At 43.9% G+C, this 114,342-nt stretch overlaps 1 protein-coding gene across 5 annotated transcripts; it reads right to left on the bottom strand.

Annotated features, from left to right (window-relative positions):
- Window positions 1-18,227: 18,227 nt before the first annotated feature.
- Window positions 18,228-78,178, bottom strand: LOC127575646 (interleukin-5 receptor subunit alpha-like). 5 transcript variants are annotated; one of them, XM_052025526.1, is made up of 11 exons: window positions 77,997-78,173; window positions 53,052-53,173; window positions 49,198-49,340; window positions 46,968-47,115; window positions 45,270-45,390; window positions 41,150-41,331; window positions 39,107-39,249; window positions 36,574-36,712; window positions 34,601-34,697; window positions 23,370-23,460; window positions 18,228-20,012 (listed from the first exon to the last, which is right to left on the bottom strand). In XM_052025526.1, exons 2-11 carry the CDS (start codon window positions 53,137-53,139, stop codon window positions 19,989-19,991), a joined length of 1,176 nt encoding a protein of 391 aa, XP_051881486.1. In that variant the 5' UTR covers window positions 53,140-53,173; window positions 77,997-78,173; the 3' UTR covers window positions 18,228-19,988. The 5 variants fall into 5 exon arrangements, with proteins under 5 accessions (XP_051881486.1, XP_051881482.1, XP_051881483.1 ...); XM_052025522.1 differs by lacking the exon at window positions 77,997-78,173 and adding an exon at window positions 77,193-77,358; XM_052025523.1 differs by lacking the exon at window positions 77,997-78,173 and adding an exon at window positions 75,340-75,401.
- Between the last annotated feature and the right edge of the window lie 36,164 nt (window positions 78,179-114,342).

Here is a 114,342-nt window from a genome sequence, read left to right as displayed (position 1 = left end):
GGGACTGGTACTGCTGCTGAGAAGGGAAGGGTGAGAAAGAGACATGGGGTAGTGATAGGGGACTCGATAGGGAAACAGATAGGAGGTTCTGTGGCAGTGAGCATGAATCCCGGATGGTATGTTGCCTCCCAGGTGCCAGGGTCCGGGATGTCACCAATCGGGGCCACAGGATTCTTGAGCGGGAGGGAGAGCAGCCAGAAGTTGTGGTCCATGTTGGCACCAACGACATAGGTAGGAAGGGGGATGAGGTCCTGAAGAGTGAGTTCAGGGAGCTAGGCAGAAAATTGAGGAACAGGATCTCAAGGGTAGCAATCTTGGGATTGCTGCCAGTGCCACACGATAGTGAAGGCAAGAATAGGAGGAGGTGGCAGATAAATGCATGGCTGAGAAGCTGGTGCAGGAGGGAGGGTCTTAGACTTCTGGATCATTGGGATCTCTTCTCGGGAAGGTGGGACCTGTACAGAGAGGACGGGTTACACCCGAACCAGAAGGGGGCCAATATCCTTGCGGCGAGATTTGCTAGGGTGGTTGGGGAGGGTTTAAACTAGTTTGTGAGGGGGAAGGGAACCGGAGGAGTAGGTCAGAGGAAGAAGGGGATGGGGGAAAGTTAGATCAAACAGGTAGAGAGGCTTTGGGGAAAGAGAAGCAGAATACAGGCTATAAAAGTAGTAAGGTAGATGGACTGAAGTGTGTTTACCTAAATGCAAGAAGTGTCAGGAATAAGGGGGATAAACTGAGGGCTTGGATAAGTATGGGGGACTATGATATCGTGGCTATTACTGAGACATGGCTGACATCAGGAGAGGAGTGGATATTGAATATTCCTGGTTTTTGGTGTTTTAAGAGGGATAGGGAAGGGGGGAGAAGAGGAGGAGGGGTGGCGATACTGGTCAGGGACACTGTTACGGCTATGGAAAGGATGGATGTTGTAGAAGGATCATCTCTAGAGGCTGTATGGGTGGAATTAAGGAACAAGAAAGGAGCAGTTACTCGGAGTATTCTATAGGCCCCCCGGTAGCAGTAGAGATATAGAAGAGCAGATTGGCAGGCAGTGTTTGGAGAGAAGCAATAATAACAGGGTTGTTATAATGGGAGACTTCAACTTCCCAAATATAGACTGGAACCTGCTTAGTGCCAAAGGTTTAGATGGGACGGAATTTGTTAAATGTGTCCAGGAGGGATTCCTGATGCAGTATGTTGACAGGCCAACTAGAGGGAATGCCATGTTAGATCTAGTTTTAGGAAATGAACCGGGACAGGTGATGGATCTATTGGTGGGTGAGCATTTGGGGGACAGTGACCATTGCTCCATAACCTTTAAAATTGTCATGGACAGGAACAGGTGCAGAGAGGACAAGAGGATTTTTAATTGGGGAAGGGCGAACTATGAGGCTATAAGGAGAGAACTTGGGAGTATAAATTGGGATGTCCTTTTTGAAGGAAAATGTACCATGGAGATGTGGTCGATGTTCAGGGATCTTATGCAGGATGTTAGGGATAAATATGTGCCGGTGAGGCCGAGAAGGAATGGCAGGGTGAAGGAACCGTGGGTGACGAGAGAGGTGGAACGACTTGTTAGGGAGAAGAAGGTAGCGTACATGAGGTATAAGCAGCAAGGTTCAGACGGGGCCCGTGAGGAATATAGGGTAGCGAGGAAGGAACTTATGGGCTGAGGAGAGCTAGAAGGGGACATGAAAAGGCATTGGCTAGTAGGGTTAAAGAAAATCCCAAGGCCTTTTTCAAGTACGTGAAGGGTAGGAGGATGGCTAGGGTAAAGGTAGGTCCGATTAAGGACAAAGGTGGGAGAACTTGCCTGGAGGCGGCGGAAGTGGGAGAAGTTCTGAATGAGTACTTCTCTTCGCTATTCACCAGGGAGAGGGGTCTTGATGATGCGGAAGGGAGTGCTGGTAGGTGTAATGTTCTTGAGGTTGTAGATATCAAGAGAGAGGATGTGTTGAAGTTGTTAAATAATATTAAGACAGATAAATCTCCGGGGCCTGACGGGATTTTCCCCAGGCTGCTTCGAGAGGCTAGGGAGGAAATTGTTGAACTGCTGGTAAGGATCTTTGAGTCCTCGTTGTCCACGGGGATGGGGCCGGAGGATTGGACGGTTGTGAATGTTGTCCCCTTGTTCAAAAAAGGTAATAGAGATAGGCCAGGGAATTATAGACCGGTGAGTCTCACATCTGTGGTGGGTAAGCTGTTAGAAAGGATTCTAAGGGATAGGATTTATGAACACCTAGAGAATCATGGACTGATTAGGGACAGCCAGCATGGCTTTGTGAAGGGAAGATCTTGCCTCACAAGCCTGATAGAGTTCTTTGAGGAGGTGACCAGGAAGATTGATGAGGGCAGTGCGGTGGATGTGGTTTACATGGATTTTAGTAAGGCGTTTGATAAGGTTCCTCATGGTAGGCTTCTTCAGAAGGTCAGAGGCCAAGGGATCCAAGGAAGCTTGGCTGTGTGGATTAGGAATTGGCTTGCATGTAGAAAGCAGAGGGTTGTGGTGGAAGGAGTGCCCTCGTATTGGAAGGCAGTGACTAGTGGTGTCCCGCAGGGATCGGTTCTGGGACCTCTACCTTTTGTGATATTTATAGATGACTTAGATGAGGGGGTGGAGGGCTGGGTTAGTAAGTTTGCAGATGACACTAAGATCGGCGGTGTTGTGGATAGTGTGGAGGGCTGTCGGAGCTTACAGAGGGATATTGATAGGATGCAGAGCTGGGCTGACAAGTGGCAGATGGAGTTCAATCCGGAGAAGTGTGAGGTGGTGCACTTTGGAAGGACAAACTCCAGGGCAGAGTACTGGGTAACTGGCAAGGTACTTGGCAGTGTGGAGGAGCAGAGGGATCTGGGGGTTCATATTCACAGTTCACTGAAAGTTGCCTCACAGATGGATAGAGCAGTTAAAAAGGCCAATGGGATGTTGGCTTTCATAAGTCGCGGGATTGAGTTTAAGAGCCGCGGGGTGATGATGCAGCTTTACAAAACTCTAGTTAGGCCACACTTAGAGTACTGTGTTCAGTTCTGGTCGCCTCATTATAGGAAGGATGTGGAGGCATTGGAGAGGGTGCAGAGGAGATTTACCAGGATGCTGCCTGGATTAGAGAGTATTGAATATGAGGAGAGGCTTAAGGTGCTGGGGCTTTATTCACTGGAAAGGAGGAGGATGAGAGGAGACATGATAGAGGTATATAAAATATTGAGAGGAATAGATAGAGTAGACAGTCAGCGCCTCCTTCCCAGGGCACCAATGCTCAGGACGAGAGGGCATGGCTTTAAGGTTACGGGTGGGAGGTTCAGGGGAGAGATGTCAGGGGGAGGTTTTTCACCCAGTGAGTGGTTGGTGCATGGAATGCACTGCCTGGGGTGGTGGTGGAGGCAGATACATTGGACAGGTTCAAGAGCTTGTTGGATAGGCATATGGAGGAGTGTGGGATGGGGGGATATGAGGGAGGAAGGGGTTAGGTAGTGTGAGGGTGGTTTGATGGACAGCACAACATGGTGGGCCGAAGGGCCTGTTTTGTGCTGTATGGTTCTATGGTTCTATGGTTCATGGACCGTTCAGAAATCTGATGGTGGAGGGGAAGAAGCTGTTCCTGAAACATTGAGTGTGGGTCTTCAGGCTCCTGTACCTCCTCCCCAACGCTAGTTATGAGAAGATGTTCATGTCCCAGGCTACTTGGAGAGTTCCCCCAGATCTGAGACCTGTATCACCAAGGAGGATGTAGGAAATAGCCGCATGGGAGCACCACCACTTGCAGGTTCCCACCATAGAATCATACAGCATTCAGCCCAACTCGTCCACAACAACCAGTGTTAATCCCATCACCCAGCACTGGCTCCATAGACAGTCATTTTTATTATAATAATTTTTATATTTTTATTTTTATACTAATATATATTAAATACACCCAATGACTTGGCCTCTACTGCCCCCTGTGGCCACAAATTCCACAGATTCACCACCCTCTGGCTGAAGAAATTCTTCCTCATGTCAGTTCTTAAGGGCCATCCCTCTACTTGCAGGCTGTGCCCTAAGATCCAACCTGAAATGTTGACTCTGTTTCTCTTTCCACAGATACAGCTTTGAGTATTTCTGGCATTTTCTATTTACATTTAGATTTCCAGCATCTGCAGTTTTTTTGATTTTCACTGACTTGAAATTATGTCCTGTACTAGAGGAAGACTGATTTCAAAATCAAATGGCAGAACTTGGGAAACACAGAGTGGGAACAGCTACTTGCAACTGAATCCACATTCCACAACTGGGAGTCATTCAAAATTGTGAGAGATTGGGGCTAATGTATGTCTGTCAGGATAGAAGTTAAGGGCAACAAGTCCAAGGAGCCCTCGATGTCAAAGAATAAAGAAAGTGTTGGATAAAGGTTATAAAAGCATATGGCAATGAACTGAACATAGGGGAGACCCCACAGGAGTATTGAAAGAGTAAGGGTATACTTAAAAATGAAATTAGAAGGTCAAAGATTTGGCATGAAGTATCACTGGTGGACAAGATAAAGGTACATACCAAAGCATTTTGTAATCATATCAAGGGCAAGAGTGTAACCAAAGAAAGAGTGGGGAGCAAAGACGCAATCTGTGTCTGGAACCAGAGGACATGGGTGCGGTTATAAATAAATCCTTCTCCTCTGTAGTCACCAAGGGATGGGACACTGTTGTTGGAGAATTCAGACAGTGGGGAAGCAGTGAAATTTTAAAAGACATTACTAGCGGTTAGCGTAATGCTATTACAGTGCCAGCAACCCGGGTTCAATTCCGGCTACTCTCTGTAAGGAGTTTATATGTTCTCCCCGTGTCTGCGTGGGATTCCTCCGGGTGCTCCGGTTTCCTCCCACCTTCCAACGACGGACAGGTTAGGAAGTTGTGGGCATGCTATGTTGGCACCGGAAGCATGGCTACACTTGCGGGCTGCCCCCAGAACACTCTATGCAAAAGATGTATTTCACTGTGTTTTTCGATGTACATGTGACTAATAAAGATATCTTATTAAAAAGAGGAGACATGAAGGTGGATAAATCCTTTGGACCTGATGACGTGTCTTGGGCTGCTATAGGAATTACAAGAGGAGATTGCTGCGGATCTGACAGATTTTTAAATCGTCGCTGGCCACAGTTGAGATGCCAGGTAACAGGAGGACAGCAACTGCTCTACCTTTATTCAAGGGTAGCAGGAATAAAGCCAGGTACTTAGAGACCTGTGAGGCTACCATCAGTGAGACAGAAGTCATTGGTAAAAGTTCTGATGGATGGGATTCATCTACATTTGTAAAGGCAGAAGTTAATCAAAAATAGTCATCAAGGCTGTCAGAGGGAGATCCTGTCGGACCTATTTATATTGATGTTTCAACGAGATAATAAAATGTATTGATGAAAGCAGTGCATTTGATGCAGTCCACAGGGACTACAATAAAGCTTCAGACAAGAGCGCATATGGGAGACCAGTCCATAAGGTTAGAACACAGAACATCGAACAGTACACCACAGAAACAGGCCCTTCAGCCCATGAACATAACTCACTCCACTGATCACTCAGAGGAGTGTGTTCCCTTGTGTACAGGGGATCAGTCCTATCCACAGCTCTCTGGAAGTTGTCAAAGTTACCTTAAACCCTCCTTATTCTATAATGTAAAAGTCACAACCGTGACAACTTGATTGGTGGAGCTTGCTTCTGACTGTGCTGTGGTTGTCCTGTTAGTTGTAAATCCATGAACAGGTCGAGTTAGAAATGTCATTCTCTTTGGTGTTCAACCCTTAGCAAAACAAAAATGTTTTGATGTGAAAAGCCAGAACTTATAAACTTTCTGAAAAGTTGGTCAGTAGGTTTCACTCTAACGATGATTCTGCTGTTTACCACTTTTGTTGAGGACAAATTCAGAAGTGGCCGTTACTTAAGCGTTACTTAAACCTTGTGACAACCACACCACAGAGATTCAAAGAAAGTTGCCAACTTCCAACTGCATCCTGTTTTTGTTTATGTGAACAATTTCTTCAGCACTTTCTATCAGCTCTCAGCCTGTTTTACAAGTTCATTACAAAGGCATTTTGTTCTTCAAAGTATGCTGGGAGAGAAAGGTCAACTTTTAGTCCATTTAGATCCTGCATGGATCAGCTGGTGGGAATATTCATAGAACATGGAACAGTACAGCGCAGGAACAGGCTTTCTTAAAGACCTCTATCGTATTTGCCACCACCACCACTCCTGGCAGCACATTTCCAGGCACCCACCACTCTTTGAGTAAAAAAATCTTGTCCATCTCCTTTGAACTTACCCCCTCTCACATTAAGTGCATGCTCTCTAGTATTAGATATTTCGACCCCAGGAAAAAGATACTGGCTGTCTACTCTGTCTTTGCCTCTCATAATCTATGTCCCCTCAGCCTCTGCCGCTCCAGAATTTTATATACCTCCATAAGATCTCCCCTCAGTCTCCTGTGCTCCAGGGAATAAAGTCCTAACCTATTCAGCCTTTCCCTATAACTCAGATCTTCATGTCCCAGCAACATCCTTGTAAATTTTCTCTGCACTCTTTCAAGCTTATTGATATCTTTCCTGTAGGTTGGTGACCAGAACTGCACACAATACTCTACACTTGGCCTCACCAACATCTTGTACAACTTCAACATTACATCCCAACTCCGGTAGGTTTTGCTAACGTGCCAAAAGCTCTCTTTACAACCCTATCTACCTGTAATGCCACTTTTTGTGTGGTTCACATGTTCTCCCTGTGACCATATAGGTTTGCTCGGGGTGCTTCAGTTTACTCCTACATTCCAAAGATGTGCAGGCTGGTAGGTTAATTGGCCACTGTAAATTGCCCAATGTGTAGGTGAGTGGTAGGATCTGGGGAGATTGCTGGGAGAATAAAATGGGATTAGGCTAGGATGAGTGTAAATAGGTGATTGATAGTTGGCAAGATCACAGTGGGCCAAAGGGCCTGTTCCCATGCTGGATGAGTAGCTCAAGGACAGTTTCTATCCCGCTGCTATAAGACTATTGAACGGTTCCCTCGTACCATAAAATGGACTCTTGACCTCACAATCTACCTCGTTATGACCTTGCACCTTATTGTCTACCTGCACTGCACTTTCTCTGTAGCTGTGACACTTTATTCTCCATTCTGTATTGTTTTACCTTGTACTACCTTGTACTTTGTAATGAATTGATCTGTACGATCAGTATGCAAGACAAGTTTTTCACTGTACCTCGGTACAAGTGACAATAATAAACCAATTCCAACTCCAATAATAACATGAGACAGGAACACAGTCAGAGAATGTTGTACAACTGGAGACTGAAGGTTATAGTGCAATAAACCAGAAGGACAGGCCCTTCGGCCCACAATGTTGTGCTGACTAGCTCTGCTGACAATGCTAATATTTGATCCTCAGCTCCTCTTGGGGTAAAACACAACATGAAGTTACCACATAGCCTGGTTCCATGTGAGACAATTACTAGGGAGAGGGACAGAGTGAAGGTGTTGGAACAGGAATGTAACAAAGACATATCTCTATCTCTCAATATATATTTGGAGGAAAGTTTTGTTCGTCACTGGTGAAGTTCCTGAAGACTGGAAGGTGGCTAATGTTGTTCCATTGTTTTAGAAGGGTAGCAAGAACAAGCCAGGGAACTACAGGCCGGTCAGCCTGACATCAGTAGTGGGGAAATTACTGGAGGGAATTCTGAGGGACAGGATCGACCAGCATTTGGACAGACAGAGTCTGATTAGGAGGAGTCAGCATGGCTTTGTGCATGGAAAGTCATGCTTGACGAATCTTTTAGAATTTTTTGAAGAGATAACCAAAAAGATAGCTGAGGGTAGGGCAGTGGATGCTGTCTATTTGGACTTTAGCAAGGCCTTTGACAAAGTCCCACGTGGTAGGCTGGTCTAGAAGGTTGGGTCCCATGGAATGCAGGGAGAGTTAGTTAAGTGAATTCAAAATTGGCTCAAAGGTAGGAAGCAGAGTGTGGTGGTTGAAGGTTGTTTCTCGGAATGGAGGCCGGTGACTGGTGGTGTGCTGCAGGGATCGGTGCTGGGACCCTTGTTATTTATATAAATGATTTGGATGTGAATGCACAAGGCTTGATCAGTAAGTCTGCGGATGACACAAAATTAGGAGGTGTTGTTGATAGTAAAGAAGGTTATCAAAGATTACAGGGTGATCTTGATTGATTAGGGAAGTGGGCTGAGGAGTGGCAAATGGATTTCAATACAGGTAAGTGTGAGGTGATGTATTTTGGAAAGTCAAACCAGCGTAGTACTTATGCTATGAATGGTAGGGCACTAGGGAGTGTAATGGAACAGAGGGACCCAGGAGTACAAGTGCATAGTTCATTGAAAGTGACGTCACAGGTAGACAGGTGGTGAAAAAGGCGTTTAGCATTCTGGCCTTCATCAGTCAGGGCATTGAGTTGGGACCTTATGTTGCATTTGTATAAATCATTGGTGAGGCTGCACTTGTAGTACTGTGTACAGTGTTGGTCACCTTGTTAGAGAAAAGACGTGGTTAAACTGGAAATAGTGCAGAAAAGATTTACGAGGATACTGCCAGGACTACAGGGACTGAGTTATAGGGACAGGTTAGCCAGGCTTGGTCTTTATTCCTTGGAACAGAGGAGAATGAGGGGTGAACTTATAAAAGCATTTAAAATTAGGAGAGGCATAGATAAGGTGGATGGGAACACTCTTTTCCCCAGGGTAGGGGAGTCTAAAACTAATGGGTATAGGTTTAGAGTGAGAGGGGAAAGATTTAAAAGGGATCTCAGGGGCAAATTTTTCATGCAGAGGGTGATGAGTATATGGAACGAGCTGCCAGAGGAAGTGATTGAGGCAGGTACAATAGTATTATTTAAGAAGCACTTGGATAGGTATGTGGAGGGGCGGGGCTTGGAGGGATATGGGCCAAATGCAGGAAGTTGGGACTAGCTGAGTGAGCACCGTGGTCAGTATGGACTGGTTGGGCTGAAGGGCCTGTATCCATGCTGTGTTGCTCAATGATTCTGACTCATCCAGTGCAGTGTGTCAATCAAGCAACAGTTGTGCAAGCAAGATATGGTGGTGCAATAGAGCTGGGTGGAAATTATGTTGAATCACATGGAAGTTAATACTTGTAGAAGATTACATAATGTTCATGAGAATATGGATACTATTTGGTAGATAAAGACTCAGTAGATGTTGAGGTCAAAAGGTTATAAAATATTTGAAAGATGTTTCTTGGTCCATTGGAAAAGTTTCCTCATTTGCTTCCCTCATCCTCCCACCAGTGAAGTAGGGCTCACTCAGTCCAGATTATGCTCTTGTGACTTATCGAAGGCTGGAATTCTTCTGGAGCAACAAACCATCTGCTGGAGAAACACAGCAGGTCGAGCAGCATCTGTGGAAGGAAAGAAATTGTCAACGTTTCTGGTCGGAGCCCTGCATCAGGACTGAGAGTGGAGAGGGGAGATGGCCAGCATAAAGAGGAGAGGGGGACTGGTGAGAAAGGAGTGCCAGGCGATTGGTGGACTGAGGAGGGGGAGTAAGATGATAGGCAGGTAGTGCCAGGTAGGGAGGGGAGTGGGGAGTAGAGTTGGGAGAGAGTGGCAGGTGAATGACAGATGGAGATGGACAAAGAGAGAGAGGACAAAGAAAAACAAAACACACAGAGCAAGGTGAGGGGAGGGGAGGGTGAAGATGGGAGACGGCTGCTGGAGGGAGATAAACAGGAACACAAAGCGTTACCGATGCTGGATCCGGATAAGTAAAGGAGGTGAGAATGGGAACCATTAGGAGAGAGGTGAACGATAGTTGGAACTAGACGGGGGGGTGGGGGAACCATATGTGAAGTGGGTGGATGGAGCCCAGGAGGGGGAAGGGGACAAAGATGGGTCGAGGGGGGCTGGGGGGGAGGGTAGGAAGGGGAACAAAAATGGGAAAACTGGAGGATTAGAAGGAGAGGGAGATGGGGGAGAAAGAGAGGGGGAGGGAAGGGGGGGAGGGACAAAAAAGAAAAGCCGGGCAGTTACCTAAACTTTGAAAACTCAATATTCATGTCATTGGGTTGGAGACTACAGAGGAGGAATATAAGGTGTTGTTCCTCCAGTTTGTATTGGGCTTCTTCCTGGCAGTAGAGAAGATCAAGGATGCATGGGTCAGTGTGGGAATGGGAAGGGGAGTTGAAGTGGTCTGCAACTGGGATCTCGGAATGGCTATTGCAGACTGAGCGCAGGTGCTCTGCAAAACAGTCACAGGGCCCGCGCTTGGTCTTGCCGATGTCGAGGAGGCCACATCGGGAGCACCGAATGTGGTGGACAAGGTTGGAGGAGATACATGTGAAGGTGCATGCCTCAACTGGAAGGACTGTTGAAGTCGATGGATAGTGGTGAAGGAGGAGGTGTAAGGACAAGTGTTACATCGACTGCGAGGGCAGGGGAACGTGCCGGGGTAAGGGAGGGATGAGCGGACCAAGGTATCACAGAGGGAGTGGTCCCTGCGGAAGGCAGAAAGGAGTGGGGAGGAGAAGATGTGGCTGGTGGTGGGATCTCATTGCAGTTGGAGGAAATGACGAAGGGTGATGTGCTGGATGCGGAGACTCACAGGGTGAAAGGTAAGGACCAGGAGAACTCTTCTGCTCTGAGAAAGGGAAATCTCTTTGGTAATAACCTCATCTGAAAGTGCTAATTGTATCCAAAACTACTTTTGCCAAGCTGCTTTTCACAATGGACGATGGACAAATCTAAGTCTTTCTTTTTAATGGGAATCTGTAAATTTAAAGCTGCTGTCAGTAAATGTTAACTGGATGGCATCAGATTGTGGGAAGCCCAACTAGTGCTTTATTAGAAATTGCTTATCTGTTCACACAGGTGCATTGAAATTGACCCTTAATGACTATTAGTTCAGGATATGATGTTCATATCCCAATTCTTTTAATGTAATGACCATTTTCTTAGTAAAAGCAGGCATGGTAGTGTAGTGGTTAGCATAACACTTTACAGTGCCAGCGACCTGGGTTCAAATCTGGCCATTGTCTGTAAGGAGTTTGTACTTTCTACCTGTGTCTGCGTGGGTTTCCTCCGGGTGCTCCGGTTTCCTCCCACATTCCAGAGATGTACAGGTTAGGAAGTTGTGGGCATGCTATGTCGGCACAGAAGTGTGGTGACACTTGCGGGCTGCCCGCAGAACACTCTACGCAAAGATGCATTTCACTGTGTGTTTCAATGTACATGTGACGAATACAGATATCCTAATCTTAATCTTAATCTCAACAGATTACTGCTTCAAGTAAGCAGATAGCTATACAGAAAAGTGGGTTACAAAGAAAGCCTGCAGGTCAGGCAGCATCCGTGGAGAAAAGCATTGGTGACTGCCACCTCTTGCACCTTTGCGGACCTTGACAGTTTCATAAATTTCACCAGTAATTTTCACCCGGCTCTCCAATTCACTTGGACTATCTCTGATACCTCTCTCTGTTTCATTGATCTTTCCATCTCCATTTCAGGAAATTCATTATCCACCAACATCTTCTACAAACCCACTGACGCCCACAGCTACCTCGATTACAGCTCCCCTCACCTGTCTCTTGCAGGGATGCTATCCATTTCTCTCAATCTCTCTGCCTCCACCGTATCTGCTTCCATGATGAGGCTTTCCACTCCAGGACATCAGAAATGTCCAACTTGTTTACTTAACGTGGCTTCCCTCCTACTATAGTCGAGAGAGCTCGCACCCACATCTCTGCCATTTCCTGCACCTCTGCTCTCAGCCCCACCCCTCCCAGATCCAACAGGTATAGGGTTCCCCTTGTTCTCACATTTCATCCCACCAGCCTAAGTATCCAACACATTGTTCTCCGCAACTTCCGCCATCTCCAATGGGACCCCACCACCAAGCATATCTTCCCCTCCCCACCCCTTTCAGCTTTTCACAGGGACCGCCCTCCCCGCTACTCTCCAGTTCACTCCTCCCTCCCTACCCATCCCATTCCCACCCCGGGAACTTTCCACTGCCCCCACCATAGGTGTAACACCTGCCTCTACACCACCTCCATCCAGGGACCCAAACAGTCCTTTCAGGTGAGGCAGAGATTTACCTGCACCTCCCCTAATGTCATCTACTGCATTCGGTGCTCCAAGTATAGCCTCTTTTACATTGGTGAGACCAAACGCAGACCAGTTGACTGTTTCTTGGAACACCTGCGCTCCGTCCATAACCACGATCTGCATCTTCCCATTGCCAGTCACTTCAACTCCCCCTCTCACTCCATCACAGATATGACAGTCCTCGGCCTCCTCCACTGCCAGGAGAATTCCAAGCGCCAGCACCTCATTTTCCGTCTTGGGACCTTACAGCCTAACGGGATGAACATCGAATTCTCCCACTTTAAGTGAAGCAACCCCACCTTGCCCCTTCTTTCCTTCTCTTTCCTAGCCTATCTCTCTTTTATTCTCCACACCAATTGTTTTCCTCTCTCTCCTTCCCCTCCCCCCACGCCGCCTGCCTCCTTACCTTTGACCCATCCCCCGGTGGACCTGCTCTCCCCTCGTCCCCCGCACCTGCCTATCACTGTCTTACCTGCATCCACCTATCACCATCCCCGCCTCACCCCACCTCCCCTCTTTTGTCCACCTGTCATTGCTCTGTTCCCCCCGCCCCCTATATATTGGGCTTCCCCTTTTCCGATCCTCAGTCCTGAAGACGGGTCTTGACCCAAAACGTTGACCGCCTGCTTTTCTCCACGGATGCTGCCTGGCCTGCTGAGTTCCTCCAGCATCTTGTTGTTTCTTCATTTAGATTCCAAAGTCTGCAGTCCTTTGTTTCTCTACAAAAAAAACCCATTATGTAATATCATATCAGAAATGTTTCCTACATTCTAACTCCTCAAACTCATGCTCCCCGTGTCTGCATTGTTTCCTCCCACATTCCAAAGACGTATGGGTTAGGAAGTTGTGGGCATGCTATGTTGGCGCCGGAAGCGTGGCGACACTTGAGGGCTGCCCCCAGAACATTCTCAGTAGCGCAAAAGGACACATTTCACTGTGTGTTTCGATGTACAGGTGACTAATAAATAAACATCTTAGTAAATAAACATCTTGGAAAATTCTATCAAGTCCTAAAATCTTCAATTGGTCTGCAGCAACACTAGCTTTTGAGGTGAATTTGTTTTAACACTTCCAAAAACTTCTGTGAATTTGTCTGGATTTCCTCCTAGCAGTCAATAATCAGGTAAGGGCTGGTAAAAATTACGCCATAAAGGTGCCAACAACCAGAAAACACAGAGTCGATCACCTACCCTTAACATTCAACAACATTACCGTCATCAAATACTTCACCATCAACCTCTTTGGGGTTCATACATTGACCAGAAACTCATTTAGAGCAGTCACACAAAAGTAGTGACCACAAGAAATAAGGAGAAATGAGGTATCCTGCAAGAAGTGGTTCGCCTCCTGAACCCCAAAGCCTTTTTACCACCTAGTAAGCAAATATCATGAGTTTGATTGAGTACTCTCCACTCGCCCGGACAAGTGCAGCTGCAAAAACTCTCAAGAAACTTGAAGCCATCCAACACAAAGCAGCCACCTGAATGGATTATCCTGTTAATTATCTGAGTAGTATGTTGACTTTTTCAGTATTGGTATTGTTATTGGTTTATTATTGTCACTTGTACCAAGGTACAGTGAAAATCTTGCCTTACAAACCGATCGTACAGGTCAATTCATTACACAGTGCAGTTACATTGAGTCAGTGCAGAGTGCATTGATGTAGTACAGGTAAAAACAATAACAGTACAGAGTAAAGTGTCACAGCTACAGAGAAAGTGCAGTGCAATAAGGTGCGAGGTCACAACAAGGTAGATTGAGAGGTCATAGTCCACCTCATTGTATAAGGGAACTGTTCAATAGTCTTATCACTGTGGGGTAGAAGCTGTCCTTAAGTCTGGTGGTACGTGCCTTCGGGCTCCTATATCTCCTACCCGATGGAAGAGGAGAGAAGAAAGAATGTCCCGGGTGGGTGGGGTCTTTGATTACGCTGGCTGCTTCACCAGGACAGCGAGAGGTAAAGACAGAGTCCAAGGAGGGGAGGCTGGTGTCCGTAATGCGCTGGACTGTGTCCACAGCTCTCTGCAGTTTCTTGCAGTCCTGGGCAGAGCAGTTACTGTACCAAGACGTGATACATTCAGATAGAGTGCTTTCTATGGTGCATCTGTAAAAGTTGGTGAGAGTCAAAGGGGACAAACCAAATTTTTTAGCTTCCTGAGGAAGTAGAGGTGCTGGTGGACTTTCTTGGCCGTGGCTTCTACGTGATTTGACCAGGACAGGCTGTTGGTGATGTTCACTCCCAGAAACTTGAAGCTCTCAAACCTCTTGACTTCAGCACCATTGATGTAGACAGGTGCATGTACACCTCCCCCTTTCCTGAAGTCAATGACCAGCTCTTTTGTTTTGTTGACATTGAAGGCAAGGTTGTTGTCATGACACCATTCCACTAAGCTCTCAATCTCCTTCCTGTACTCTGACTCATCGCTGTTTGAGATACGGCCTACAATGGTGGTATCATCTGCAAACTTGTAGATGGAGTTAGAGCAGAATCTGGCCACACAGTCATGGGTGTATAGGGAGTAGAGTAGAGGGCTGAGGAGGCAGCCTTGTGGGGCACCAGTGTTGAGAATAATCATGCCGGAGGTATTGGTGCTTATCCTCACCGATTGCGGTCTGTTTGTTAGAAAGTCAAGGATCCAGTTACAGAGGGAGGTGTTGAGACCTAGGTCTTGGAGTTTGGTGACAAACTTACTTGGGATTATTTCAGAGATTTACTGGAATGACTGAATTATTTCCTGGTACATGCTGCTTAGAAGCACAAATATTTGCAAAGCCACAGCAAGACGGAATAGTGGAAGTGGTTCATTGTCTTTTTCTGAACATACTTCCCTTTACCGTCAGCACATTGTGGTTGCAGAGTGTACCACCTGCTCACGTAGACCACCCTGACATCACCTCCAAAATCTTCTACCACTACCTCAAGGAGGACAAAGGCTTCAGGTGTTTGGGAACACCAACATTTCTAGGTTTTCCCTCCAAGTCATACACCATTCTGACTTGGAAATATGTCACTGTTCCTTCACTGTTGCTGAGGCTGAACCTGGAAAATCTCCCCCAGCAACACCACGGGAGTACCTTTGCCAGGACTGTAGTAGTTCAATAATATGGCTCGCCACCAACTTCACTGGGGCAACTAGGGATGGGAAATTATCTTTCTCTTGTCAGGGTTGCCCAGATCTTGAGAAATGAATAAATATTTAAAATATCATAATTATCCTAGTTGGAGTATCTGTTAATCCATAACTAAACGAGTAAGCATTAGTCCATACGTTCTTTTCCTTCTAGTTTAACTCTGATAGTTCTGTTGTTTCTTGATGCAAGTAGGCCAAAAGGACTCATGCATCTAAGAGGGCATGTGAGCTAGTCACCACATTCATTCCCACTGCCAGATCCAGAACCAACCTTGTTCTGCCTAAATGCAATTGTCAGATGTGTCTCAGTGGTAATTCGGTCAAATGGTTGTAAATTTAAACCTATTTCAGTGACTTGAGCATAAATTTCAGGGTGAACACTTTAGTGCAGTACTGAGGGACTGCAGCAATGTTGGAATTGCTGCCTTTACATTGTGATTGCAATTCTCTACTTTCCCATGAGGATGTAACATAATCTAAGGCAGTATGTTAGAATCAGCAATATTATTCCTCACTTAACATCACTACTAGTTATTGTCATAGTTACACCTTCTTGTGTCAATCAGATGTTGAATACTATAAGTGGCATAACTATAAAAGAAGTGACTGCTTGTGGTAAATTTGCACGTTATTTATTAAGAAATTATTTCTGCCATGGTTTTTCTGAGCTGGCTGAAAATTTAGTGGTACATATCTGAGCTACAATTGGTAGTTTCCACTTTTCTATCTTGCCGTGGCTTTCCGGGGAATAATGATACTTGAGTCATTTCAGTAAATATGTGAAAAAACCAACATTATTTCCCACTCCTGGTTGCCTTTGAGAAAGTGATAGTGAGCCACCTTCTTGATGCACTGCAATCCTTCTGATCAAACTACCTCTTCCTATGTAATAAACGTAGCTTAAATGAATACCAAAATATTTTAAGCGTTTAAATCTATTTTAATTTGTTTCTCATGCATCTTAATGTTTTAATATTATTGTTGGAATGGAGGAATATTGTTGAAGCAGAAGCAACATATATTAATGTGATATAAGATCAAGGAACAAATATGATGTTGACTTCAAAGAATGTGTTGAAAGAGCTATTTAAAATTTGCAAAATGAAGAACTGTGTATTGGTATTGGTTTATTATTGTCACACGTACCAACATACTTTTGTCTGCCTGCCATCCAGAAAGATTGTGCCACACATAAGTACATTGAGGTAGTAAAAAGAAAATAGAATGTAGAATATAATGTTACAATTACAGAGAAAGTGCAGTGCAGGTGGACAAATAAAGTGCCAGATAGAGTAGGAGATCAAGAGTTCATCTTTGGCGTGTGAGAGGTCCATTCAAGTGTCTGATAACAGCAGGATGAAGACCGTCCTTGAGTCTGGTGGTACGTGCTTTCTAGCTTTTGTATCTTCTATACAATGAGAGTGCGGAGAAGAGAGAATAACTGGGGTGGAGGTGTGTTATTATGTGTTATTATGTAGTTATAATAAAGAACTACAGTTCCCAGTAGGCAATGCAAGGGGTCACATGGGGGAACAGGAAGTGGCTGTAAAAAGAGAGGGAAAGCAAGCCAGTCTGTGTTGGTTAATAAGATGTCTCTTGATGAAGAACAAACACAACATGGTGTCAGAAGTGGGATTGAGGCCTGAACATACTGTGTGCAATTGAGAAAGAGACTCAGTGAGTACGGAAGAAAGGCTGTAAAAAAGAGAGGGAAAGCAAGCTGTCTGTTGTTGGTTAATAAGATCTTCAGATGTTAAACCCACGCAAAGTTTGTCTCTTGATGAAGAACAAACGTAACAGGAGGGGTCCTTGATGTTATGTTTGAAGCAAGCAGATAACCTGAATTTACCAGGAATGTACACAAACAACTAACTTAGGGGCAGAGCACTTGATTAAGAAATAGAAAGAATGAAATAGAGGTTGCAAGGTCCAAAGGATAGTTTTACTGAAGCAAAAGACATTTGCAACAAGAACGTAAAATAATTAGCATGAGGGTCCAGATGTGAGAAAGTATCAAAAAGGTAATAAGAAATGGGCCAATCTACGTTTTATTGAAATGACAAGGGGTATGATACTACAGATTAGTTACCATGTCAAATCAAAGAGAAAATGGAGTCAGAGAGAGACAGGGCAAGTGTACCATGGGCTAGGCCATTCAACAAACATGGCAGGAGGAAATGAGATTACATCGCAATTACTCAATGTTCAAACCACTGACGTTTCAAGGAATAGACTGTGAATACCATCTTTCTCAAGTACTACTTCCCTGCACTGGATGTAAGTTGTTAAAAAATCTGTTGCACTAATAGTTTATATACTGTACATGCACCCATAATGTTGTAGTCTCAAATAAATCCCTTGGATTAGATTAAATTAAGAATCTTGAAAGTAGGAAAGCCTACAATTAGCAGAAGTAGCAAACCTTGCAAACTGATGCCTAAGTGGAGCACAATACTCCAGCTAAACCCTAACCTGTGATAATATTAATTTCTTGCTTTTATATCCTATGCTTTTATTATAAAGCCAAAGACTCCTTTTACTTTTTTAACACCCTTTTCAGTTTGTCCAAGGTTTGTGCAAGTACATTCTCCTGTTTCTTTGTTTCAGAATCCGCTTTAAAATATTAATACATTTTATTGTACAGGGTTAAGAATTATAGTTTCAGGTTATGAATTGTGGTATAAAGTGATACTTACCTGCAGTGCCTCCAGTGTAATTCAGTTTGTGGACAGCACAATCCATTCTCAATAACTAATTTTATCTTTGTTATTTTCTTGTATTCACATAAACTGTAGTCTATTTCTAATGTAAATATTTTTAAACATCTCACGACTCAAAATTATGAAAGAAAATCAAGTCTCCACTTAAGTGTTTTTGAAAAAGAAAGTGCTATAAAATAAATGTATCGTGTCTGTTTAACTAAATTGCTCTCCACATATGGGACTCACGCATTCGATAAACTAGCCACTGGTAATCTGCACACATAACACAAATAAAATAAAATAAATGTTATTTTTATTCAAATACTGGAACACTTGAATAACCAGATCATAAAAGACATTTAAACTGATTCACATAATTGATTTTTTTTTATAAACATAGGATTAAAAATTCCTTTCACAGCCTCACTCTGATGCATTTCCGAGATGGACCAGCTCCTCCTCCCTACCTTCTCCTTCAGTTTCCCTCCCCTCTCCAACTCTCTCTCCCTGGCACCTCTGTCAAATTCACCTCCCTTTTCCTTCCCTCACCCTTTCTCCTTGCACTCCAGTCCCTCATTTTTCCTTTACCTCTCTCTTCTGCATTTACTTTCTCCCCGAGAGGATACCTAGTTTGTGCGACCATATCTACACAGGTTTATCATTTGGTTTAATCTCACGTCATTAAAGCTGTTTTGGTTTTTTTGTTGCTTAATAAAGATGTTAACAATTAATCACTCTTTTATGGTTTGATATTCGGGTACTTTCTGGTAAGTTTTTCATTGCACCTGTGTTATATGTGACTTGTGCATTTGACAGTAAATGACTTTAGACTTGTCAAGTTGCAGTTTAGCTGATACTCTGTTTAGGATTTGCATCTGTTATTTTCATGAAAACCTTTTCTGAGATACTGGATGAAAACTGCGGTATCAAAGTAAAATATATCCATTGTGCACAGATATCCTTCTTGCAATAAATCATCACTGTCAGAGTGGATGAGAACCAGGTTACAAAAGTTCTACTCTCAGCAAGTTGCAAAGAGAGTCATCACTAAAAAGGAATAACAAGAAGGTAACGCTTAAAAGTCATTCCCTGTCCATGTACATTATCTAATAAAGCATCTCCTCACATTAGAAAGAAAGCAGGTCCTGAAATTGATTTACATGTAAAGAATCTGTTAACCTACCACATGTAGTACATCAGCCTCCCACTGCTAACCAGCCTTTGTCCCTTACTGTAGCATTGACTGAAGCACCAGAATCTGCCAGAACATCTTCTGGTCTTTTAAAAAAAGGGAAAAATTACGTGATAAACTTATTCCCCACATTTGCCCCTACTCAGTAAGGAGTGATATCCGGCTCCTGTGAACACATGGAGCAGAGGTACACTGAGAATGGGTTTCACTGGAAGTAAATTACTCAAAAAACCTTAATGCCTCTATGCCATCAATTACTGTGTAAACGTACACTGTAATATACTCTGAACTGCCCTGAAGCATCGCAGCACAAGCCACAAACTAGAAGCAAAGAACTGTGCTTGAAATTGGATTCAGACTGTACATGTAGGTTGGACTCGAAACATGACAGGAAGAACTCCTGGGAAAAAAAACATGATGGTTTTGCTTTTCTGTCTGTATATTCATTGTGTGTGTCTGGGTACAACTGCTTATTAATACATTGAGGTCCTTGTAAAGAATATGCTGGAGTCAGGAATCCAACTGCGTCATTCTCCTCTCTGCTTGCTAATGCTTTACTGAACTTTATCCGAAGTTCCAAGCTTATTGGAAAGTCTGGTCTGAAGAAATTCAAATAATACAGCAAGCTGATAAAAAGGTTGGAAAAAAATGTTTCATAAACTATGATGGATGTATCATCTTCCTTTCATTCTTCCTTTCAAATATGTATTTTTTTCTCTCTCTCCTCTCCTCTTCCCATTGAAGACAAACATCTTGAGGCTAATGAAACATCTCTGTTGCTAGAAGACTAGAATGTGACAATAGCTTTTAAGGATCTTAGAATTCTTTTACAGTAACTTGTGCATTCTTCAATCTCAGTCTTCAGCTAGGGATTCTTATTAATCCATTTCTGCGTAAGAAAACAAATGGTGATTATTTCGTTGCAGGCACAAATACTCAAGGAGGAGAAATTGGAAATAGTGAATGTACAATCTCACAGGTGGAGTATGAAAGGCAATAATGTTGCCCCCATCATTGCCTGGAGTGCAGTGCTTATGAGTGCCTTGCATTGTAGGGAACATCATGTCGAAGAGACTCTCCAACAGCTCCATCATTTAACAACTGAATATCTACAGTGGCTACACTCTGTGATCCCCTGGTTTATTCACCCCTACCCTCCCACCTTCCCCATCCCCTGCACTTTCCCCTACAACTGCAGGAGATGCAACACTTGTCCCTACACCTCACCATCATCCAGGGACCCAAACAGCCATTCCAGGTCAGACAAAGATTCACATGCAATTCCTCCAACCCCATCTACTCGGTTCCCTCAATGTGTCCTCCTGTACATTGGTGAGACCAAGTGTAGACCAGGTGACCGCTTTGTGGAACACCTATGCTCTATCTTCAATGGCCATCCTAACGTTCTGGTTACATGTCATTTCAACTCCCTTTCCTGCCCCCACACTGACCAGTCAGTCCTCAGCCTTCTCCACTGCCAGGGTGAAGCCAAATGCAAACTAAAAGAACAGCACCTCATAATATGCCTGGGTAGTTAACAACCTAATGATATGAGCACTGAATTTTCCAACTTCAGGTAACTACACCCTGTGTTCATTCTTCTGTTTCCCCCTTCAACCCCCCCGCCCCCCATCATCCAATTTAATTCCCCTCCCCCACCTGCCCATCATCCCTCCCATATCTGATCCACTTATCATCTGCCTTACCAATCAGATTCCAGCGTCTGCAGCTTCTTGTGTTTTCATCATCTTCCAAGCTCTGTATCTACCTCCATCCTCCCAACCCAACTCCACATTTCTTTTCCTCTTTCTTCTTATGTTTCTACCTTTAACCCACCAGCCACCATTTCCCAACACTATCCCTCCCTCTTCCCCACCTGGCTCCAGCTGCCCATCACCTCCATCCTCACCTGGTTCCATCCATCATCTGCCAGCCCCAGCCTCACCCCCTCCCTCTCACCTTTGTCTCCCCTCTACACTCTCAGTCCTGATGCAGGGTCTCGAACCGAAACGTTGATAAACCCTTTGCCTCCACAGATGCTGCCTGACCCACTGAGTTCCTCCAGCAGCTTGTACTTTTGCTACCAACTATGGCTCAGTTGGAAGCCCACCTGTCTTAGGGTTAGTATTTGATGGGTTCAGATCCCACGCCAGAGACTTGGTGTTCCCGTTTAGTACTCAAGGAGTGCTACACTTCTGTAAATGCCTTCTCTCAGATAAAATATCAGTTCAAGACCCTATCTGATTTCATCGAATTACTGTGGACAGGAGGAAAGGAGATACTTCCCTGCTCAATACTTTTTAATGATTCTTGTTAAATGAAAAAAAAATTATCTGGCTATTAGCAAGCTGCAGTTTAAAGAGAATATTAAATGCAAATTGATTTCTCTGTTTCCAGTATTACAACAGTGTTCAAGTTCATGCTTATATTCATGGGCATACGTACCCAGGTTATAAATGACTTGAAAATTAGCCTTTTGCAGCAGCAGCACAGTACATTACGAACATGACAAACATGTATTACATAAACTTAAATTAACATAAATTATACATAACTTACATGACAAAATAAACAAAGATAAACATAACGACAGTGCAAGTTGAGGGAAATATAGTCTGAGGTGGAATTCGAGTTTTTCAGGTCGGTTCAAGAACCTGATGGCAGTGGGGAAGAAGCTGTTGTTGAACCTTGAGGTGTGGGTCTTCAGGCTCCTGTACCTCCTACCTGATGGCAGCATTGAGAAGAGGGCATGGCCCAGATGGTGGGGGTTCTCAGTGATGGATGTCGCCTTCCAGAGATATCACCTTTTGTAGATGTTCTCAATAGTGGGGAGAGCTGTACCCGTGATGGAAATGGCTGAGTCCACCACTCTCTGTAGTCTTCTGCATTCCTGTGCATCGGAGTTCCCATACCAGACCGTGATGCAACCGGTCAGAATGCTTTCCAACTGTACATCTGTAGAAGTCGTTAGAGTCTTTCATGACACGTTGAATCTCTTTAAACTTCTAAGCAAGTAGAGGTGTTGGCGTGCCTTCTTCATGGTTGTATCTATGTGCTGGGCCCAGGATAGACCCTCCGAGATGTTGACACCCAGGAATTTGAAGCTGCTCATCTTTTCCACCACAGACCCTTCAATGAGGACTGGCTTCCCTGACTTCACCTGACTTCCCCTTCCTGAAGTCCACAATCCATCCACATGACAATATTTCTAAAGCATTTCATTGGTTATGAGTGTTTTTGGACTGCCTACTATTCAGCTGTTTACGGCATTAAATGTCAAGCCTTCTGTCATCACATCTCTCTGTAGAGTGTATCCTGACCGGTTGCATCATGGCCTGGTATGGCAACTCCCAACACACAGGAATGCGAGAGGCTGCAGAGTGTAGTGGACACAGCCCAGTCCATCATGGGGACAGCCCTCCCCACCATTGAAAGCATCTACAGGAGGCATTGCCTCAAGAAGGCTGCATCTATCATCAAGGACCCTCACCATCAGGGTCATGTTCTCTTCTTGCTGCTACCATCAGGCAGGAGGTACAGAAGCCCGAAATCCCACACTGCCAGTTTCAGGCACAACTACTTTCCTACAACCATCAAGTTCTTGAACTGACCTGCACAACCCTAACCCTACCTCAGCAGCAGAACTCTGCAGACCACCTCTTGCACCACCATGGACTTCACTCTGATAGTGTTATTTTGCACTAATGTCTTGTCTTACACACTTCTTTTCCTTACTGTCTGGTATAATTTGTGTATAACTTATACTCTGTGTGTTGTCTGAACCTACGTGCCTGTGATACTGCTGCAAGCAAGTTTTTCATTTTATGTGTATCGCCGTTCTTGTGCATGTGACAGTAAATTCAACTTGACGTGCCAGTGGCTCACCACTGCTTCCTCAGCAGCAATTTGGAATGTATAACAAATGTTGGCCTTCCCAGCAATGTCTACATCTTGTCACTGAATAAATAACATATAGGGGTAGAACTCTTAATCACTAAGATACGGAGTCAAGCGTTGCACCTTGCACTATCCACCATTTCCCGGCATGCTGAAAGGCCAATTTAGATGAGAAAACTGCAATATCCTGAAGGACATTGTTTAACAAGTGTCCATTCTGCAGAGAGGCAGGGAATCTCTGACTGCAATCTCTACAAACGTGCAGAAATCTGGAGTTGTGACCTGACCCACTGTTTTAACACCAGCCTTCTGATGTATTTTTCTGTCAATAATTAACGCCCTTAGTTACCTGAAAATCACCATTGCACTCCTCAAAGAGCCCCTTGAACGTCTCTCCAGCGTCAGGGATTGGTTGAAACACTTTTGACACTAACTTACATCTAGAGGGAATACAAAATGCCAAATCATTTTATTTTCAGCATACTTTAGGGAAGTGGGGACAAGTTTATTGACTTCATCCAATCTTTCTAAAAAGAGCACAGGGTCAGAAAATTAATAGAACAATTAGAATGGAGAGGAGGAGAAAACCTTTCACCCAGTTGGGATCTGAAATTCAGTGCCTGAGACTATGGATCAAGGCAGAAGCCCTCCGCATATTGGATCAGCACCTAACCAGCTGTAACTCACAAAATAATCTCTCAAACGTTTTAGGTTGTAGGTGTGTTACGGACTCAGTGAAAGTCCCTTTAAGATAGAGAGTGTGTGTGTATGTGTGTGTGGGACGTGCTTACGTCAATAGAAGATAAAGGACGTAATGACGTTGTTGAAGAAGTCAGAAGAAGAAGGAGAGAGAGAGAGAAGGGAGAGAGACACCAGCCTGCTTGTTTTCTCTATCGATGGATGAGAAACAATAACTGTGTTTGCCACTGAAATCCATGTATGGAAGTTGGAAGTAATCCGGTGGAGTTCACTTTGTTGCTGACCTGTAGAGGGAAACAGGTATTTGTGTGTGGACGACCACGGTTCGGATGCTTTCGGGGTGAGGAAGTCACTACCAAGTAAACACTGGAGTGTTGTTTGGGTTCCATCGTGGAACATCTGGATTTCGTATGTACTCTCTCTATGTTTTTCTACATCTACATCTTATCTTCAGACAACGGTGGTTGTTGAAGAAGCCCTTGCTCATGTTTCACCTTATGGCTTGCGGAACTGAACTTTAAGAACCATTCCGGAACTGGGAGTTTTGGACTTTGTCACACACACACACGAAGAGTTTAGTTTTGGGGTTAACGTTCGAGGTTTAACATTTTTGAATTCTAACATACTAACATTTTTACTTTTATTTTACGTATTATCATAAGTAGTGATTAATAAAATAGTTTTTTAACACTAAATCATGCTCAGTGTGTTTCTTTTGTTGCTGGTTCGTGACAGGTGATTGCAGTGAAGTGCTTGCTACAGGGGATGGTAATAATACATGAAACACTAGAAACACTCAGCTGGTGGTGCAGATATACTCAGATATTTTTCCATCTGCTAAGTGTTTCCATTTTTATTTCTGATTTCCGTCATTTAATTGCCATTTATTGAAAATAACACATACCCTGATTATTTTATTTTTCTTAGTGTTGGAAAAATAATCCACATGGCTACAAACTGACATTGGGGAAGTGGGAATGGATAGAATAGTTCTTTATTAGTTAATACAGACATCTGGGCCAAATGCCCTCTATCTGTGCAATAAATTTCAAAGGGATTCTACAGAAGAAAGTTGAATGCCCAGATAATGTTCCTCGGTACTTTCTTCAAAGAATCTCTCCTGTAGGTCTCAATTTAGATAGCTGCATCTACTCAGGCTGTGTGGGTATTTGGTGAGAAACATACCTTGGTTTACAATTTACTCAGTAATTTGTGGATTGCAGCCACTGGCTCCAATAACAAGCACACATGCCCAGCCTGTTTTGGAAACCAAGTTTAGCACATTAGCCTGCATGCCAGCTGGGGGTTTCACCAGCTCCTCGATAGGTTCCCCATCAGTAGGTCAGCTTGATTGACAGGCTTAGCCTCCAATCACTGAGGACCAGTATACTCCAGCAGCTAAGAACCCATTGGAGGCTGATCCCCCTTCAGATGGAGTGGGGTGGCACTCTTTGGACAGTGACTGTGGGTCTAATGGGAGTGTGGAGGTTCAAACCTGGGGTAACAGGTAGGCTTTGTGCCGTGCAGTGTTAGAGTGGCATTTCTTTTTTCTCCTGAAGCTATCCTTGCTTCTCTTGAGCTGCTGAGTTTGCCCAAGGCCTGGGAAGTCAGGATTAAATATGTGAAACAGGCCAAATATAAGCTCCAACCCTTTTTATGATACTTAAGCCAGCAATCTACTTCCTGGGACTGGACTGGCTTACAAATTTATCCCATTGTCTGTCTTCTTCAAGGGTCTTGGACTCTTGTTTTAGGTAGCAACAAAAGGGTAAGGCCACATTTAGAGTATGGGCACAGTGTGGTCTCCAGATTATTAAAGGCCATAGAAAATTTAATAAAGTGCAACAAAGATTTATAAGGGTGGTGAAAAACCGAGGGAAGATAATGATTGTGAAAGATTGCACAGGTTGGATAACGGAAGACAGATGTGACCTGATTGCAGTTTTTAAAGATATAAATAAGATGAATAGGAAAGGATTGCAAGGAATGTTTCCTCTCTGGGGAAACCCAAACCAAATGAACATGAATATAGGATAATTACTAATAAATCCAACAGGAAATTAATGAACAATTTGTCTATGCAATGAATGGCAACTTGCACCCACAGGAAGTGGTTGCAGTAAGCAGCTAAAAGGCTTTTTCACTGAATCTAGATGAGGGAATGAAAAGATATGGTGAAAGGCAAGGGGAAAGGCAAAGACGGAAGGGGAGGAAAACACAGAAAGAATAAGAGACAAGTTGGGGGATAAGTGCCTGTATATTTTATTGGTTCATCTGTCCAACAAAATGAACTTGAGGCAAAAAAATTAATATAGTGCAAGAACATCTCTAATGATGCTATAAATACCAATTTGGTTGCAAAGTCCATCATTGGGCATTTAATAACAGCAAGTAAAAGAATCTATTCTAAGTCCAAATGCAAGCTACATGGTTTATATTTGAGGAAACAATGAAATTTACCTTGATGTAGGCTGACAAAGGTACAATAGGCAGAGGGAAAAACAAACAGGGAAGCACAGATTAGGAATGGATACCAAAGCTTTATTCATAGAAAAGTGTCTTGGTGCTTTAAACGTGTTGGGAGGTTTAGGGAGTGAACAGGAGCAGATCAATCAGACCCTCAAATTGATTAGGTAGTGACTGATCTGTTTTACACATCCATTCACCTAAACATTTTCAAAATCAACAGAAAACTTTCTGACGGAGATCTGCCTATCTCAATCTCAAAAGCTTCAGTTGTTCCTTTGTCCACTATCCTTCAAAGGAGACACCTTCAGATTTCAATCACTGTGCAGAAATGGGTTTCCTGATTTTACTCTAACCTCTAGATTAAAGTTCCCTTGCACTTAATTCCTTCAATAGAGAAATGACTGTCTCCATATCTACCCAATCAAAACTGCTCCGTCAGATATCCCTCAGTCAAATGATATATAACCGATTCTCATGGCTTAACCCAACAGAGCTAAGCATTATTCAAGGAGAATCAATACAGGAGGTTAGTCATTGAAAGACAAATTCTCAAGGTCTGTGAGAGGTAATGATTTCTTCATATTTTCATATGAAAGAGGGAAACGTGCCTGGAGCTGGAGGAGGTAGGGGAGGTCCCTAATGAATACTTTGCTTTGGTGTTCTCTAGGGGGAGGGACTTTGACGAATGTGAGGGGTCAGTGTAGAACAGGCTAATGTGCTGGAACATGTTGAGTTTAAGAAATAGGTAGTGTTGGAGCTTGGAGAATGAAAAACATTAGGATAAATAAGTACCTGGGGCCAGATGGGATATACCCCAGGTTACTACAGGAAGTGAGGGAAGAGCTTGCTGGGCCATTGACAATGACCTTTGTGTCCTTCCTGGCCACAGCAGTGGTACCAGAGGGTTGGACAATGGCAAATGTTGTTCCCTTGTTCAAGAAAGGTAGTAGAGATAATCCTGGGAATTATAGACCAGGGGGTCTTACATCAGTGGTGGGCAAGCTATTGGAAAGGATTCTTAGGAACATGATTTACGAGCATTTGGAGAAGCATAGTCTTATTAGGGATAGTCAGCATAGCTTTGTGAGGGGCAGCTCTTTGGAGAGGAGGATGAGAGGTGACTTGGTAGAGGTGTACAAGATGATAAGAGGCATAGATCGAGTGGACAGAGATCTTTTCCCAGGGCAACAATGGCTAACATAAGGGGACATGATTTTAAGGTGAGTGGAGGAAGGAATAAGGGGGATGTCAGGGGTAAGTGTTTTTACACAGAGAGTGGTGGGTGTGTGGAACACACTGCCTGCAGAGGTTGTGGGGGCAGATACATTAGGGACATTTAAGAGACTCTTAGATAGACACATGAATGATAGAAAAATAGGGGGCTATGTGGGAGGGAAGGGTTAGATAGATCTTAGAGCACGATAAAATGTCGGCACATTGTTGGCCATAAGGCCCGTACTGTGCTGTAGTGTTCTATGTTCTAATTGAGTTTTTTGAGGAAGTGACAAAACAAATAGATGAAGGTAGAGCGGTGGACATGGTGTATATGGACTTCTGTAAAGCATTTGACAAGGTTCCCCATGGTAGGCTCATCCAGAAAGTCATGAGGCATGGTATCCATGGAGACTTGGTTGTGTGGATTCGGAATTGGCTTGTCCACAGAAGGCAGAGGGTGGTAGTAGATGGAGAATATTCTGCCTGGAGGTCAGTGGCTAGTGGTGTTCTTCAGGGATCTGTTCTGGGAATCCTGCCCTTTGTGATTATTATAAATGACTTGAATGAGAAAGTGGAGGGGTGGGTTAGCAAGTTTGCAGATGACACAAAGGTTTGAGGTGTTGTGGATAGTGTAGAAGGTTGTTGTAAGTTGCAACGGGATATAGACAGGATGAGGAGTTGGGCAGGGAAGTGGCAGATAGAGTTCAATACAGAAAAGTGTGAAGTAATGCACTTTGGAAGACTGAACTTGAAGGCAGAGTACAAGGTTAATGGCAGGTTCTTAACAGTGTGGAGGAACAGAGGAATCTTGGGGTCCACATCCATAGATCCCTCAAAGTTGCCATCAAGTTGATAGGGTGGTTAAGAAGCCGTATGGTGCACTGGCCTTTATTAGTTGGGGGGATTGAGTTCAAGAGCCCCAAGGTAATGTTGCAGCTCTATAGAACGCTGGTTAGACCACACTTAGGGTATTCTGTTCAGTTCTGGTCACCTCATTAGAGGAAGGATGTGGAATCTTTAGAGAGGGTACAGAGGAGATTTACCAGGATGGTTCCTGGATTAGAGAATATGTTTTATGAGGAAAGGTTGAGCGAGCTAGGGCTTTTCTCTTTGGAGCGACACAAGATGAGAGGCGACTTGATAGAGGTGTATAAGATTATGAGGGGCATAGACAGAGTGGACAGCCAGCACCCTTTCCCTAGGGTGGAAATGGTCAATACCAGAGGACATCAGCTTAAGGTCGGAGGCAGAAAGTTTTGGGGAGACATTAGATGTAGGTTTTTTTTTACACAGAGAGTGATGTGCATAAAATGCACTGCCGGTGGTGGTGGTAGTGGCTGATACAAAAGGGACATTTAAAAGACTTTTAGATGGGCACATGGATATAAGAAAAATTGAGGGTTGTAGGCTGTGTAGGAGGGGAGGGTTGGATTGATCATGTTTATATAGGTCGGCATAACGTCAAGGGCCAAAGGGCCCGTACTGTGCTGTACTGTTCTATGTTCTATGATTGAAGACATATTTGGTGAGTATAAGAAAGTTATTTAATATAGAATATAGAGCAGTACAGTGCAGTAACAGGCCCTTCAGCCCACAATGTCAGTGCCGACCATGATGCCAATGTAAACTGCACATTAGCCTGCACATGGTCTATATCCCTCCATTCCCTGATTGTTCATGTGTCTGTCTAAATGCCTCTTAAACATTGTTATTGTATCTGCTTCCACCATTTCCCCTTGCAGCGTGTTCCAGGCACCCATCACTATCTATGTAGAAATTTTGCCTCACATGTCTCCTTAAAGTTTCCCCTTCTCACATTAAACCTATGCCCTCTAGTTATAGATTTCCCTACCCTGGGAAGGAGACTGTGACCATCTACCCTAATTATGCCTCTCATAATTTTACATACTTCTATCAGGTCCCCCCCTCAGCCTCCAACGCTCCAGAGAAAACAATCCAAGTCTGTTCAATTTCTCTTTATGGCTAATACTCTCTAATCCAGATAACACCCTGTTGAAACACTTCTGAACCCTCGCCAAGGCCTCCACCTCCTAGCCATAGTCTTTCCTGCTAATCTATCCACCCAGTCCACAGTAGCCAACTCTATTCAAATTCTGTTGTAATTCTCTTTATTTTAGTTGTTTCTCACGCAAGTTTGTCACTCTCAAGCAGAATACAAAATTCTATCATACTATGACTACAACTTCCCAGGGATCTTCTGCTCTGATGTCATTTATTGAAACTATCTCATTACTCTTTACAAGATCCAAAAGAGCTTGTTCCCCGGCTGCCTCCAAAACATCGGCACAGATCGAGTGGACAGTCAGAGACTTTTTCCCAGGGCGACAATGGCTAACATGAGGGAACATAATTTTAAGGAGATTGGAGGAAGCTATAAGGGGAATGTCAGGGGTAAGGTTTTTTTACACAGAGTGGTGGGTGTGTGGAACACACTGCCAGCAGAGGTTGTGGGGGCAGATACATTAGGGACATTTAAGAGACTCTTAGATAGACACATGAATGATAGAGAAATGAAGGGCTATGTGGGAGGGAAGGGTTAGATAGATCTTAGAGCAGGATAAAATGTCGGCACAACATTGTGGGCCGAAGGGCTATACTGTGCCGTAGTGTTCTATATTCTATATTCTAACATATTATTCTTGGAAGCTACCTCAAACGCACTCTGTGAAAGTGTTCTTGTAACTATCCTTTCCAACCACATTAACCCAATCTACATGAGGAATAAAAGAATAACGCCTCCCATAATTAATTTACTTCTATTTTTGCACCTCAGCCCCCATTGTTTGCTGATTTATACTGTATGCTCACCTACTGTATTCCTTTGCTATTCTTTGGGGGCCAAAACAATATTGGTATTGGTTTATTATTGTCACATGTACCAAGATACAGTGAAAAGCTTTTGTTTGTGTGCCATCCAGACAGATTATTCCAAACATAAGTACATCAAGGTAGTAAGAAGAAAACAGAATGCAGAATAAAGTGTTTCAGTTACAGAGAAAATGCAGTGCAGGTAGACAAATAAATTGCAAGGGCCACAATGAGATTGAGAGGTCAAGAGTTCATCTTTTTAGTGTATGAGAAGTCCATTCAAGAGTCTGATAACAGCGGGATAGAAGCTGTCCTCGAGTCTGGCGGTACGTGCTCTCAAGCTTTTGTATCTTCTGCCCAATGAGAAGGGGGAAAAGAGAGAATGACTGGGGTGAGAGAGGTCCTTGATTATGTTGGCTGCCTTCCCGAGGTAGCGGGAAGTATGGATGGAGTTTGCGTGACAGACTGGGTTGCCTTCACAACTCTTTGCAATTTCTTGCAGTCTTGGGCCGAGCAGCTGCCATACCAAGCTGCGATGTATCTGGATAGGATGCTTTCTACAGTGTATCTATAAAAACAGGTAAGATTCATCAGGGACAAGCCAACATTTTGTATTCTGCTTGAGTGGGAGAAACAATTGTGAGAAATAACTAAAATAGAGAGAATTACAATGGAATGAGAATGGAGAAACTTGGCCGATAGATTAACAGGAAAGACTGTGGCAAGGAGGTATTTTATGACAGTCAGCAAATATGTTTTCTGGCAAAGATTCTAAGGGAGGGATGAACCAACTATGACTAATGAAGGAAGTTAAGGAGGCTATTAAATAACTAATTCAAGAGTCTCTTCGAACATCCCTAAAGAGTTTCAGCATTGACACAAACCACTGGGAACAAGCAGCATTCAATCATCCTGATGGATGTACCTGTATAAAAAGTGGCACTTGCTCAAATGAGGAAGCCAGAATTGGAGGTAGCAAAGAGGAAAAGATAGTCTCGAAAATCAAGAGTCAGTGATGCTACAGCATCTCTACACCCCTACACTGGTGTGAGAGGAACTATCAAGCCTAGATTAGTCTGATCAGCCATCTCCATACATGTCATGTCATGGTCTTACTCAAGAACCAGTGATGAACAACAGGTTGGTTAGCCTAACATCTATTGTTGGAAAAATGTTTGAATCAACTATTTAGAAAGTGATAACAGTGCATTTGGCAAATCTAATCAGAGTCAACAAGACTTCATGAAGGGGAAATTGTGGCTAACGTTGATTTGAGGAAGTCTCAATTTGATTGGATAGAGGAGAACCAGCAGATGTATTTGGACTTCCAGAAGATATTCAGTGAGGTATCTTACAAAAAGGTTAAGATATATGATAACAGCCCAAGGTGTTGGAGCTAATATATTGGCATGGATGGAGGAATAGCTAACAGGCAAGTAGCAGAGAGTAAGGATAAAGGTGTCATTTTCAGGTTGCCAACCTGTGATTAGTAGGGTATCACAGGGATCAGTGCTGGGGTCGCAACTGTTTACAATATAGGGTGGTAAAGAAGGTGTATGTCATGCTTGCTTTCATTAATCGAGGTATTGAGTTCAAGAGTCAGGAAGTTATGTTGTAGCTTTATAAAGCTCTGGTTAGACCACATCTGGAATACTGCGTTCAGTTCTGGTTGTCCCATTATAGGAAGGATGTTGAGGCTTTGGCGAGGGTGCAGAAGAGGTTTACCGGGAAGCTGCCTGGATTCGAAGGCATGTGTTGGGGTTGAACAAACTAGAGTTGTTTTCTCTGGAGCGGCGGAGGCTGAGGGGAGACCTGATAGATGTTTATAAAATTATGAGGAGGCATAGATAGAGTAGACAGCCAATATCTTTTTCCCAGGTTCAAAATGTCTCATACTAGAGGGCATGCATTTAAGGTGAGAGGGAGAAAGTTCAAAGGAGATGTGCGGGTCAATTTTTTTTACACAGAGAGTGGTGGGTGCTTGGAACGGCTGCCAGGGGTAGTGGTGGAAGCAGGTACTATAGTGGTGTTTAAGAAACTCTTAGATAGGCACATGAATATGCAGCGCTATGGACCATGTGCAGGCAGAAGGGATTAGTGTAATTAGGCATCATTAGCTTAATTAGTTTGGCACAACATTGTGGGATGAAGGGCCTGTTCCTGTGCAGTACTGTTCTAGGTTCTTAATATTTATTTATGACCTAGAATAAGGAAGTTAACATAGAAGGAAGAGGTTGTCAAATTGGTGGACAATACAAAAATAGGCGGGAAGGCAAGTTGCGAGGAGAATACAAATAGTTGAAGTAGAGGTAGTGCTAGGTTCAGATGAGTTCGCAAAAAGCTGGCAAATGGAGTATTATGTGGGAAATTGTTCATTTTGGAAGGAAGAACAAAAGAACAGGGTGTTACTTAAGTGGAGAAAAATCTGCAGAGAGCTACAGTGCAAAAAGATATGGGGATCCTTGTGCACAAAACACAGAGCTAGCACACAGGTGCAGCTGGTGATAGGGAAAGCTGACAGAATGTTGGCCCTTATTTCAAGGGGGTTAGCAAAAAAACATAGAACATAGAACATTACAGCACAGTACAGGCCTTTCAACCCACCATGTTGTGCTGACATCTTATCTTGCTCTAAGATCTATCTAACCTTTCCCTCCCACATTTTTCTATCATTCATGTGTCTATCTAAGAATCTCTTAAATGTCCGTGACGTATCTGCCCCCACAACCTCTGCTGGCAGTGCGTTCCACGCACCCACCACTCTCTGTGTAAAACAAACTTACCCGACATCCCTCTTATACCTTCCTCCAATCACCTTATAATTATGTCCCCTCGTGTTAGCCATTGTCGCCCTGGGAAAAAGTCTCTGACTGTCCGCTCGATCTATGCCTTTTAACATCTTGTACACCTCTATCAAGTCAAGTCAAAAACAAGTAGGAAAATCTTACTGTGATTGTAGAATGAGACCACATCCAGAATACGCAACCAGTTTTGGATCCCCGCTATTTAAGGAAAGATAATATTTCATTGGAGGCAGTTCAGAGAAGGTTCATTTGGGTGATCTGGGGTGTGGAGGGAAGTCCTAGATAGAAAGATTAAACAGATTGGGAGAAAAAGAGGGAATCTTACTGAAGCATGTGACTTTCAGGGGTCAAGACAAGGCAAATGCTGGGAGAACATTCCCTCTCATGGCAGAGTCCAGGATCAAAAGCGGATGGTCTCAGAATAAGAAACACCCAGTTTGGACGAGTATGAGGAAGAATTCCTTCTCTCCGAAGGTTGAGCGTCTTTGGAAATTCTTGCCACAGAGAGCTGTGGGGATAGAGTCCTTACGTATATTCTTGATTGAGCTAGAGAGACTTCTTAACAGTGAGGATATCAAGGACAATGGAGAAAGGCTATTGGTATTGGTTTATTATTGTCACTTGTACTGAGGTACAGTGAAAAACTTGTCTTACAAACCAATCGTACAGGTCAATTGATTACATGGTGCAGTTACATTGAGTTAGTACAGAGTGCATTAAGGTAGTACAGGTAAAAACAATTACAGTGTAAAGTGTCACAGCTACAGAGAGGGTGCAGGGTCACAACAAGGTAGATCATGAGGTCATAGTCCATTTATTGTATAAGGGAACCGTTCAATAGTCTTACCACAGTGGAGTTGAAGCTGTCCTTAAGTCTGGTGTGAAAGAAGATCTCCCCACCCCCATTCCCTCTCCCACTGTCCCCATCTCTCCACCTTCCCTCCCTTATTTGGTTCCACGCTTCCTTTCTCATAGATTTCATCCTCTACAGCCCTTTGATGCCTCCATCTATCATCTACCGGCCTCTGTCGCTACCTCCACCCTTCCTCTCCCGCCTGACTCCATCTGCCAATCAACCCTTCCTCACCTGGATCCACCTATCGCTTGCCAGATCTTGCTCCACCCCCTCCCCTCACTTCTTTATATTGACTGTCTCCCCTCTATCTTTCATTCCAGATGAAAGGTCTCAACCCGAGTTCCTCCAGCAGTTTGATTTTTGCTTGAAAGTGGAAGAAGTATGTTGAATTAGACATGATTCTGTGGAACAGTAGGGTGGACTCAAGGGGATGAATGGCCTGCTCCTGTGTTCCTACTGCTTATGACCTTATGGTGCTAAAGAACATGTGGAAAATATATTTAAGCAACTAGATTTAAAATGCAAAGGGAAGTTAAAAAAAAATTCAGTGGTACAGAGACAGTTAAAAGAAGCAAAAAGTATAGGGTACAGGCAAGAGAGGAGACAATATGGAATGGTCCTTGATAAGGCCACACATGAATACATCTTTCTGTGCTATACAGCTCTACAATTCAACAACCAATAAAGTGGGTGATATGAATAACTTACTTTATACAGATGAGTACCAGCAACAATGTTAGCACAACCAAAATCACAGCAAATACTGCTGCAATTGTCAGAAAAGATATATCCTTCACATCAGGCGCTAGAAAAAAGTAAGTCTTTTATTAGCATTTGATTCAATAAATGTGCCAGCATATCAAGAACAGATACAGTTCAATATTTTTCCTCACTTTCACACTGTTTCCACCATTCTCTCCTGCAGTGTATTCCAGGTACTCCCCACTCTCTGGGTAAAAATCATTCCCCCTCAAATCCCCTCTAAATCTTTTACCCCTCACCCTAAATCTATGTTCTCTTATTTTCCTCTGATAAGGAGAAAAGATTCCTGCAGTCAACCCTATTTATACCCCTCATAATTTTATCTACCTCAATCATATCCCCTCTTAACCTCCTCTGCTCCAGGAAAAACAGACTCAGCCTCTCCAGTCTCTCCTCATAACTGAAACACTCCATTCCTGGCAACATCCTGGTGAATCTCCTCTGCAGGAGAAAGTAAAATAACTCAAGCACCTTCTTTCAAGGGGATGGTGTCCAAAAATTAGACACCCCTAGATTAAAGCTGAAGGAATGGACGCAAAGTGTTTCCCACCTCCAGTTCATCTCAGACTTTCTGCACTAGGCTGAGTTCTAAGTCATACAGCACAGAAAAAAGGCCCTTTGGCCCATAGAGTCTGTACTAATCATCAAGCACCTATTTATACCAACCCCATTTTATTCTCCCCATATTCCCATCAACTCCCCCAGATTCTACCACCCACCTACACAGTAAGGATAATCTACAATGGCTAGTTAACCTACCAACCCAATGTGGGAGGAAACCAGAGCACCCAAGGGAAACCCATGGGGTCACAGGGAGAATGACAGACAGCATCTAAGAGCCTCAAATACGATAGAGGCATTCAAGAGGCTCTCAGATAGTCACATGAATGTGCAGGAAATGGAGGGATATGGACATTTGAGTAGGCAGAAGGGATTAGTTTAGTTGGGCATTTGATTACTAATTTAGTAAGCCTGGCACAACATCGTGGGCTCAAGGGCCTGTTCCTGTGCTGAACTGTTCTATGTTCTAGCAGCGGAGATCAGGATTGAACCCGGGTCTCTGGAGCTGTGAAGCAGCAACACTGCCAGTGTGCCGCCACAGAAACCCAAAACGAGCTGAGCCACAAAAGGCTGCCAGCTGATGGCAGCCCGCAAAACCACCAGCTTCCCATCAGTTCAATGTGTTGCAGAGCTTAGCCACAGCATATGTGTATGCAGTATATTTCCATAAGCTTTGATAAATTAGGTAAGGTTCAGTCAGATCTTCAGATCAACTCCTTATCTCCTGCTGAAATCATCCAAGGAAATATTGACATCTCTCCCCACCATCGAGGACATCTACAAGAGACGATGTCTCAGGAAGGTGACATCCACTATCAGGGACCCCCACCATCCAGGCCATGCCCTCTTCTCGATGCTGCCATCAGGCAGGAGGTACAGGAGCCTGAAGACTCACCTCAAGGTTCAACAACAGCTTCTTCCCCACTGCCATCAGGTTCTTGAAGCGACCTGAGAAAACTTAACACGACCTCAGATTGTATTCTCTCTCTCTCAATCTTGTACTAATGTTGTTGTTTATTTTATTTATTTCTGCACACTTGTAAGTTACGTATCATTTATGTTAATTCAAATTTACATTAACTTATGTTTCTCCTCATCTTGTAATATACTGTTCTGCTGCTGCAGAAAACTAATTTTCATGGCATTTATACCCTGCGCATGTATGCTTACGACAACAATAAACTTGAAGTTCGATTTGAACCACTTGACATTATATTTCTGATAATCCAGTCCACCCTCAATTCTGTACCATGGTGTTCAGATCCCAGAGTGAGACTTGAACCCATGATCTTCTAGTTCAGAAGCTTGGACAGAAAGCACTAAAAGCAGTTTGTTACTGCCTAAAGTAATCCTCTTACCGATGATAAGGGGTTTGCTCCAATCACTCCAGATAGTGCTTTCCAAACAAATATCATTCACCAGTGCCCTTACTTGCACAGAATATCTTTTTGTTTTATCCCTGCTGATGACATATTTTGCAACAGATGTATTTTTAACCTGAAACAAACATAATGATTACCAAGTCATTAGACTGACATGAGTGATTACAGATTCCGAGACAATTCACCATAAATTCATAGAGGCATATCATAGAGGCATATCAAGATGAACTGTTGATCCCTCAGTCTACCTCGTCATGCCCTTGCACCTTATTTCTCCTACCTACACTGTGACTGTAACACTATATTCTGCATTCTGTTGCTGTTTTTCCCTTTGTACTACCTCAATGTACTTATGCATGGAATGATCTCTCTGGATGGTATGCAAACCAAAGCTGTTCACTGTATCTCGGTATATAGGACAATAATAAACCAATTACCAAAAACTTTTGGTGCCTTACAACTTCAAAGAGGAAGAGTCATAGGACACCAAGCCATCAGTAGATTGGTCAGGATCAGAGTGAGCCAGCTGGAGTCTTTGATTATGCTGGCTGCTTTACCAAGGCAGCAAGAAATATAGACAGAGTTCATGGAGAGGAGGCTGGTTTCCATGATGTGCTGAGCTGTGTCCATAACACTCTGCAGTTTCTTGTGGTCATTGGCAGAGCCGTGATGCATCCAGATAGGATGTTTTCTATGGTGCATCCATAAAAACTGGTGAGGGTCAAAAGGGACATACCAAATTTCTTTAACCTCCTGAGGAAGTAGAGGTGCTGGTGAGCTTTCTTGGCCATGGCATCAGTATGGTTGTACCAGGACAGGCTATTGGCGATGTTCACTCCTAGGAACTTGAAGCTCTCAACCCAGTTGTTCTCAGTATGTGCACCGCCCCCTTTCCTGAAGTCAATGACAAGCTCTTTTGTTTTGCTGACATTGAGGGAAAAGTTGTTGTCATGACACCATGTCACTAGGCTCTCTATCTCTTTCCTGTACTCTGACTCATTGTTATTTGAGATATGGCCTACTACAGTGGTATCATCTGCAAACTTGTAGATGGAGTTACAGCAGAATCTGGCCATACATTCGTGGGTGCATAAGGAGTAGAGTAGGGGGCTGAGGACGCAGCCTTGTGGGGCACCAGTGTTGAGAATAATTGTGATGTAGGTATTGCTGTTTATCCTTACTGACCTTGTACAGGTCTGGGTCACCAGATTTGAACGCCGCAGTCCTAGACTTCATTAGGGAGTGGATCTCCCGTTTCATCCGTGGTTTCCAGTTTGGGAACACCCGGATTGTCCTCTTTGGTACACAGTCCTCAACACATTTGCTGATGAAGTCTGTGATGGTGGTGACATACCTAGGCTGGCTGCCGAGCCTTTGAACATGGACCAGTCTATTGACTCAAAGCAGTCACGTAGAAACTCATCTATTTCCTTAGACAGGCACTGTATGACTTCCTGTATTGGATCCTCCCATTTCAGCTTCTGTTTTCATGCAGGGAGAAGGGGCAAAGTCTGGTGTTCTGATTTACCAAATTGTGGGTGGGAGCCAGACTTCAGAGGCATACAGTAATGCATATCGTATGGAAATGTATTGGAGAACAAGAACCAGGCACAGGGTCTTGCCTGCCTTCCCAACAGCACAGCTGAGAATAGTACACTTTGCAGAACAATCATTCTTGCAGATCATAATTAACTACTTAACATTTACAGGAGAGTCTTTCAGCCAATGTCATCTCTGCAAAGTCCTCCAAATTCATTGGAAGAACAGGGGAACCAACAGCAGTGTGCTCTTCCAGCACAACATTTGCCAGTGTTCAGATCCTAGTTAGACTCAGTCAGCTGCATTGGGCAGGCCACATTGTTCACCTCTCCTCGATCCGCCAACCACCTCTGGTTCCCGTTTCACCACTCCCCCTCTCCTCTATTTTACTGGCGATCTTCCCTCTCTGCTCTCTGTCCTGATGTAGGCTTTCAACCAGAAATGTCGACAATTCCTTCACACACAGACCCACCCACAGATGCTGCTCGACCTGCTAAGTTCCTCCAACTGATAGTTTGTTGCTCCAGATTCCAGCATCTGCAGTCTCTTGTGTGAACACATTGTTCACATGCCTCATCCCAGACTCTTGAACCAGACACTCTGTTCTGAGCTCTGTCTTAAGAAGTTACAAGACCGTTGGAAGAAAAGATCCAAGAATGTGCTCTGAGGCCGGTGGGAGTGAAAGCTGAGGACCACGAGAAGTCTGTCTCTGTCTGGGGAGAGTCGGGGGCATCAGTCTGATACAGAATATCCCACTAACCTTTCTACGGATGCTGCCTGACCTGCTGAGTGTTTCCAGTAATCATTGTTTTTATTTGACTAACTACTATAGAATTACAAGCCATACCATGGGAGTCACAGGAACATCTATCCTGACCCCCATCTCACCCCCAATGCAACTAAAGCAATGAATTCCCCGAAAGCAGATTCCCACATATTCCAATCTTTAGTAAAATAGGCACATGCTTACCTTCTGGTCTTCCTTGTCATTCCAGTTTGTGATGTTTAATTGATACTTGTAACAACTGGGGCCAAAATTAACTTCTGGAAGATTCCATGTGACTTCATCAGTGCTTTTATTTATCCTGACATTTATTGGATTGTTGAGTTTATCTGAAAGAAGAGAATTTATTTTAAAGCTATGGCATGGTTGAGACACACCAAAAACAGCTCTAAAGTTGTAAAAGGGATCTTAATGCTTGTGCAAAGCTCATCTCCACGGTTTTGGGAGTTCACTTCATTTAAGAGAGGGTGAAGAGGAGATTTACCAGGATGCTGCCTGGATTGGAGAGCATGTTTTATGAGGATAGGTTGAGTGAGCGAGGGCTTTGCTCTTTGGAGAGAAGGAGGATGAGAGGTGATTTGATAGAGGTGTACAAGGTGATGAGAGGCATAGATCGAGTGGACAGTCGGAGACTTTTTCCCAGGGCGACAATGGCTAACACGAGGGGACATAATTTTAAGGTTATTGAAGGAAGGTATAGGGGGGAATGTCATAGGTAAGGTTTTTTACACAGAGAGTGGTGGGTGCGTGGAACGCACTGCCGGCAGAGGTGGTGGGGGCAGATACATTAAGGACATTTAAGAAACTCTTAGATAGCCACATGAGTGATATAAAATGGAGGGGCATGTGGGAGGGAAGGGTTAGATAGATATTAGAGCAGGATAAAATGTCAGTGCAACATTGTGGGCCAAAGGGCCTGTACCGTGCTGTAATGTTCTATGTTCTCTTGCACTACCATAGACTTGTCTCTGATTGTGTCTTTTTTTGCACTAACGTTATCTCTCTCTCTTCACTGTCTTGTATAATTTATATATAACTTAGATTCTGGGTGTTGTCTGTACTTATGTGCCTGTGATGCTGCTGGAAGCAAGTTTTTCCATTGTACTGTACCTACTCACTGTACTTGTGCACATCTCAATAAACTTGACTTGACTTGATTTACCACAAGAGGGTGCTGGTGCTCAGTGTCCTGGCCAGCTATGAAACCAAAACGGCCTGAAAATTTAACACAGAAGTATATTTGCAACTCTATACAAATGAGTCTTCTTTTTCTTCTTCTTCCCACAGGATGACTTGCTTCCACTCCAGTTTTGAAGGCTTTGAAGGTGGCTGATGCCTGTGTGGGAACTGCAGACTCTTCCACACACAGGACAGGAGGTGTATGATGGAGTGGATAGGTAGATTGTTCGGAAGGTGGCGTGTTCCTTCTGCCGGGGCTTCTGTGTGCTTCTAATACAGAGTGAGGTCTTCATCCTGTGGCAAGGTGGCCTAAAACTGAGTATCAACACACACACACACACACACACACACACACACACACACACACACACACACACACACACACACACACTTACTTGGTGGACACCTGCATCACACCTGTTAGTAGGTGCAGCAGACACCACAAGAAACTGCGGCAAGTTGTGGACACAGCTCAGCACATCATGAAAACCAGCCTCCCCTCTATGGACTCTGTCTACACTGCTCGCTGCCTCGGTAAAGCAGCCAGAATAATCAAAGTCCCCTCCCACACTGTCTATTCTCTCTTCTCCCCTCTCTTCTCGGGCAGAAGATATAAAAGCCTGAAAGCATGTACCACCAGGCTGAAGGACAGTTTCCATTCCACTGTTATAAGACTATCGAACAGTTCCCTAGTACGATAAAATGGACTCTTGACCTCACAATCTACCTCGTTGTGACCTTGCACCTTATTGTCTACTGCACTGCACTTTCTCTGTACTGTAACACTTTAATCTGCATTCTGTTATTGCTTTACCTTGTACTACCTCAATGCACTGTGTAATGAATTGATCTGAATGAACGGTATGTAAGACAAGTTTTTCTCTGTACCTCGGTACATGTGGCAATAATAAACCAATTTACAATTCACAATTCCCCAGATGTCTTACTTCAGTCTTCTACAGATCAAATTCCGCTTGCCACTTTTCCGCCCACTGATATTTCAGTTACGTTCCACATGTTCTCACCAGAAAGAAAAACAGAGTGGCTTACGGAAATAGTATGGTTTCACCTTCCTGCAGTATGGTAATTTGGTTTTGTTGTTCAATTCACTGATACAGATGATAATCTCGTAACTCAGGTCGATGTCATATTTGTGGCCAACACAGCCGGTGTTCCTCGCTCCAGACATGCGGTAATTTGTGCAGTTGTACATGTCACTTGTTTGTTCCTTCCTTAAAAATAAATTTGAGCTGTAAATTATTTCAAAGAATGATGGATTAACAGGCAGACTGAGAGACAGGCAGACTGAGAGACAGGCAGACAGACTCACTGACTGACAGGCAGACAGGCTGAGAGGCAGAGGAATGGACAAGTAGACTGACTGACAGGCAGGTAAACAGACTGAGAGACAGGCAGAGGAATAGGCAGGCAGACAGACTGACTGACCAACAGATAGACAGAGCAAGAGACAGACAGGCAGAGGGATGGACAGGTATCCTGACTGACAGGCAGACAGACAGACTGAGAGACAGGCAAAGGAATGGACAAGCAGACAGATGGGGGGCCGGCAGACAGGCAGGCAGAAGGATAGACAGACAGGCAGACCAGCATATGGAAAGGCAGACAGGAAGGCAGTTAGCCAGTAAGCAGGTAGGTAGAGGAACAGGCAGATATACAGACAGGTAGGCAGAGGGGCAGACAGACTGGTAGGCCTACAGATAAGTTGGCAGACAGTCACAGACACAGATGGACAGGCAGACCAACAGACAGGCAGACTGACCAATATGTAAGTAGAAAGGAAGACAAACAGTCGAGCAAGCAGTCAGACAGGCAGACTGACTGACAGGTAGGCAGCCACTCAAATAGGGAGCCCAACCCGACACATAGGTAGATTGACAGACAGGTGAGCAGAGACATATATATGTGATCAGGCAAACACATAGCAGACAGAAAGACAGACCAGCAAGCAGACACGTGGGCAATCTGACAAGCAGACAGAGAGATAGGCAGAGGGCAGATAATCAAACCAACAAGGCAGAGAGATGGACTAATAATTGGGCAGACAGACATGCAGGGAAACAGACAGACAGGCTTATCAGCAAAGATGAAGTACAAGGCATTAGAGGGTCATCAATAGCATGGATAAAAACTGGCTAATTAGACCACAGAGGGATGTGATCAATGGTGGTCCTTCATACTGGAGGAAGGTGAATGGTGGTGTCTCTCAGAATTGGTGTCAGGGTCATTGCTGTGTTTGAGCAAAACCAAGGATCTAGACTTGGAGGTGCGAGTCACAATTCATAAATTTGCAGGTGACATAAAACTTAGTGTTGTGAACTGCAAAGAGGACAATGATAGATTGTAGCAGGATACAAAAGATGGTAGAATGGGCAGATGAAGTTTAATGCTGAGAAATGAGAGGAGATGGAGGACAAATGAGGAGATGTAAGATAGGATGAGGATACTGTTCTAAAAGGGGTGCAGGAGCAGAGGGACCTGGGCGTATATGTGCGCATTTTGAGAATAGGGTTAACAAGGCATATATAATTTATCAATAGAGGCACAGAGTATAAATACAGAAAAAGAGTCAACAAACACAAAAACAGGCCCTTCGGCCCAACTGGTCCATGCCAACCAAGATGCTCATCCAAGCCAGTCCCTTTTGCCAGCATTTGGCCTATAATCTTCCAGACCTTTCCTATCCATGTACCTATCCAAATGTCTTTTAAAAGTTGTTCAAAGAATGTCAAGCTGAACATTGATCCAGCCTCAAATGGAATATTGTGTTCAATTCTCATCACGATGTTGTAAGAAGGATATGAGGGTGTGCAAACGATTTACAAGAATGATTCCTGGGCTGACTGACGACCACTACAAGGACAAATTAGGGAGGCGGGGCTACTTTCTGTGGAGAAGGGAAAGCTGAGGGCAGATTTGAGAGAAGTATGTAACATGATGAGAGGTTTGGACACTAGATCATGGGAATCTGTTCCCACTGGTGAAGGACTCAAGGACTAGAAGTCACATGTATAAAATACACCGGTAGGGGATTAAGAGAGGCATGAAGGCAAACCATTCCATGCAGTGTGGTTGGAATCTGGAATGCACTGAAATGCAGATGTGGTGGGGTCAGGTTCCATTGGAAACACGTGAGGGAATTGGATGAATGCCCAGTGAAGAAAAATTTGCAAGGCTGTGAAGAAAATGGGGAGGGGAGCAGAAGGGGGCGAAGAGGGGGTATAGATCTAATGGGTTGCTCTGGTAGAGAGCCAGAATGGATAGGATGGGCCAAATGACCTCCTCCTGTGATTCAATGATAAGAATGGCACATAGCCAGCCAGAGACATGGGTAAATGGTTAATTGGAAAAATAGGTTGGTATTTTGATGGGCTGACAGGAAGACAGGCAAATAGGCAGAGAGATATATCAGACAGACAAGCAATCAGGCAGATGGTAGACAGATAAATAAAAAGAGAGATGGAGGTAGGGAGGGAGGGAGAGAGAGAGGGAGGAAGGGAGGGAGGGAGGGAGAGAGAGAGGGAGGAAGGGAGGGATAGAAAGGGAGGGAGGGAGAGAGGGACAGAGAGAGAGATAGATAGAGACAAAATAATAAAATGACAGACAGATGTGTATACAAAAAGAGAACTGGAACAACACACACAACAAACAGATATGCAAAATAACTGGAATCGGAATTGGTTTATTATTGTCACATGTACCAAGGTACAGTGAAAAACTTGTCTTGCATAAGACACATCGACAAAATATACAGTATATTAATTGGGGTAGAACAGTGGATGTGGTATATATTAATTTTAGTAAGGCATTTGATAAGGTTCTCCATGATAGGCTCATTCAGAAAGTCAGAAGGCATGGGATCCAGGGAAACTTGTCTATGTGGATTCAGAATTGGCTCGCTCATAGAAGACAGAAGGTGGTGGTAGGTGGAGCGTATTCTGCCTGGAGGTCGGTGACCAGTGGTCTGGGATCTGTTCTGGGACCCCTGCTCTTGTGATTTTTATAAATGACTTGGATGAGGATGTGGAAGGGTGGGTTAGTAAGTTTGCAGATGACACAAAGGTTGGTGGTGTTGTGGATAGTGTAGAAGGTTGTCAAGGGTTACAACAGGACATTGACAGGATGTAAAGCTGAGCTGAGAATTGGCAGATGGAGTCAACCCAGAAAAGTGTGAGGTGACACACTTTGAAAGGTCAAATTTGAAGGCAGAATACAGGGTTAATGGCAGTATTCTTAGCAGAGTGGAGGAACAGAGGGATCTTGGGGTCCAAGTCCATAGGTCCCTCAAAGTTGCCGCACAAGTTGATAAGGTTGTTAAGAAGGCGTATGGTGTGTTGACCTTCATTAGTCAGGGGATTGAGTTCAAGAGCTGTGAGGTGATGTTGCAGCTCTATAGAACTCTGGTTAGACCACACTCAGAGTATTGTGTTCAGTTCTGGTCACCTCACTATAGGAAGGAAGTGGAAGCTTTAGAAAGGGTGTAGAGGAGATTTACCAGGATGCTGCCTGGATTGGAGAGCATGTCTAATGAGGATAGGTTGAGCGAGCTAGGGTTTTTCTCTTTGGAATGAGGGAGGATGAGAGGTGACTTGATAGAAGTGTACAAGATGATAGATCGAGTAGACTGCCAAAGACTTTTTCCCAGGGCAGAAATGGCTAACATGAGGGGATATAATTTTAAGGTGATTAGAGGAAAGTACAGGGAGGATACCAAAGGTAAGTTTTTTACACAGAGAGTGGTGGGTGCGTGGAACGTACTGCCAGGGGTGCTGGTAGAGGCAGATACATTAGGGACATCTAAGAGACTCTTATATAGGCACATGGATGATAGAAAAATGGAGGAGGGAATGTTGGAGGGAATGGTTAGGTTGATCTCAGAGTAGGTTAAAAGGTCAGCACAACATTGTGGGCCAAAGGGCCTGTACTGTGCTGTAATGTTCTATACTGTTCATACAGATCAATTCATTACACAGTGCATTGAGATCGTACAGGTAAGACGATACAGAATGCAGAATAAAGTGTCACAGCTATAGAGAAAGTGCAGTGCAGGCAGACAATGAGAAGCAAGGTCAACAATAAGGTGTAAGGTCAGATGGACATCAGGCAGAGAAACAAGGTCCAACAAAAAATGTTGTTAGAGATCCATCCTTACCTGTAGGACAAAATGTATTGTTCATTCTCTGGTGCATTTTCATTAATATCCCACGTACAGTTCATGTAGGTATTACCATAAAAAATGCAGGTCAAGTTGTCAACTGAGGCAAATGAATCACCTGAAGGAATAACACAAACAGAAAGTAAAAGTGAACATATTTCTATATTTCATATGTAGATGTTATTATGCAAATAGATTATCCTTTCAATTCCCATAATTAAGCAGAGTTTCAAAGTTAATATGCATTCCTACTGTCTTGTCTGTCACTTCAGATTATTAAACCTCTTGATTATTGTGAGTCAGAATACTTGTGAGGGGATTGGATGGTGCAGTGGAATTTGGTGTAATCTGATCACTTGCTGAAGCCTAATGAAACTCAGAATATTGTGTTTAGTAGTTAACAACATGTCAAAAAGAACCCCATGAGATGGTATAAAACCAGATGTCAGTAACAGGGAGACACAAGAAATTCTGCAGATGCTGGAATCTGGAGCAATACACAAAAAGCGCTGGAGGAACTCAGCAGGTCAGGCAGCATCCATGGAGGGAAATAAACAGTCAACATTTCAGGCCGAGACCCTTCATCAGGACTGGAAAGGAAGAGGGCAGAAGCCAGAATAACAAGGTGGGGGGGGGGGGAGGGGAGGAGCACACGCAGGCAGGGGATAGGTGAGGTCAGGTGATAGGTGAGTCCAGGTGAGAGGGGAAGGTAGGTGGGTGGGTGGGGGAGGGGGAGAAAATGTAATAAACTGAGAGGTGATAGGTAGAAGAGGCAAAGGGCTGAAGAAGAAGGAATCTGGTAGGAGAGGGCAGTGGACCATGGAATAAAGGATGGGGGAGGGGAGGAGAGGAGATGGGCAGGTCATCAAGGCGGGGGAAGGGAGCCACAGGAATAAGGGAAGACAAAGGAGTGGGGGGGAAATAAGGGGTGGGCAAAAGAAGGTAAGTAATACTCAGCGGGTCAGAGAGCATCATGGCAGAAAGAACTTTTCAGGTTGAGGACCTTTCATCAGAACTGGGGAACATTCCCAGTTCAGATGAAGGGTCTTTGACCTGAAACATTAACTCTGTTTTTCTTTCCACAGATGCTGCCTGACCTGCTGAGTGTTTCTGGCACTTTCTGTTTTTATTTCCAGTTTCCAACATCTGCAGATTTCTTTTTAGTTTCATTTACCTTTGAGAGGTTGTGTTCCATAATAAAATGCCATCTCTGTTAATGCCAGAAGAGGCAGCCCTCTCCAGTTAGGCAAAGCCTAAATGTCTAAAGGCTATCTTGTGTGGTAGTGAGTGCACCACCAGTTACTGCACATTAAGAAGGCATCTCACCAATAGCTTCTCACAGGCACTCAGGGATAGTTGGTCCAGTGATTCTCAGAGGGCGTAAGTGTATACATGAGAAGAATTTATTGTATGGTCCCTGTACAGCAACAGTAATCAATTGGCTTTAGCTGTCTCTGAGTTGATGGTGGCTAAAGTAACATCATGCTGTCCTTTTAATTGTGCTAAGTGCATTATTTGTATAATTGTAATGAACACTGCATGATGCTTGACTTTACAAATGTGTGCTGTCCATGCCTTATCAGCTGTCTCGCATCATTGTTGAAATGGTTCGTTCCTTGTTACCCTTTTACCAAGCTACTGAGTTGAATACTAATACACAAAGTGATTCAACAAACCACTAAAATAGAAACATACGTGGTAGGTCAAAAGTTCTCTCAGTCCAATTGCTGGATATTTCGTCATCAGTGTCTCCAAAATATCCCAGCTTGACTTGTGTAAATAGTCCCCGGTGTAATTCCAAATCCATCTTCTTTTGATATTCTTGTACAAAATAACTGTAGGACTAAATTTTTTAAACAAGTTTTCTTAAACCTCTTCATGTTAATAACAAATTGCAAAAGCTGAACATTACATAGAACATAGAACATTTCGGCACAGTACAGGCCTTTCGGCCCACAAAGTTGTGCCAACATTTTATCCTGCTCTAAGATCTATCCAACCCTTCCCTTCCACATAGCCCTTCGTTTCTCTATCATTCATGTGGCTATCTAAGAGTCTCTTAAATGTCCCCAATGTATCTGCCCCCATAACCTCTGCTGGCAGTGTGTTCCATGTATCCACCACTCTCTGTGTAAAAACTTACCTCTGACATCCCCCTTATACCTTCCTCCAATCACCTTAAAATTATGTCCCCTCGTGTTAGCCATTTTCGCCCTGGGAGAAAGTCTCTGACTGTCCACTTATCTATGCCTCTTATCATCTTGTACACCTCTATCAAGTCACCTCTCATCCTCCTTCTCTCCAAAGAGAATAGCCCTAGCTCACTCAACCTATCCTCATAAGACAAGGAGAGGGAGAAGGGAATTGAAGGACCTGCAGAGAGGGTTAGGTGGTGGGGAGGGGGCCTCATGTGAAGCATTAATGGATCAAATGTGCTGATTGGCCCAAGAAACTGCAGAGAGGTGTGGACGTAGCCCAGCACATCACGGAAACCAGCCTCCCTTCCATGAACTCCGTCTATACATCTCACTGCCTTGGTGAAGCAGCCAGCATAATCAAAGACCCCACCTACACGGGTCATTCTCTCTTCTCTCCCATCAGGCAGAAGATACATGGACCTGAGGGCACATACCACCAGGCTCAAGGACAGCTTCTATCCCACTGTGATAAGACTATCGAACGCTTCCCTTATACGATGAGATGGACTCTTGACCTCACAATCTACCTTGTTGTGACCTTACACCTTATTGTCTACCTGCAATGCACTTCCCTGTAGCTGTGACTCTTTATTCTGTATTCTCTAATTGTTTTATCCTGTACTACCTCATTGTGCTGTGTAATGAATTGATCTGTATGAACGGCATGCAAGACAAGTTTTTCACTGTACCTTGGTACAAGAGACAATAATAAACCAATACCAATACCTTCAGTCCACAATGTCTGTGCTGAACAAGATGCCAAATTAAACTAAATTCTTTCTGCCTGCACATGATCCATATCCCTCCATTCCCTGCATATTTGTATGTCTATCTAAAAACCTCTGAACAACTCTATCATATCTGCTTCCACCCTACCCCCATTCCAGGTACCTACCGCTCTGCGTAAGACAACTTGCCCGGCACATCTCCTTGAAACTTTCCCCCTCTCACCTTAAATGCATGTCTTCTAGTACTTGATATTTCTACCCTGGGAAAAAGAATCTGACTGCCTACCCTATCTGTGCCTCTCATAATCTTATAAACTTCTCCCCTCGGCCTCTGACGCTCCAGAGAAAACAACACAAGTTTGTCTAACCTCTTCTTATAGCTTATGCTCTCCAATCCAGGCAGCATCCTGGTGAACCTCTTCTGCACCTCGTCCAAATTCTCCACATCCTTTCTGTAATGGGGCAACCAGAAGTGCACACAATACTCCAAGTGCAGTCTAACTAAAGTTTTACAGAGCTGCAGCATGACTTCCTGACTCTTATACTCACTGCTCTGACCAATGAAGGCAAGCATGCCACACACCTTCTTTACCAGCCTACCTACTTGCGCGGCCACCATCAGCGAGCTATGGACTTGGACCCCAGGATCCCTCTGTAAAATCAGTTTCTCTGTACTTCTTTCACTGTAGTAAACTGCTTTTGCTGATCAGGCCATGTTCTCCATCATGCTGTGTGTACATTTTGCATAACACACCGCAAGCGTGACCCTGAGTTTCCAGTCTCCTGTCTTACCAGTCACCTTCTGCTCTTATACAGTATCTCTCAATCTAATATCCGATCAGCGTCCTATGGTTATGCAATAAAGACTGGCCAATGAAGCCAATTGTGAACCATGTTCTTCACTCTTTTAGGAAAATAGAATGTACAACCCTTAAAGAGGGTACATTATACCAACTGAAGTGGTAATATAGGTATTTTGAGAGAGTTGATAAAATCTACCTTGCTATCACTTGGATTGAGGTACTTGTAGTCAAGCTGGTAGTATACATTGTCTTGAAATGTGCAATTTCCATCCCAAGACACGGTGTATTCTCCGAAACTTCCAGAGGAAATCCGTATGTTCATGGGTGGATTCATCTTAACTTTGGAAGATAACGTTAGTTGAATTAGTAAGCGAACAACAGATCTTTGTAAGTGGAAGACACACGTCTAACATTGAGATACCATTGAACACCCAGAAAGGTGCGCAAATACATTGCCTTAGCATTTGGAAATCAGGCAAAGTTTAAAACAGGCAATCTTTCATTATACTGTTCTTATTTTCACCTGCCTATCAGGTTAAAATTATTCCTTGGAGTTTTGACAGTATCTGTGTCAAACTGGTATCTCTGGCTTTGGATGACATGAGTTTAAGGAACTTTAATGGGGATACGGGGGTCACCTACTATAAACAATCCTAAATCCATTTATTTTTATGAACTGGAATGCCTTCAGTGTTGTGCACTTTATTTATACTGAAAATGACATGTTTCTGGACCCATTCCTGATAGAAGTTTATAAAATTCTGAGAGGCATAGATAGGGTAGAGAGTAAGAATCTTTTTCTCAGGGTAGAAATGTCAAATATTGGAGCACATACATTTAAGGTGAGAGGGGGGAAGTTTAAAGGGGACGTGCAGGGCAAGTTTTTCTTTTACACAGTGTGTGTTGGGTGCCTGGAATGGGCTGCCAGGGGTAGTGATGGAAATGGATATGATAATTGCATTTAAAAGGCTTTTAGATAAGACACGTGAATTTGCAGGGAATGGAGGGATATGGATCATGTGCAGGGTGAAGAGATTTAGTTTAATTTGGCATTGTTTTTGGAGCAGACATCATGGGCCAAAGGGCCTGTTCCTGTGGTGTTCTTTTAATAAACTATAGATTTATGACTTGGCCCTGTAGCAGTTAGCGTAACGCTATTACAGCGACCCAGATTCAATTCCGGCCGCTGTCTGTAAGGAGTTTGTACATTCTCCTCGTGTCTGCGTGGGTTTCCTCTGGGTGCTCCGGTTTCCTCCCACATTCCAAAGATGTACGGGTTAGGAAGTTGTGGGTATGCTATGTTGGCGCCGGAAGCGTGGCGACACTTGCGGGCTGCCCCCAGAACACTCTACACAAAAGATGTATTTCACTGTGTGTTTCAATGTACGTGTGACTAATAAAGATATCTTATGTTATATTATGAATATAATACTCATAGTCCAACCTGTGCCTTAATGATAGCAGTCAGCTATTAATGTAATACTAAAGGCAACTTACCAACAAAAGATTACTGTATACCTTGGTGTAAATTAATTTATTGACCAAATTAAACATGAGAATAGTTTTTGTTTATTTTGTGGTAGGGCAGTGGATATTGTCTATTTGGACTTTAGCAAGGCCTTCGACAAGGTCCAGCATGGTCGGCTGGTCTAGAAGGTTTGGTTCCCTGGAATCCAGGGAGAACTAGTTAGCTCGGAGGTAGGAAGCAGAGGGTGGTGGTTGAAGGTTGTTTCTCGGAATGGAGGCCAGTGACTGGTGGTGTGCTGCAGGGGTCAGTGCTGGGACCCTTGTTATTCATTATTTATATAAATGATTCGGATGCGAATGCACAAGGCTTGATCTGTAAGTCTGCGGATGACACAAAATTAGGAGGTGTTGTTGATAGTGAAGAAGATTATCGTAGATTACAGGGGGATCTTGATCAGTTGGGGAAATGGGCGAAGGAATGGTAAATGGATTTCAATATAGATAAGTGTGAGGTGATGCATTTTGGAAAGTCAAACCAGCATAGGACTTATGCTGTGCATGGTGGGGCACTAGGGAGTTTAATGGAATGGAGGGACCTCAGAGTACAAGTGCAAAGTTCATTGAAAGTGACATCAGAGGGAGACAGGGTGGTGAAGAAGGCATTCAGCATGCTGGCCTTCATCAGTCAGGGCATTGAGTATAGGAGTTGGGACATTATGTTGCAGTTGTATAAGTCATTGGTGAGGCCACACTTGGAATACTGTCTACAATTTTGGTCACCTAATTATAGGAAGGATGTGGTTAAACTGGAAAGGGTGCACAAAAGATTTACAAGGATGTTGTTAGGAATTAGAGGGCTTGAGTTATAGGGAGAGGTTGGCCAAGCTAGGACTTTATTCGCTGGAACGTAGGAGAATGACGGTGACCTTACAAAAATGGTCAAAATTATGAGAGGCACAGATAAGGTGGATGGTAACAGTCTTCTCCCCAGGGTAGGGGAGTCCAAAACTAGTGGGCACAGATTTAGGGTGAGAGGGTAAAGAGTTAAAAGGGCCTGAGGGTCAACTCTACCACGCAGAGGGTGGTGAGTATATGGAACGAGCTGATAGAGGAAGTGATTGAGGCAGGTACAATAGTATTATTTAAGAAGCACTGGGATAGGTACATGGAGGGGCAGGGCTTCGAGTAATGTGGGCCTAACACAGGAAATTAGGACTAGCTGGGTGGGTAGCATGAACTCTTTGGGCCGAAGGGCCTGTATCAATGCTGTATTGCTTTATGATTCAATGACTCTACCCTTAACTTCACACACAGAATTAACATTAAACTTCAAGTGCTGGATGTTAAATCCTAAATGAATTAAATCAATTGGGAAACAGGTAAAGCATTAATTTTAAAAGAACATTTCAATAATACCAGAAATATTTTGCCTTTTGTGGTGGGGTAACAAGCAGTGATAAGTGGGAGATGTGAAACAATTCAATGATGATGATCCAGAACTCACAACCTGCAATGAGGGTGGTTCCGAGGCAATCATTGGTTTCAAAAGGGAACTGGAGGGTCATAGAACATAGAACAGTACAGCACAGGAACAATTAAATGCCTAATTAAACTAATCTGTTCTGCCTACACAATGTCTATATCCCTCCATTCTCTGCACAATCACATGCCTATTTAAGAGCCTCTTGAACGCCTCCATCTTGGGCAAGCATGGCAGTGTAGTGGTTAGCATAACGCTATTACAGCGCCAGCGACCCAGGTTCAGTTCCCGCCGCTGTCTTTAAGGAGTTTGTACATTCTCCCCATGTCTGTGTGGGTTTCCTCCGGGTGCTCCGGTTTCCTCCCACATTCCAAAGGTGTACAGGTTAGGAGGTTGTGGGCATGCTATGTTGGCGCCGGAAGTGTGGCGACACTTGCGGGCTGCCCCCAGAACACTCTATGCAAAAAATGCATTTCACTGTGTGTTTCGATGTACATGTGACTAATAAAAATACCTTACCTTATTTGCCTCTACCAGCACCCGAGGTATCCACCACTCTCTGTGTAGAAAACTTGCCCCACACATCTCTTTTGAACTTAACCCCTATCATCTTAAATGAATGCCCTGAAACATTTCAACCCTGGAAAAAAGATACCGGCTGTCTACCCTATCTATGCCTCTCATAATCTTATAAACCCCTATCAGATCTCCCCTCAGCATCTGCCACTGCAGAGAAAACAACTCAAGTTTGTCCAACCTCTCCTTATAGAACATGCCCTTTAATCCCTCTAATAATAATATAATGCCCTCCAATAATTAAGGGAAAATAATTTGCAGATCTTTGAGGACAGAGCAGGGAATGGGATTCCTCCACCAGGAACCATCATGGATTCAAAGGTCCCCTTCTTCCCAAAACAATGCTTTGATACCACTGGAAATCATTAAGCTTTTATAGGATTAGAGAAGCCAAGATCTGGCAATCTCAGAGTACAAATTCCTGATAAAATTAACCACTTCCGAAAAAGTTATCAAAACTCTTAGGAGACATCTGGATTACGGCTGACCTTGGATTAATTTAATATGAAACAGCTGAATTTACTTACTCATTTCTTCCAAGAAACTGGAGATAGCTGCATTTACTTCAAAAGTCCAAACAACAGCCAGGAGCAGGAAGAATTTTGCAAGCATCATGACAAGCTGATTGCAGTAGAAACCTCAGCGTAACCTAAGGAAGGGTGCAAAAACAAATTAAAATACTTTATGATGGATTTCATTTTCTTATAGTTGTAGTGCAGCTTTGTTTAATTGTTTAATTAAATGAGACCCCACTACCCACTCTCCCAATCTCGTTGCAGTAAATAATTTGTAGTAAGCAGTAAATAACTTGTCCATTAAAAGTCATGATGAAATCAACATAAGGACACCAGAATCAAAAGAATGGGCTGTACAGCTCTTCAAGCCAGCTCTCAAATTCTTGCCAGTTTCAGTAAGATCATGATACATGTTATTAATTAAGCTAGGGTCTGATTATAGGACACGTATAGAAGTTGGGATGTTGTTTTGCAGTTCTATAGGACATTGGTGAGGCCACACTTGGAGTATTGTGTTCAATTTTGGTCACTCTGTTATGCGAAAGATGCCATTAAGCTGGAATGAGTGCAGAAAATACTTATGAGGATGTTGTCAGGATTTAAGGGACTGAGTTATGGAGAGAGGTTGGGCAGGCTAGGTCTTTATTCCTTGGAGCGTAGCAGACTGAGGGGGGATATTATAGAGCTCTATAAAACCATGAAGCGCATAGATAGGGTCAATGCACGCAGTCTTTTTCCCAGGCCCAGGGTTGGGGTATCAAAAACTGGAGGGCATAGGTTGAAGGTGAGAGGGGAAACATTTTCATGCAAAAGGTGGTGCATATACGGAATGAGCTGCCAGAGGAAATTGTTGAAGCAGGTACAATAATAACTTTTAAAAGACACTTGGATAGGTACATGGATAGGAAAGGTTTAGAAGGATATGGGTCAAATGTGGGAGAATGGGATAAGTTTAGTTGAGCATCTTGGTTGGCATGGACGAGTTGGGCCGAAGAACACCCATACCTTGCTGCATGACTCCATGACTCTAAGTTATTAATTAAGAGAGGGTCTGATTACTGGAGTGAGGAAGTCTTATTGCAACAGTACAGGGCTTTGGTGAGGCCTTACTAAGAGCATTATGTAAAGTCTTGGTCTCCATACCTAAGAAAGGATCTATTTACCTTGAAGGGAATGCAGTGAAGATTCACTGGACTGGTTCCAGAGATTGTGGATTTGCTGTATGGAGAGAGATTGAATAGCCTGGGGCTGTATTCTATCAACTTTAGCAGAATGAGGGGATACCCCATTGAAGCTTACAAAATCCCACAAGGGTTGGCAGGCTGGATGGAGGGAGGACTGAGGGGATCAGAACCAGTGTGCACAGTTTGAGAGTAAGGAGTATGCCACTTAGGACTGAGATGAGGAGAAATTTCTTTTTTTAGGGATGGTGAACCTTTGGAATTCTCCATCATTTCTCTGAAATTCTCTACCTCGAATGGAAGCTCAGTCCTTGTGCTCATTTAAAATAGCGAGTGATAAATTTCTGGACACCAAGGCCAACATTTCTGCCTTCCAAAAATCTAAAGGGACACAGTAACTCAGTGGCTAAACTTATAGTCTACTATATACAAAGCTGGGATCATTGACCTGGAGATCTGAGTTCAAAATATCACCACAGCAGCTGAGCAATTTAAATTTAGTTAATTAAAGAAATCCAGAATAAAAGTCAAATTTCAGTGATGGTAACTGTGAGAATACGAGTTGCTGCAGAAAATCAAACTAGTTCACTAATGACCTTCAGGAACTAAAATCTGCCATAATTTCCCAATCAGGCCTATACTTGACTCCAGACCTAGCAAGGAGCTGCTCCCAGGAGGCCATCAGGGATGGGCAATAAATGCCAGCCTTGCCATCAATATTCTTGCCCTATGAACAAATAACCGTATAATACAAATAATTAAATGTAGATGGGAAAAGAAGATGGAGGCATCATCTAACAGATATCTATAAAAAGGTGGAAGGTTTTGGTCGGGTGGAAACGGAAGATGTTTCCGCTTGAGGGAAGAGGATGACTGGAGGCAATCAATGTGAGATAGGCAGCAAGAAATCCAGCAGGGAATTCGAAAGAGACTTGTTTACCAATAAAGTGATAAGAATGCGGCTGAAGAGAATAGATGTGTTCAATGGGAGGCTGGACAAGAGAGATAAGGGAAAAGGGAGTAGCAAGTCATGTTGATAGGTTTGGATGGACAAGGACAGGAAGAGATTTGAGTGGAACATAAATATTGGGATGGACTGGTTGTGGTGACTGCTCTGTTCCTATGTTGTTTACCCGATGTAATTCCACAATGTTGTTGTACAGGGCACTCCGGGATTTAGAACCAGCAAAAATGAACAGTGATATAATTCCAAGCTCTACACCAGCAAATAGAGCACAAAGTTCAGACTGCCATTACATGGCAGTGCTAAAGAAACACTGCTCGACTGTTTTCTTTAGATCTTTATTACATGATATTCTGCTTCCAATCACTGAATCCTACGTTCCTGCCATTCATTAGTGGGGCATGCCCATCCCCAATACAATTTCCTATGTCCAAGAACTTGTACCTCCCCTCCTCCCATTGTCCATTGAGCATGCTAATCCTCAGGAGCTATCAGCTTCCTATTCCATTTGGAGAGTGAACGGGCTCTTCACTCCCTAATTGGATGATTCTTGCTCATCAGTCAAATAGTCCTCCCCCCAACACCTCCATCCTGTCCCGTAGAATCGTAGAGTTATACAGCATGGAAACAGGCCCTTCAGCCCAACTCGCCCATGCCGACCAAGTTGCTGACCTGAGCTAGTTCCAATTTCCTGCATTTGGCCCATATCCCTCTCAACTTTTTCTATTCACGTACCCATCCAAATATCTTGTCAAACATTGTAATTGTACCCACTTCTGCCACTTCCTTTGGCAGCTGATTTCATATATCCACCAACCTCTGTCCGGAAAAAGTTGCCCCTCAGGTCCCTTTTAGGTCTTTCCCCTTGCATCTTAAACCTATGCCTTCTAGTTTTAGACTCTCCTACCTTGGAAAGAAGACAGCGACCATCCACCTTATCCACACTCCTAATGATTTTATATACTTCTTTAAGGTCACGTAGCCTCCTGCACTCTGCGTATAAAAGCCCCAGCCTTGCCAGTCTCTCCTTATAATTCAAGCCCTCCTGTCCCAGTAACATTCTTGTGAATACTTTTACAATTACCAAATAAAAAATTTTATCTGAAAACAATTTTTAATGCTGTGGTGATTTTTCTCCAGGGTTGCTTGGAACAGCGTAAGTCTTTAATTCCTCAAAACTCCTGGTAGTCCTGAAAGTGCGTGAACCATAGTTGTTTGATGCATGGTAGCTATGAGTGTTCCTGCAGCAAACTAGCAATGATCACTCTCTACAAAGGATTACATAGGTTGGTTACATTGGTTATGTTACCCTGGTTATATGGCACAGAAACGGATCATTCAGCACAAGTCCATGCTGTTATGCTGAATTATCCATTATGCTCCATTCAAGCTTGCTCCCATCAAATCTTCATTCAAATCTATCAACATAGCCCCTTTCCCTTCACACACTTGTCCAGCACCTCCATTATTCACTTCAAATGCATCCTGTGGTAACGAGTCACAGTGCCAGCGACCCGGGTTCAATTCCGGCCGCTGTCTGTAAGGAGTTTGTACGTTCTCTCCATGTCTGCATGGGTTTCCTCTGGCAGCTCCAGTTTCCTCCCACATTCCAAAGATGTATGGGTTAGGAAGTTGTGGGCATGCTATGTTGGTGTCAGAGGCGTGGCAACACTTGCGGGCTGCCCCCCAGAACACTCTGCGCAAAAGGTGCATTTCACTGTGTTTTTCGATGTACATGTGACTAATAAAGATATCTTATCTTATCTTATCATCTCTCTTTGAGTAAAGATGTTTCTTCTGAATTCTCCATTGGATTTCTTGGTGATGATCTTGTATTGATGGCCATTGGTTATTTTTCACCCACATCTGGAAACCTCTTTCTATATGCTCTGTCAAAACCTTTCACCATTTTAAAGTCCTCTGTCAGGTCCTTCTTTCACTCTCTTTTTCTCAAGAGAAAGGAGACCCAGTCTGTTCACCTTCTGGAAGTGCACCCTTGAGTAAAAACCCTTGCAGATGTTCTTTGCACCTTCTCCACTGCTTCTGTACTTTTACAAAAAATATTGTAACCAGAACTGTGAATAAGACTCTGAATCATGGTCTAACCAAGGTTCAGTGCAGAGGTAACATAAATTCCTTTCTTTTCAATTTTACACCACGAGAATTAATCCCTAGTGCTTGATTTGTTCCCCTTATGGCCTCATGTAGTACAACTTTTAGCAATTAGTGTTCTTGCATTCTGAGATCCCATCCTCTCTCTGCCTCATCTAGACTTGCACTTTCCAAGTAACAAGTGAGGAAGTTATGCTGCAGTTTTATAAAACTCTGGTTCGGCCAGAGTATTTCATCCAATTCTGGTCACCCCATTATAGGAAGGATGTGGAGGCTTTAGAGAGGGTGCAGAAGAGGTTTACCTGGCCGCTGCCTGGATTAGTGGGCATGTGCTATAAGGAGAGCTTGGACAGATTTGGATTGATTTCCCTGGAGCGGTGGAGGCTGAGGGGAGACCTGACAGAAGTTTATAAGATTATGAGAGGCATAGATAGAGTAGACAGCTAGTATCTTTTTCCCAGGGTCGAGATGTCTAATACTAGAACGCATGCATTTACGGTGAGAGAAGGAAAGTTCAAAGGAGATGTGTGGGGAAATTTTTTTTTACACAGAGAGTGGTGGATGCCTGGAATGCACTGCCTGGGGTGGTGATAGAGGCAAATATGATAAGAGGCCTTTAAGAGGCTCTTAGATAGGCACATGAATATACAGAGAATGGAGGAATATGGGCATTGTAAGATATAAGATATCTTTATTAGTTACATGTATATCGAAACACACAGCGAAATGCATCTTTTGTGTAGAGTGTTCTGGGGGCAGCCCGCAAGTGTCGCCACACTTTCAGCGCCAACATAGCATGCCCACAACTTCCTAACCCATACATCTTTGGAAATGTGGGAGGAAACTGGAGCACCCGGAGGAAACCCATGTAGACACATGGGGAGAACGTACAAATTCCTTACAGACAGCGGCCGGAATTGAACCCGGGTCGCTGGCGCTGTAATAGCGTTACACTAACCACTACTCTACCATTGTGTAGGCAGAAGGGATTAGATAAGTTAGGCATTTAATTACTAGTTTGATTAGCTTGGTGCAACATTTTGGGCCAAAGGGCCTAATGCTGTGCTGTACTGTTCTAACAAGTGACCTCCCTCTTCATCCAACCAAAGTGCCTTTTGCATTAACCTATGTTGAACTTCATCAGCCAGTGCAGCAATTATTGGGATGGAGTATTCTACATCCATCACTGTGTCGTGCCTTGTGCAGCGAGCAGCTTCTGTTTGCTTATTTGTCATGCCTCAGTGGGCTCCTGTTTTATTTTCTCCACTCTCTGTACTGTCTCTTACTGCGAGCTGTTTAAAAATAAACCTCAATTTTTTTTTGATACATCTAAAAAATTGCTGGGAGATATATAAGTCAACTGCACTCTGCATCTGCCTGCCATCATCAATGACCTCTAGTCATTCTGTCACAATTTTCAGAGTATTTCGGTTCCTCTTGCAATGCAATGTAGATTCTTCCTTTCTGTAAGTCTGTGCTGCAAGATGCACCAGCTGAGGTAACAGCTGTGGCTCAGTGTCATGGGCAGTCAGCTCTATGTCAGAATAACAAGCATTGAAGCCTTACTACAAAAAGGTGAGCACGTAAGTTTGACGAAGACTGAGGTTTCAATGCAGAACTGAGAAAGCGCTACACCACTGAAGGTGCTGTTGCTGGGAGGAATGAAACATTGGAGGTTCTTTGTGCCCTCCTGACTGTGACTTGGCTGGTATTTGTTGATAACTGAAGACTGATTATCAATGAACTGTGAGGAGGGTAACAGTAGATCCACACATGACATAGACAGGCATTTGGAATGAACGATTAGATGTTAGATGAAACTTCATGCTGAGAAATCTGGTGTGTTATAATTTGGTAGGAAGAATGACAACAGGCAACGTAAACTAAAGGGCACAATTCTAAAATTCTTACAATAAACTGATAGAAGGGTGTATTTACACAGTTCTTTGAAGGTAGGAGAGCAGATAGAGAAAGGGGTTTAAGAAAATCTGGGATTCTGGTCTTTATAAATAGAGGCAGTGAGTACAAGAGAAAAGAAGTCAAAAAACAACTTTAAAATATTGGTTTGGGACTCAGCTGGAGTATTGTGCCGAAGAGTGTCACACTTAGGAAAGATGTGAAGACTTTGGATAGAGTGCAGAAGAGATTTACCAAAGTGATTCCAGGAATGAGGGTCTTTAGTTATGTGCATAGACTGGAGAAGCTGTGGTTGTTCTCCTGGAACAGAGGAGGTTGTGAGAGATATTTAGAATCATGAAGGGTATGCACAGAAAGGAGAGAGAGAAACTGGTTTCATGAGAAGAGTCCAGAGTTAGGGGGTTCTTGATGGTGATTGGCAAAAGAATCAAGGCTTGGAATGCACTGCCAGGGTAGAAATGGAGACAATTCTCTTCTGCACTCTATCCAAAGTCTTCACATCTTTCCTAATTGTCTCCACTTAGTGTTAGAACATAGAACATAGAACATTACAACACAGTATGGGCCCTTTGGCCCACAATGTTGTGCCGACCTTTTAACCTACTTTAAGATCAATCTAACCCTTCCCTCCCACATACCCCTCCATTGTTCTATCATCCATGTGCCTACCTAAAGGTATCTTAAATGTCCCTAATGTATCTGCCTCTAGTAGCACCCCTGGAAGCACGTTCCATGCAACCACCACTCTCTGTGTAAAAAACTTACCTCTGATATCCCCCCTGTACTTTCTTCCAATCACCTTAAAATTATGCCCCCTCATGTTGGCCATTTCCACCCTGGGAAAAAGTCTCTGACTGTCCACTCCATCTATGCCTCTTATCATCTTGCACACCTCTATCAGGTCACCTCTCCTCCTCCTTCGCTCCAAAGAGAACTGGAACTGGAGTTCAACCAGTCAAAAAGGAACTAGATAAATACTTGCAAGGAAAGAATTTGCAGGGCTATAGAGAGGGCAGAAGAACTGGAGTGAGCTGGATCTCTTTTACAACATAGAAGCGATACAGAATCATCAGGTTGAATGACCATTTTGCGAATCTCTGATTCATCACTTTGACATAAGATGCTGGAGACACAAAAAAAAACAGAAGCAGGAATAGGCCATTCACTCCCTTATACTTGCTCTACCATTCAATAAGATCATGGCTGATATTTTACTTCTGGACCATTTTCTGGCACATTACCCCTTGATTCCCTATTTATCCAACAATGTATTCATCTCTTCCTTGAATATACTCTGACTGAGTAACTGAACCTCACAGTGCTCTTGAGTAGAGAATTCCAAAGATCATGACTGAAGACTTCCTCTATATTTCAATCCTAATTTCCCACCCTTAATTGTGATGCCTGGGGAACCTTCACACCCAAATCTACCCAGTCAAACATCTTCAGAATTTTGTATGTTCCTATGAGATCCCATCTGATTCTTCTAAACTCTGAAGTGTATATCACACATTTACTTAATCTCTCCACACACAACAAATCCACGATCCAAGGAACCCTAGCGTAGACAGGAAAAGGTCTTCTTCTGTGTTATTTCTATGATTCTATGAATCAGTCTGGTGAACATCCACTGCAGTCACATTTTCTTCCTTAGGTAGGGAGACCAGAGCTGTACACAAGATTCCTAGTGTGGTTTTTCCTGTACTCTATATACTTTCAGTAAGACATCTTTACTCTTGTACCCAAATACTCTTGCAATAAAGACTAACATACCTTTTGCCTTCCTAATTGCTTGTGTACCGACGTGTTAATTTACAGTAATTCATGGACAAGGACTCCCAGGGCATTCTGGACACCAACATCTTTCAACCTTTGGTCATTTAAAAACTTTTCCACTCTTATAAATTCTGGTGACTGTCACTTCCTTTATCCCAGCCAGGTTAACATGTGATAATGTCTCCTTCATTGCCCTTGAGAGGAAGGCCATTCAGCCCAATGGGTCCATGCCAGCTGTCAGGGAAGCAATCCCATTATTCCCATTTCCCGTCTTCTTATTTCCCTCTAGCCCTGTAACTTATCCTCCCTCACACATACCCATCAACTCCCTTTTAATTCTTTTTGCTACTCAAGTACACGAAGAGGTAGCTTACAGTGGCCAATGAACCCTCAAACCCATTCATCCTTTGGATGTGGAAGGAAACACCAACACAGTCACGGATAGAATATCTAAACTCCACACAGACACCTGAATCCTGGTACACAGACTGTTACCTCATCATGTTACCCTGATCTTGAGACCTCAACATGTCCAGAGTGTTACACAAATGCAGGTGTCAGTGTTGACTTTTCTTCTTTTATCAACAGATCTTTGAATTCAAATCATTGCTGCTGACTTAAATTATCCACCTGTTCTTACTTTTCATTGTGTCCGTAGACTTTGACCCACCACTTCACTTTAACAGTTGAAAGAAGTCTCATTAAGGAGCTAATCGTTTCCAAGGAGAGTAATGGACAGGCTGGAGCTAATTCAAATTGGCAATTTTCAGTGATGGCTCAGCAATGCTTACTGACATTTATAATGTTTATCACTTGCAGCCTAAGGTGGAGTGATCATCAGATCATTGGGTCTTCTCTCTCCTAAGGCATCACTCACTCCGATATAGTGTGCCTGATCATGTGAATGGCCAGCTGGTGTTTCTATGAAGATTGACAAGTCAACTACATCCACTCACCAATAAATCCAGGGGGCTTGAGGGCTCTGGATTTAGAGTTAATTATCAACCCTTACAGTTTGGCGCATTGAGTGTGCATTTGAATGGGGCCTCCAACCTTCATTAAAATGACAACTAAAAGTGCACCTTTAATTTCTTAATTGTAATTAGAATCATAGAGACATAGAGTTACACAGCATGGAAAACAGGCCCTTCAGCCCAGCTTGTCCATGCCAGCCAAGTAGTCGAACTAAGCTTGCTCTATTTACCTTTTGTTTCCTTTTCCAAAGGAACTTTATTCAGTGATTACAGAATCACATTTATATAATATTACAGTACTTCATGATACACACTATTTACAGTGTCAAGTTATAACACGGTCATTGCCATCCAGAACACACTCGATCCCCTGTGGCACCCACCAGTCCAGGAAATCCCCCAATTTACCCGTTACACGGACATAAACCCAGAAGATGGGCAGGCAATCGGCTCAGGCAGAACCCACGACTGCCCGCCACTTGGACCCCATGAATGGCCACCCTGGCCAGGCCCATGAGCAAACCGACCAGGGGATCTCCCGAGCGACTCACCCCCCTCCACACTGGGTGACCAAAGATCAGGAGTGTGGGGCTGAAGTGCAACCAGAACTTGAGGAGCAGTCCCTTCAGAGTCCCATTTGCTTTCATTTGGCCCATATCCCTCTAAACCTTTCCTACCCATGTACCTCAAATGCCTTTTAAATGTCGTCATTGTACCTGTCTCTACCACTTCCTCTGGCAGCTCATTCCAAATACTGACCACTCTCGGTGGAAAAAGTTGCCCCTCAGGTCCCTTTTAAATTTTTCCCCTCTCACTTTAAATCTATGCCCTCTGGTTTTGGACTCCCCTACCCTGGGGAACAGACTGTGACTATTCAGCTTATCTATGTCCCCTCTTGTTTTTATATAGCTCTAGTAGGTTAACCCTCAGTCTCCTATCCTCCAAGGAAAAATGTCCTAGCCCATCCAGCCACTCCTTATAAATCCAACCCTTCAAATCCAGTAACATCCTCATAAATCTTTTTTGAACCCTTTCCAAGTTAATGGCATCCTTCCTACTGCAAGGTGACCAGAACTGTACTCAGTACACCAAATGTGGCCTCCCCAACGTCTTGTACAGCTGTGAAAAGGACGGGCATGGTAGTGTACCGGTTAGCATAAAGCTTTACAGCGCCAGCAACCTGGGTTCAATTCTGGCCGCTGTCTGTAAGGAGTTACTACGTTCTCCCTGTGTCTGCATGGGTTTCCTCTCGGTGCTCCGGTTTCCTCCCACATTCCAAAAGATGTACAGATTAGGAAGTTTTGGGTGTGCTATGTTGGCGCCGGAAACGTGGCAACACTTGCGGGCTGTCCCCAGAACACTCTACGCAAAAAGATGTATTTCACTGTGTGTTTCGATGGACATGTGACTAATAAAGTTATCTTATCTTAACATGAAGTACCAACTCCTGTACTCGATATCCTGACCGATGAAGGTAAGTGTGCTAAATGCCTTCTTCACCACCCTGTGTTGCCATTTTCATGTTAATGTTTTCATTAACTTACCTGGGAGAAATTTATCACCATGCCTTCATTGTCACTGGGTCTAAATCTGGGAACACCGTCCCCAGCAGCACTGTGGGAGCACCTTCACCAGAAGTGTGGTGATTCAAGAGGTTGACTCACTACCACCTTCTCAGGGGTAAGGAGGAGTGGGCAACAAATAATGGCCTTGCCAGCTGTGCCACATCCTGTGGGAGAATTTAAATAAGGACACCAATTTGAAGGGAAATAGTAATCAATTATGATGTCTTGGAGACACAAGAGACTGCAAATTCTGGAATCTGGAGCAACAAACAATCTGCTGGGGGAACTTAATGGGTCTGTGAGGAGAAAGGAATTGTTGACGTCCTGGATTGAACCCTATATCGTGACTGAGAGTGGAAAGGGGAGATGGCCAGTATAAAGGGGAGTAGGGGGAGTGGTGAGACAGGAGCCCGAGGTGATTAGAGGGGTGAAAGATGACAGACAGGTTGCATCGGGTAGGGGGAGGGAAGGTGGGGGCGGGCGTTGAGTTGGGAGACAGTGGCAGGTGGATGATAGATAGAGGCAGAAAGAGAGAGAGAGAGAGAGAGAGAAATGAGAGGCAGGTGGAACAAGGTTGTGGGGAGGGGAGCGTGAAGGTTGGAGACAACTGCTGGAGGGAGATAAGCAGGAACACAAAGCACTGCCAGTGCTGGACTCTGATAAACATAGAACATAGAACAGTACAGCACAATACAGGTCCTTCGGTCCACCATGTTGTGCTGACCATTAAACCTCGCCTAAGACTATCTAACCCCTTCCTCCCACATATCCCTCCATTTTAAATTCCTCCATATGCTTATCCAGTAATCTCTTGAATTTGACCAATGTACCTGCCTCCACCACCACCCCAGGCAGTGCATTCCATGCCCCAACCACTCTCTGGGTAAAAAACCTTGCTCTGATATCTCCCTTCAACTTCCCACCCATTACTTTAAAGCCATGCCCTCTTGTATTGAGCATTGGTGCCCTGGGAAAGAGGCGCTGGCTGCCCACTCTATCTATTCCTCTTAATATTTTGTACACCCCTATCATGTCTCCCCTCATCCTCCTCCTCTCCAAAGAGTAAAGCCCTAACTCCCTTAGTCTCTCCTCATAATGCATACTCTCTAAACCAGGCAGCATCCTGGTAAATCTCCTCTGCACCCTTTCCAACGCCTCCACATCCTTCCTATAATGAGGCGACCAGAACTGGACACAGTACTCTAACTGCGGTCTAACCAGAGTTTTGTAAAGCTGCATCATTACCTCGCGGCTCTTAAACTCGATCCCTCAACTTATGAAAGCTAACATCCCATAAGCTTTCTTAACTACCCTATCCACCTGTGAGGCAACTTTCAGGGATCTGTGAACATGGACCCCCAGATCCCTCTGCTCCTCCACACTACCAAGAATCCTGCCATTAACTTTGTACTCTGCCTTGGAGTTTGTCCTTCCAAAGTGTACCACCTCACATTTCTTCGGATTGAACTCCACCTGCCACTTCTCAGCCCAGCTCTTCATCCTATCAATGTCCCTCTGCAATCTTCGACAATCCTCTAGACTATCCACAGCAGCACCAACCTTTGTGTCGTCTGCAAACTTGCCAACCCACCGTTCTACCCCCTCATCCAAGTCATTAATAAAAATCATGAAAAGGATAAGTAAAGGGGATGAGAATGGGAACCATTAGGGGAGAGGTGTATGGCAGGTGGAACCAGAACCAGATGAGGGAGAAAGGTTGGGGAGGGGGGGGAGGGAAGAAGTCTGTATGTGTAGTGGGTGGATGAAATCAGGGTGGGAGGGTGGGGTGAAGATCGGGGAGGGGGTAAGAAAGGGGACAAAAATGGGAGGACCAGAGGAGGATTGGAAGGGGGGAGAAGGGGAAAAATTTAACGTCTTACCTGCTTTAAAATTCATGCTACAAGAGGATTAGCCAGACTAAAGTTCCAGTTTCAAGATTAAGGTTAAATGCAAGTGTCAGAGATACACCGAGCATTGCCAGCTCCATGTTGGAGAGGAGAGTGGGGACGAAACCATAGGCTTTGATCTTCTGAGTGCTGAATCCACGGAGTTAGTCCCAACGGAGTTGGGGTGGAGTCCCAGCTGCTGCTTAACTCAAGGAAAACTCCACTGCCCACCCAGACTGAAGAATCTCGCCAGTGTGACGAGTCTAGCAACATGAAGTGAACTTCTGCTTAAACCAAATCAAACTTCTTCTGCAACAATTGGCCCAGGGGTTTAAGAACCACAAAGATTTGCCTATTAGACATGCACCTGCTTTCTGTATACAAGCTGTGGCTCAGCTGACAGCACTTTCACCTTTGGCTGAGAGTTCGAGTCTTACTCCAGGGACTTGAGCACAGGTTTAGGGCCCACATTTTGCTTCAGTACTGCAGGGGTGCTACAGTCAAGGATGACACCTCTTGAACGGATCCTGAACTCAAAACCCCAGCTCTCTACTCAGGCTGATGTGAAAGATCTAGTAGAATTTTGAAAGGAGAACAAAGGAGTTCTTTTGGCCAATATTATCTGTTGATCAAAGGAAACAGACAACCAATCCAGATGAAGCTCTTGACCCGAGATGTTGACTGTCTATTTCCCTCCACAGATGCTGAGTTCCTCCAGCACTTTGTGTGTTGCTCCAGATTCAAGCATCTGTAGTCTCTTACGTCTCCAAAACAGATAACCCATTTACCCTGTTACAATTTGTGGGATTGGACAGTGTGCGATTGCAATGAACACAGAATGCTGGAGAAACTGTATAGGACCCTGGTCAGACCCCACTTGGAGTACTGTGCTCAGTTCTGGTCGCGTCACTACAGGAAGGATGTGGAAGCCATAGGAAGGGTGCAGAGGAGATTTACAAGGATGCTGCCTGGGATGCGGAGCATGCCTTATGAAAGCAGGTTGAGGGAACTCGGCCTTTTCTCCTTGGAGCGACGGAGGATGAGGGGGGACCTGATAGAGGTATATAAGATGATGAGAGGCATTGATCGGGTGGATAGTCAGAGGCTTTTCCCCAGGGCTGAAATGGTGGCCACAAGAGGACATAGGTTTAAGGTGCTGGGGAGTAGGTATAGAGGAGATGTCAGGGGTAAGTTTTTCACTCAGAGAGTGGTGAGTGCATGGAATGGGCTGCCAGCAACGGTGGTGGAGGCGGATACGATAGGGTCTTTTAAGAGACTGTTGGATAGGTACATGGAGCTGAGAAAAATAGAGGGTTATGGGTAAGCCTAGTAATTTCTAGGGTAGGGACATGTTTGGCACAGCTTTGTGGGCTGAAGGGCCTGAATTATGCTGTAGGTTTTTCTATGTTTCTATGTTTCTAACTCATCAGGTCAGGTACCATCTATGGAGGGAAATAAACAGTTGACGTTTCAGGCCGAGTCCCTTCATCAGGACGGGAAAGGAAGAGGGCAGAAGCCAGAATAAAAGGTTAGGGGGAGAGGGAGAGCACAAGCTGGCAGGTGATGGGTGATTCCGGGTGAGACGGGGGACGGTAGGTGGGTGGGGGGAGGGGGGATGAAAAGGAGTGATGTAAGAAGCTGGGAGGTGATGGGTGGAAGAGGCAAAGGGCTAAAGAAGAAGGAATCTGATAGGAGAGGACAGGAGACCATGGAATAAAGGAAAGGAGGTGGGCAGGTTGAGAGGGCGGGGGAAGGGAAAGAAAAGGGGTGAAGGGGCCACAAGAATGAGGGAAAACAAAAGGGGGGGGAGAAAAACAGAAGGTGGTTGGTTACCCAGCTGCTAAGACTAGTAACTGGATTGTTAGTGATTGCTAGATCTGAGACAGAACATAGAACATTACAGCACAGTACAGGCCCTTCAGCCTACAATGTTGTGCCGACATTTTATCCTGCTCTGAGATCTATCTAACCCTTTCCTCCCACATAGCCCTCCATTTTACTATCATTCATGTGTCTATCTAAGAGTTTCTTGAATGTCCCTAATGTATCTGGTCCCACAACCTCTGCCGGCAGTGCGTTCCACACACCCAGCACTCTCTGCGGAAAAAACTTACCCCTTTATACCTTCCTCCAATCACCTTAAAATTATACCCCCGGCGTTAGCCATTTTCGCCCTGGGATAAAGTCTCTGACTGTCCACTCAATCAACGCCTCTTATCATCTTGTACACCTCTATCAAGTCACCTCTCATCCTCCTCCTCTCCAAAGAGAAAAGCCCTAGCTCACTCAACCTATCCTTCAGGTTCTCTGTGAGCTTGTAATACAAACAAGAACCAACCTTCTAATTACACAGCGTGGGACATCCTGAGTTTTGCACCTTTGTGAATCACACAGGGGAAACAAGAGATAAATATGTCTGTCGATTGGACCATTTTGAAATCCTCAGGATGAGATCAGGGAAGGGTTCCAGATTGGCTAACTTAACACTTAACACATAGTTGTGGACATATTTGTTTGTCAATCAATATTTGAAGAGGAGACACAAGAGACTGCAGTTGCTGTAATCTGAAGCAAAAAGACAAATTGCTGGAGGAACTCAACAGGTCAAGCAGCATCTGTGGAGGCAGAGGGACTGAAACTGGAGAGAGGAGGTAGCCAGTATAAAGAGCTGAGGGGGAGAAGTGAGGTAGGGGTCCTCAGGTGAGGAGAGGGATGATGGGCAGATGAAGTCAGGGGGAAGGGTTGGAGTTGATAGGTAGAGACAGATAAGGGGAGAGAGAGAAAAGGGAGGGAAGTGCAGATGGAGGCAGGTAGGTGGAGGTGGAGGCAGAGGCTGGAAGGTGATAAGTGGAGACACAAGAGGCTGCAGATGCTGGAATGTGATAAGTAAGGAAGGTGAAAACCAGGTGGGGGAGGGTGATGGGCAGGTGGACCCAGTTGGGGGAGAGGATGGGAGACCCAATAGGTTAAGTGGGCGGGTTATATGCGGATGAAACCAGTTGGTGGAGGGGAACGGAACTGGGTGTCAGGGGCTGTGGGTTGGAGGGTGGCAAAAAGAGGGGCGGGGGGGGGGGGGGTCGCTGAGTTCCTCCAGCAGATTGTTTATTTAACTTTTCACCCTTTGTTCTTCAACCTCTCTACAAGTTTTGGTCACCCTGTTAGAGGAAAGATGTTATTAAACCAGAAAGAGTAGGGAAACGATTTACCAGGATGTTGCCTGGATTTGGGGGCCTGAGTCACAAGGAGAGATTGCATAGATTAGGACTTTATTCCCTGGAACGTAGGAGATTGAGGGGTGACTTGATAGAGGTTTATAAGATCATGAAGGGCATAGACAGGGTGAAAGCACATATTCTTTTTCCCAGGGAGGGGGTGCTAAAAACAAGACGGCATTGGTTTAAGATCAGAGGCGAGAGATTTAAAAGGGACATCAGGGGCAGCTTCTTCACACAAAGGGTGGTGCGTATTTGGAATAAGCTGCCAGAAATAGTGATTGAGGTGGGTACATTAGCAACATTTAAAAGCCAACTAGATAAATACATGGATAGTAGGGGTTTAGAGGGCTATAGGCCAAACGTGGGCAGATGGGATTAGCTCACTGGGCAACCCAGTTGGCATGGACGAGTTGGGTCATAGGGCCTGTTTCTGTGCTGTATGACTCTATGATTCTATGACTCTAAGTGAGATCTTTGAGACTTTCGAACAAACTTGGGGAAGTTACTTGAACATGGGAATAACACAAGCAAGCCCACCCCACCTGTCACATCAGCACATGGGCACCACTGAATCATCAGCAGGTGTTGGAGGACACAACTTCTGTCCTCTTCCTGGTGAAGAGTTCTGCAGGGGTCAGCATAGAGTTCCGCAGGAGTCAGTGTTGGGACTGCAACTTTTCACATCATACATTAAATCTGGATGAAGGAACCGATGGCATTCTGGCCAAGTTTGCAGATGCTACCAAGATAGGTGGAGGAACAGGTAATGCCACAGAGGCAAGGAGTCTGCAGAATGACCTGGACAGGTTGGAAGAGTGGACAAAGAGATGACAGATGGAATACAGCAGAGGGAAGTGTGGGGTTATGCACTTTGGTAGGAAGAATAAAGGTGTAAACTATTTTCTAAACAGGGAGTGAATTCAGAAATTGGAGGTGCAAAGGGACTTGGGAGTCCTAGTTCAGGATTCCCTCAATGTTAACTTGCAGGTTGAGACGGTAGTAAAGAAGGCAAATGCAATGTTGGCATTCATTTCGAGAGGACAGGAATATAAAAGCAAGGATGTACTGCTGAGGCTTTATCAGACGTTGGTCAGACAACATTTGAAATATCATGAGCAATTTTGGGCTCCATATCTAAGGAAGGATGTGCTGGCTCTGGAGAGGGTCCAGAGGAGGTTCACAAGAATGAAAGGCTAAACATATGAGGAGCATTTGATGTCTCTGGGCCTGTACTTGATGGAGTTCAGAAGCATGAGGGGGGATCTCATTGAAACCCATTAGATACTGAAAGGCCTGGATAGAGTGGACGTGGAGAGGATGTTTCCATCAGTGGGAGGGTCTAGGATCCAAGGGCACAGCCTCAGAATAAAGGGACATCCCTTTAAAGCTGAGATGTGGAGGAATTTCTTCAGCCAGAGGGTGGTGAATCTGTGGAATTCATTGCCACAGAGGGCTATGGAGGCCAAGTCATTGGGTGTATTTAAGGCAGAGATTGTAAGGTAGTTGATTGGTGAGGGGGTTAAGAATTATGGGGAGAAGGCAGGAGAATGGGGTTAAAAAAATCAGCCATGATTGAATGGCAGAGCAGACTCAGTGCGCTGACTGGCCAAATTCTACTCCCATGTCTTATGGTCTATCTTAAGTGGCAGTCAGGCCAATTTTCACCGACTTGACAGTCAGGCCAACTTAACACCTTAAGGATTAGAGCACAATGAATGGGTCCAACTAACTTAGGATAGATCAAGTATCATAAATGTCCATTTCCCTCCATAGGTGCTGCCTGACCTGCTAAGTTCCTCCAGCATCTTGTGTGTTGCTCCAGATTCCAGTATCAGCAGTCTCTTGTGTCAGGCATTATAACCTGTCTACCTGACCAAGATATGTGTTAGGTTCTGGTCAGGTGTCAAAAGAATTCAAAGTCGCTGAGGTGTAGCTCTGACTCAGTCTAGCCGTGGTGAGTTTATGCTTTAAATGTTTTTATTCATGCAGATCAAACTTGGGACTCTCTCAGCCAAACTTGGGACTCACAGGGTACAATGCCTGAAAGAATATGCCACCAGGCTCAAGGATAGCTTCTATCCTGATGTTATAAGACTATTGAACCGTCCCCTAGTATGATAAGATGGGCTCTTGACCTCACACTCCACCTCGTCATGACCTTGCACCTTATTGTCTGCCTGCACTGCACTTTCTCTGTAACTGTTACACTATATTCTGTATTCTGTTATTGCTTTTCCCTTGTACTACCTCATTGTACTGATGTTATGAAATAATCTGTGTGGATGGCATTCAAAACAAAGTTTTTCACTGTACCATGGAACATGTGACAATAATAAACCAATTACACCAATGGCTATTGTTTAAAGAGCTGTTCTACTGAATCATTTATGGGAACTCTGAATTCCTGCAGGTCTTTCTGGAAATTATACATATTTCTGACTGTAATATTTGTTGTGCAATGCAGCTGGTTTTCTTAATTCAAACCATATGGATATTGCTAGCATGACCAGCATTTATTGTCAGTCTCTGCTTGTCCTCTAGGACATTTCAGGGGGCAGATAAGGGTCATCCACACTGGCTGGAGATACACATGACAGATTTCCATCCCTCCAGGGCATGAGTTAGCCAGATGGGTTAGTACAGCAACTTGATCCTTTCATGGTTCATTACTGCTACGGCTTTTTAATAGCAGATTTATTTCATTATTTGAATGTAAATTCTTGAGCAGATGTGATGAATCTAAATTAATTCCTACAAAAAGAATGACAAGCAGCCCAGTAATTTAACTATTTTGCCATCATTCCCTTAACCAATTTACTTTAATCCAGTTAATATCTGTGTTAAGAAAGCAGAGACAGAAACTTTTGCAAATGTATTGTGAATGGTGCATAAAGCATAAAGGCTCTGCTTCATTGGGAGTTTGAGGAGAATCGGTACGTCACCAAAGACTCTCGCAAATTTCTACAGATGTACGGTGGAGAGCATTCTGACTGGTTGCATCACCGCCTGGTACGGAGGCTCCAATGCACAGGATCGCAAGAGGCTGCAGAGGGTTGTAGACTCAACCAGCTCCATCACGAGCACAAGCCTCCCCACCATTGAGGATATCTTCAAGAGGTGATGCCTCAAGAAGGCAGCATCTAACATTCAGGACATGCCCTCTTCTCTTTACTACCATCAGGGAGGAGGTGCAGGACCCTGAAGACCCACACTTAATATTTTAGGAACAGCTACTTCCCTTCCACCATCAGATTTCTGAATGGTCCATAAACCTATGAACACTACCTCAATTATGCCTCTTTTGCACTATTTAATTATTTTTGTAATTTTTAGTAATTTTTATGTCTTGCGCTGTACTGCTGCTGCAAAACAACACATTTCATGACATATGTTAGTGATAATAAACCTGGTTCTGAAGAATTGTTGATAGAGTTGACACAAACCTGGTGATTCCATGAGTAGGATGTTAAAATATTTGACAAGAGAACCAGAGGAAGACATGAAATTTTATTTACCGAGCAAGCAAGTGATTTGGATCACACTGCCTGAAAAAGCATGGGAGCCAGTAGTAACTACAAGAAGGAATTTGGCAGGATTAATGAAAATTAATTTCAGGCCTATGGGAGGGAAAAAGGGAGGTGAAAAGGCCAACGTTGTTATGTTGGGCTAGTTGGTTTGCACTTTGGCATGATTCCATAGAGAATATATTTATTCTACGCCAGAATTATAAACATATAAACAAACCGTTCACACAGCAGAATTAAAGCACAGTATGACATAATTTAGAAAAAAACATCAGAGTTACAATTTCTGCAACTTGTTGCATTATTACCACACACTAGTTTTTTGTTTGAAATGTGCAATGATTTCACTTCCTATCTTCGAGGATGTTCTTTGGAAGAGCATGTAACTAATGTCTGATACAATCTTGCCGACATTTTCCCAAGACCAATCAAAGTTAAAAGATCCAGCTATTAATAGAAAGCCATTGTGTGATTCACCTCTCTATCCAGCATTTTCAGATTTTAAATTCCCTTGGAACACCGCTCCCCCCCCCCCCCCCCCACCCCCCCCCCCCCCCCCCGGTCCCTCTCTAAGTCCTGCAACACCCTGGTTTGGAAATAGGTTGCCCACCCTTATTACTGTGTCTAAATCCTAGAACTCCCTGCACAATAGCACTGTAGGAGGACCTTCACCAGAAGAAGTACCGTGCTTCAAGAAGGCAGCTCAATACCACCATCATGATCATTAGGGATGGGAAATAAATGCTTCAACCAGATCCTAAAAAATGAATAAAAAGGTCTCATAGTGCTTAAAATTCTATGAGTTACCCTTAAAGCTGGTGGCTTCCAGCATCTTAAAGTACAAGGTTGGCAGATGGATCACCCTTAACATTCCCTCCAAGTCACACACCCATTCTGACTTGAGTGAAGATCCTTGCAATGGCTGGAAATGGGTGCTCAACAGTACCATCCCAGCACCTTTGCCCTGGAGACTGGGGTTGTGCTGAAGAATCAACCATCTTCTCAAGGGTAATTAGGAAAGTTTCTGTCATAGTGCCTGTACTCAGAAAGCTTTGTGGATTCAGGTCCTGTCTGGAAACTTGAGCAAAAAAACCTAGTATGATGCCACAATGCAACACCACAGCATTACTACATTATCAGCATCACCTTCTCTCAATAAACTGTGACCACCCAAACCTCTCAGATGAGTACAAAGGATTCATAAGGTGCAATAGCAAGCCCTTCAACCCACTATGTCCATGCCAAGTCTCCAGAAATGGGGAAAAAAGTGTACCCAACATTGCCCCGATCCTGATGGCCACCTTTCTCTGTGCCTGCCTCAAGCTGTACGTACAACCAAAGTACACAACCACCAAGTGTCACCATGTGCTGAGCTTCTACCTGTACCTAGTGTTATGAAGGCCTCGTTGCCATGCAATGTTCCATTTAGCTGGACTTTGTTGCACTACCTGACCTTCATTGAAAAGCTCTTTCAGAAAAACACCTTGGACCACAAGTGAATCAGGCAGTAGTCAGTGCAGAAGGTCCTGCAAGCCATGTGGGAGAAAGACATGATAGATCCTGTCAGATGGCTCCCTGAGTAGACTGTCAAAATGCCCCATCAGCAGAACTTTCCGACAAACACCAAGACCTCGCTTGGATGGCAGTGAGAGAGGCTCTCCCTGTTAGATTGCTTCTGCACAGAGTCTCACTTCCAATGCACACTGCCCTTGAGACAGCTGCATTGAGGATGAGACAGTCGTCCACCTCTTTGTCAACTGTGCACTTGCAAGGAAGGTCTGGAAGAGGATGCAGGGATCCCGGTTGATATTCGTCCCTAGCACCTTCGTAACAGAGGACTCTCTGATCTATGGGCTGTTCCCAGGGACGCATACTGAGACAAATGTCAAGTGCTGCCGGAAGATCATCAACTTTGTGAAAGAATGTATGAAACTTGTCATCTTCCAGTATACCCCAGGCTGCGGGAGTACGTGCTAGAGGACGCACTGAAGCTTGCTGCAGCCAATGCAAAGGTTTTGTGGGGAAGGACTGCAGTCTAAGGTCCTACCACCACTGGGGACTGAGGGGCTGGGTCCTGTGTGTATATATATATATGTATTGAACAGAGGCCACATGAATGGCATTGGTGCTTTGTACTTAGAATGGGCTAACGTAATGACACAACAAATGTGTAGACTTAACAATACTGTGAATGTATAGACTGGATAACATTATGAATGTTAAGAAGGCCATGTTCTGTTTCATATTTCTTGTATTTTTTTTAAGAATCAAATTTATTTCTGAAATTAAAAAAAAGTCCATGTCAACCATCAAGTACCCATCCACATTAAACCCATTTTCAAGCACCTGGTCCATAACCTACTCTGCTTTGGTGATTCAAGTGCTCATCCAAATGTTTCTTAAATGCTGAGAATATTCCCCTCAGCCTCCTCCGCTCCAGGGAAAACAAATCCAGCCTAACCTGTCTCTCCACAGAACTGAAACACTCCATCCCAGGCTAAGGATAAAAGTGCAGGGAACCATTTAGGTGCACCACAGAAAGCATCCAATCCCGATCAAAATGTGGTATGGCAAATGCTCTGCCCAAGAGCACAAGAAATTGCAGAGACTTACGAACCGAGCCCAGTCCATCAAACAAACCAGCCTCCCCTCCACTTCCTGCTGCCTCAGGAAAGCAGCTATCATAATCAAGAATACCTCCCACCTCAGTCACTCTCTCTTCTCCCGTCTCCCATTGGGCAGATGATACAAAAGCCTGAGGGTATGTACCACCAGACTTAAGGACAGTGTCTATCCCACTGTTATCAGACTCTTGAATGGATCTCTCATACGCTAAAGACGATCTCTTGATCTCCCAAACTACCTCATCGTGGCCCTTGCACTTTATTTGTTCACCTAGTCTGCACTTTCTTTGTAACTACGACACAATATTCTGCATTCTGTTTTCCTTTTCACTGCCTCGATGTAATGATGAACTGCATAAACTGATGGGTTGGCCCGCAAACAAAAGTTTTTCACTGTCACTCACTGCAAGTGACCACAATAAAACCAATACCAATACCGCACAAGCATTGTTCACTCTATAATCCAAGCCTGAGAATTATTCATTCTGGACAGAAGTTAAAAGAGAATGAGAGACAACCTTACAGGAAAGTTACCAAGTGAGCATTCCAATCAGCAACTTACCCAGTGGGCTTCACTTATACAGATGCTTGTAACCACTGGAGTGGTGCATTGTTATTTCTGAGTCCTGGTTGTGAGTGCACACTCCTGTGTTTTATTTTAACTAGGCTCCACCCTACCTTTCACTCTCCCTCCCTCGATCAGGTCCACCCTATAACTTAGCAGCCAAAACTGCAAACAATACTACAGCTGCTGCCAATCAAAGTTTGATAAGGTTGTACCACGATGCTCTTATATTTCATGCCCTGGCTAATGAAGGCTAGCATCTCCTACACCTTCTTCCACACAATCTTAGGGATGGGCAATACATGCAGAGCCTGCAAGTGTCAACTGCACCTCAAGAGAAATCAACCAAAGGGGGGATTTAGAAGCACAGGAGCAAGAGTAGGATATGCTAGCCTGCTCCACTATTCAACATGATCACAGCTGATCAGTGAAAGTTAGAGCCCTCTTCTTGGTTCCTCCCCATATCCCTTGATTGCCTTAACCATTCAAACTACATATAACTCAAAAGGAATATCATTAACAATTTGGACTCAGTTGTGGTAGAGAGTTCCCCCGGTACACCACTCTTGGCTGACAAAGAAACCTCCTCATCTTAGTCCTAAATAAGCTTACCCTGTTATCTCACAGTGTGAACTCTGATTCTGGATGTTGCACTGTACAGAACATCCTTCCTGTATCTTGTCCATCCAGTCTCATCAAGATTTTATCCGTCTCCATTCCTCTCGAGTTCATATCGTCCTGATCATCCCATGCCCTCATTCCATGCCAGTCTTGCCAACCCAGGAATCAATCTAGTGAACCTTTGCTGAATGCCCTCAATAGCAAAAGCAACCTTCCTTGGATAGGGAGACCAAAACAGTACACATTGCTCAAGGAGTGGTCTCACCAAGGCCCTGTAGTAAAACATCCTTGCTCCTGTACATAAATCTTGTTGCTATGAAAGCCAACATACCATTTGCTTTGTAACCACCTGCTACACCTGCATGGTTACTTTCAAGGACACCAAGGTCTTGTTGCATCTTTCCCTTTTACAGATGTACCTTAGAAAGCATCCTATCTGGATGAATCACGGCTTGGTATGGCAATTACTCTGCCCATGACTGCAAGAAACTGCAGAGAGTTGTGGACACAGCTCAGCACATCATGGAAACCAACCTCCCCTCCATGGACTCTGTCTATACCTCTCACTGCCTTGGTAAAGCAACCACCATAATCAAAGACGCCACCCACCCTGGACATTCTCTCTTCTCTCCTCTCCCATCAGCCAGAAGATACAAAAGCCTGAAAGCATGAACCACCAGGCTTAAGGACAGCTTCTATCCCACTGTTATAAGACTATTGAATGGACCTCTTGTCTGATAAAATGGACTCTTGACCTCACAATCTACCTCGTTATGGCCTTGCACATTATCGTCTACCTGCACTGCACTTTCTCTGTAGCTGTAACAGTTTATTCTGCATTCTGTTATTGCTTTTCCCTTGTACTGCCTTGATGCACTGTTGCGATGAAATGATCTGTATGGACGGCATGCAGAACAAAGTATTTCACTGTACCTCGGTACATGTGACAATAATAAACCAAGTTACTTTCTTAATCTATCACCTTTCTTGCTGTTGCTATCAAAGTTGATAATTAACCTCCCATTTGTTCACGTCATGCTGCATCTGCCATATACTTGTCCGCTCACCCTACCATTCCTACCCACGGGGGAGCCTCTCCACATTCTTAGCAGCTCCCACTCCCACCCAGCTTTGTGTCGGCTGCAGACTTTGAGACATTACATTTAATTCCACTCATCTAAAACATATTGTGAACAGCTGACGTCCAGCTTGAGCTGTGCAGCACCCACCTCGTCACCGCCAACCATCTGGAAAAGGAGACACCAGAGACTGCAGGCGCTGGAATCTGGAGCAACAGGCAATCTGCCGGAGGAAAATTCGCTGAGTTTACTCCAGCGGATTGTTTGTTGCTCGTTTCTGAAAAGGACCCATTTATTCTCACCGCTAACCACTCCTCTATCCAGCCCAATCCAGATGAAGGGTCCAGACCCCACAGATGACCTTCCCTCCTGACCCGCTGAGTTCCTCCAGCATCTTGCTTCTCCAGATTCCAGCATCTGCAGTCCCCTGTGTTGCCCCCTCTCCTTGTGTGGACAATGGTTCCAATTTAATGTGCTTTGACTGTCCACACCCATTCTGGGCGTTGGTGTACTTTCCTGCCAATTATACATTTGCAATGTGTAGGTGGCGCAACGCTGAAGGGAAGGGTCCACTGCAGGAGCGTACCAAGATAATGGCCAAATTGGCCGCACCATCGATGCTGCCCTGAGGAATAAACGTTGCCCAGAACCCTAAGGACCCGTCGAGGAGCAACGGTTCAGTGTCTGAGGGCGTTTTCCCAGGATCTTCTGTTTTAATATCCTCGCTGTTATCCAGCGGCTCTGGCTGAACCAGAAGCGAAGCTTGGTTGCCGGAGAATCCACTGTTACTCGTCGAGTCGGACAAGCGTCTGAGCGAGCGTCCACTCTGTTATCCAACCCTGAGAGTGATTGATTGATTCTTGACCGAGGTCACCTCCAGTTCACAAGAGAATGAGAGGTGACCTGACAGGAAAGTTACTGAGTGAGTTTACTGATTAATAATACTGAACTCACCTAGTGTGCTTCGCCTGTATAGATGTTCACGACCACTGGAGCGCCGTACTGTTATTTCCCAGTCTTGTGAAAGCACACTCCTGTGGCTTATTTTAACTCGGCTCCACTCTATCTCCTCCCCTCTGCCCTCCCAAAGTTCCGAGTTTCGTGACTCACTGCCTTGAAACGCAGCGATTGCCTCTCACACTGCAAACCCGGTTAGGGTCGAGAGAGCCAGTACAACATGTATCTGTGACACAGTCCAGGCGGACACAATACTATCTCTGGCTGAAGCTGTCACTTGGACTCAAAAGGCAAACTGCTGGAGGAACTGAGCGGGTCAGGTGGTACAGAACATGGACAAGTAGAGCACAGAAACAGGCATGATGCTCAATTAAACTAATCGCTTCTGCCCGCACAGATTCCAGCATCCGCAGTCTCCTGTGTCTCCATTTTACCTGGACTCACCTGAGGTAACCGAAGTGGGCTGTTGCATGCAGTTCCCTCAAGATGGGGGAATTAGAATAAATTCCCATTTTAATCTCTCCCGAATGGGTTAGGCTGACCAATGTGAAGACTAATATGATGAAATTGCCAACTGACATTAGTCCTCAAGTCTGTGGCTGCTTGTAATTGGAAATCAATAGTGCCATATTGGGTGGGGGGTAAATTCTCCTTTTGTTGAGATGTTAATGACAGAAAAACTGAAAGGATCAATTTGGGATGTTAGCTGGTGATTACTGAATATGCAAATCCAGTTGCAGCTCCTGATCAAATAATGCATTCCATAATTGCAGGCAACTGCAGACAACACTCAGGAATGAGCTGATAAGTGGCAAGTCATATTTGAGTCACAGAAGTGCCCGGAAATGACCGTCTCCATCAAATATGATAGGGGCATTCAAGAAGCTCTTAGATAGAGACATGAATGTGTGGGAAATGGTAGGATATGGACATTGTATAGGCAGAGGGATTAATTTAGCTGGTCTTGACTTACAATGGCATTACCATCACCGAATCCCCCACTATCCTGGGGAATCACTGCTGACCAGAAACTCAATTGGACCAACCATACAAATACTTAGAACATAGAACACTGCAGCACGGTACAGGCCCTTCGGACCACAATGTTATGCCGACATTTTATCCTGCTCTAAGATCTATCTAACCCTTCCCTCCCACATAGCCCTCCATTTCTCTATCATTCATGTGTCTATCTAAGAGTCTCTTAAATGTCCCTAATGTATCTGCCCCCACAACCTCTGCTGGCAGTGCGTTCCATGCACCCACTACTCCCTGTGTAAAAAACTTACCTCTGACATCCCCCTTATACCTTCCTCCAATCACCTTAAATTATGTTCCCTTGTGTTAGCCATACTGTAGCAACAAACAGTCTGCTGAAGGAACTCAGTGGCTCAAGTGTCATCTATGGTGGGAACGGAATTGTTGACATTTTGGGTAAAAGCTCTGCATCAGGACTGAGAGCGGAGAAAGGTCCTGATGCAGAGTTTCAATCTGAAATGTCAATAATTCCTTTACCCCACAGATGCTGCTTGATGCGTTAAGTCCCTCCAGCAGATTGTGTATTGTTCCAGATTCTAGCAACTGCAGTCTCTTGTGTCTTCATATAAATACTGTGGGGTAAAAGAGCAGGCCAGAGGGTAGGTATCTCATGGCAGATGACTCACTTCCTGGTTAGCCCAATGAAAGCTGGACATGGTCAGTATCATAAATAGAACATCCAATGGAACAACACAAAACAGGAACAGGCCCTTCGGCCCACAATGTTGTGCCGAACTAATTACATTAGTAATAAAATGCCCAGCTAAATTAATCCCTCTGCCTATACAGTGTCCATATCCTACCATTTCCCTCACATTCATGTGCCTATCTAAGAGCTTCTTGAATGCCCCTATCGTATTTGCCTCCACCACCACCCCAGGCAGCGCATTCCAGGCACCCACCACTCTCAGTGTAAAAAACTTGACCTGCACATCTCCTTTGAACTTACCCCCTTTTACCTTAAATGTATGCCCTCTGGTATTAGTCATTTCAACCATAGGGAAAAGGTACCGACTACCTACTCTATCTATGCATCTTATAATCTTATAAACCTACATCAGATCTCCCCTCAGCCTCCGCCACTCCAGAGAGAACAACACAAATTTGTCCAACCTATCCTCATAGCACATGTCCTCTAAACCAGGCAGCATCTTCATAAACTTCTTCTGCACCCTCTCCAAAGCCTCAACATCATTCCTTCATGGGGCAACCAGAAATGAATGCAATACTCCAGATGTGGCCTAACTAAAGTTTTATAAAGCTGCAACATAGCGTCCTGACTAATGAAGGCAAGCATGACATATGCCTTCTTTATCAGCCTATCAACCTGTGTAGCCTGAACCTGTATCAGTCTGAACTGAAAAACAAACAACCCACATAATACAAAAAAATAAACGTGCCCGTAAGTTGCTAATTAGTGCAATGTTGACATCCGTGATTATCTCTGATCTTTTCGTTGCATCATCATTCTTTTTGCCATTTTATTTCCTATCTTCACCTCAGACTTCCCTTTTCTTGTCTCTTCCCCTTTTTCTCCATGTGAATCTTGGTTATTTCTTAGTGTTTTCCAATTTGGTGAAACATTGCCTCAAACACTAATTCTGGGTTGGAGAAAGTCTGCCAAAGGAGAGACTCACTCAGTTGCAAGGCTAATTGCCCAGTAGTTTAGAGTCAATTGTATTGATGTGGTCTCGACTCATTCATTGATAAGGAAAACAAAACTTCCCAAAGAGTAGCAGAAAACCCGGAAAATAAACAGAAAATGCTCGCAAAATTCAACAGGTTCAGGAAGGATCTCATATTTTTATTTTGTAACAGAATGTAAAAGAAGGCAATTTGTCCCATCAAGTCTATGCCAGAGCCATCCCACAGTCATATTCAATTGTAACCTGTTCTCTCTCAAAGACCCATTAATACGACCTTGATTATCCCACTAGCCAAGGAGTTCATCACAGTTTGGTATTGCAACTGTTCTGCCCAAAACTGCAAGAAATTGCAGATCGTTAGGAACACAGCCCAGCCCATCACGAAAACCAGCCTCCCCTCCGTGGACTCTGTCTACACTTCCCGCTGCCCCTCGGGGAAAGCAGCCAACATAATCAAAGACCCCACTCACCCTGGACATTCTCTCTTCTCTCCCCTCCCATCAGCCAGAAGATACAAAAGCCTGAAAGCACGTACCACCAGGCTCAAGGACAGCTTCTGTCCCGCTGTTATAAAACCCTTGAACGGACCTCTTGTACAATGAAGATGAACTCTTGATCTCCCAATCTACCTCGTCGTGGCCCTTGCACCTTATTTGTCTCCCTGCACTGCACATTCTCTGTAACTGTAACACTATATTCTGCATTCTGTTATTGCTTTTCCTTTTGTACTACCTTGATGTACTTATGTATGGAACAATCTGTCTGGATGGCATGCAAACAAAGCTTTTCACAGGACATGTAACAATAATAAACCAATTACCAATTGAAGCATAGAATAGTATTTTCAAAGGTATAAACTCAGTATATAGTGACATTGAAAGTATGAAAGCATTTGCCAGAAACTTTGTAAATTGGCCAGGCATTGATTCAAAATTAATTTCAGTGAGTTCTGTGTGTCAAGAGCAGAGAATTAAGGCAGCAAGAAAACACTTGGAGATATGGAGATGGCCATATCAAGTTTTAACAGAAAGACAGCAAAAACTTTCAAGTCCTTTTCAAAGCACACTCAAAATACATCACCAATAGCCTGTCCTGGTCCAACCACGTAGACGCCACAGCCTAGAAAGCTCACCAGCACCTCTACTTCCTCAGGAGGTTAAAGAAATTTGGCATGTCCCCTTTGACACTCACCAACTTTTATCGATGCACCATAGAAAGCATCCTATCTGGATGCATCATGGCTTGGTATGGCAACTGCTCTGCCCATGACCCCAAGAAACTGCAGAGAGTTGTGGACACAACTCAGTGCATCATGGAAACCAGCCTCCCCTCCATGGACTCTGTCTATACATCTCGCTACCTTGGTGAAGCAGCCAGCATAATCAAAGACCCCATCCACCCAGGTCATTCTCTCTACTCCCCTCTCCCATCAGGCAGAAGACACAGAAGCCTGAGGGCACATACCACCAGATTCAAGGACAGTTTCTATCCCATCGTGATAAGACTATTGAATGGTTCTCTTATACGATGAGATGGACTCTTGACCTCACAATCTACCTTGCCATGACCTTGCACCTTATTGTCTACCTGCAATGCACTTCCCTGTACCTGTGACACTTTAATCTGTATTCTGTTATTGTTTTTACCCTGTACTGCCTCAATGCACTGTGGAATGAGTGGATCTGTACAAACGGTATGCAAGACAAGTTATGCAAGACAATAATAAACCAATACCAATACCAATAGGTCATGGTTCAACATGTGCAAACATGCAATTGGCAAGCCAAGGTCAATTATTTTCAATGTAGCACACTTGATAAGTGGTATCAGGTGATGGTACTCAGTTCACATTGTCACCTCTACAGTTTGTAAGGGTGTCCTTAGTTCAGCACTCTTGGAAGACTGTAGACATAGTTGTGTTGCATTGTAAATGTGCTGAATGGGATGGACTCAGAATAGGTGTGGGAACTCAGAATGGGATATCCATGAGGCACTGTGGACCATCTGCAGAAGCAAAATGCACAGCACCAAAATTTATAACCTCATGACCGAACATATCCTTCATTCTGTAATTAACTATCAAGCCAGGGGATTGACCCTAGTTCAGTGAGGAGTGCAGAAGAGCATACCAGTAGCAGCACTAGGCAAATGAAACAATGAGGTACAAACCTAGTAAAACTGTACCACAGGACTACACGTGTGCTCAACAAACTAAAAGAGCAGCATGCAACAAAGCTAAGCTGAGGCAAGTAATCAGACCAAAGCTCTGCAGTCCTACTATATTCAGACATTAAACAGCTCAAGGAAATAAGTTTAAACAACAAACCCATCCCCAACAATTGTGGGGTCCAGCATCTGAGTGCCAAAGGCACTACTGAACCATGTTTAGCACTGAGTGACAGGTTCATCTTGGTTTTCTCCTGAGATCTCCAACACATCACAGAAGCTGGTCTGCAGATAATTTGGTTCACTCTGCGTCATATCAGATGCACCAGACAACATCCCAGCTGAAGTACTGAAGATGACAGACAAACAAGCTGCATGTCTAGCCAATGAAAATCAAAATACTGCAGATGCTGGAAATCTGAAATAAAAACAGAGAATGCTGGAAACACTCAGCAGGTCAGGTAGCATCTGTGGTAAGAGAAACAGTTAACATTTCAGATCCAAAGCTCTTCATTGGAATGAGAAAAGAGAGGAAGCAAGTTTGTTTTAATATCTCACATCTTTCTGATTGGGAATATATTGCTGATCCTTCATTATTGCTAAATCCAAATCCGGAAACAGCTTCCCCAACACCACAAAGGGAGTATTGTCACCAGAATAACTGCAGTGGCTCCAGGAGGGAATTCACTACCATGTGTCCAAGGGCAATGACAGTTTGGTCAAAAAACACTGGCCTTGGCACTGATGCTGTGATTCTGAAAAATAAGTACATCTTTAAAAATCTGCTTCAAAGCTTCATGAGGATGGAAGTAACACAGAAACCTTAATCCCCTCATATTGTCCACCTCTAATGATGTAGAAAAAAGCTCTGTGCATATATTTAATCATGAAGTTAACTTTCATCACATTTGACCGTTGGATTCACTTCATCATACTTGTTAATCCATCAAATATCCTGGAACTAAAGATAGACCAACCTGGATTAGAGATTAGAACTAAAACAAATTTGAATCATAACAACTTTAATGAATGAGACAAAGAAAAGCAAGACATGACACAGTGACACTACTGAGACCAGCACCCAGAATAAAACACAGAATTGGGATTTTGGTGAGATTGTCCAATTCTGCACCCCAAACAATATTTGACACCAATTAGAAGAGAAGTGTTCCTTTCAGTCAGATGATTACAATGAGAGATGTACCAGGAGATACAGGAAACATACCGGACAAATTTATTTCAGAAACAGACATACAAGAATAACAAAGGAAGAAAGATCCTTCCAGTGAATTCAGTCAGGAAATGACAGTCTTCAGAATCAGAATCAGGTTTATTATCACTGACATATGATGTGAAAGTTATTTTGCGGCAGCAGTACAGTGCAAGCCATAAAATTTACTAAAAGTCACAAAATATATGAACAAATAAGTAAATAAACAGACAGATAGATAGATCGTGCAAAAGAGAAATAACAAGGTAGTGTTCATGTTTTCATTGACTGTTCAGAAATCTGATACTGGAGGGGAAGAAGCTGTTCCTAAAACATTGAGTGTGGGTCTTCAAGCTCCTGTACCTCCTCCCCAATGGTAGTAACGCGAAGAGGGCATGTCCCAGATGGTGGGGGTCCTTAATGATGGATGCCACCTTCTTGAGGCACCGCCTCTTGAAGATGTCCTCGATGGCGTGGAGGATTGTGCCCGTGATGGAGCTGGCTGAGTCTACAACATTCTGCAGCTTCTTTCGATCCTGCACGTTGGAGCCTCCGTACCAGGTGGTGATGCAACCAGTCAGAATGCTCCCCACCGTACATCTGTAGAAATTTGCAAGGGTCTTTGGTGACATACAAACTCTCCTCAAACTCCTAATGAAGTAGAGCCGCTGGCATGCCTTCTTCATGATTGCATCAATATGTTGGGCCCAGGAGAGATCCTCTGAGATGTTGATGCCCAGGAACTTGAAGCTGCTCACCCTTTCCACTGCTGACCCCTCAATGAGGACCAGTGTGTGTCCTCCCGACTTCCCCTTCCTGAAGTCCACAATCAATTCCTTGGTCTTGCTGACGCTGAATGCAGGATTGTTGTTGCGACACCACTCAACCAGATGATCTACCTCACCCTTGTACACCTCCTCATTGCCATCAGAGATTCAGCCAACAACAGTGGTGTCGTTGGCAAATTTTTCGATGGTGTTTGAGCTCTGCTTAACCATGAGTGTAGAGATAGTAGAGCAGTGGGCTAAGCACGTATACTTGAAGTGCACCTGCGTTGATTGTCAGCGAGGAGGAGATGTTATTACCTATCCACGTTGACTGTGGTTTCCAAATTAGGAAGTCAAAGATCCAGTTGCAGAGGGAGGTACAGACGCCCAGGTTTTGAAGCTTGTTGATTAGTACCGAGGGGATGATGGCGTTGAACGCCGAGCTGTAATTGATAAATTGCCTGACGTACAGATTAGACTAAACTTGTAACTGTGGTGCACACGTGGAGAAAACACTTCTCAAAGATAGAAAGTGACATGGTACGTCACATATGCATAAGTAAATGAGCCGTGTATGTAACATCACAACACAGTTGTGTGCCAATTGCTAATCATTTGCAGTGAAGGAGTTAGTAGACACTCTGAAAACTCTGCATCTCCTGGAGTCACTGACAGCTGTTCTCATATCGTGGCATCAGCACCACCTCATTATGTACTGTCACTGCCTCATCATTTCCCAGCTGTTAACAGGTCCAATCTTCAGGAAATTAATATGAAAACATAAACTTCATCTGTGACCACTTTGATCACTTTGCACTAAAATGGATTTTGGTTTTGTTGTTCTAATTGTGTTCTTTCTTGTAAAAATTGCATTTAATTTATGTTTAATTTATGTTTTTCTGGTGAATGCTGTTTATCTGATGCTATGTGCCTGTGATGCTACTGCAAGTAAGTTTTTCATTGCACCAGTGCACACATGTACTGGTGCATATGACAATAAACTCGACTTTGACTTTGAGTTTCATTAAAAATAATCTTTAATGAGTTTTATCTTCTTTCCATACTTCTGTCTTTTTGGTGTTCTTCAGATCGACCTTGAGCATTTAGGTTTTTTTTGTTCTGATTGTGTTCTTTCCTGTATTATTTTGTATAACTTGTATTTAATTTATGTTTTTTTTGTGAATGCTTTGTCTCTAATACTATGTGCCTGTGGTGCTGCTGCTAGTAAGCTTTTCATTGCACCTGGGCATACGACAATAAACTTGACTTTCAACTTCTGACTTTCAACTTTCGACTTTCCCAATAGTATTTTAAAATTGTTTGACAAATTCACTGTCAATAAAACTGAAATACAATTGGAGATTTAAACTTATGGAGGGGTTGGAGAGTATTGAGAAGTGCTTTCCACTTCTGGGGAATCCAAAGCTGGTCATGGGGATACACTGACAGAAACAGTTGAAGTAGGGTATCGGCAGACTCCTTGTGGAGCACAGACACTATTATTGCTCAGATTGGCCAAATGATCTTTCTTAGACTGGTGAGGGAACATTGGGCTAGAGGGCTGAAGGGGCTCCTTCTGTGCTGCACATCAAATTCTATGCAAGGGATGACAATGCAACTTCAGTTGATTTACTAAGGACAGCAAGTACATTACTTCAGTTGAAAACCACACAAAAATGTTATAAATAAATATGCCCTGCTGGATGTGATGTATGATGTGTGTCACGACTAACAAAGTAAAGTTTTCCTTATAAATGGATGTATTTATCACACAGTTATGGTCACAGTGACATATCCTCAACATATGTTAAACCTGTTGACTTGGAAAGGAATTCAGAAAAGGATGAAATTGGCAGTGGTTAAAACAATAGCCTTGTGGCACTTCTGATAACACTTTTTTTTCAGTGAAATTTCACAAAAACTGAAACCACCCATTGGTTAACCTTTAAGGAGGCCTCAAGAATTTTGTTCAACTTGAAAGTGATAATGGGTGTGGGAAATAGAGAAGTCGTTTCTTCGAGTAACTTATTCCCATTGACAGGACGGCTCAGTTACAAGAAGGCACAGGCTTTAGTTAACAATACTTCACCTTCACTCTTCACTTTCCTGTCTCAGTCATTATTGCAATCTTCATGTTATGATGTCCTAACTTTAAACTGATTGTCAGGTGATCAAAGGCATTTTCAACAGTCATAATGGGTTACTTCAAAGCCTTGGATGAGAAAGAATGGATCCACAGAATTATACATTTCCAATGGAAGCACATTTTAAGGAGGAAGGCAACTTTGAAATTTCAGGCATCTTTGATGAAACAAGCTTTCACAGCGAACAATAGGGCCTGGGGAGTGTTGTGGAACAGAGGGACCATGGAGTTCCCTGAAAGTGGAATCACAGGCAGACAGGGTGGTGAAGAAGGCTTTTGGCATGCTGGCCTTCATCAATTAGGGCACTGGATATAGAAGTTGGGAGGCTATGTTGCAGTTGTACAAAACATTGGTGAGACCACACTTGGAATATTGAGTTCAGTTTTGGTCACCCCACTACAGGAAAGATGTTACTAAACCGGAAAAAATGCAGAAAAGATTTACAAGAATTTTGCCAGGACTCGAGGGCCTGAGTAATAGGGAGAGGTTAGTCAGGTTAGGACTTTATTCCTTGGACTATAGGAGGCTGAGGGGTGTATAAAATCATGAGGGGCATAGATAGGGTGAACACACTCAGTCTTTTTCCCAGGGTTGGGGAATCAGGAACCAGATAGCAGAGGTTTATGGTGAGAGGGGAAAGATTTAATAGGAACTTGAGGGGCAAATATTTTACACTGAGGGTAATACGTATATTGAATGAGCTGCCAGAGGAAGTGGTTGAGGCATGTACAATAATAACTTTTAAAAGACAGTTGGATAGGAAAGGTTGAGAAGAAAATGGGTCAAACACGGGCAAATGGGACTAGCCTAGATGGGCATCTTGGTCGGCATGGACAGAGTTGGGCCCATGTTGCCACACTGTATGACTCTATGACTCTAAGCTAGTTCATTCAATATTCTAGAAGCTTGAGAACAAAACTCAGACTTCCAAGGAAGTTTTTCTGAAAGTGTGAAAGGTTGTTCTTTGGATACACAAACTCAGATGGTCACACTTTCTCACACAAGTGCTCCTGGCCTGCATTCAGAGTCTTGCTTTTCTCAAAGCACACTAGGGAACAACACTTTTGCTCAATTTCTGAGACTGTGCATGCAAACTATACTCACTCTCATCATAAAGCCGTATCTCCCTGTTAATATAGATATGATCGATTAGCTTATCAAGTATCTATCTACCTCTACCTTAAAAATATTGTCTCTGTATTCCTTGTTCTTTGAGGTAGAGAGCTCTAAAGACTCAGAAACCAATTTTTACAGATGCACCTTGGAAAGCATCCTATCCAGATACATCAGGGCTTGGTAAGGCAACTGCTCTGCCCAAGACGGCAAGAAATTGCAGAGAGTTGTGAACACAGCTCAGTCCGTCACGGAAACCAGCCTCCCCTCCATTGCCTCTGTCTACATTTCCCACAGCCTCGAGAAAGCAGCCAACGTAAACAAGGACTCCTCCCACCCTGGTCATCCTCCCTTTCCCCCCTTCCTAATGGGTAGAAGATACAAAAGCTTGAGAACACATACCACCACGCTCCAGGACAGTTTCTACCCCACTGCTATAAGACTCTTGAACAGACCTCTTATATGATAAAAGTGGACTCTAGATCGCTCAGTTTAACATCATGGCCCTTGTTCTTTATTTGTCTACCTGCACTGCACTTTCTCTTTACTTGTAACACTATATCCTGCATTCTGTGTTTTTCTCCTCAATGTACTTGTGTATGGAATGATCTGTCTGGATGGTATGGAAATAAAAGCTTTTCACTGTATCTCGGTACACGTGACAATAATAAACCAATTACCAGTTACCTCTGAGAGAAAAAAATGGGGTCATCTCTGTCTTAAATGGACAATTTCTTATTTTGAAACAGTGCTCGTTAGTTCTAGATTGTCACATATCCTCTCCACATCGACCTGGTTAAGACCCCTCAGTATCTTATACGTTTCAATCATGTCCCCCTCACTCTTCTAAACTCCAGCAGGCACCAGTCAAGCCCGTTCAACTTTTCCTCATAAAACAACTCACCCAGTCCAAGTATTATTCCAGCGAAAATTATCTGAATTGTTTCCAACACATTAAAATCCTCCCTTAAGTAAGAAGGTACTTCAGCTGTGGACCTCTTCACTGCCGTACTTAACTGAAACATAACCTTGCTACTTTTGTGTTCAATTCCCCTGCCAATAACTGATCAAATTAGCTTACGGAACTATTGGCTGTACTAGCCTTTTGTGAATAATGCCAGACCCCTCTACATTTCAGATTATATGCTTCTTTTTACTTTTTCGTGTCAAAATGGCCAATTTCACATTTTCTGACGTTCTTTTCTCCATTTGCTGAATCTTTTCCTCTCATTTAACTCTCTATATCTCTTTGTAGCTTTCTTCACACTTTTCATTCCTTTGGTAGCTTCGTCTAAGTAACTCCCTGGAGAGGCACAGAAATAATATACACTTACATCATTTAAGAAGCTCCTAGACAAGCATTTGAATTGCCATGGAATAGAAGGCTGTGAGCCCAATGCATATAAATGGGATCAGTAGGGGCAGGTGCAATGGTCTGGGTGAACATAGTGGTCTGAAGGGTCTGCTTCTGCGTTGTACCACCTTATGACTTACCAGAATCATTCCAAGTAGAGACTTCTCAGCTATCAGGTTAGAACGGAGAAACTAACTTGTTCTCCTTGGAGCAAAGAAGGTTGAGTAGAGATTTGATGAAGTTTAGATATAGTTGCATGGAGATATGTGACAAACTTGTTTACTGAGGGGGTTCTTGTGATCTGAAGGGCATCAATCATACCGGTGCCCAAGAAGAGCAGGGTGAGCTGCCTCAATGACTATTGCTCGGTAGCACTCGCATCTACTATGATGAAGTGCTTTGAGAGGTTGGTTATGGCTAGAATTAACTCCTGCCTGAGCAAGGACCTGGACCTGCTGTAATTCACCTACTGCCACAACAGGACCACAGGAGACGCAATCTCACTGGCTCTCCACTTAGCTTTGGAGCACCTAGACAACAGTAAAATATACGTCAGGCTGCTGTTCATTGATTACAGTTCTGTGTTCAACACAATCATCCCCTCAGTACTAATCAACAAGCTTCAACACCTGGGCCTCTGTACCTCCCTCTGCAACTGGATCCTTAACTTTCTTATTGGGAGACCACAGTCAGTGCGGGTCGGTAGTAACATTTCCCCCTCACTGATGATCAACACAGGCGCATCCCAAGGATGCGTGCTTAGCCTATTGTTCCGCTCTCTCTACACTCATGACTGTGTGGCAAGGCACAGCTCAAATGCCATCTAGAAATTCGCCGATGACACCACTGTCATTGGCAGAATCTCAGATGGTGACAGGGAGACATACAGGAGTGGACTAGATCAGCTGGTTGAGTGGTGTCGCAACAACAACCTCACACTCAGCATCAGCAAGACCAAGGAATTGATTGTGGACTTCAGGAAAGGAAAGTTGGGAGAACACACACCGGTCCAGCTTCAAGTTCCTGGGCGTCAACATTTCAGAGGATCTATCCAGGGCCCAACGCGTTGATGCAATCACGAAGAAGGCATGCCAGTGGATCTTCTTCATTAGGAGTTTGCGGAGATTCGAAATGTCACCAAAGACTCTTGAAAATTTCTACAGATGTATGGTGGAGAGCATTCTGACTGGTTGTATCACCACCTGGTATGGAGGCTCCAATGTGCAGGATTGCAAGAGGCTGCAGAGGGTTGTAGACTCAGCCAGCTCCATCACGGGCACAACCCTCCTTGCCATCGAGGACATCTTCAAGAGGCGGTGCCTCAAGAAGGTGGCATCCATCATTAAGGACCCTCACCACCTGGGACATGCCCTCTTCATGTTACTACCATCTGGGAGGAGGTACAGGATCCTGAAGACCCACACTCAATGTTTCAGGAACAGCTTCTTCCCCTCCACCATCAGATTTCTGAATGGTCCATGAACTCATGAACACTACCTCGTTATTCCTCTTTTGTACTATTTATATAGTTTTGTAACTTAGAGCAATTTTTATGGCTTACACTGTACTGCTGCCGCAAAATAACAAATTTCACGACATACGTCAGTGATTATAAACCTGATTCTGATTCTGAACTTCACTGCTTATAAGACGATAATAGAATTGAACAGGTGCCTTCAGAAGTAGATTAGTGCTTGAGAGAGAATAACTGCAGAGTTATGAGGAATGGTAGTGTGGCGGTTAGCATAACTTTATTACAATGCCAATGACCCGGGTTCAATTCCGGCCACTGTCTGTAAGGAGTTTGTATGTTCTCCCTGTGTGTCTGCGTGGGTTTCCTCCGGGTGCTCCAGTTCCCTCCCACTTTCCAAAGACATACAGGTTAGGAAGCTGTGGGCATGCTATGTTGGCGCCAGAAACGTGGCGACACTTGCGGGCTGCCCCCAGAACACTCTACGCAAAAGATGCATTTCACTGTGTGTTTCGATGTACATGTGACTAATAAACATATCTTATCTTAAAACATGAGAATGGGACTAACTGATTTGCTCTACTCAGATAGAGGCATTTGTTGAGTGCCCTCTTTCTGTGCCAAAACAGCACAATGACTCTTTAATGGAAAGGGTCATTAATGATGCCACTAACTCACCAGTGCTCCCATTGGGTGCCTGCTAGAGGCATGTGACTGCAGACGTCACCAGTTCCTCAGTCCACACAAACATTGAATGTCAGACGCACAAGGTTGAAGCAGCTGTCCTTGGCATTTCACTGGATATGGGCCGAACTGAGAACGCTGCAGCAAATTAATGAGCAATCATTACTGACAAGGTGTTTCCTGACATCAATAAGCCAGCTGAATTAGAGGGTTCCTATCTTGCTGTGTGCCTTGCTGCTGATTCATGGAGGAACTCAGAATATTTTCCACAAAGCAATGTATGCAGTGAGATAAGAAACATCAGGGAACTTTAAAAACATTTTCATCCTAATGGCTGAAAATAACATGGAAAAATAAGGAGGATAATTCAATTGATTGAGGTTTCTCATCCTTCCTTCTCACCAACATCCCTTCTAGCTCAGATCTGCAACCACAGAAGCCTCACATTCCTTCTCATTCCTTCTCCCGACCTCTCTGTCTCCATCTCAGGGGACAGACTTACCACCAACAGCCATGACAAGCCCTCAGACTCCCACAACTTTCTTGACTACTTCTTCCCACCCTGTCTCCTGTAAGGATTCCATTCCTTTCTCCCGCCTCCTCCGTCTCCGCTGCTTTTGCTCCGATAATGAGACATTCTGCATTGGTGCCTTCTGGAATCTGCAGTTTTTCTTTCCTTCCCTTTTTTTTAATTTTCAGTGAGCAATTTGTTAAAGTAAAAACTGAAAATATTCAGTAGGTCAGTCAGCATCTGTGGAGAGTGAAACCTAGTTAACATTTTAGGTTGATAAGCTGAACGGTTCTAATGAAAGGGGAGTTAATGGGAGAGATTGGATAGGCTGGGCTTGTTTTCCGTGGAAGGAAGGAAGTTGAGGGGTGACCTGATGGAGGTATATAAAATTATGAGAGGCATAGATAGGATAGATAGAACATAGAACAGTACAGCACAATACAGGCCCTTTGGCCCACCATGTTATGTCGACCTTTAAACCTCGCCTTAGACTATCTAACCCCTTCCTCCCACATATCCCTCTATTTTAAATTCCTCCATATGCTTATCTAACAATCTCTTGAATTTGACCAATGCACCTGCCTCCACCACCTCCCCAGGCAGCACATTCCATGTCCCAACCACTCTCTGGGTAAAAAACCTTGCTCTGATACCTCCCTTGAACTTCCCACCCATTACTTTAAAGCCATGCCCTCTTGGATTGAACATTGGTGACCTGCAAAAGAGGCGCTGGCTGTCCACTCTATCTATTCCTCTTAATACATCTATTCCTCTTTATACACCTCTATCATGTCTCCTCTCATCCTCCTTCTCTCCAAAGAGTAAAGCCCTAGCTCCCTTAGTCTCTCCTCATAATGCATACTCTCTAAACCAGGCAGCATCCTGGTAAATCTCTTCTGCACCCTTTCCAACGCTTCCACATCCTTCCTATAATGAGGCAGAATCATTTTACCATGGTGGGGTATCAAAAATAAGAGGGTATATGTTTAAGGTGAGAGGTAGGAGATTTGACATTGGTAATATTAGTTTATTATTTCACATGTATGCCACCCAGACAGGTAATGCCATACTTCAGTACATTGAGGTAGTAAAATGAAAACAGAATGCAGAATACAGAATGTAGTGTCGCAGCTACAGAGAAAGTGCAGTGCAAGCAAGCAAATAAAGTATAAGGGCTACAATGAGCTAGGCTGGGAGATCAACAGCCTATCTTTAGCGTATGAGAGGTCCGTTCAAGAGTTTGATAACAGTGGGATAGAAGCTGTCCTTGAGCCTGGTGGTACGTTCTCTCAGGCTTTTGTATCTTCTGCCTGACGGAAGAGAGGAGAAGAGAGAACGTCCAGGATGGGTGGAGTCTTTGATTGTGTTGGCGGCTTTCCTAAGGCAGCAGGAAGTGCAGATAGATCTTAGGGGCTAGGTTTTTACACAGAGTAGTTGATATCTGGAATGCACTACCGAGGGAAGTGGTTGAATCAGGTACATTACTATGTTAAAGAGGCATTTAGACAGACGCTTAAACAGGTAAGGCATAGAAGTGAACAGTCCTAATGCAGGCAAGGCATAGAAGTGTACAGTCCTAATGCAGGCAGATGAGATTAGTGTAGATGTCTAAAAGGTTGTCATGGAGGTTAGCAGGCTGAAGGGCCTGTTTCCTATGCTGTACGATTCTACGAGTCCATAACTCTGCATGAATACTTTGCTCATTATTTTGTGAATGCCATAAGTTGTTCTGTTAGCAGAATGGAGTGGGGGGGGGGGGGGCTGGCTGAGAATGGACTGCATTCCCTTCTGATCTGCAAGTGTTACAGTGAGGTACATTATTGGCAGCACAACGACACAGCTACTACAGCTGCTGCCTCAAAACCCCAGCAACCAGGGTGATGTTGTGACCTCCTGTGCTGTCTGTGCAGAGTTGGCATTTTCTCGTGACCACATGGGTTTCCTCCAGATGCACTGGGCTGGGGAACAAGAGAGTAAACTTGTTCTTCAGTGAAGATAAAGGCCTACTCATTCATTGCAGTTCCATCTGAACTCTGCACCGTCAGATGTGACATTTATCGGATCAAATGTTAACTCTAGAGCGTCTAACCATGACACTATTTTGAGGAGCATGTATGCTTCTTAACCTCTCTCCATTCCCCCCCCCCCCAAAACCTACCCCACCACACTTTTTCCCCTATCACTCATCCAAGACTACTGAAATTCATCAGAGCCTCGTTGTTGTTTCTGCCAACCTGCTGTATGCAAATTATGTGTTGCATTTCCTATATTTGAGCAATAATAAAGACTTCTCAAATTTAGTGCCAGCTGTGGTTCACTTGTGTAGCACTTTGTCAGAAGACCCATTTCAGATTTGAGTGTGATAATCTACATTGCCGTCCCAGTCCCTTTACTTTTGTACAATAGGTTCATCAGCAAGATTTATCAGCCACATTAATACCTTGCTCGCTATTTGATGAATGCTAGAAATTGGTTTGTTAGCAGAATGGAGAGGGAGGTGGCTGAGAACAGATTGCATTGTATCCATATTCCCTTCTGATCTGCAAGTGTTACAGTGAGGTACATTATTGGCAGTACGACACAGCTACAAGAGCTGCTGCCTTAAAACCCCAGCAGCCAGGGTTATATTGTGACCTGATGAAAAACATGTTGATGCTGGAGGAACTCAGCAGGCCAGGCAGTATACATGGAGAAAAGCAGGCAGTCAACATTTTGGGTCAGGAACCTTCGAAGGGTCCTGACCCGAAACGTTGACCTCTTGATTTTCTCCACGGATGCTGCCTGGCCTGCTGAGTTCCTCCAGCATCGTGTTTTTCATCTAGATTCCAGCATCTGCAGTCCTTTGTCTCTCTTATATTGTGATCTCCTGTGTTGTCTGTGTGGAGTTTGCATTTTCTCCTTGTGACCACGTGGGTTTCCTCCATGTGCTGCGGTTACCACCCACATTCTTGAGACGTGCAGTTTGGCTGGTTAATTAGGCTGTAAGTTGCCCCGAGTGTGTTGGTGAGTGCTAGAATCTGGGGAGAGTTAATGGCAAGGTGGGGAGAATAGGTGACTGGGAAAATTAGTGGGGGGTGTCATTGCTTTGTGAGCTAGCATAAACTGAATGGGCTGAAAGGCATCCTATATTGTAAGGAAAGATGGAAATTATTTTCCTATATATATCCCGACTAGATCTTTTTCTGTTCAAAGCCGACACTCTCTAATATTAGAACCATAGAACACTACGGCATAGAAAATAGGCCATTCGGCCCTTCTAGTCTGTGCCGAAACTTTATTCTGCTAGTCCCATTGACCTGCACCCAGTCCATAACCCTCCAGACCTCTCCCATCCATCTATCTATCCAATTTATTCTTAAAACTTAAGAGTGAGCCCGCATTTACCACGTCAGATGACAGCCTGTCCCACACTCCCACCACTCTCTGAGTGAAGAAGTTCCCCCTAATGTTCCCCCTAAACCTTTCCCCTTTCACCCTAAAGCCATGTCCTCTCGTACTTATCTCTCCTAATCTAGGTGGAAAGAGCCTACTCGCATTAACTCTGTCTATGCCCCTCATAATTTTGTAAACCTCTATCAAATCTCCCCTCATTCTTCTACGCTCCAAGGAATAAAGTCCTAACCTGTTCAATCTTTCCCTGTAACTCAACTCCTGAAGACCCAGCAACATTCTAGTAAATCTTCTCTGCACTCTTTCAATCTTACTGTTATCCTTCCTATAGTTAGGTGACCAGAACTGAGAGAATTCTGTCATTAAACTATCTTTCTGCTTGTGTGGCAACTGTTTGCTGTCTGCATGACTTAAATTTACCTTCACAGCCACTGGCATTTCAGTCCTTGCCATTAAGGCTGCTGTTGTCACTACATAATTCATAGAGCCAGAGGGTCATGGAGTCATCCAGCATGGAAACAGGCCCTTCGACCCAACTCATCCATGCTGATCAAGTCGCCCACCAGCTCGTCCCTATTGCCTGCATCTGGTCCATATCCTTCTAAACCTTTCCTATCCATGTACCTGTCCAAACGTCTTTTAAACATTGTAACTGTACCACTTCCTCTGGCAGCTAGTTTCACATATCCACCACCCTCCATGTGGAAAATGTGGCCCCTCAGGTCCCCTTTAAATCTTTCCCCTGTCACCTTAATTTATCGACACACGAGACTGCAGATGCTGCAACCTGGAGCAAGAAACAAACCGCTGGAGGAGCTCAGCGGGACAGGTAGCATCTGTGGAGGGAAATGGACAGTCGACGTTTTGGATCAAGGTCCTTCATCATCCAGATGTGTGGAAACATCGACCGTCCATTTCCCTCCACAGATGCTGCCTGACCCACTGAGTTCCTCCAGCAGTTTCTTTTTTGCACCTTAAATCTATGCCCTCTAGTTCTGGACTCTCCTACCCTGGGAAAAAGACTGTGACAGTTCATCTTATCGATGCCCCTCATGATTTTATATACCTCTATAAGGTCACCCCTCAGCCTCCTATGCTTCAGGGGAAAACTTCCCAACTTATCCGATCTCTGCTTATAACTCAAGCCCTCCAGTGTCAGTAATATTCTTGTGAATATTTTCTGCACCCTTTCCAGTTTAATGATGGCCTTCCTATAGCTAGGTGACTAGAACTGCACACAGTATTCCAGTTGTGGTTTCACCAACATCGTATACATAGAACATAGAACAGTACAGCATAGGAACAGGCCCTTCGACCCACGATGTTGTGCCGAACTAATTAAGCTAATGACACCTAGTTAAACTAATCCTTTCTGCCTGCACATGGTCCATATCCCTCCATTCCCTGCATATCCATGTCCCATCTAAGAGCCTTTTAAACACCTCCATTGTATTTGTCTCCACCACCACTGCTGGCAGCTCATTCCAAGCACCCACCACTCTCTGTGTAAAAAACTTGTCCCGCACATCTCCTTCGAACTTTCCCCCCTCACCTTAAGTGCATGCCCTCTAGTATTAGACATTTCATTAGACAATTCAATAGACTTTAGACATTAGAATACAAGAGTTATAACATGACATCTCAACTATTGTACTCAATGCCCTGACCGATGAGGGCAAGTGTGCCAAATGCCTTCCTCACTGCCCTATCTACCTGCGTCACCACTTTCACAAGCTGGCAGATTCTATTGTGAGGTGAGTGTGCAGGTCCTGGCTAAAATTCACCTCAGAACATTCTTTACCTAAATTCTTGGCAGTTGCAGGCTACCAATGAGGGATCCTTGTTCCACTTTTGACAGGTTGTCCCATGTTTAGTGGGTCACACCCGGGTTGTAGTCAAATCCCGGGGAACATCTATGGAGCCACTCATAGCTGGGAGCAATGTGCTCCAGTACAAAGTTTTAAGGGATCAAAAATGTTTCTTCAGGACCATCCAGATTATTCCCCAGAGAGCATTCATGGCTTATCCACATACAGCAGATGTAACCCCACTATTTCTTTCTTTTTCAATCTTTTTATTGAGTTTCAAATTAATTCAAATTAATATATGTAACATTAATAATTATACATATGATACAAAGAGATCGGGATAACAATAATAACAGTTAATTTATACTCACAAGGAGTAAAATATGTAATCTGGACCTCCCGCTGTCTTGCTAAGTGAACATGATACAAAAGAGAAGAAATTGAAAAGAAATTTGATTATATGAAAAGAAAACCCCCAAATCAAAAAAAAAGTATAATAATAAACAAAAGGAAACCAAAAACTTCAAAAAAAAACTGGACTGGTATTTCTTTGGTTAAAAAAAACATTATTATGTCATCAGCTCCGCTCCTCTATATTCAAACTTTATTGAAAGGGATTCAAACAAGGTCAGCTTATACCATATGGAAATATTGAATAAATGGACTCCAAACTTCCTCAAATTTAAGCGAAGGATCAACAGTACCACTCCTAATTTTTTCTAAGTTTAAACATGTTATAGTTTGAGAAAACCATTGAAATGTGCTAGGGGGTATAGGGTCCTTCCATTTAAATAGAATGGAGTAACCCCACTATTTAAGAAATGAGACAGCATGTGCCTGGAGTCGGAAAAGGTAGGGAAGGCCTTAATTAATACTTTGCTTCAGTGTTCACCAAAGAGAGAGACCTTGACGTTTGTGAGGATGGCGTAAGACAGACTGATACGCCAGGGTATTTTGACGTGAGGAAGGAGGGTGTGCTGGAACTATTGAAAAACATTAGGATAGATAAGTCACTGGGGCCGGACGGGATATATCCAAGGTTTTTACGGGAAGCTAGGGAAGAGATTGCTGCACCTTTGGTGACAGTCTTTGCATCCTCACTGGCCACAGAAGTGCCAGATGATTGGAGGGTGGCAAATGTTGTTCCTTTGTTTAAGAAGGGGAGTAGGGATAATCCTGGGAATATAGACCAGTGAGTCTTACTTCAGTGGTGGGCAAATTACTGGAGAAGATTCTTATGGGCATTTAGAGAAGCATAGGCTGATTAAGGACAGTCAGCAAGGCTTTGTGCCTCACAAGCCTGATTGAGTTCTTTGAGGATGTGACAAACCACATTGATGAAGGTAGAGCAGTGGATGTGGTGTACATGGATTTTAGTAAGGTGCTTGATAAGGTTCCTCATGGAAGGCTTCTTCAGAAAGTCAGGAGGCATGGGATCCAGGGAAACTTGGCTGTGTGGATTCAGAATTGCCTCGCCCATAGAAGACAGAGGGTGGTGGTAGATGGAGCATATTCTGCCTGGAGGTTGGTGACCAGTGGTGTTCCACAAGGGTCTATTCGGGGATCGCTGCTCTATGTGATTTTTATAAATGACTTGGATAAAGATGTGGAAGGGTGGGTTAGAAAGTTTGCTGATGATACAAAGGTTGGTGGTGTTGTGGATAGTGTAGAAGTTGCTGCAGATCCATTGATAGGATGCAGAGCTGGGCTGAGAAGTGGCAGATGGAGTTCAACCCAGATAAGTGTGAAGTGATACACTTCAGAAGATTGAATTCAAAGGTAGAATACAAGGATTTGGCGTCCACATCTATAGATCCGTCAAGGCTGACACACAGGTCAATAAGGTTGTTAAAAAGGCGTATGGTGTTGGCCTTCATTATCTGGGGTATTAAGTTCAAGAGCCGCGAGGTGATGTTGTAGCTCTATAGAACTCTGGTCAGACCACACTTGGAGTATTGTGTTCAGTTTGGTCGCCTCATTATAGGAAGGATGTGGAAGCTTCAGAGAGGGTGCAGAGGAGATTTACCAGGATGTTGCCTGGATTGGAGATCATGTCTTATGAGGATAGGTTGAGCGAGCGAGGGCTTTCCTCTTTGGAGAGAAGGAGGATAAGAGGTGACTTGATAGAGGTGTACAAGATGATAAGAGGCATAGATTGAGTGGACAGTCAGAGACTTTTTCCCAGTGCGACAATGGCTCACATGAGGGGACATAATTTTAAGGTGATTGGAGGAAGGTATAAGGGGATATCAGGGGTAAGTTTTTTACACAGAGTGGTGGGTGCGCGGAACGCACTGCCTGCAGAGGTTGTGGGGGCAGATACATTAGGAACATTTAAGAGACTCTTAGATCGACACATGAATGATAGTAAAACAAGGGGCTATGTGGGAGGGAAGGGTTAGATAGATCTACTGTGCTGTAGTGTTCTATATTCTATGTTCTAAGAAAAGTTTGTTGAAAGCGGTATCACAGGTATATTGGGTGTTGAAGAAGGTATTTGGCACGCCGGACTTCATTAGTCAGGGTGCTAAGAATAGGACTTGGGAAGTTATGTAAGACATCGGTAAGGCCACACTTGGAGCATTGTGCAGTTCTGTTAAACTCCCCTGGGCTCTCTTCCCCAAATTATCAGAAATAGGCAATAATTACGAACCTTGCCGATGCCACCCACATAGTATGACCTGGTGGTTTAAAGAAGTATAGGTTTTAAGGTTGTATTGTGATTGCAACCTCCCACAAAAAGGTTTCCAAAATTTGAATAGCAAACTCTGAAGCACCAAGATTGCTACTCTCAGTCATTCAATTCCTGAGACTTGTTTCAACCCAAAAGCAATGTTTGGGGTGTAATTTTAAGGGATTTAAACTGGTAATCCTTTTTCATTATTCACCCTGAGCTTGAGCTGCGTTCTTGTCTGAACTTTTAATGATTTCCCTGAACATAGAAGAGTACAGCACAGGAACAGGCCCTTTGACCTATGACGTTGTGTCAAACAAATTAAACTGGTAATTAAAAGCCTCACTAAACTAATCTCTTCTGCTTACACAATGTTCATATCCCTCCATTCTCTGCACATTCATGTGCCAATCCAGGAGCCTCTTAAATGCCTTTATTGTATCTGCCTCCACCACCAGCCCTGGCAGCACATTCCAGGCACCCACCATTCTTTGTAAAAAAAATTGCCCCGCACATCTCCTTTGGACTTACCCCCTCTCACATTAAATGCATGCTCTCTGGTATTGGACATTTCGACCCCAGGAAGAAGATATCAGCTGTCTATCTACGCCTCTCATAATCTTATAACTTTCTATTAGATCTCCCTTCAGTCTCTGCCGCTCCAGAGAAAACATCCCAAGTTTCTCCAACCTTTCCTTATAGCACATTCCCTCTCATCCAGGAAACATCCTGGTAAACCTCTTCTGTACCCTCTCCAAAGCCTCTACATCTTTCCTATAATGTGGTGACCAGAACTGAATGCAATACTCCAGATTTGGCCTAACTAGAGTTTTACAGCTGCAACATAACTTCATAAATCTTGAACTCAGTGCCTCGACTAATAAAGGCAAGTATGCCATATGCCTTCTTTACCACCCTATCAACCTGTGCAGCCACCTTCAGGGAGCTATGGACTTGGACCACACAATCCCTCTGTACATCAACACTGTTAAGGGTCTTGTCATTAACAATGTACTATCCCTCTACATTTGATCTCCCAAGTGCAATACTTCACATTCAGCCAAATTAAACTCCATCTGCCATTTCTCCACCCCTATCTGCAACTGATGTGTGTCCCAATGTATCATTTGGCAATCTTCTACGCTATCCACAACACCACCAATCTTTGTATTGTCAGCAAACTTACTAACCCACCCCATCTACATTTTCATCCAAGTCATTTATATAAATCACAAAGATCAGAGGTCCCAGTACAAATCCCTGTGGAACACCACTAGTCACGGACTTCCAGCCAGAATAAGTCCCATCGACTACTACCCTCTGTCTTCTATGGGCAAGCCAATTCTGAATCCAAACGGCCAACTCATTGTTGATCCCATGCATCTTAATCTTCTGGATGAACATCCCATGAGGGACCTTGTCAAACGCCTTACTAAAATCCATGTTGACAACAATCACAGCTCTACCTTCATCAATCACCTTCGTCACCTCCTCGAAATCCTCAATCAAGTTAGTAAGGCACAACTAGCCTCGTACAAAGCCATGCTGACTGTCCCTAGTCAGGCCATGGTTTTCTTAATGCTCATTAATCCTATCCCTATGAACCCTCTCCAATAGCCTCCCTACCACTGATGTGAGACTCTAGTTCCAGGATTATCCCTATCTCCGTTCTGGAATAATGGAACAACATTAGCTACTCACCAGTCCTGTAGGAACACGACCGCAGCTAGAGAGGACATGAAGATTTTGGTCAAGGCCCCAGCAATCTCATCTTTTGCCTCTCTCAATAACCTGGGGTAAATCCCATGAGATCCTGGGGACTTATCCACCTTAATGTTCTTCAAGAGACCCAATACCACCTCCTTCTTTATCTGAAAAAGACTTTGCATGTTACTGTCCTCCACACTGATCTCACTCACCTCCATGTCCTTCTCCTTGGTAAATACCAACACAAAGTACTCATTTAGGACCTCGCCCACATCCTCTGCCTCCAAGCACATGTTCCCTCCTTTATTCTTGAGTGGTCCTATCCTCTCACCAGTTATCATCTCGCTCTTGATGTATGTGTAGCATGCCTTTGGATTCTCTTTAATCCTACTTGTCAAGGACTTTTCATGACCCCTCCTGGCTCTCCTAATTCCCTTTTTGAATTCTTATCTAGCTTCTTTATAATCCTCAAGGACACCATTTGATCTGGCCTTCAACGGAAGGAAGGGTTTCAGTGGAAGGAATAATTATTTCCCAGAAACTATATTTACGCCTTCTGAATGCATGTAACTGATTCAGTTTGTAGGTCATCTTCAAACCATGTGTTTCTTCTCAGATAAACAAAATAAACCAAGGTTCATTGGAACTCTTTTGGCTTTTAAATAATTGCATTGGAAAGGATGCACTGGAGATTTATGACAAAGTTAACATGATTGGAAAATTGTAGCTGTGACAATAAATTGGCTCGGCTGCATTTGTTTGCTTTGGAACAGAGGAGGCTTTGAGGGGATAATTATTTTGTTAATTTCTTCATTTTTTGGAATATTGGCATTGCCGTCAATGTCACCAATTATTGCCCATGGCTCATTGCTCTTGGGAAGTTGGTGGTGTGTCTCCTTGAACCTTTTGCGGCCACAGGAGATTCTGTGGATGCAAGAGAGACTCCAGAATGGTGTGTTGCCTCCCTGGTGCCAGGGTCCAGGGTATCACGGAGACACTACAGAACATTCTCAAGGCGGAGGGTGAGCAGCCAGAAGTCATTGTGCACGTTGGCACAAATGACATAGGTAGAGAAAGGGATGAAGTCCTGCAGAGTGAATATAGGGAGCTAGGGAAGAAGTTAAAAAGCATGACCTCGAGGGTAGTAATCTCTGGATTACTTCTAGTGCCACATGATTGTGAGGGTAAGAATAGTAATGGCAAATGAATGCGTGGCTGAAAAATTGGTGCAGGGTTTCAGATTTTTGGATCATTGGGATCTCTTCTGGGGTGGAGGTGACCTGTGCAAGAGGGATGGATTACACCTGAACTGGAGGGGGACCAATATCCTGACATGCACATTTGCTAGTGCTACTAGGGTGGGTTTAAACCTGATTCACAAGGGGACTGGGATCCCAAGCATCAGGGAGGCAGAGAGGCTGGAGAGTGATGCAGTGACAGCAAGTTGAATAGGCATGACAGGCAGGGAGCAAGGAAAGCCTATTAGATTAAATTGCATTTATTCCGATGCAAGAGGTCTGACAGGTAAGGTAGATGAACTTAGAGCTTGGATAGCTACATGGGACTGGAACATTATTGCCATTACGGAAACGTGGGTAAGGGAGTGACAGGACTGGCAGCTTAATGTTCCGGGGTACAGATTCTTTAGGTGGGATAGAGGCAGAGGAAAGAGAGGAGGGGGATTTGCATTTCTGATTAAGGGGAGTGTCACAGCAGCAGTCTGAAATGAAATTACTGATGAATCACACCCAGTGAGGCTTTATGGGTGGAGCTGAGAAATAAGAAGGGAATGATCATATTGTTGGATTGTACTATAGGTCCCCAAATAGTCAAAGGGAATTAGAAGTACAAATAGTACAAAGAGTTGGAAGAATAATAGGGTTGTCATTGTAAGGGGTTTTAACTTCCCGAACAGAGACTGGGACTGCCATTCTGTTAACGGCTTAGATGGGTTGGAATTTGTTAAGTGCATTCAGGAAACCGTCCTTGGGCAATATATATATAGGATGCTACTAGGGAGAGGGGAAAACGTGACCTACTCTTGGGTAATAAGGCAGGGCAAGTGACTGAGGTGACAGTGGGGGAGCACCTTGGGACCAGTGACCATAGTTCTATTAGTTTTAAAATAGTTATGGAAAGGTACTGAACTGGTCTGCAGGTTCAAGTTCTAAATTGAGGCAAGGCGAATTTTGAAGGTATGAGACAGGAGCTTGCAAAGATTGATTGGAGCAGGTTATTTGTGGGCAAAGGAACCCCAGGCAAGTAGGAGGCTTTTAAAGGTGAGATAGTGAGAGCTCAAGGTCTGCATGTTCCAGTTAGAGTGAAGGACAAGGCTGGTAGGAGTAGGGAACCCAGGATGTGCAGGGATATTGAGGCCCTGGCCAGGAAAAAGATGGAGGCATGGATCAGGTACAGGCAGATTTGAGTACTTTGCGTTGGTATTTACCAAAGATAAGGATATGGAGGTGAGTGAGATCAGTGTGGAGGATGTTAATATGCTAGGTCTTTTTCAGATAAAGAAGGAAGTAGTATTGAGTCTCTTGAAGAACATTATGGTGGATGAGTCCCCAGGACCTCATGGGATTTACCCCAAGTTATTGAAGGAGTGCAGGAGTGTATTCAAGAAGGAAATCAGGAGGGCAAATAGGGGGCATGAGCTAACTTTTGCAGAGGAGGTTAAGGAAAATCCAAAGAAATATTAAAGGAAAAACAGCAACTAGAGAGAGAATAGGGTCCCTCAAAGACTAAAGGGGACACCTTTTTGTGGAGCCGCAGGAGATGGCAAGTTCCTCTGTTTTTACCATGGAGAAAGACATGAACACTTTGGAACTAGGAAAAGTAAATGGGGAGGTCTTGGGGATAGTCTGCATTACAGTAGAGGAGGTGCTGGATATCTTAAAAGGTATGAAGGTAGACAAGTCTCCAGGGCCTGACCAGGAATATCAAAGAACATTATGGGAGGCTAGAAAAGAAATTGCGGGAGGCCTGACTGAGATCATCGTTAGCCACGGGTGAGGTGCTGGCAGACTGGAGGGTACCTTTATTTAAGAAGGGTGGCAAAGAAAAACCTGGGAACTATAGACCAGTAAGTCTAACATCTGTGGTAAGTTACTGGAGAGGATTCTGAGGAATATGATATACGTACATTTAGAAAGACAGGGGTTGATTTGGGGTGGTCAACATGGCTTTGTGCATGGGAGATCATGTCTAACGTATCTGATTGAGTTTTTGGATGAGATGACCAAGAAAGTCGATTAGGATAGGGCAGTAGACGTGGTATATACAGACTTCAGTAAGGCCTTTGATAAGGTTCCACATGGTAGGCTGCTCTGGAAGGTTAGATCGCATGGAATCCAGGGAGAGCTGGCTAATTGGATATAGAATTAGCTTGATGGTAGAAAGCAGAGGGTGATGGTGGAAGGTTGTTTCTCGGACTGGAGACCCATGACTAGTAGCGTGCCTTGGGGTTGGTGCTGGGTTCATTGTTGTTTGTCATCTATATCAGTAATTTGGATAAGAATGTACAGGGCATGGTTAGTAAGTTTACAGATGACACTAAAATAGGTAGCATAGTGGACAATGAAGAAGATTATCAAAAATTACAGGGCGATCTTGATCAGCTGATGGCAAATGGAGTTTAATTCGGGTAAGTGCAAGGTGTTGTATTTTGAAAGTCAAATCAAGGTAGAACTTTCACAGTTAGCGGCAGGGTCCTGGCGAGATTTGTAGAATAGAGGAAGCTTGGAGTACAAGTACATGATACACTGAAAGTGGAGTCACAGGTAGACAGGGTGGTGAAGAAGCCTTTTGGCACGCTGGCCTTCACAAGTCAAAGTATTGAGTATAAAAGTTGGGAGGTCATGGTGCGGTTGTACAGGACGCTGGTGAGGCCGCACTTGGAGTATTGTGTTCAGTTTCAGTCGCACTGCAATAGGAAAGATGTTATTAGACTTGAAGGAGTGCAGAAAACATTTACAAGGATATTGCCAGGACTTGAGGGACTGAGTTATAGGGAGAGTTTGGGCAGGCTGAGAGGTGATCTTATAGAGGTGTATAAAATTATGAGAGGCATAGATAAGGTGAATACACTTAGTCTTTTTCCCATAGTTGGGGAATCAAGAACTAGAGGGCATACATTTAAGGTAAGAGGGAAAGGTTTAACAGGAACTTGAGGGGCAAATTTTCTACTCAAAAATGGTATCTATGTGGAATCAGCTGCCAGAGGAAGTGGTTGAGGCAGGTACTATAACAACTTTTAAAAGACAATTGGACAGTTAAATGAATTGGAAAGGTTTAGAAGGTTATGGGCCAACTGCTGGCAACTGGGACTAGCTTGGATGGGGCCCCTTGGTCAGTATTGACCAGTTGGGCCAAAGGTCTTGTTTTCCTGCTGTATAACTCTATGATTCTATGACTATGACACTTCAGTCCTTGCGGTGAAGGTCCACCCACATTGCTGCTGGGTACAAATTTCTGGATTTAGAGTGTTCAAAAATCAGAAGGAATAAATTGAAAATATTTGATACTAAAATTTCACAGCACATTTTTTCAGCCAAAGTGTTGCTGACCCACAGAACACAAAAAAGTTTTCCAAAATTTGAAAAGCTAACTCAGAAGCACCAAATTCCTACTGTCAGTTGTACAGTTGCTGAGACACATTGCAACCAAAAACAAAGTGTGAGGTGCATCTTAAAACACTTAAAGAGGTAATCATTTTGCATAATTCACCCTGACAATGAGCTGCTTTCATGTCTGAACTTCTGATGACTTCAGTGGAAGGAATAGTTATCAATTGATTTAATTTCACAGAATATAATTATGCTTTCCAAACCCATGGTGACTAATTCAGTTCATACATTATTCCTTAAACCACATGTTCCTTCTTACATCAATAATTGTTTGGATAAGGGAATTGTTCACTGCGCCTGCTTCATTTTGTCACATATAACATCATTGGTGTTGGAGGGAGATAAAACCAAAAAATAATTCAAACTATTTTGGCATCCAAATAATTATTAAAAGATGTGATTGCTTTGGAAAGGATGCACAGGGGATTTATAGTGAAGTCAACATGACTGGAGAATTGTATCTCTGATGATAGGTTGACTAGGTTGGAGTTGTTTGCTTTAGAATGGAGGAGGTTTTGAGATGCAGGTTTTTTAAAAATTTCTTTAATTTTTGGAATGTGAGCATTGCTGTCAAGGTCTATTATTGCCCATCGCTCATTGCCCTTGGGCAGTTGGTGGTGAGTTTCCTTCTTGAACCTCTGCAGTCCTTCTGGTGAAGGTTCACCCACAATGCTGTTGGGAACAAGTTTCCGGATTTAGACTCAGTGGTGATGAAAGAAGGGTGATATACTGTCCGTTCAGGATGGTGTGCAACTTGGAAGGGAGCCTGCAGTTGGTGGTGCAGCAGCCAGAGAGATGTTAAGGATCCCCAACAGGTTCTGGGAGGACGGTCTGCGATCTGAAGAAAGAGAGAAAGGGAGATGCTAATAACCCCAGAGCAAAGAACAGTGAAAGTCAAATGATCGACACCTGGTTAGTATCAATGTGGGAAAGTGGAGCTGTGCCAACACAACCCTGCGTGCTGATCCCGAGCACAGATCAAGCAGATAAGGATGCTCTAGGAAGTGACATTCTGTGAAGGGGACAGTCTGATAAATTACAAAAGCACAGACAGACACTGTTATAATTAAAGAACTGATGGTGGAGATAATTGTGGAACAGTGCAGCAAGATTTGAAGGAATAAAGAAACATATAAGGATAAGGACTGGACTTCCAGCTACATAATTGGTTATAAAGAACTAAGCAATGTCTGGATGGTATCAAAGGAATGGATAAATACGTGCCTTACAAGATAACCAGGAGCAATAACTCTGGAGACTAACAATTGCAGAATAAGACCCCGAGCCCCTGACTCAGAGAAGAATTCACTGCATCAAACCCCAGCCAGGTTCATGCAGAGCAGGTAATATCAAAATACAAGTAGGAGATTTTAGAAGTTGTGAAACTTAATGAGTCTTGTTTGAAGCTATGTGGTAAATCTTTGAGTTGTTTGAGCTCATCGTGATTAATAAAGAATATAGTGGATAAGCAAAGTCATTGTCTGGTGTGTTTCATCATGTGCTATATCGAATCACAACAGTGGTTTTCCCAGGTGGCTGCTGCCTTTGCCCCTCTTGGAAGTAGAGACTGCAGGCTTGGGAGGAGGAGTTGGAGTAGTCCACCACATTTTGAGGTTGGTACTGTGTGATGGTAGTGAGCAAAGGATGGTTCAGGATAGTTAATGAGATGAGTTGCTTTGTCAAGTTGAGTTTATTGTCATATGCACAAGTACATGTGTGCACAGGTGTAATGAAAAATTTACTTGCAGCAGCATCACAGGCACATAGCATCATATAAGCAGCATTCACAAGAAAAACATAAATTAAACATAAATTATACACATTTTTTACAAGAAAGAACCCAATTAGAACAAAAAAGAAGTCAATTTTGGTGCAAAATGATCATAGTGTTGCTAAACTGAAGTGATTAGGGTTTTGCTGGTTGGTTCAAGAACAGAATGGTTGAAGGGAAGCAGCTGTTCTTGAACCTGATGGTGTGAGCTTCTTGAAAGTGCATGATATTATGAAGAGCCCAGAAAGACCAATTTTCCTTAGCAGAGTAATGAAAAATCAGGGGAATAAATTTAAAATAATTGATACTAAAGTTACACAGGCAATATTTTTTTACACAAAGATCAGTGAGGGTCTGGGACTCACTTTGTAAGGGAGGTTGAGGCAGATATTTCAATTCATTTAAAAATATAATACTCAGATATGTACTTGAAGAGTCCTGGACAGCAGGGCTAGAGACTAAGGCTATGGCTCCACAATACTTTTCTGACTGACAAAGACATGAAGGGCCAAATGGCCTCCTTCTAAGTTGTAAACTTTCCATGATTCTATGATTCTTGTCTGGGTCTGAGGCTAGACAGTTTAAGCCTGTATTCCTTGGAGTTTAGAAAAAGGGGGTGACCTTATTCCAGCATATAAGATCTTAACACAGCTTGACAGGGTAGATGTTCAGGTGTTTTCACTATTGGGAGAGTCACAAAGAAGGGGACATAGCTGGAAAATAAGAGGCTGGACACTTAAAACTAAGGTGCATAGCAATGTCTTCTCTCACAGGATAGTGGATCTCTAGAATTCTCTACCCCTGAGGACTGTGGAGGCCAGATCACTAGATATATTTAAGGTGGAAATTGATAAATATTTGAAAGATATTGGGGGTTGAGGGGAACTGACACAGAAGAGGAGTTGAGGCCAGCAAAGATCAGTCTTGATCATATTGAATGGTGGAACGGGCCTGAGGAGCCGGTGTGCCTACTCCTGCTCCTATTTTCTTATGTTCTTGTTCTTTGTTCATTGGACGAAATTTGCCTTATCTGAAGGACATCGATAAGACAGATGGGAGTTTATGACAATCCAGCTGTTTCTGAAATTGAAAGCTTTAGCAAAACGAAAAGGCAAAATACAACTTATTCAGCTGCAAGTTACCGAAAGAAAAATTGTCCTGATCGCCAGGACTGAGTACATCGTTTGGAGATCCACCATAGCAACATAGGACCAAGGGAAGGTTGTTTGGTCCATTGAGCCTGTTGCAACACTCAATGACATCACAGCAACAAATAATTTGCTGGTGGGACACAGGTCAAGCAGCATAGGTGGGGGGAATAGAATTGTTGACATTTCGGGTCGAAATCCTGCAAGACAGTTCCCTCCCACCACCACCCCCACCCCACAGATGCTGCTCGACGCGCTGAATTCCTCCAGCAGATTTTTTGTTGCTCCAAATTGCAGCATCTGCAGTCTCTTGTGTCTGTGATGACATCACAGTTGACCTGAATCTTGACTCTTTCCAGCTGTTTACTATTCCGATGAAGAAAAACTCCAATAATCTGGCACCCTTGGAACTCTGTCAGTGTTGGACCAGCCGATTTTCTGAACCATTGGATGTCACTCCTATTAACACCCAAACACACTTTAGAACATAGAACAGTACAGCACAATACAGGCCCTTCGGCCCACAATTTTGTGCCGACCTTTAAACCTCGCCTAAGACCATCTAACCCCTTCCTCCCACATATCTCTCTATTTTAAATTCGTCCATATGCTTATCCAGTAATTTCTTGAATTTGACCAATGTACCTGCCTCCACCACCGCCCCAGGCAGCGCATTCCATGCCCCAACCACTCTCTGGGTAAAAAACCTTCCTCTGATGTCTCCCTTCAACTTCCCACTCATTACTTTAAAGCCATGTCCTCTTGTATTAAGCATTGGTGACCAGGGAAAAGAGGCGCTGGCTGTCTACTCTATCTATTGCTCTTAATATTTTGTACACCTCTATCATGTCTCTTCTCATCCCTCTTCTCTCCAAACAGTAAAGCCCTAGCTCCCTTAGTCTCTTCTCATAATGCATACTCTCTAAACCAGGCAACATCCTGGTAAATCTCCTCTGCACCCTTTTCAACGCTTCCACATCCTTCCTATAATGAGGCAACCAGAACTGGACACAGTACTCCCAGTGTGGTCCAACCAGAGTTTTATGGAGCTGCATCATTATCTCATGGCTCTTAAACTCAATCCCTCGACTTATGAAAGCTAACATCCTATAAGCTTTCTTAACTACTCTATCCACCTGTGAGGCAACTTTCAGGGATTTGTGGATATGGACCCCCAGATCCCTCTGCTCCTCCACACTACCAAGAATCCTGCCATTAACTTTGTACTCTGCCTTGGAGTTTGTCCTTCCAAAGTGTGCCACCTCACACTTCTCTGGATTGAACTCCATCTGCCACTTTTCAGCCCAGCTCTTCATCCTATCAATGTCCCTCTGCAATCTTTGACAATCCTCTACACTATCCACAACACCACCAACCTTTGTGTCGTCTGCAAACTTGCCAACCCACCCTTCTACCCCCTCATCCAAGTCATTAATAAGAATCACGTAAAGTAGAAGTCCCAGAACCGATACTTGTGGGACACCACTAGTCACAGCCCTCCAATCTGAATGCACTCCCTCCACCAAAACCCTCTGCTTTCTACAGGCAAGCCAATTGTGAATCCACATGGCAAAGCTTCCCTGGATCCCATGCCCTCTGACCTTCTGAAGAAGCCTACCATGTGGAACCTTGTCAAATGCCTTACTAAAATCCATGTAGACCACACCTACTGCACTACCCTCATCAATCTGTCTGGTCACCTCCTCAAAGAACACTATCAGGCTTGTGAGACATGATCTTCCCTTCACGAAGCCATGCTGGCTGTTCCTGATCAGACCATGATTCTCCAAATGCCCATTGATCCTATCTCTAAGAATCCTTTCCAACAGCTTGCCCACCACAGATGTAAGGCTCACTGGTCTATAATTCTCTAGACTATCCCTACTTCCTTTATTGAATAAGGGGACAACACTTGCCACCCTCCAATCCTCCGGCACCAATTCCTGTGGACAACGAGGACGCAAAGATCCTAGCCAAAGGCTCAGCAATCTCCTCCCTCGTCTCGCGGAGCAGCCTGGGGAATATTCCATCAGGCCCCGGGGACCTATCTGTCCTAATATTTTCTAACAGCTCCAACACAAACTCTCTCTTAATATCAACATGCCAATACCCTTACCAACACTGTCCTCAATGCCATCAAGGCCCCTCTCCTTGGTGAATACTATAGAGAAGTATTCATTGAGGACCTCACCCACTTCCACAGATTCCAGGCACATCTTACCACCTTTAGTCCTGTCATCCTTCTGCTCTTCACATAAGTGAAAAATGCCTTGGGGCTTTCCTTAACCCTACTCGCCAAGGCCTTTTCATGTCCCCTTCTTCTTTTTTCTTTTGTTTTACTTTTTTTTCCCCAGGTTACACAGTATTATAATAAATTGTGTAGCAAACCCAGTGAGTTCACAGGGAGTGGGAAATATATAAGCAGTCCAGCATTGACAGTAAACTTACCCACATTCCTGACCCCTGGTGCTCTGGTCCCCAATCTCAGATCTGGTCACAAACCTTAGACCCTGCTGCACTCCAGACCCTGGATCTCGCCACCCATCCCCTTGAGAAGCTGGCATTCAGCCATCTTCTAGAAGTGCAGCAGTCCTTCTGCTGAACATATGCCCACAGGACTGTTAGAAAGAGAATTCCAAGATTTAGACCCAGCAACAATGAAGGAATTATAATACTGGAGAAACAAAGGACTGCAGATGCTGGAATCTGGATGAAAAACACGATGATGCTGGAGGAACTCAGCAGGCCAGGCAGCATCCATGGAGAAAAGCAGGCGGTCAACGTTTTGGGTTAGGACCCTTCTTCAGGACTGAAAATAGGAAAAGAGGAAGCCTAATATATAGGAGGGAAAAGTAGAGCAGTGATAGGTGGACAAAAGAGGGGAGGCAGAAACCGTAACCGTGATCTGCATCTCCCCGTTGCCAGTCACTTCAACTCCCCCTCCCACACTACCACTTATATGTCAATCCTTGGCCTCCTCCACTGCCAGGAGATGTCCAAGTGCAAACTGGAGGAACAGCACCTCATTTTCCATCTTGGAACCTTGCAGCCTAACGGCATGAATATCGAATTCTCCCACTTTAAGTAATCCCCACACCACCAGCCCCCCAACCCACCCCACTCCCCCACCATGCCTCTCTCTCTTTTTTTCTACCTTATTTTTCCCTTTCTCTCCTTTGACCCATCCCCCGGTGGGTCTGCTCTCCCCTCCTCCCCCGCACCTGCCTATCACTGTCTCTTACCTGAATCTACCTATCGCCACCTTGTGCCTGCCCCGCCTCCCCTCATTTGTCCACCTATCACTGCTCTACTTTTCCCTCCTATATATTGGGCTTCCCCTTTTCCTATCTTCAGTCCTGAAGAAGGGTCCTATCCCGAAACATTGACCGCCTGCTTTTTTCCATGGATGCTTCTTGGTTTGCTGAGTTCCTCCAGCATCATCATGTTTTTCATCAAGGAATGATAATACGTTTTTAAGTCAGGATCATGTGCAACTTTTCAGAGAACCTGCAGTTTGTGGTGTTCCCTTGCACTTTCTGCCTTTGTCCTTCTTGGTGGTACAAAGGGACTGGGAGGTGCTGTCAGAGTTGCCTATAAGGGTAAATGCACTGCATTGTGTAGATGCTATTCGCTCAAGCCATTGATGGAAGGAATGAATGCTTATAAGGTGGACAAGCTGGACAGGTGGATGATCACCCAGGGTGTGTTGCCCTGGGAGCTGTCAAGCCTCTTGAATGCTGCTGAAATCACAATCATTCAAGCAAGTGGGATTGTTCCATAACACTCCAAACTTGTGGATGATGGAAAGACTTTAGGAATCAGGAGGTGGTCTATATCGTCTCCATGTGGCACAAACCCATCATTCTTCTGCATGTTTACTGAACCTGCCAAGAGGTCCATTCATTATGTGGAGTGCAGAACGAGACAATGTCCCCCTGCTCCCACCACATGGAATGGGGCAAACATATTGACAAACTGGTCTTGCAAGCTATTTATGGAGAACACAGAACTTAGGCCTAGGAGGAACATGAGAACAAACAAATGAAAGGTTTTGTTTGTGTTCAAGTATGTAAATGGGAAATTGAAGTTCAGTTAATTAAATATCTGGAATTAAAAACTAGAATCATTGCTGTTGTTGGTGAAGCTGCACTTGGAGTACCATGTGCAGTTTTGGTCACCGTGTTGTAGGAAAGACGTGGTTGAACTGGTAAGATGCAGGAAAGAGTATGTTGCAGGGACTAGAGGGCCTTTGTTATAGGGGGAGGTTAGCCAGGCTGAGTCTTTATTCTTTGGAATATAGGAGAATGAGGGGAGACCTTATAGAATTGTTTAAAATTCTGAGAGACATAGATAAGGTGGTCAGTAACAGTCTTCTCCTCAGGGTAGGGGAGTCCAAAACTGGGGGGGGGGGGGGGGGGGGGGGGGGGGTAGGTTTAGGGTGAGAGGGGAAAGATTTAAAAGGGACTTGAGGGGCAACTTCTTTATGCAGAGGGTGGTGAGTATATGGAACGAGCTGCCAGAGGAAGTAGGTGAGGCAGGTGCAATAGTATCATTTAAGAAACACTTGGATAGGTAAATGGAGGGGCGGGGCTTGGAGGGATATGGGCCGAATGCAGGAAATTGGGACCAGCTGGGTTGTCACCATATTTGGCATGGACTGGTTGGGCCGAAGGACATGTATCCGTGCTGTATTGCTCTGTGACTCTAAGGTAAAAACTATTTGGTTCATTAATGTCCATTTGGAAAAGACATCAACTCTGGTCCATTTGTGACTTCAGACCAACAACGTGGTCGCAGTGAGTCACTTAATCAAGGGGAATTGTGAACTGATGATAAACATCAGTCTCACCTACATCCTGTGAATGAATAAAGAAAGGTGCTGTAGAAATCTGCTGATTCACTGTTATTTTCCTCAGACATCTACATTTCAACACTCCAACTTACGTTTGGAATTGTATCAGTATTTTTGCAGCATTTTGTCTGGGCATGTGGCCACAACCTTTCATTATTCCCATAAAGTAATGCTGAACTTGAATTCTTGTAACTTCTAAGAACAAAACCATGTTTTCTTCACAGAAAACCTTGGGTGGTAAAAGGAAATGAATTTAGGGTT

The sequence above is a fragment of the Pristis pectinata genome, chromosome 11, assembly GCF_009764475.1.
Source record: "Pristis pectinata isolate sPriPec2 chromosome 11, sPriPec2.1.pri, whole genome shotgun sequence".
In the NCBI taxonomy this organism is placed as follows: Eukaryota; Metazoa; Chordata; class Chondrichthyes; order Rhinopristiformes; family Pristidae; genus Pristis; species Pristis pectinata.
This window is presented reverse-complemented; position numbering and strand designations above follow the sequence as displayed.

What these genes read in the sequence shown, in the direction of transcription:
- LOC127575646 (XM_052025526.1), bottom strand. Translation starts at nt 53,139, where the DNA reads ATGATGCTTGCAAAATTCTTCCTGCTCCTGGCTGTTGTTTGGACTTTT. An exon ending in GAGCAAACCCCTTATCATCG is followed by an intron (nt 34,698 to 36,573) that starts GTAAGAGGATTA and finishes ACTTTTTTCTAG; the next exon opens with CGCCTGATGTGAAGGATATA. An exon ending in AGTGCAATGGTGATTTTCAG is followed by an intron (nt 20,013 to 23,369) that starts GTAACTAAGGGC and finishes TTTCTTACGCAG; the next exon opens with AAATGGATTAATAAGAATCC.